General features: G+C 31.6%; 6 protein-coding genes across 6 annotated transcripts in view; 4 read left to right on the top strand and 2 right to left on the bottom strand.

Moving 5' to 3' along the window:
- The window catches only part of LOC132734698 (DNA damage-regulated autophagy modulator protein 1-like), a 10781-nt gene extending 2724 nt beyond the window's left edge, over nucleotides 1-8057 (bottom strand). Inside the window, exons 1-6 of the mRNA XM_060721490.1 lie at nucleotides 7909-8057; nucleotides 5044-5137; nucleotides 4278-4399; nucleotides 976-1106; nucleotides 503-689; nucleotides 1-19 (exon numbers count right to left, since the gene is read on the bottom strand). The exon at nucleotides 1-19 is cut by the window's left edge and continues 61 nt beyond it. Coding sequence (XP_060577473.1) covers nucleotides 1-19; nucleotides 503-689; nucleotides 976-1106; nucleotides 4278-4399; nucleotides 5044-5135 — 551 coding nt within the window. The 5' untranslated portion in view covers nucleotides 5136-5137; nucleotides 7909-8057. The remainder of the gene's footprint in view (nucleotides 20-502; nucleotides 690-975; nucleotides 1107-4277; nucleotides 4400-5043; nucleotides 5138-7908) is intronic.
- A 6369-nt stretch (nucleotides 8058-14426) lies between these two features.
- On the top strand, nucleotides 14427-16384 carry LOC132734676 (lysozyme-like). The gene is made up of 4 exons (XM_060721468.1): nucleotides 14427-14541; nucleotides 14874-14968; nucleotides 15158-15269; nucleotides 16006-16384. Exons 1-4 carry the CDS (start codon nucleotides 14445-14447, stop codon nucleotides 16212-16214), a joined length of 513 nt encoding a protein of 170 aa, XP_060577451.1. The 5' UTR covers nucleotides 14427-14444; the 3' UTR covers nucleotides 16215-16384.
- A 1029-nt stretch (nucleotides 16385-17413) lies between these two features.
- Nucleotides 17414-48618, top strand: LOC132734666 (uncharacterized). The gene is made up of 11 exons (XM_060721458.1): nucleotides 17414-17544; nucleotides 22952-23148; nucleotides 23584-23741; nucleotides 26836-26963; nucleotides 28246-28376; nucleotides 29021-29177; nucleotides 43535-43614; nucleotides 45882-46046; nucleotides 46521-46635; nucleotides 47048-47095; nucleotides 47412-48618. Exons 1-11 carry the CDS (start codon nucleotides 17472-17474, stop codon nucleotides 48005-48007), a joined length of 1848 nt encoding a protein of 615 aa, XP_060577441.1. The 5' UTR covers nucleotides 17414-17471; the 3' UTR covers nucleotides 48008-48618.
- Nucleotides 48619-56064: 7446 nt separating this feature from the next.
- LOC132734687 (SH3 and cysteine-rich domain-containing protein 2-like) lies at nucleotides 56065-118297 on the bottom strand. The gene is made up of 10 exons (XM_060721480.1): nucleotides 117404-118297; nucleotides 98605-98736; nucleotides 87696-87768; nucleotides 86110-86295; nucleotides 64984-65133; nucleotides 62405-62544; nucleotides 61782-61864; nucleotides 60913-60964; nucleotides 60046-60183; nucleotides 56065-57751 (listed from the first exon to the last, which is right to left on the bottom strand). Exons 1-10 carry the CDS (start codon nucleotides 117437-117439, stop codon nucleotides 57650-57652), a joined length of 1092 nt encoding a protein of 363 aa, XP_060577463.1. The 5' UTR covers nucleotides 117440-118297; the 3' UTR covers nucleotides 56065-57649.
- Nucleotides 118298-123055: 4758 nt separating this feature from the next.
- On the top strand, nucleotides 123056-124270 carry LOC132734656 (jerky protein homolog-like). The gene has a single exon (XM_060721446.1). It carries the CDS (start codon nucleotides 123056-123058, stop codon nucleotides 124268-124270), a length of 1215 nt encoding a protein of 404 aa, XP_060577429.1.
- A 1282-nt stretch (nucleotides 124271-125552) lies between these two features.
- Nucleotides 125553-126483, top strand: LOC132734705 (tigger transposable element-derived protein 2-like; the record flags this gene model as incomplete). Its single annotated transcript, XM_060721502.1, has 1 exon — nucleotides 125553-126483. A coding segment is annotated over exon 1 (931 nt), but the record flags the coding sequence as incomplete, so codon positions are not given.
- Nucleotides 126484-144179: the final 17696 nt, after the last annotated feature.

Below are 144179 nucleotides of genomic sequence, written 5' to 3'. Positions count from 1 at the left end.
ACTTGTGGTGCTACCCCCACTGAATACAGTTAAGGTTTATGTAGTCTATTTAAGGAAATGCATAAGTATTTAAAGGAAAAAAAATATTCATATCAAAAAGTTATCGAGTTGCTTAAAGTACAATGTCCACTAAACTTAAAAAGATTTTTTTTTAATAAGAACATTGTGTATACAAGATAGTTCAATCTGGGCTTTGTGTGCTTTATTGCTTCAAATGACGTTAACGAATCGAATATATATTGCTGGATATAATGGATAAAGGAATTGTTTGTTTGTAGTTGAATGTTTAACCAGAAGCAATTTTGGATAACGTTGTCATCAGGAAATGAGATTAGTTTTAAACAATTAGTTAATGTTAAGTGTAGCCTGTTTACTAATCGTGTAAATGTTTTCCTAAAAACAAATGACAAAATAATACAAATGAATGTTCGGTTCGAGCATTGAACATGTTGACATGATGTCCCAATTAGAGGAAATGATAATACTATTGATAAAAGGATACACAAAATAAGAAAAATTGCGTCTACAACACATAACACTATTCTTAACTTTCTGATGAAAGGTGTATTTCCAGGTCTTTCAAGATCTGTAGACTTAAATGATATTATCGTCTGCAGAATGATATAAACAAACCCTACTGCGAACGCTAGGAACGCACCGATCAGATGTACCACAACAACACTTGTTTGCTGTAATGTAAATTTTGTTTGCTTTAAAACTGAAAAAAAGACTCAATAAATTGTTTAAAGCGTGAAATTAAATAAGGAGAATCCAATCACACGCGCGCCCGCACACATATGCATCCACCGCAATTAACAGACGAATTAATTTCAGGACTTGATTGTCAGTGACTATCAGAAAACATTTGATTTGTTAACATTTTAAAATTTTGCTAAGTAACTGAAATGTCTCTTTTTTTCTTTTTTTCAAAAGATTTTTTTGTTTTTAATTTTATCTGATTAACAAAAAGCTTACCTCAAAATTACCAACTAAACTAACACCAAATATTGATAACAATCCGATAAAAAATGAAGCACGATTTAATGTCTTCACAACTGTTGTCTGCTTCAAAATTTGCTTATATCTTATGTAAATTATAATTCCCCCTGGAATAGAAACATTATTTAATTTGCACAAAAACAGGTAGGTAAAGAATGTTGTTTTAAAGACAATTGAAGACCATTTCCATCACAAACGTATATAATATTATTCTAACAGTAATGAACATAAAACATCGAATTAAAGTAATTCGTCACAATTCAGCTCATACTATTATATGATTATTTAATTAAGTGATATTTTGTCTTTTAAATAAAACAATCTATACAATACAGTAAATGACGGTTTGATTGCATGGCTAAACATAGCTTTTTCGGGAAATCCGAATCACATTGAAGGCGAAACAAATACGGTGGCAATCAGATCTACATGCAGGTAATGACATTTTGAAAGTAGATCTGAACTTTACTCAGATTGAATAAATACATGTATCAAACATTTGTATTATCTCAAAACAGCAACATGAAACGTTTGTACCAATAAAAATCGTTTGCATTATCCCAATACACCTATATAAAACGTTTGTACCAATAAAAATCGTTTGCATTATCCCAATACACCTATATAAAACGTTTGTACCAATATAAAACGTTCGTATTTTCCCTATACACCTATATAAAATGTTTGTACCAATAAAAACGTTAGTATTTTCCCAATACACCTATATAAAACGTTTGTACCAATATAAAACGTTCGTATTTTCCCTATACACCTATATAAAATGTTTGTACCAATAAAAACGTTAGTATTTTCCCAATACACCTATATGAAATGTTTGTACCAATATAAAACGTTTGTATTATCTAAATACACTTATATAAAACGTTTGTTCTCATATAAAACGTTTGTATTTTCCCTATACACCTATATAAAACGTTCGTACTCATATAAAACGTTTGTATTATCTAAAAACACTTATATAAAACGTTTGTACCGATATAAAATTCGCTTGATAAAATAGCATTAGTGATATTCCTTATTTTGTCTTGTTAGAATCGAAATAATATCGGCCTGAGCGGTTTTTATCGGCTTTTTAACACCTGTGTTGTCGTTTTGATGCAAAAAGAATAGAATACCATTTAATAACCGTTATTCTACTTCTCAAAAATAAATAGAGTGTAAATCCGAGAACGCATGAATGTACAAATAACGCAGGAATTGTGCAAAAGTAACGCAACATGGTGCAATTCAGTGGCCTAAACGAGCAACACTGGAAAGTAAATGAGCCAATATTTTTTTTATTGAACATCAAACTGAAAAAAGGAAATAAGCGCATTCGGTTACTTAGACACTATATCTTAAGCCTGGTCAAATATATTTCCATGAAAATGAGAATGATGACCTGACAAGCATTTATTTATTGCATTTTTGTGTTTGTCGATATCTTTAAATACAATTACGTTAACATTACATTATGGTTTTTAATATTCGGTTTTCCTGAGATATATGCCATTCTACTCGTGTCATAAAAACATTATTACAAATCTTACTGAGACCATTTTTACGAGGTAACGTTGAAGTCGTGAATGATGCAGCGAAGCAACGCTGGCTATCTCATTTAAAGTAGCTGAATCTTATTTCATTTTTGTTTTATACTACACAAGTAGTTTAGGAAATCTCTAAAATATATCAAATATGAAGAAAATAAAGTTGTTAATGTTTTAATGTACATGTACTTATTAATTTCGACGAAAACAAAAGTCCTTTTCAAACAGTATTCTGGTCGACAGTCTCACGAATTATCTAAAAAAAGTTAACATATTCCATGAAAAATGTGTAATACCTGTTAATATAATGTCACAGCAGTCGTATGCACTTATTCATTTGATTTAGGATAAAATACTTATTGTGTTATTCGTTTTGGCCATAGCGTTGCACAGATTCGGCCTTAGTTCCGCGTGTGCGAATTCCTGCGTTACTGGATCTTGCTGATCATATAAATATCTTCACAACTTAATGATTCTGTCATTATGTCATTATGTTAAAATACTTATTATGCCTATATATGTGTTAACATTTTTTGTGAATGAATATTGTTTGAGTAATAATACCTAAAAGACATTCAAATCATGTTTGTTTTAGAATCAAAAATCTTAACGGACACAATGCAAAAGCACTAGCGAGATTTCGATCTTCATCACACTACTTTGAGATTGAAGAAGGTCGATAAAGGAATATTATTAGAAGCGAAATATTATGTAGAAGATGTAATATGAATCACGTTGAATCAGAGTATCATTTTTTGTTAATATATCCTTTTTATAGAGAATTACGTTTAACTCTTTTAGATAATTATTATTACACATGGCCTTATATGAATAAATTCAATAAGCTTATGTCAACACCTAAAGATCAGTTAAAGTTAAACCTACAAAATTTGTCTATCTGGCTTTAAAGAAGAGAAATGAGAGTGTTGTTGTATAATAAAATATGTATTTCTTTAAACTATTTTTCATATTTATGCTGTGTATTATAAGATATGTTAAATATGCCATGACTTGTATGTGTATATGTGTACTTAAAACTGCCCATCTTTTGTTAAAACATGAATTACACATTTTCATACTTTTCAATATTATATTACTTTTGGGAGATGCTTTGGTAGTTTAGCGCGGAGGAAGGTAGTCTAGTACTGGTGTAACTCTCCAGGAACGATGGTTAGGAAATTGCCCGCCTATATGACTGAACTACTGTTGGGAAAAGGCGTAAAATGAAACAAACAAACAAATATTACTTTTGTTAATCTTACCGATATTTATGTGTTGCGAAAAATATGTATATATGTTTATGCAAAATACTTTGACTTGACTGGCAAAAGTTGTTGTTGCTTGAGGATTTTGTATGCGTACATTTGAAATAAAGATGTTATTTGTTTTGTAATATGGTATATCTGCATGTGTAACCTTCTGTAAATAAAGATTTCATTATTATTATTATTATTATTTATTTATTTATTTATTTATTTATTTATTTATTTATTTATTTATTTATTTATTTATTTTACAAGTATATTGTCAATGTTCTTTTAAGGTCACATTGAATGCGTTTTATCAAAATGGTTTAAAGCTTATGTCAAATATGATATTTGTGAGACATTTAATTAACAATGTAGTTTCCCGTAGTCCTTTTGAAAAAATAAATTTTCAGTATTTTAATGCGTACATTGTTTTTGCTAACTTGACAATTTAGCATCACATTCCCTCTTAAATCGCTCTCACCTAAGACAGCCCCCATGTTAACTAATTGACCGAATACACAGCTTTCTGGTGGTTTGGTTCCCGTATCACTGATGTATGGGAAGCCGGGTTTAACATGATCATTTCCTACAGCTATAGAGTATCTGAAAAATAAAATAAAAGTGATTTATATATAAAAGTTGATAGTCAAGCTTAAACCTTTTAAAAATTTTATAGATCCTTATCAAATTTATAGTGTTTACAATCAGTGGATAAAGCCCACGTATTCTTTCAATAGCAATTTTATATCTTAAGTTAGAGCTAGCTGTTTTTTTTTCAAGCTTACAATCGACCTGAAAATAAAAATTATTTTAAATTTCCCCATGCAATAGCAAAAAAAAAACAAAAACTACCAATAAAAAATAAGAAAAATTCATTTAACAAAATTTAAATTTAATAATTTCCAAAAAAACCTTCCCCACAGAGTTTTGAAAACCCAACCTAAGTTTTAATAAGGCACGATTAATTCCCACCCCCCCTTTTTTTTGGTAAAAGTCGCCCAAACAAAAAAGGTCATTCAGAAACTGTCTAGGTTTACTGGTGGAAGAAAACCTGAGTTGCCCCTCCATGCATTATTTCGGATACGAGCGAGCCCCTGAGTAGAGCAACCGACGTCTTGTTGGTTAGCTTCCTCAAATGATATTCTCCAAAGTCCCTTTCTAGAATCGAACCTGCTGCGATGAGGACCATAACCACTCGGCCACGGACGCCCCTACTAGAAATGGTATAAGATAATGTAAGTTCTTACGTGATAATGAATGACACTGGTAAGTAAATTGCTAATATGATTGGAAGCCAGTGGTGATGCTTTACTATGGCTTCCTCGTCTTCCGTGGCCATTCCTGTCGTAACGGAAAAAAACCTGATCTGAATATATTATTGATGTTATAAACCAAACATATCTAAATCATACAAATAAGAACTACAAAATGACAGCATTTGTCGTAGAAATAAATTAAACCAAAATGGACAGGTTCTATATTCACGATGAAAACAAGTATATTACTAAGTCTTTATCAATTAACAATGTGATTAAAAAGCGCAAATTTACTCGTACAATTGTTCAATATTCAGTAAACATATTTTGCGAGTTTAGACGATTTTTTAAAAAAAATCATTGCTGTTTCAAATGAAACGTCGAAATAAGATTCCCTTTAGGGTACCTCTTCATCACAACATGACGTCACATAAATACATGAAGTATTTTTCCCGTACCTAACGAATGTAAACAAGAGAAAAGGAGTAGTCTATTGAACGCACTTTTTTGTAATTAATATCAAGCTTTCACAAGGTTATATTTGTTTTCAATACTGATGGGAATATGTATCATTACTCTACTTTGGTAAATATTTATCATTTGACAGTTAAAACGTGCTTGTAAATCGGAATTTACACCGCGTAAAATCGAACCGTACGCGCATCACCTCAGCGCATGTTGTTTACCACGTTGGGTACCCAACGGGGAAATTTAGTGTGTATATTAATCGTCTGGCTCGGTTATATCAATTTCTTTCGGGTGATCAATATCCAATCAAAAAGGCGGAAAAAATCTGGAAGGGTAATAAATTTCTTTTGTATATCTTTAACCTCAATAATATATTATAAGCATCCTCATGGCAAGCGAAAAATCTAAATTATGTAATCAATGTTTCAATATATTTCATCGTGTTTAAATCAAGACAATTGATAAATCATTGGTGAACATAATTCTTCACAAAGTTCAAATATTTGTTTAAAACTTTATAAATCCCTCTTATCAGAGACACAAGTGTATTAAGTCGATAAATACACTGGCAAAGTAAGAACATGCACTGTAATAAAAAGCACACAATAACTCACGACCAGCCATGCCTTTTTGTAAGATAATGATTGTATCTGTATACATTATCCCAGCATAATTTACGTGTACTTTATGATATAAACTAACTAGAAATTGCCAGGATTGAAAACGTAACAAAGAGTCAACTATAGAATTGTTGTGTATTATTATTCTTAAAAAAAAACATATCGAAAATTTTATAAATATTAAAACTTTTTATCATAACAACCACGCCGTATCTCTTATATACAGCCTTCATAACCTCAAATTCACATTCAAAATTCCGTTTTATTTAGTTTCGTGTTAAGGGCGCACACATTTTTTGATTAGGGACTATTCGCCGCTTTTCATGGAAAGGCACGAAAGTGTCACATTGAAGGTTCCATGATAACCGCTGTATGAACACATCTGCAGATGTTTCTAATTTCATATATTTCACCATTATCATGTTTAAATGTTGAATTTTGCTTAAGCCGGTGCTAGGGGCTTAGAAGGTAACTTGCACTTTCCAGTTAACAGGCTCAATCAAATCGAGCCTGCAAATTTTCAATATTGCCGTGTTGGGCTTTCTTTAGGGATTCTGTTTTTCTCTATTTTATTGAAAGACCTTTGTCAAATTTCCTCTTTTTACTGGTGGTTACAGGTCCTGGATGCTCAACGCATTATTTCAAGTAAGATGGTCGGTGTCTAAAAAATCGGACGACCATAGGCTAGTGACTTTGTTACGTCCAAAATGTGCCTCTTTCAAATAATATCATTAGATCAAATGGTATGAAATAACATAATTATATACTTTACTAAGAATACACATTTTTCACTTAAATAATTAAAGTTTAATTGTAGATACAAAATATATGATACGATATATATATATCTTATTTCATTTACAATTCTTTTATCTTAATTAAATACAATAAGAAATAAAACTATTTGCAATTTTAAATTATTGAAACTATTCGTGATATAATTTATATTGTTTTAAATTAACGTCTTCTCTTATAAGAAAAAAACACCTATCTAATGGGAGTCAGAACAGAACATAATTTATTTTCTATTTTGCATCTATCTGTACATCGTACATCATCACTAAAATAATTATAAATATACAAACTTTGTGAAAATTAGATCACTAGTGGCCTAAGATAATCGCTAAGGGCCTCAATTTATAATTTACAAGTAAGAAAAACTAAATTTCTACATAAATTGAAGTGTTCTTTGTTGAAAAAAAAATCGATCATGTATACACGCATAATGATTTATTCTATTGGTTACTATTGATATATGCTCATGTTTCTTTAATTGACACAATGGCTATAATTATTATCTGAAATAATTTATAGAAAATTATGGAATATCACGATTCATGTGAAATGTATTAACAATAACTTTTATAAGAGAGTTAACGCCCCTGACTATTTTATTATTTGTTTAGAATTGTTTAATTGGATTTTATTTATATTTATGTACAATTATAAAAAATGTAAACCAAAGATTTAGTTGTAATAGATAAGCAATATACTCATTACTCTGTACTTCTGTAATTGGTGTTTTACATATAGACATACTCTTTTAAAAAGTCTTTTTATATTAAATTTATTAAACGAGTTGAATTAAACAATTTCGATTATTTCGTATATCTTGTATTCCAATATTTATCTATTTCTTTTAAAGTTTAACTTTATATATGTTATATATTTTGTAGAATAAAACTATATCATATGTGTTGCTTTTTCAGCTTTTAATCTTTCACTGAATCTATTTCTTAAACAAAACGAAAATAAAATGTGCACATACCCTAAAATAATTCCCTGTACATGTAGTAAGATATGCTTCTAAGTATTTTCTGTTTTATAAAACAAAGTGAGAGGTAGTGTTATAAAAAATAGCCCTTTTGACACTTGAAATTTAACAATCAATCTTTCAAATCGATAGATAAATTGAACAATGTACTCACAGTTTGTGAACTATACAGTATAAATTGCGTATACCCTGTTTACAGTATATTGTGACAGTTTAACACAGTTTACTCTTTGTACTTGCAAAACTTTCAACTTTATATAAAAATATGGTTTTAGCTAGATAATCTGACTGGAAATAGAAATTAGAAGAAAACAGCAAGTGAAATTTATCAATTTGCTCAGTGATAGAGCGTGTACCAGAGTTTAAATAGCGTTGATATTTTACCAACATGTTGATGAATTACTTTTTTTCGATCGAAGGGCCGTCTGTTTTCAGTTTAACTTCCTGTAAAATGTACAGGGAAGAACTGAATATAAGAAGAGTTTTCATTGGTCATTTTATAATAACAAGATGAAATCTGGGAATCTCATTGGCCATTCTAAAATAAAATTAAAAAGGATAGTTCTTGTCATTCTAACATAGTTCTAAACTAAAATGTAAAGGATAGTTGTTGCCATTATGAAATAAAATGTAAAGGATACTTCTAAAATAAAATGTACGGGACAGTTCTTTAACTTTCAAGTTAAATTGCTGAGATATTTAAATTTTGTTTAACAATAATTCTTGCATTCAAATCTCATTACATTTTCTAGTGTACAGTTTATTTTACGAAAGAACTTACTGGCTGTATTTTAACCAAGAACTGAGATCAAAATAACGAGAATGATATCAGAACTTATCAGATACCCTTAGTCTCTGATGTTCAATAAATTTCAAATATATTATATCATTATCGATGGGTTCAATTGATTTCATGTTTATATTTTATATATATTTTGCATATCAATCAAGTATTTATAACAAATAATTGCCTTACCGACTGCGTAGATATTGGTGTTAGAAATTGAGTTCACTTACCTACATACGACAGATTTGTTTAGATCTTAAAGTTGAATACCCCATTGTTATGCAAGCTATGCTAAAATTTCTATATGACTGCATAGAAAAACTAAGAACTAACAATTGCAAGGTAACTAGTTTTACTTCGGCCGAGTATCATGTTTTTTCTGTTGTTTTCTGTTGTTTTGTGTTGTTGTTAGATTGTATTGTTGTGTTGTTGTTAGATTGTATTGTAATGCAAAATCATGACCAATTCAGTTGAAGATTTATTATCATTAAACTACATATAGCATATACCCATTAATACACAATAAAGACGAGATCGTCAGACATTAAAATATAATCATACAAAATTTGTCCACAAAAGTTGTTTATGAAAATTATAAATATTTTGACCGGTTATATGTTCTTTTCCATTTTCCCGGCAAGTTTCCATTTTCTTTAAAACTTAAAAGAAATAATTATATAAAAAAAAGAAGTCATTTTCAATAACATTCATGTAACATTGTTAACAAAATATATTATACAATTATTGACTAGTGAGCCATTGAATATGATGTGATATTCACCGGCAGATGACATATTGACCGAGGCGATAGCCGAGGTCAATATGACTTTCTGCCGATGAATATCACATCATATTCAATGGTTCACTAGTCAATAATTGTTTTATTATATGAATAATTAGAAATTTAAAAAAATCACAAAAGTATAACCTTATAATTATACATGTACAAATTTTGCCTCGTTGAAGCGCGGGAAAAAAGACGCACGTGTTAGGCGTGCAACGACTACGCGAACGCTGCGCATACAAAAATAATTCAAGTTTATACTCATCATTGCGGTGTAGCCTTTAAGTATAATAGTAAAGTAATGATATTTTAATCGAGAAATATGCCATAAAGAACAAAAAGCAACAATTATTTTTTAATTAACACGCGTAATTAACAGTCTACGGTGTATGATCATTGAATATGAGTCTCAATCTATTTTTAGACTGGGAAAATCCAATTCAGCCAGTGAATATGATACTACACCCAGTGAATATGATTTTATAAAAAGTTCTGTTGACTACTGTTTGGACCAATGAGATTGCAGCTATATTTAGATCATATAATAATACTCGTTAACAATCATGATTAGTTAGTACGGCGAATCAAACAGACCACTTTTCTTATTTTGCTTTAGAAAAAGGTCAGACTCTTATGTATTAGTTTCATGTCATAATATTTGAATGACATCAGTGTTTCTATAGCTATACTTTTGTAAACTACTTTAACAGAAACATTATCAGTTTTGTAAACTTCAAAATCATACACACAAAGTATGCAGTATAAACATATGTTTATTGTTTGAGAAATAAGACACGTAAGATGATATTTGCAAAAAAAAAACATCCTACACTCCATGCATGCTGTAAGAGAACTTAGATTACCTACGTGACATTTCATGTAGAGTTGCTCCCCTTCTCACGTTTAAGAACTTCGTTATAACAAAACGACCTTTTATTCTGCCAATTGTCATCACACATGATTATCATCATATCCATGATAAATATTTGCTTGTTCTATGACGATTCATTACATCAGATTACTTTAGAGTAACCAAACTCTTTTAAATAGTTTTTGTGTTGAGACAAAGGTGAGTTAAATGTAAATGCAAGAATGGTAGGTCAACATTAACTTTATGATAGAGAAATAACTTAAGATGTGTCTCCTTCTGACAAGTTGATATTTGGTAAAATTCTAGCAAGGTTATTGTTGGGTATTTCGTATTCAAAATGATTAAAAAATTAGAGTGGCATAGCATTCTATGAGTTTTGATAAAGAAGTATGTTCTTTTAAATCGGATATTTAAGACGTTTGCCGATGGCTTTACAACGGAAGTGTCGAAGGTTAAACAGGTCACCAAAGTATGAAAGAGTCTTTTGAAAGTTGGCGTGATATTCGAACACTCAATGACATGAAGGTTTTTTCAATAAGGACACGTTTTATATTGTGAAACAATCATTATAATCAGTGTGTCTGTTACTATTTACAATCATCAAGTATGTAGTAATGGAATTGACAGAATTCAAGTGCGAGATTTTGGGACTGACTTTCTGCAATCTGCAAGCAATATCTTCATACACAAATTATTTTGTAGTTTGGTGATAACTATCATATGATGATGATATGGGACACAGTTACATCGGCAAAAATAAATCAAACAGTATCTTTATTAGTAGGAAGTGGAATGTTATACATACCTAAAGGACATTGTATGTTAAATCAAATTACGACATGACCTTTATTATAGATACAGCTTAAACTGAAATAACCAAGAAAAATAAGAAAATTCAACATTGATCAAATGAATGTACACATTTTCATAGCTGATATATTAACATAATATAACTTTATAAGGCTTGATAAGATTGTGTAAGCTACTATATAACACGCTGTAGAGGCCTGGCTGGAATGCAATGAATATAGTCTCTCATAAAAGAACAATATAGTAAACAGGATTCACATTCATTATTATTGTTTTTTTGTGCCCCCGTTCTCCATTGTTCTTTCTTTTTCTTTTCTTTTGTTTTATACTTTTATACATACAAGCACAAACTAAGATTCATTGTATGTGTTAGCTTAAGAAATCTATATTAATAGTTTTTTTATGTTTCTGCTGTTCCTGAAATACATACGTTATTTTTGTTCCCTAATCTAAATTTTACAACCTGTAAATTTGCTTTACATTTAAATACATGTAGTATAAAAATGTAGTTCAATCACTTCCAGTCTATACTTAGGTCATTAGATTTGTAAAATATTTTTTGACAAGCTTACATTTTTTGGTACTACTGCTGCTTCTAAACTGATAATTGTATATGTTCACAAGTTTAAACTGTGACTCTGACAATAACGTTTTGAACTGAACTAAAAAAAAAACAGGAATGCCATGATAAGCGACATTGAGCCACTTTTGAATATTTATGAATAAATAAAAGAGCGCATTAGATCTTGGCAGGGGGGACTTAGTTGAAAAGAGCTCTATATGTGTTTTTTAATCTTGATTTAGATTTGTTTTCTTGATCGAATATATTTGTACAGGATGTGACAAACACTAATGCAAAAAGTCTCTTTTAAAGTTTATCTGTAATTTAACATAGTTTTGACATTCCAAAAGATGAAACCATAGATTAGATTCTGAAAAAAATTTATATTTTATTATTTATTCTTGTTTGAGTGACATTACACTTAGTATCAATTTTATTTATATTTGAAACTCTTTTTATCAAGGATTCATCAATAAAGTGATTACTTCAAAACACGTCGAGCAGAAACAAACTCATTCTTAACTATCATGGTATTGCAAGCAATCCATAAGTCCTCTACCGGTTAGAACCCCAGCAACATTCTGAAGGGCGATTTGTCATTGAATTATGTCATGAATGAATGAATGAATGAATGAATGAATGAATGAATGAATGAATGAATATGTATAACTGATGTTTCAACTTTTCTTTATTTGTTGGAAAAGTTCCGATGTCTTTAAAAGTGATCTCAGGAGACAGTTTTTAGAAACGGACAGACAGACCAACTGACAGAGACTCTGAGGATAACTCTTTAAACATCCTTGGTTGGTACCAGAATATAACATTTTTTTTAAAAAGCAAATTCTTAAACTAAGAGGAGATAACTCTTGAAAAATAAAGATGCTAGACTTATGAAAATTTTCATACATGATGTGAGTGTAACAAAGAGAAATTATCTCAAGATTAAAGAAGATGCCATTTATCGTCAAATAAATAAAAGTGAATTTTTTTTAATGTACCATTTATAGTAACATAGAAGAAAAAAAATAAAAGGAAATGCTATAAGAAATGAAGAAGTTTGAGTTAAATATAATAATTTCTAGACAAAAATCTAAGTTCAATGGGAACATAATACTGGAAATAATAGGGCTAAAGTAAAAACTTCTCCTAAATGACTTGAGTAATAATAAAACACATATACATGTATATGAAGTTTATAGTAGATACATTATGAACTAAAGAAGTTATAAAAACATCTTCATTTTTTTCATGAAAATTCTAAGTTCAAGGGGGGTAATTCTGAAAATTTTTGTACTAGAGTTGTAAACCTTGTCACATATGATGAGGTTGATGATCAGAAACATATTTTTTTAGTTTCATAAAAATGTTTTCACTACTATTTGAGTAATGACAAATATTGTTATATTTGCCATATTTTAAGCCTTTCTGTTGCCAAAGCAACCAAATTTTTCAACAAGGGAAGAAAAGAAAAAGATGTGCATATTCTCCAGACTGACATCTATCCATATATCAAGTTTTATAAAAATATATTCAGTACTTTTTGCGTAACCGCGGGATCCAATTTTGTGGACGGACAGACGGATGGACGGATGTTCTAACGAGAAAGAAATAATGTGGCTACTCTATTTTCTCTCTATTGTTCTTTTCAGCCACACATAAAAGCATTACGGAATGAATGACATCAAAGAGAAAGAACAGTTACCTATAGGCACATTATTACTGTCCCATTAGAGCGGACGGACAGACAAACGGATGGAGGAAAAACCTAAAGTCCGCTCCGGTTTAACAGATAGGGGACTAATAATTATGTCATTCTATTAAACTCAGACTTAAGTCAAGAAAGGGAAGGACTAAAAACAAGGAAGCATAATAGTATTAACACTTTTACTGAGGGATCAAACACGTCAGAAATACAACAATCAGGAATGATAACCGATAAAATTGAAGAACAACTAAGAAACGACTGGTAACTAAACGTGTCTGACAAAAACTGACAAAACCTGTGCATATTACGCGCAATGTTGAATATTTATAGACGGCGAAGGAATACAAAAATTCAATGAACCAAAACAGTTAACCCAGGTAAATACAAATGGCGTCACCAACCCTAAATATAGATAGGGAAAATCCTACGCCAATCCATAATTAAAAGATTTTCTATGAAGAAAATGCTATAAATTGTTATGAAATGTTTGTTATGAAAAGATTGTAATACAAACATTGTTTACTTTGCAGCGGAATTACATGTTCGTCGCCTTTAACATGATGACTGAGGTAAATATATTTGAGAAGAGTATGGTAATATATAAACATACATTATCAGTGTAGAATTAAGTATGTCTACCAATATCTGTACGCACCGGCTCCCGATAGGTCAATAGTGTGCTGCCAATAAGGATGTGAACAAGAAGATAACTTGTAACATTTTGTTTACCTTTTCTATCATACACTGATGTAAGGTAAACCAGGGAACTCGGAGCACCAGCAACAACACTGGACAGAAAATATGTTATGACAAATTGTCTGTCTTTATCAAGTTGACAACGTGATGTATCACGACAAAACCATGGTTACATTTTCATTTTAAAGAATACTTCATGTATGATCGAAATATAAACTTCCATATTGACAAAATGAAAATGATAAACAATTTAATCAATACAATTATTTATGATGAGTCTTTCGGTAGTAATAATTTGTATTCAGGAGGTGAAACATGAAAGGAAAATTTAATCTAAGCGTTTGTTTTTTGTTTTCAGCTGCGGTGATTTTGAAATATTCCAAGGGAAATAATCGTGAATATTCGAATTCGTGTAAGTAATTTGGTTTTAATTACCTCGTTGAATTACCGGGAGTAATACTGAATGAGATCGATATACATGATAGATATAAGATAGTTAATTAGAGTTTATTACAATGAAATAAATATCTTCTTGAAATCCTTATTTGAATAATAATAACCGCATTTGGAATGGTTTATTTTAAACAATTATTTAAATTACATATTATTTGCCCTCGATATATACGCTACTATTTATTTTCTACTAACTTCTATTTTACATGCAATATAAAGTTTAACATGTTTCTGGTTATATGATCGGGGAAAAATGTAGAAAAAAATGATAATTTTAGTAGATATTTTCAGCTAATGTAGAAAATACACAAGATGGTTCAGAAATTTGGGGTTTACACTTTGCTGACGGAATGGTTTCTGTGGACTGTCTAAGATGTCTGTGCTTGGTAAGCAACAGTTTTTTCCTTGTGAAACAGTCTAAATGTAAATTTTCTCCAAGGTAAAAATAAAAGATTGCTTAAGCTTTTTGATTGGATGCAGGTACATTTTATGTTAAAATTCAGATGAAAATTTGGGATTACTTTGTTTAAGTTTAAGAACGTTTGAATCTACTGAATTTGTCTTTACTTTTACAGAAACAGTCAAACTGTGAACCAGTTGGATGTGAAATGAGATTAAGTTTACTGCAATGCGGCTACTTTCAAATCACTTACGCTATCTGGTACGACTGTGGAGGATTAGGTTCAGGTTAATAATAAATATGTTGAATTATTATATAAAAATAAAACGCATGATGTATAATCATTCCAAAATATGAGCCGTAAAACAATACAAAACAGATCATGTATGATAATGGTAACTTGAATAAATAACACCAACCCACAGCTTTACTTTTTTCAATTCTTTCCGATGTCAAACTAAACATACAGTCTGATTTATTGTCTAAACAATAACTTAGTGTTAAGGGAAGGAATTCCGGGCTATGTGTGTTAAGACATATATATCCATTTTTATGATACTGCACGTTTGTAACGCCTCTTTTCATTAGATAATCGTGACGTTTATATTAACTATGTTCACGGCTGCTGATAATTTATGTAAATTCTTCTTTTTCTCTAAAAATAGAAGTTTACTATATTGCAAAACAGAACAGAACAGATTTTATTATTCAATGTGACTTGAACAATACAGTTTCTCATCATTACACAAATATACAGCATACATGAAATAAAATTAAGTATTTCACATCCGGACACGTTATCTGGACGTTTATAAACGACCTAGAGGCTTCGGTAATATGTGATAACATTTTATATATGGCCATACAATTTGTCAAAATCTTCATATCTAATAATATAAACAAAATTTGGATGCCACTTTTCTAATCGATATAGCAATCGCAAAAAAAAAACAAGAAACATCTCTTCAAAAAAATAAGTTAAATTGATTACTAAATATGTTCATGGTATTATTTTGTTTTCAGAGTGGAAAAAGTGTGCAGATGACGTTAAATGTTCTTCGCAGTGTCTACAAAATTATATGAAAAGATATGCCCAAAGAAATAATTGTTTGCTGACATGTGAAGGATACAGTCGGGAACTATTTGGAGGTCCGACCGGATGTAACAACCCTTCGACAGAGCCCTACTGGAATGCTCTTCAGAACGTTCCCGGATGTAAAGGGGTTGAATAAAAATATCGAACACACAATGAAAGTAATATGAAATACATCGTGAAAGTCCATAAAATTGTTAATCTAAGTATCAAATAGTGACTATCCATATTATTTTATTCAGGTATTATATTTTGATGCATAGTCATTTTGAATGAGAGATAATAAGAAGAAAACACTCTTCTATATGCTGTATCATATTCTTCTGTAGCCCCCAATCAATGACATCATTAATATTCATGTTGTTATTATACTACGCTTACTTATAATTTGTGTACATGTACATATGGTCGTGTTTCTGTCAACGCGTAAGCATCTATGTTGTTTATTTTGGTGTAATATGTGGTATAACTTAGTTTAAACATATTTATTTTAGCTCAATTGTTCTTGCAATTTACTGAAATATTTTCGAGGAACTTATATGTACTGGTGTCAAATATTGAATCATGATCTTGATCCGAGTAGAGCTCGAAACCATGATCTCTGGGTTGAGAGGCAAACACATTAACCACTCGGCTACCACTCCACTTTTGTATATCTAGGAAATAGGCACACATTGAAGTACGTGTAAATTAAACCAAATATTTAAAATAAAAAAATAATTATGCACTTTAATAGTTAATGAATTGGACCTATAATCCAAAAATTAGATCATGGGAATGACTTATTGAAATCAGTTTTGAAGAAAGCAACTTTATAATCTAAGTGATACAATGTGTAAATACTCTATATTTCCTGTTTAATAGATAAGTAAATTGAACATTTTATAAATTCAATAACATTTGCAATGAAATTACAATTACAATTGTTCTTCAATCTTTTTACATTGTTAAATAAATTATTATCTTGACAAGACTGCTAGAAGGCCATTTATATTGACAAAAGGTATTTTTTATCAAATCGAAAAATGCTGATTTTAGACCAGATTTTTAATTCACAAAGTACAAAAATCAATATAAAAGCTTTTAACTCGGGTTTGTACCATGTCTGTTATTGACATGCGTTTGACATTTAAAGAGAAATAACAAAAGAAGAGGTGGCATGCCCCCAGTTGAGGCAATTCAGAAAGCAAATAGATATCCATATTGATATCGGGAGAAAGTAAATGGTCCCTTTCAAAAACAGCCTTTTCAAAGCAATTAAAATAAACCCATTGTCACTGCGATTTATCAATAGTGATTGTTGTTTTATGGTTACATATTTAAATAATGTAAGACCAGTGTCAGTTGAGTATTAAGGACTTCATGGTATTTTAATGAAGTGCAATGTTAATGGAAAATGACGAAAAAAGCTGAATTATTTGTGAAGCATATTCTCGGAGTTCTCATTTTAGTGAACATAAGTACAGGAGGTAAGATATAACAAAAATGCGATATGAGTTTTGTTATTTATTATTATTTTACTCGTTTAAATATTTTAACCTGGAAATTTAAATTTTATAAAATTGTAAAAAGGTAACTATAAGATTGTATTAATGAGTGCACTATTGTCACTGTACATTTAAGTCAATTAGGAGTACAACTGTTTACCTGCACTAGGATCATGTAAAATGTCTTTGATTTTTATCAAGTTTTTACTAATTAGACCAAATATGTATTTTCATGATCCGTGATATATATCTCTTATTATTATTATTATTATATACCACATTTCTATAGTACACTTTTCATAAATAATAAATGTTTAAGAGTGCTTTACATAAATCTGATCAAACATAATCATATATTTGACATAAGGTACAATATTAATTAACAAAAAAATCCTATAAAAGATTTGAACGAAATAAGATGGTTAAAAAAGGAACAAACAAAATTTTAAAAAATCAACTTTTATTAAAGTAAAACCCTAAGACACAAAATCAAAGACACAATTTACACAAGTAATGTAGCCAAAGTAGTACATGTATGTTGTTTTATTAAACGAATATCCATAGAATTTTTATGAAATAATTTGTTTTGAGAGCATGGTATAACAGTCTCTAATGCCAGGTGGTAACGCATTCCATAATTTCGCTACGGCTGTCTGGAAGCACCTGTCACCTTATCGTACTGTCCGAGATTACGGCACAACTTATGTCACTGAGTTATTCTAGGACCCCAGATTTCTCGTTTGAGTGTACATGTCTATCATGTCTTATATTTAGGCTGGTGACTGATCGTTGAAGGATTTATATGTATAAGTCAAAATTTTATATTCGACCCGATACTCTACCGGAAGCAAGTGAAGTTCACGTAAGATAGGTGTTATGTGGTCATATTTGAGTGTTTTGGTCACAATTTTAGCTGCTGTATTTTGCACATATTGTAACTTGGTCATTGACTGCTTAGAGTCTCCGTATAACAGTGTATTACAGTAGTCTAACTGAATTTACTAGATATTTGGTTGCTATAACAGTAAGATAGATGTGACCAATATTTCTTAAATGAGCATACCAGTTCATACAGACATTATTTACATGTTGTTCTATCTTTATGTTCGAGTCAAAAAATGCACCAAGATTGCACACACTAGATAATTGGCTGGGTTCCGAACCGTTGACTGTCAATGTAACATCTGATACAAGTTGTGCGTTATGTTCAGATGAGAAGATGATCAACTTTGTTTTGTCGCCGTTTAGCTTCAGCATGTTGACATTCATCCAACTAACAATATCATCCAGACATCTTTCAATAGTTTTATATTCTCTTGAATTGAAATACTAGTCACTGGTTTGAAGGATAGATAGAGTTGTGAGTCATCTGCGAAGAAATGGTTGTTTAGTTCATGTTTACGGCAGATTTCTCCGACAGGTTTTGTTTACATCACATAGCTCTTAGGTCCTAGGACAGACCCTTGAGGTACACTGTACTCCATGTGGACTGGCTATGAGAGTTTGTTGTTTATGCATACAGTCCGGTATCAGTCGGTCAGATATGACGTCGTCCACGCGAGTGGCTTGTCTGTAATTCCAAAGTGTCGTTTAAGGCGGCGAAGGAGCGTTCCGTGATCAATTGTATCAAAAGCAGCAGATAAATCAAGCATCACGAGAATAGTCACATTGTTATCATCCAAAGACTGTATAATGTCCTTTTGAACTTTTAACAATGCAGTCTCGTGCGAATGGAACTTGCGATAAGCAGATTGGTTGACCTCGTGTAGATTGTTTGTTTTCAGATGGCTTTAAATACGTACATCAACCACTTTTTCCAAGATTTAAGACAGAAATGGCTAGTTAGACACAGGCCTATAGTTAATCAGTTCGTTAGGATCTAGATTTAGTTTCTTTAGACGTGGTCTTATTCGTCAGTGTTTGAACATGTTTGGTACATAAGCGGCATCCAAGGACACGTTTATGAAACTGGTTATCACTGTTGTTAGTTCATCTAGGCATTCTTTTAAGAGCCATGTTGGAATGGGATCTAACTCACAGGATTTGGTTGCTGACGTTTTAATCAATGCTTTCACTTCTTGTTCTGTGGTTTGAGACACTCGTATATTCAGATTCCATATCTAAATTATCACGTACCGATTGTATTTGAGAAAGTATGTTATTCCTTATTGTTTTAATCTTTCCAATAAAGAAGTCACTGAATTTCTGGGCAAGGCGCTCTGAAAATGAATCAGATGGTAGAATCACTTCATTTGTATCTCAAAGTAGACCTTTGGTTATCTTAGATAGACTTTTTTGATCATTGCCACAAGACTCTATTTTACTTGTATAGTATTCTACACGAGCTTGTTGTAACATCTTGTTCACACTAGAACACTGTGTTCTGTAAATCTGATGGTCTAGTGTAAGTTTCACGCCATTTCCGTTCAAGTTTGCGTTTTTCATGCTTGGCTTCGTGGAGTTGTTCTGTATACTACGGACAACCAGGTCTAAATGTAATCGTCTTGTTAATCATCGGAGCATGTTTATCCAAAATAGAGGTTAGACTGTCTGAATACGGTACTCCATCATTAAACCATCTATGTCAGAAGGGATACACTCTTTGTTCAAGAACTCCGTTTTCCGTATGTCATCTCGAAACCAATCGATGTCATAAGCGCGTAGTTATCTTTAAAAAACCAATTTCTGACCGGTGCAGGTTTGTAGGCTTTAACGGCAAATGTAACAACAAAATGGTCACGTAAGATATTTCCACTAGAATCAGAGAGTTCAAGATCTACAACCTCTATGTTTGATACAATGTTGTCTGTTTCCCTTGATATACTACGTCCAATGTATGGCCTGCAACGTGGGTTGGTTTTTGTACATGCTGATGCATACCACATGCACCAAGGTTACTTGTAAACCTCGTATCATTGTTGTCTAGTATGTCTTAATGAAGGATGAGATCGCCTACTATGATTGCAGAATTGTCAACTGCAGCGGACTTAGTTAAGAAAAGGGGCCACTCATGATCAAGGAAAGTGTTTGTATTCGTTTGGAAGGAAGTGGTCTGTATATTACCGCTAGCCTCATAGAGTACCGCCCAATAACGACATTACTGTCCATGGACTCAAACTCTGAGAATCCCTTGCTTTGACTTGACGACTCAGTGGTGACTTGTATAGAATCTTTATGGATGATAGCTACACCCCAACCTCGCCTATCAACACGCGGGACATGTTTCATTATGTAGTCAGGAGGTACAAGTTCACGGATACACACCTTATCAACGGAACTACCTAGCCATGTTTCAGTTATGGCACATATATCAAACTCATTGGAGAGAATAAAGTCACATATGGATAGGGTTGTTTTTCACTGAGCGTATGTTCATTAAACATATCTTATGTTTGTTTGGCCTTTAACTGTTGTACTGTGCTCAAGATTAACCAGATTAAGTTTTTCACATTGCACATACTGAGTGATTTTTCTTACGTCTTCTCCGATTAACTTTTGTTAATTTTTGGGGAAGTAACTGTAAATTGTCAACATTCACACCATTGATAGTATCTTATTTTTGTGAACTTGGTAATTGCCCGATGTTATGCAGTTCTGACCGTGTATATATAATCTTCGTCGAGTTTCGCTCACTAAAACACATTATTGCTGTATGCGTTGAAAATTTTTTAAAATCAATAGAATCAACAAAGTTTTAAATTCAAAATATCTTTAAAACCACAAGAGTAATCCACGTGCAATTTATATCACTGTGATTACAAAATGAAACTACGTAATATGTCCAATTTTGAAAATAATCAGTCCAGTATAACTTCCACAAAACAGTCAAGTTTGCAGAGCAATAAAAATGCAGCCTACACCTGGCGTATACTAAGAAACATTTAATTCACATTGCTCTTATGGGGAATTTTTCACATTATCCATGTATGAATGATGTTTTGGGCCATATGTCATGATTCATTAATTCTTTAAGGCGTGTATATTATCAGATTGTAAAAGGTGCTCATGATAACATGCATGTTAACATGCCATTTTAAGAATGGATAAGTAATCATTTGAAAATTACAATGAGCTGATAGCCGGAGCAGAGACTGATTAATGTCAAGTAAAAAATCACAACATTTTTACTATAAGACAGTATTGCTTCTGACCTGTTTTCAAGATATGAACGGAACTGTTATGTCCTTGGCCAACATTTCTTTTGTCATTATTATTGTAACCAGAATTTTCCCTAATTCAAGTCTATTTCTACAGTTATTGTGATACTGTCCTATGTTTGCCACTTACATCGCATATCAATGAATTGTAGAAACAGAAAACATTAATTAAATTATACAGCCATTCATAACTTATCCATTACATTCTACTATTCTACGACAATATATTTAGAGTTATTTTGTTAACAAGTTACAGTGAGTTACAATGAGCCACCTGCTATGTCTGTCATGCCAGACTAGTAAAAAAAGATGTTCTATAAACATTTCGAAAATATTATAATATACACCTCGAAATAAGTTAAGCACAACCCGGAAATTTAAAATTGGTTGTGCTTGAAAGCACTGCCATAAGATGACGACTATATTGAGCTGAGAAGTAGTAATTTGATAAGTAGCGATACCAATATAGTAATCATAATCCAGTAATTTTATGAGTTTAGTTTATTCTTAACCAAATTATTGAAGCATAAGCAAATGTGCTGCTTTTTACCAAAAATATAAGTGTTTATAAATATGGTGTTGGAGCGTTTACAAAACATTTACTGGTGAATATTTTGATAAATGGTGACAAGTCCCGGTCAGGTTGAAAATCTTCTCACCCTGAGAGGAAACAACATCCATAGCTTTGGAGGACGGGTGGTATGTTTGACGAAACATGTGTGTGTAAGTTTGCCTTATCAAACTCGCCTTTATTATAATTATGTTGAGTGTTCGTTCACTCCCCGTTTCGAAAGTTTTATGTTATCGAAATCAACAAAACATTATAAAAAAACTTCTTAAACCCGATAGAAAGCAAGCTGGCGATGTAAATGCGCTTACGATTATTGAAATACAAAAGAATGTTTCCTGTTAAATCTCTTAAAGCTTGCCTTTTTTACCAGCTCCAAAAATGTGAACATCACTGTGTTCGGTAGCATTTGTTGTCACTTAACATTTTTTGTTTTTCACCATGTTTTATATTTTTGAACAATTTAATTTGCATTAAAATTTGAACAAAAAAATTACCAAAAATGAAGAAATATGTCGTGTTGATATGCTATCTAATTGATGGACATACATCAAGCCAAGCAGCAATTTAAATTTATTGCTGTTTATTGGTTTAACTCTGTAGCTGTTTCGAATGGGGTGTTGTAGCCACTAAATATTTATAAATTCTTTCTGAACGTTTGTAGAAGTTTCAGATCCATTGTTTAGGAGAATTCTCTTACTCAAATCTGGATCCGCAAACAACTTTGATACCATGTGGAATTCTCAAATAGCCATCAACGACCCGTACGGCAACTACTCCTTATTAGAGACTGGCGAGGATTTGGCTGATAAACCCGACTTTAAAGTAGTAATTGATCCATCTTGGGGTGTCATGAATAAGGTAAATGTAAGCTGAAATCATTTATATGCGCATCAATCGAGTTTTACTTATAGTTATGTTTGTTTGTTTTGTTTTGTAAAAACGTTTACTATACTTAAATATGTCACTCAAAATCAGTTTGGGGATGTCGACATTGAAAAAAATGTACATTGATAACATAATAATTCAACCAAAGCAGCAATAATCTCTTGGTGAATCAACTTTTTTTAGAGTTCAATGTCGATATAAGAATTTTAAAATATACGAAGTCTACTCTTATTAGAAGTGTAAGAGTAAATCTGTATGAAGTTAATTTTTTTCGAGAAGTCTCTTTCCCAGGAAACATTTGATGTAAACGTTAGTTGTCTGCATCGTTTGTCTTACACAAATGACCCCTTTGTCTTTTCATGTTTCTAATCGCATGTCACAACACCACCAGTGTTATTGATATTTCAGATAGGAATAATTGGCCTCAATGACCTTGGAGATGAATTGTTTCACGTAAGTTTTGATGTAACTGGACAGCCCACTGCAAACGTGAGCGATTGGTTTATCGGATCATACATGGACGACGCATTTTTACTGGACCCTAACACATTATCTACAGTAGCAAGGTAAGTGGTCTAAAATTATATGATTTTTTTCTATTTTTTATTTATATATTTTTCATTCTACTTATTCAAGTATTTCAAAGAAATGAAACAAATCATAAATGAATCTAAAGTCGACGAATGTGTGTCACTGAAGTGAAATCATTTTCACATAACAGAAATTATCGATGTTGGTTCTGTCTGTCCGGTTACATTCAGAAAAATCTTAAAGTGTTTCGGCCATCGATTTAAGGAGAAAAATCAATCATTTTAAGATGATTTTCTCTTTTGAAATTTTGCTGTTTCTAAATATTAAAGTGAATAGGATCATAATGGAAGTTCTGTTATGAAGGAATAATATATCGATTTTGTTGGCAAGTGTGAGATACGTGATCCTATATTACTTACTTTAATATATAACAGATTATAAATTGTTCTTGAACTCATCATATAAATTAATAAAATTTCTTATCAACATTGATACTTTTGTTTATTAAAAATAGTTATTGAAATAGTTATAGAAATTGTGTGCCCATTGTAGACCAATCCATATCAAGTAACGTGTGAATTAAGTTTATTGCAAACCATCGAATTGTCGACTTCAGAACCGTATTAACTTCATATATACATATTCACAAAGCAAGTGTATGTACATGTCCATTTAAACATTTCATCACTTTTAAAAATACTTTTCGTTGTAAAAGTGATAATTCTACGTGAAATTACTTGCATAATAACATATGTTGATTTGCTTGGTTTGCTGTGATAATGTGTTTTGCTTATACGAGGGAACCGTCAAAAGTTTTGTCCAATGGTCTATAAAAAATGAACAAAATGCAAATTTCAAATTATTTCTTTTTATTTCCTTCAAAATAATCTCCATTGTGAGAAATGCATAACTTCAACCTTTTAAGCCAATTCCGAAAAGCATTTTCATAGTCTTTTTTAGGGATACGTTTTAGACACTGATAAACAGCGGGAGCTACTGCATTACGACTGCCAGGTCTGGTGAATAGGGTGGATGGGGAAGAACTGTCACTTTTTTGGTTTTCAAAAAATCCTTTACAACACTAGATGTATGCGCTGGGCCATTGTCGTGTAATAAGTGAACACCTCTTAATCCTGTCCTTGATCGACGTTTTTCAAAGAACTTATTTAACTTTTTCAGAATTTTTCGTTTGTATAATGTCCCTGTTACTGTGCGCCCCTTAGGTACAGAGACTTGAATAATAGGACCATTGATATCGAAAAATACAACCAACATTACTTTCTTAACACTAATCGTTCTTTTAGCATATACTGGTCTACGAGCGTGTCGTGTGGCCCATATCTTATTATCTATTTTCCTGCGTGGTTCAAAAAAATGAACCCACGTTTCGTCACCGTCAAATTTAGGGTATAACTTCAATAGTTTTTTGGCCATCTTAACACGTTGTGTCAATTGGTCCTTGATAAGAATATGGGGTATCCATCGAGCAACTTTGCGTGAAAGTCCAAGGTTCTTCTTTAAAATCCTACGAGCAGATGCTTCTGAAATACCAGTCATCTGAGCTATCTCGGGAGACGTATATCTGGCATCTGACTTCAAAATATTACTAATCTTCGAGATGTTTTTCGGGGTCACTGCTGTGCGTCTCCTGCCAGATCTAGATGCATCTTGAATAGAGTCTAATCCACTATTAAATTTCGCAATCCAGTTTCTAACCAGCCTATATTTTTATAAAAGATAGATTTTGGTTCAATTTTAAGTTCATTGCGAGCTTTGATATAGGTGCGAATTTCATCACTTTTCAACGAACGTTTACCAACCATTTTAAACACTAGTATGAATGACTACTCATTTAAGATCCCAATTTTATGTAAGTTATACTTGTCGCACATCAATGATTTTGATATCATTGTGTAGATAAAGAACTAAACCGTGTAAAGATAAATACTGCACGATTATTCCATGAGTGTACGGCTTTTTATTGTTTAATGGACAAAACTTTTGACGGTTCGTCGTATTGTTGTATGTATGGCACATTTAGCTAGTATTAAAGACATTTATTGCCATAGTACAATTTGGTACAAAGCAAAAAAAGGAAATTATAACAAGTGCAGACAGTTTTCTGAAACTTTTTACGATTAAATACAATCATAATTAAAAAAAGATTTGATAAAAATAAAACAAAAACATATTTGATGAAAATATGAAAAAAGTCGCCCACCTGTTGTTTTTTTTAGTATTTTCAGAAAGAAAGTGTTTTACTCTTTTACGTCAATATCAAGAGCAAATAACTCAAACATGTGGCAAGAAAACATCATTTTGATTTATTTTATTTTTTATTATTTTACTGTTTGTTTGTTACTTTACTTTATTCTTTGTCATGGTGCTTTTTTTCTGAAAATATAGGCGAGTGATTTTAATCTATGGTTTTTTGTTGTTGTTTTTTTATAGCTTTTTGTTCTAAAAAAGTTAAGTACATTGTATGTTTTTTCATTATGATGCAAAATAAAATAACAACAAAACAAAAACGTCACCATGTCACGAAATGATAAACTCTATTGCTGTTATATTTTAAAATACTAAACACAGAGATCAATGTTGAAAGCTTGTCAATTCCTGATATTGCCTAACAATAGGTCTAACAGTGGCGCCAATAACCTTTTGTCTAATAACATTATCTGACCCATTAGCTTTTATGGAGGTTTACAGTTGAAATGAATTTTATTTGTTTGTCTTTTTTTCTTGTTTTCGTTCATAAAATATGATTCTGTTGCAGTAATGCTTCAAAACATGTATTAAAAGAGTGTTTGCTTTGTTATTCTGTGTTTGTTATATTTATACATGGTATTCTATTATTTATGAATGGCGAAATAATACAAGGCAGCTAAAGATGAAGAATTCAAAGTTTATATGAAGTCATGTCATATTGAAGCTATCATAAAAGGGACATATATTTCACCTTGAAAAAAAACTTATAATTAGAATTGTATATATTAATCGATTTCATATAGGATTTTTAATATTTGATGTACTCAATTTCACTGTAAATTATTTTTACAAATTTGTCTTGCAGTAGATGTTAAATCAATCACTTGTATTCTGTAATTTTTGGAGAATGTATGCTTGTAGAAATGGGACAAAAGAGTTGATAATAATGGCATCAAATGAGTGTTGGTTCTCCATACTCCATTCAGCGACTGTTGATCCGAAAATTGTGTTATCTGTTAACTCGTCTGGAACCTTATCAACAGGAGCAGGTAAAATATTGTCCATGACTTATTTTGTCTTATTTTGTAACAACAGTGCTACACCTGCAGGGCGACTTTCTGTAAAGCAATATCCTTTTTTTCGACAAAAATACCAATTATTCCAAAAGTAAGTTTTAGACTTCACTGAGCATGACTTTTCATCAATAATAGAAAATATCCTTCTACCAAATGGTGTTGCTTTGAAAGAGGTTGTACTGTAAGCATTTTGCATGTTCACTCCTCCTTTTTGTTGTTTTTTTTAAATCTATAATACGTGTTGTAAAGCACAGTTATTACTATTTTACTCATATACGCATAACCTTCTTACATATTGAAAAAAATACTGAACCCTAATATATTCTTAAATGAATTATATTATATATCATAAAGTTTTGAAATATTCCATGCACAATGTATTGAATAAGGTCCACAGATGATTAAGTTTACTTTTGCTGGTTGGCTGGTTCCAGTATACCTTATTTGAATAATATCTTATCACCCTGAAAATATGTTGCCCGCTTTTTCAATTTGTCTTTTGACAGCTTATCTGTGAAATGCAAGCTTCATAACCCCTGGTCCCCTTTCAAAATTCCATTTTATTCGTTCCGCCCATTTTTTCTCGTTTAAAAAACGCGTATTATTTTACTTTACTTGGGAACCATGCGCCGCTTTTCATTGAAAGTTCCATGTTAAATGTTGAAAACTGCTAAAGTAGGTGCTAGGGGGCGTGAACGGTAACTTGCACTTTCCACTACCGCCCATGAACAAGCTCAATCAAACCGAGCCTGCAATATTTTCAAATCTTGTTATTTTAAGGCTTTCTTTAGAAGTTCTATTTAACTCTATTTTACACATAAAATTTTGCTTGTATTTTAATGGACGATCCAAAAACTATTAATAAAATATTTGATTTTATAACAGTACTTGCTGTGTTTGAGTTTACTGGTCCAATATCTTATATGAGAAATATATTCTTTTCTTCTTACAGAATTACTTTTTACCATCGTGCTCATTCTTTCGTTATACATCGATGTATAAAAATTGTAATTATAAATAGTCACGTTTTCTAACCATTTAAATAAAAACATGAAAGTAAAGAAATTTACATTTTGTGAAATAACTTACAGAAAAAAACTAAAACATTTACTGTTTTAGGGGTTATAATACTAGGGAATCAAACTCAAAACATGTTTGCAGTTCTTATGCAATCGTAGTTTTCTTGGAAAAGCAAGAGCTAATATTATCAGCCTTATATTATTGGTAAAATCTTGGAAGTTTATTTTCTGAATAGTGACCGATGTAGCATTCGACAACTGTTGGGCAGACTGGGAGTTAGATCTGACGTTTAGTTTCATGGATGAGACTGGGCTTACTGTAGAAAGCTGTGCTTTGACGTGTGCTACAACATACGTAGCTTTACAGGTGTGTTCTTATATTACAATATTATACTAATATAGCATTGAATTGTGTTTTATAAAACAATAAAGAAACATTCCGCCTTAGATATTTTTTTTCAAAGATATTTTAAAGTAATTGTAAAATAGGTAAAACATTTTACTGTTTGTGTAAGTAATGGCTGAAGTAAGTTGAAGAAATAAAATAGGGGTTGGGATATTAGTTCATAGTTTTGATATTATAATATATATGTACTTTAAAAAACTGTCATTAACTAAGTAGGTTACCTGCGTTACATTAAGTAAGAAAACGATAAGATTGTCACAATCATAAAATGAATCTTCAAAAGTACAGTGAGGGTTATTAATTTGAAGTGGAACGGATATTTTAACTTCGCATTGTTCTTGGATTACTTGTACAACAACTTCTTATATAAGGATTTAATATGGTCTATCACTTTATTTTATTCCTGTTTTTTGTTGCATTCCTAAAATTCCCTATTCTATCGTTACAGAAGGTTTCCGTATAATATACTTGTGACTTGAGTCTTGAATTAATAATTGATTAAAATGATGTCTAATAAGAAACGCAAATAAGCAAATAAATCTGAAACATGACCATTTTCAAGGTGGTTTACAGCTCCCAGAAACAAAATGTTGACTTTTTTGCAGCTGGCAAAGAATTGCTTTTGCACAGAATTCATAAGCACATTTTCTCCAGTGGCACACATGTGTACAGAAGTCTGTCCTGGAAACGTACAGTATAAATGTGGATCAGTAAGCGAAGGCTATTTCGCAGTTTATTCGGCAACAAAATCACCAAGTCTAAGTATGACAATAGCTTGCAATAAACGTGTTTTGTTATCTATTGTAGATCAAAGATTCGTAGCACACGTATACCATAATATACTAATGTTTCAATGTTTGTTGTTGTTGTCATTTTTTGTGTTGATGTTTAGATAGTTTACGCTTTAGAATTACATGTACATGTATATTTAAAGCAAATATTTGTTCTGTAATCTTTCTATCGCACATATATTTGTATTATTTATTTTTTATCCCCCACCGAAAAGGCGGCGGGGGATATAGAAATAGTCTCCGTCCGTCCGTCCATCCGTCCGTCTTTCCGTCCGACATTTTTGTCCGGCACATATCTCAAAAAGTATTTGAGGTATCAACTTGAAACTTCATAGGTGGATAGACCTCATTGAGGAGGAGTGCAGTGCACAAGAATGATAACTCTACCCTGTATAATTTTTGGGTTATTGCCCTTTGTTATTTTTCAAAATTAATTTTTGTCCAGAGCATAACTCAAAAAAACCTTTGAAATATCAACATGAAACTTCATAGGTGCATAGATCTCACTCAGGAGGTGTGCAGTGCATAAGAATGATAACTCTACCTTTCATAATTTTTGAGTTATTGCCCTTTGTTAATTTTCATACTTAATTTTTCACCTGAGTGGAGCATAACTCAAAAAGTGTTTGAGATGTCAACATAAAATGTCATAGATGGATAGATCTTATTGAGGAGGAATGCTGTGCACAAGAATGATAACTCTTCCTTAAACAATTTTTTGAGTTATTGCCCTTTGTTCTTTTTCATACTATTTTGTCCAGAGCTTATCTCAAAAAGTATTTGAGATATCAACTTGAAACTTCATAGGTGGATGGATCTCATTGAGGAGGAGTGCTTTGCACAGTAATGATAACTCTACCCTGCATAACCTTTGAGTTATTGCCCTTTGTTATTTTTCAAAATTAATTTTTGTCCAGAGCATAACTCAAAAGGCCTTTGAGATATCAACATGAAACTTCATAGGTGCATAGATCTCACTCAGGAGATGTGCAGTGCACAAGAATGATAACTCTACCCTGCATAATTTTTGAGTTATTGCCCTTTGTTATTTTTCATGCTTAATTTTTCATCTGAGTTGAGCATAACTCAAAAAGTGTTTGAGATATCAACATGAAATGCCATAGGTGGATAGATCTTATTAAGGAGGAATGCTGTGCGCAAGAATGATAACTCTGCCCTATATAATTTTTTTTAGTTATTGCTCTTTGGGTTTTTTCATACTATTTTGTCTGGAGCTTATCTCAAAAAGTATTTGAGGTATTGACTTGAAACTTCATAGGTGGATAGATTTTACTGAGGAGGGGTGTAGCACACAAGAATGATAACCTACCCTGCATTATTTTTCAGTTATTGCCCTTTATTATTTTCAGCCATCAGTATTCACATAGGTTTCAAATCTGTAATCACTTCAGCCATCAGTTTTCATTACCAAAAGACCTCTTTATATTGAATTATTCTGCTCTACTACATATACATTCTTCCAATGAGCAAACACTTTCGGCGGGGGATGGCCATGTTGACATGGCTCTTGTTATTCATTTTTTTTTAATTATTTATTAAATCAATTCATAGAAATTTATTTATATAAAAAACCAGCCCCTCGTAAAATCGTTTGACTTCATTTAACACATTTTGCTTTCTGCAACAAATACCCATGTAACACCGCACTTTGGGGGCAAACGCACTTTGGGGTCCGACCCAAGAGTGCGTTACGCACTTTGGGGTCCAATTTTGACCCCAAAGTGCGTTAAACAGGTACATATGAATTTTTTAACATCAGGCAAACGACCGCACTTTGGGTCATAGAAAATTATTGTTCATTATGTTTTAAGTAATATATTGTTGTCAAAGCGAATGGTAAACAAAAATCAAGGTATTAAAAAGACGCAAAACATATGCCCTGGATTATAGTTGAATCAATAGGGATTTAAATGGTCTTGATAAGTAAGTGAAGAACTTTCACCAAATAAATCACCTAATAAAGAATTTGTATAAATTATTAAGCTTAAAATAATTTTTTCTCGAATCTTCCATTTATTTTAAAAGAAAGTACACCTTTCATTAACTCCATTGTTTTTAGCTAAATGGATTATTTTCCCGTTTTTTATTTACACATTTTATAGAAACATGATAGTCTTAGCATAGACAAAGGTATAAATTCTGGGCAATTTTAGTAAGACATTTCAGTAAAAAAATGTGCCTGTTAATATGTTGAAAGAGCCATTTATTTAGCTAAATGTCACATATAAGAAACTTGACTAGGTGTAGATGCGGCTTTAGGTAGTAGTCCTAAAAATATCAAGTATTTATGTAGGAGAGTTAAAAAATCAAATGTCTGGTATAAAGTCAAAGGTTGAAGCAATTGAAACAAAGCAAAATAGTTTGGAAGCTAGGCTGACCCAACTTGAAACACATAATGAAACATTGTCTTACAAAATGGAAGTTAATACCTTAGATCTTGAACAATTAGCATTTAACTATGAGAAGAAATGTGAAGATTTTGATAAACTTGAAAAACACATTCATTTTCTTGAAAAGGAAACCCGAAGAAACAATTTAAGAATTTTTGGTTTATCAGAGGATGAAAACGAAACAAACGAATCATTGAAAAGTAAAGTACAGGAAACAGTGCTTAAAACTGCCCTACCTAATAATATAAATGATTCTTCCCAGATTCTCAGTGTTAAAAGAATTGGAATATTACAAGTGGATCAGCCCAGAATGGTATTAGTGAAGTTTAAGAATATAGAAAGTAAATTAAAGCTATTTGCGGTGCGCGATGTTCTTCGAGAAAGGGGTATCAAAATTGCAAGTGATCTTACTAATTGGGAACAAAAGGAACTAAAAGAACTAGCAAGGCAAGGTAAAAGGGGCTATTTCAGAAGTGGAACATTATATATTCGAGAAGAGAAACTAGATGGTTCCCAAAACACCAGAATATTCAAAAAGGCATCAAGGAGGATTGAGACAAATCAACCATCTTCTCCAGCCAGTATGGTCACATCTGCTGCTTCATCAAATACAGGTTACAAATAGGGGGTAGGCCGAAGTCTTGCACATGATCGGAACATTTTGAAAATTTTAACATGGAATATAGGTGGTCTTCAAGAGAAAATAAATGATAGTGATTTTATTGAATACTTAAAAACTTTTGATGTTGTTTGTTTAACAGAAACGTGGATGATAGACGAAGATTTAAGTCAACATTTGTTAAGAAATTACACTTGCCATTTTTGTACAGCGAAATGTTCTAAAAAAAGGTTGAAGAAATATGGGGGGTGTTTTAGTATATATAAACAATAATTGTGTACCTCTATTTAGTCGTATTTGTACAACTTTTGAATATGGAGTCATTCTTTATATTGATAGAAAATGTTTTAATACCGAAGAAGATATTATCCTTGCATGTCTATATTTGCCACCTGAAAACTCTCCATTTTATGAAATAGATAACATGCGTGGCATACAATGTGGGATTCTGTATTTATCTATTTTATGATCACATCCGTGTTATTTGTGCCGTGTGGCGGCTGTAAAAAGTCTCCCCGTACATTTAATCAATGATGTTATATTTTCGATCCTTGAAGATCGTTCAGCACGACATTATTGTTGTGCTTGTAGTATTTTTAGTTTCAACTTTTCGGCATTTTCTAGTTGGGTGGTTCCAATATTCCTACTTGAATAATGTTGAATCACCCTTAGGATATGTTGCCTGCTTTTTAAATTTGTCTTTTGACGTCTTATCTGTGATACGCAGGCTTCATAACCTCTGATCCCCTTTCAAAATTCCATTTTATTTAGTTCCGCCCATTGTTTCTCGTTTAGGGCACACGCTTTTTATTACTTGGGGACCATACGCCGCTTTTCATGGAATGGCACGGAAGTGTCACATTGAAAGTTCCATTAATAACCGCCGTATGAACACATCTGCGGATGTTTTCTAAATTCAAAATTTTACTATTTCATGGTTTAAATGCTTGAAGTTCTGCTTAAGCCGGTGCTAGGGCGTGGGACGGTAACTTGCCACTTATCCAGTACCGTCCCATGAACAGGCTCAATGGCAAACCGAGCCTGCAACATTTTCAATTTTGCCGGTTGTTGGAGCTTTCTTTAGGGCATTCTGTATTACTCTGATTTTTTTGAAAACCCTATATCTGGTTGAAAATGCAATAATGCTGTTTTAGAAATTCATGAACTACTTATTTTTGTGGGTTTGATTTGAATTTGCTTAGAACAGGGTAACTTACAAGACTCCTACGTCAGTGATTTGCGAGTGTCTATTTCCAGAGCTACCCGCGGCATATGTTGAAATTTTAAATGATGATGTGGTTATTACACGTCTACAATAGTTTGATGATTGATTGTTAAATAAATTTTGGTAGAGATTTGGATTGATTTTTGTAAATGTTACTCATGTATATACTATCATAAATTGGTAGATTTGACTTAATAGTGGAGATTTTACTTTTGTTAGCCCACTTGGTTGCAGTGTTATAGATTATTTTATTAGTAGCAGAAACATTTTTTGAAAGAATTTTTAATCTTACTGTTGAAAATACGGTCCGAAAGTGATCATTTACCAGGTTTGTTTAGCACTGAATAATTATACATCTCGTTAACAAAGTGTCATTAAGCCGTAATATAAGAATAATTCTAAATCTGAAAATTTTTACATTTTGTATTAACAAGGACAATTGTAATGTGTTTGAATCTCTTTATTTAGAAAAGGCTACAGAAGGAATTTTGATGTAATAGATAGGCAAATTGATGATAACCTTTCCAATATTGATGATATTATTAATAGTTTTGAAAATGTCAATTCTATCATGTAGTGACCCTTTCAAAAATACAAAGAAAACCTATGAATAATTTAATAAACAGTGTTGCGTACGACAAAGAATGCAAGGTTTTAAAGGTAAACTGTAATAAATGTTTAAGAAAATTCCCCGTGAAAGTAGGAGCATTTTTGATCTTGACAATTACCTTTGAATAGTAAGAAAAATTATTAAAATACATGTAGATTTAAAAAAGAAAAGTTATAATGAGGCTTGTTTAAGAAAACTGGAAATCAAACTGTTCTGAGATTCCAAAACTATTTTGGAGAAATCTTAACAGAGTGGACAAATAGTGTAAAGTGTCATCCCAGATATTACATCTGATCAATGGTATGAACATTTTTCAAACAGGTGTCAATAGTAATACTGAAACTAGTGTTGATGAGATTTAAATGTACCTGATAAACCGTATATTAGATGATATGAAGACAGACTTGTTTAATAGTGACAATAACTGATGATGAAATTCTGAGGCTTTGAAAATTATAAATCCTAAAAAAATCTTCTCAGGTAAATTTTGGTAGCAGAACATTTATTTTCGTGTATACACATTTTACTACCCTTATAATTAGGAAGCTATTTTAACGGTCTTTACAACATCAGGTGAATTTCCTTCAAATTTGGTCAGAAGAAGTTATAGTTCCTCTTTATAAAAAAGGAAAAAAAAAAAAAAAATTAACAATAACCAATCCAGATAATTACAAGTATTGCTCTTTTAGATAATTTAGTAAGCTACTATATAAGTATATTAACAACACGTGTAAACTTTTACTCTGAGGCTCTACATATAAAATTACTGAAGCCCCAATTCAGGTTTTCGTGCGTAGTGGATATTCGACCATTGATAACGCGTTTGTATTATATTCAATAGTCAGTAAAATTATTAGGTATAAGAGGTAAAGGAGTTTATGTAGCCTTTTATAGATTTCAAGAAGGCATTTGATTCTGTAAATAGATCAAAGCTTTATTATTGCATTGTACCAACATGGTTTTAAAGGTAAATTACTTTTGCTATACAGAGTATATATAAATCAGTAAAAGCATGTGTCAAATAGTAGTAATAATAATTTAACTGGATTGCTTTTTGAATGCCCTCTAGGTTTAAGACAAGGATGTAACTCAGTCCAATTTTGTTTTGCTTATTTATTAATGATTTGGAGTCTTTTTGAGACAAAATGCTACTCAATGGTGTGCAGTTATCACCTGGAGATATTGAAATTTTTCTTTTAATGTTTGCAGATGATGTAAAGGTTTGATTTCAGATACCATCTGTAGGTTTACAAAATCAACTTAACGGTCTTCAAAAATATTGTTTAGAATGGAAACTTAATGTAAATGTTGAAAAAACGAAAATTGTTGTTTTTTAAAACGAGAGTCACCTATCTAAACGAGAAAAAATGGTTTTATAATGATAACCTTATTGAAACAGTAAATGCCTTTTACCTATGTGGGTTAAATTTCACAATTAAATTATCATTGTATAAAATGTCTGAAAAATTAGCTATAAAAGCAAAAATAAGTATTAGTTATCCTTTTAAAAAAATATGTATAATATCTTTACCAATGTAAGGTAAATCTATTTCAAAATTTTTGACTCAAAAATATGTCCTGTTTTTGTTATTGGGTCAGAAATATGGGGACTTGAAAGTTAGGGATTGTATAGAACGTGTTCAAATATATGCATGTAAGAGATTTATGAATATTTCTTTAAAGTCGTGTAATGCAGTTGTAATGGGAGATTGTGGAAGATACCCAATGTATATATATGCAACAAAAAGATGTATTAAATTTTGGATACGGATTTTATATATGGATGATGAGAGATATGTTAAAAAAAGTTATTTTATGCTTAAACGATTAGATGAACTAGGTTATAAAAATTGGGTGACAACTCTACGATTAAATCTCTATAAAAATGGTTTTGGCTATATTTGGGAACAACAAAAGGTTGAAAATGCAAACTTATTCCTTACCCTTTATGTAAATAGATTAAAAGATCAGTACATGCAAAATTGGAACAGTGAGTGTTTAGAAAACAGAAAGCTAGTATTCTATAGAAATTTTAAATGTATATTAATTTTGAAAAATATCTGGACTGTATAGATATATTGAAATTTAGGAGTAGTCTTGCTGCTTTTAGGTCATCTTCTCATCAATTGATGATAGAGAAAGGAAGACATAGTGGTATTCCAAGGGAAATCCGTTTTTGTATACACTGTCCATATGAAATTGAATGTGAATTTCATTTTCTGTTAAAATGTCCTTTATATAATAATCTACGTCAACAATTTATACCAAATAAGTATTGGGAACATCCAAATAATCATAAATTTAACTTATTAATGTCATGCAAAAGTGTAAAGACAATACGAAACTTATCAATGTTTTTATATTATGCATTTAAACTGCGAAATGAATCTTTATCTTAAATGTCTTTATGTCAGTTGCTAAATCTTATTACATAATTATATGTTTTTTGAAAATTGGCTAAAATGCTGCTCTGACAACATGTCATTGTACTTTATACAACTCTATGTAAATCTGTATATTATGCGATGTTATATTATCCTAACTAGCTGTCATGTCATTATGCTATTGTGTTTATATATATATATATTTCATGTATACATGTGTATGGGCCGGTGGCCTGAATGCAAATTTGAAATAAACATGTAGTAAACATGTAGTCGCACATTAAGAGCGGAGCTTCAGAATAATGTAAAATTCTCACTGGGGGTATAGACATGGGGGATCACGCCGTTCGTGACAAACAAGATGGCGGATGCAGCCAAAAAGTAGGTTTTTCCCTTTTTTCTCTGAAATTCGTGATGTTCTAATGTAAAGGTACATATAACAACCTTCTTCACAATTTTCCTGGCACACAGGGTTTTATTTCATGATGTTTCGTCTAGTACTTTATCTGAAATGCGCGTCAACAGATTCGAAGCGACAGAATTTTCCACCGGTGGTAACGTACGGCTTTTTCTCTCAAATTCTCTGTTTCTTTTACATATATGTATATTAACTGGAACCACTGACTTTAAAAAGTTGTAATATGTTTTCAAGTAAGCAATCATGCCCATTCTGGCTAGATTTACTGCTGTAAATATTAATATCGGGGCATTTTCTGGAAATGATAACGTATGGCGCACAAAATATCAATGATAACGTACGGCGCATTTTACTACTTGGTTGATTTCCATTTGTCCAATCAGCTGATTATGAATTATTTTTATGTAGGAAATGATAGATATATGAAAGAAATGTTGGTCAGGTCAGAAATAATTAATTGAACAATGCTGTACCATCGGGTATAAATATCATAACAGAGAAAAAATGAATGAGTGTAGGTTCTATAATGAGTTTATTGAATGAGTTAGAAAATAATGTTATGCGAAAAACTTCAATGGATTTAGTAAATAAGAATTTTTCTGTTTATTTGACGGGCGGTTAATATTGAAATGCTACCATTTAGCGTGACGTTGTGCCACTATGACGTCAGATATTTTTACGCGACATAGCCTTACAGTACAGTTTTTTTTTCTGTACGAAATCTGCTGTGGTCATAGTATTATTTTTACAATAGCTTTAGCTCTTAAATTTGGTTTGCAATTGCTAATCATGGTCATGCAACTACATAGTTAGGTAAAGAGGCAGACGTTTGTTTTGGTTCAGTCTATCATGTTTTGTTTAGGATGTGAGTTGTCATACACAATTTTACAATTTTTATGCATTTATTTTTTTCCAATGATTGTTATTATCTTAAATGCTCCTGGGATTGTTGTTTTATCAATTCATTTGTAAATAAGATTGTTATATGTCTATGAACGGAATAATTTTAATGAACACGAAATTAGTTCACACCTACATGTGTATTGATAACGTGATGGTTTAAGCCAATGATAACACATCAATATTATTACAATCAGGCAGAGAAAAAGAGTAAATCGATAACCTTTATGTAGCAAACAAACTTAATAGCAAGTAATTTTTCATATCTTTTCGGCAGGATAAACTGTCCGAGGAGGGCCAGGCATTTTCGTATCGTAAAATGGCTGCCATTCACAGTATAAAATGATTATCTCAAGCACCACCACGACTTAGGTCGGGAATTATAAATATAGCTAACCTCGGCGCGTCGCATGGGATGGAAAATACCTTTTTCATATTTTATTGTAATAAATATTTACAAACTGTGTCTTTCGGGATTTTTTTTATCAATATATAACCAATAATGAAGTTAATATGAATAAATAATCATATCTCAAATCTGCGACTATGATTTACAATCAGATTCTACCTTTAGTGTATTAAAAAGGTTTTTAATTTCCTGTAATTTTACTTTGTGATTATGCTTCAAAGCTGTCAATTGACCGTGAATTTTCTTTTCATATTTTGATTTCCTTGAAATCATTTTTCTCTTCTGAAGGCATGCAACTTTAATATGATAATACATTAATTACATTCCATGAAAATGTTTAAAGATATATAAAATATCTCATGACATGTTTGTTCATTTTACATAACACCTTTAATGCAGCAAAGATAAAAAGTCTTCACAAAAAAGAGTATGCAATCGTACGAATGTATATAATATTTTTCAATTTATTATAGTAGACAGTAGTAGACAGTAGACATTCTATTTTATTCCAATACGCTTTAAAGCCGATGATGACATAAAACATGCACAATAACGAACAGTTCATATAAACATAATATAGGTTTGGAGAAGAGCAATTTTGATTGATACGGTAAATACCAGCCGAAATTTTCTTAAGGAGTTACATAATGAACATTTTCAAAATTGATCTTTAAACCAGTAACTTATAGGTCTCTTGTATATAGTATACATATACATACACACATATACATGTACATACATACAAAAAACATACATTACATGAACCATTAATGCAAAATTGTTCTATATTAATCGATTTTTACACATAAACGCAATTACCGTATGTTTATACACATATCCTAAAAAAAATGAAGGTCCCTTCCCATCAGTTGCGGATTTCATAATTATAAATGAAAGGAACGTCATAATTGATCACAACAATTATATGCAAGAATTTGCCTATCATATTCTGGCGTTTTTTTTTCCACAAACGCCCCAACAAAAACAATAATTTCTTTTAAAAAAAAAGTATTGCAGGTATCAGCAATAAAAGAGTGAAATTGAAATTTGCTTATTAATTTCTAGTCTTAATTATAAAGTTTCAAATCAGATTTGGATTCCGATGAAACCTTTAATGCCAGATCGCTCATACACTTAGATGACGTCATTATCTTTATGAAAGAATGGTTTTAAAAATTATTACGTTACTCTTAAACTAGTGTTTACGAAGTATATGTAAGTGTACTCGGCCTTATGCCCTTCCCTGTTTTTGTTTGGGGTCCTCCTGGGCTCCTTGCCACTGGCTCTTGTTACTGGGTCAGGTGGGGGCTGCGTTCATTGAACGCCGCCTTTCCTTGGTGATCTTGTTTATCATATGTCATCCGTGTTGTTCTACAGAAATTAAAAACTTCGACGGGAGCGATAGCGACCGGAGAATATTTCTTATTTCTGTAGAACAGCTACGTATGAATACAAACATACTAAGTGTCAAGTTTTATTTGGCTTCATTAATATTTACTTTATTTCGTCACAATACCTGTCCATTTGCACAAACGCGGCTCTATGAAGCACTATGAAAAATAAAAGGCTGCTATGAACGGACTTTGATATATCATCGACTTTTGTTCTTCTATGAAAATTTACACAAAGAATTTTTAAGAAATTTCATTGGATAACAAATAAAGCTAGACACTAATATTATTTATTTCAGTTTCCTAATTTGGTTCTACACATCCTCTTATGTCTTGTAAACATAACTTTTCTATTGTAAAGAAAATCAATTAATCAGAAAAATGCGCCGTACGTTATCATTGATATTTTGTGCGCCATACGTTATCATTTCCAGAAAATGCCACGATAGTTATATTTTCAGGGGCTATTCTAGCCAGAATGGGCATGAATGCTTAGATGACGACATATTACAACATTTTCAAGTCAGTGGTTTCAGTTAATATACATGTATGTAAACAAAACAGTGAATTTTAGAGAAAAAGCCGTACGTTACCACGATCAAATCGGTGGAAAATACTCTCGCTTCGAATCTGGTGACGCGCATTTCAGATGAAGTACTAGACGAAACATCATGATATAAAATTCTGTGTGCCAGGAAAATTGTGGAGACGGTTGATATATGTACTTTAACATCAGGACATCACGAATTTCAGAGAAAAAAAAGGGAAAACACTACTTTTTGGCTGCATCCGCCATCTTGCTTGTTTGGATAACGAACGGCGTGATTCTCCCCCGTGATAGAGGGGATTGCGGGGTATCGACCCCCCCCCCCCCCCCCGAGGGTTAAAAATAACGTTTTAAAGGCCCATTATGCTTTTATTTGTTTTTCTTAAAAGCTTTTTAATTTTGATGTTCTTCTATATTATCCAAAAATTACACATTGGCCAATTATCTGAACCATCTTTTTCATCTGTTGCTTTTTGGCAATGATGAGTACAGTTATAGTGAATTAGTCAAATACTACATTGTTTTGACTACTTTTATAACAAATAATCTCACATTTATCGCTACTTTATTCAGGTAACAAGCATCTTACATTTCTCTGATACCATTATTTTAACATTATAAAATTCATGTTTGCATTTTCTAACGAAATATGTAAGATTTCCCATTAAAAAAAGCCTCTGGCGAACGGTTGTTACGGAGCTTACAAAAAACCCTTAAGTTTGTTGATAATCTTAATAATGTATTTGTAAAAATCACTATTTATAGTCCGATCGAAAAACTTGATGTTTCACCAGAACATTGCAATAGAGTATATTTATGGTTCTTTGGAAAAAAATATTAACTGCATTTTATTTCATTCCCAACATATTTAAAATGGGGCTGACAGAACGGGACATTTTTCGCAGCATCTTTTAATTTTAGGAATACACAATTTCTGTACTAGAGTATTTTGAACGGTGGCATAAAAGTGACATTTGCATTTTTTATACTTTTTTTTGTTTTTCGTACATATTTTTTTTGTTTGTCGTACATATTTTTTTTAAGTTTTGAATACATACTTTTGTTAGTTTTGCATACATATTCTTTTTTAATTTTGCATACATATTTTATTTTAGTTTTTTGTACATATTTTTACATGACGCAATTTGCAAAGTAGAGGTTTGGATAATTACGCCATTTGTAAAACACCATTTTTAAACACTTCGCCATCTTTAAATTACATTTTCATTTTGGAGGTATCAAAAAAATAACAACACTTATAGTATATATATAGTCCGCGGTAACCCGAAGAAAGGTTCTGCATATTGTCACGATGTGATTAGCATTTTACACAAAGTGCCTGAAAATCCTTTATGGGGTTTTGGAGATAAGGAGCGGACATGAAACCCAAGTCTTAATCCTTTGACCTGTATGTGTGACCCCGACCTTGAGCCGGTACACCTGGCATATAAGTTCTGCACATTATCTGGATGTGCAAAAGAATTGACCAAGTTTTCATAAAAATCCTTCAAAGCTTAGCCTTAAGCATTTCTTTTCTAAATCAGTGGAATGTAAGGACATTTTTAGAACTTTTGTTGTGCATTATTGTAATACACCAGTCATTTGTAACCACCTCTCTTGCCCGCGGAGGAGTGCGGGTTAAAAAAGAATCGTGCTTTGATGCTTGCGCTGTTCCGGGGCATAAGGCAGGAATGTTGTTATCCGAGTATCCTCCGCAGGGCGAAGATTTTACCAGTGGTCGGCTTGGTTTAAAGTCAATGCCCCCCCCCCCCCCCCGCTATTCTCAGGGCGTGGGGTTGAGTGGTGCATATTCATAAGTATAACTGATCACCAATCTTCAGCCCTTTCAAGATAGACATTTATGTACAGTTATAGTATATAATTATAATAAAAAAAATTATTATTTAAAATACATATAATTTAAAAAATGGGCCGAAAAGGGTCGGCCGAAACCAGACTTGCCCGGCCGAAAACGACTTGGCCGATTCTAAAAATGAGCCGAAATGTGACCAAACCACTGTGCTAGTTGTATACTCAAAGATAAAATATGTACGAAAAACTGAAATAAAATATGAATGCAAAACTAAAACAACATATGTATGCAAAACTAAAAAATAATATGTATGCAAAACTAAAAAAAATGCAAATGTCACTTTTATGCCAAGTAATTTTGTTATATTAACACAATTTTTAGATATTTCAAGTGGTAAAATTAATGAAACTTTTATCACTTAAGTATCATCAAAGTATTTACCGCCATCTTGAACTCCACCTCAAATATTTCAATGTCGCAGATCGAAAATAAGTCAGTACTCAGTATTTAAGCAGAACTCAGATGACACCTTTAGATCTCTAGAACCCAAAGTGCGTTGATATGTAGCATATTAACGCACTTTGGGGTCAATTTCTCGATTTTGACCCCAAAGTGCGTTTGACCCCAAAGTGCAGTGCGAAGTGCGGTGTTACATACCCCTGGGATATACTATAACAGCATATTTATTTAATCTAACCAATGAAATATGATGTCATATCTGTCTAATAAACTTCATCTGTTTTAAAGACTAAATATGAAATACAAATATGATGTCGAGTCAAATTCAATATGACAGTCTATGTTATCATCTTAAGAATATGTCACATACCTTTTAAAATTTTGTACTATGCAAGTGTCATAGCTTCTGATATCCTTACAAAATTCAATTTTGTGTAATTTCCACCCATTGCTATCTTGTTCAGGGCAGACTTTTTTCCGGGACCTTACGCCGCTTTTCATTGAATGGCGCGAACGTGTCACATTGAAGATTCCATGATAACCGCACTTTGGAATCAACTGTGGATGTTTCCTTATTCAGAATTTCACCGTGTTGATTTTTTTATATATATATAGGCCGGTGCCGGGGTGTGTGGACTGTAGCTTGCTTTCATTACTACTGTCCATGATCAAGCTCAATCAAACTGAGCTTGCAGCATTTTTTTATATTTTGCCGTTTTTGGCGTTCTTTATGGTGTTTTTTTTACCATTGTGTATCTTTCTGTAGCACCAATTTGTTTCTGTTTTGTTTATGCTAATATGTATATGTATGTACATGTTTGATTCGTTGCATTTTAAAGTTATATACTTTAATGTGTATTTCACAAAAAATGTACCACTATAAATTTATATACCTTCATGTGTGTTTAACGCAATTTCTAGCGCTCTTAGATTATGTACTTTAATGCTTAAAGATGTAAATTGTAACGCTTTAAAGTTATGTCAGTTAGTATGCATTGTATATAAATTTTAGCGCTGCTTTAATGTTATATACTTTAATGTGTTTCTCATATCATTTCCTGCTTTTAACGGGTAAGTATTCATCTGTGTATTTTGTTTAAAAAAGCAATTAAATAAATAACATTTTTATCTATTTATTCAAGATCAACTGGACAGTCTCCCGGATACACCAGATTCAGTTCCTCTACTAACACTTACTTATACTGGAGCATGGAACCATACCGTACGTTTATCATGTTTAGATATGATGTTGCGTTGTCATATTTTTTTAATTAGGTTTGATTTGGGTTTTACGTCACACCGACACATTATAGGTCATTTGGCGACGTTCCAGCTTTACTGGTGGAGGAAGACCTCAGGTGCCCCTTCGTGTATTTTTTTCAGGCATGAACGGGCACCTGAGTAGAACCAACGACGTTCTGTAAGCTAGCTGGATAGCTTCCTCACATGAAAGAATCCAAAGTCCCTGTCGGGATTCAAACCCACAGCGGTGAGGGGCAGTGTTGTCATTAAAAATACGAGATGATTATAATAATATGATTAAAAATATTTTTGTTTGTTTTATTTTTTGGATTTTAAGATAATTAAGATTTTAAGATGATTTTCTTTTCTTTATTTTAAGAAAAAAAAATCTAAGATAGTCACTATTTCAAGATAATAACAATATTGATATAGTATGTAATGCCTCAGAAAGGAATAAAATGATCATTCTTAAAAAAAATTCACTGAGGTCTAAAAGCCTAGAAACATAAAATTCGAAATTTTTATAAATATCAAGTGAAGCTCTTAGCATTGAAAACTCTGGAAAGAAATACAGGATTTAATTGAAAATCAATTTCATATGCGATTTTAGCCGAATTTAGCCAAATTTAGCAGACAAGCTTTGCAACGCTTTTCATTTTTATGTCATTTTCACCATAAAAATTTATTATTTCGGAAAAAAGAAATTATTGATTTTTTTGAAAATTTGTGTCATGTAACATCATATGACACACACACATTTTGGACTAAAAAATTCCAGTCACGTGATGTCGAAAACCTCAGTGGACGAGCATAGGTTTTGTTACTGTAAAATAATAATTTATGAGCTTGCTTGGTGCTTATTACAATAAAGTCTGAATACGAAGATACTTGACATAAAACCAGCAAAATGTTAAATAAGAAGAGTGTTTTGACTTCCATACAAAATACTAGATATACTAGACTGGCCATACAAAGATTTGGGTGATTTGTCAGTGAGAAACATTTTGTAAACTCTAATGGCACATTTGAAATTTAAAAAAAAACTTTGAGAAATAAATAAAAGCATACTGGCACATAATGAGCTTAATTCATGAAAATGTCGATTTTTATATAATAACGATTTCAAAGGAGTTTTCAAAAGACTAAAACATAAATTTTATAAATTCTTTCATATATAACTTGTGAAAATATGCAAAACATACTCAGTATTGAATTGAAAATTGATATTTTTTGCGATGTGCAATTCTTAACAAGATTTGTGATAAAGGCGGTTTTATCTAAAAACGCTTTTTATTTTTTTAGTTAATTTACCTAAAAATTCTGAAATATCGAAGTGTGGGAATGATTTAAAATTTTGCACACAAGTTATATGTACAGACTAACATTAAATGATATACATGTATAAATTTTGAAAACATATTCCCAGTTCCGTGATGTAAAAAAAGTCCCGTAGTGACAGTTTTAAATAATTCAGATTCTAAGATGATTTTATATCAAATATACGACTGCGATATTATGAGGACAACGTCTCTTGTTTTGATCGAATGCTGGTAATTTAGACATTTAAAGAAGTAAATGAAATCGATATTACACTTTCACACAATTTATACTTTTGAATATTTCTCATAAATACTTTATTTACACAGTAAATTTCACTGACAATATTTCACTATTTTATAAATCGAGCTAAACGTAACTATTTATGCTACCCCCTATACAGTCATCTGATATATGTTTAACATAGAAAAAAATATTTATTGTAATATGTGGTAGCCGTGTGTGTGCGTTATTTTTTTGTAAATTGTTTGATATTCTATTTATATTTTTGTAAGAAAGAAATTGCGTACTTCGCCCATGTCATAATATTATGATTTAATTTGTAGAACAATAAATATCGTAGGCAGGTTAAGTGATTATTGGAAGTTACAAAAGTCTGCTGTAATCGTTATGTAATCAAATATGCTTGAAAATTAACACTTTTGAAATATGATGTTTGTATAGTATTCATTAATTATTTTTTTGGGAAGCCGTGTAGTTTCATGTTGTATCATATGTTTTGGATCAACGGTATTAAATCTATATACAGATATTGATTGTTTTCACAGTACTACCTCAGTTTGCTTTTATTTTTGATGAAACTATACGCAAAGAATATAGCTATGCCCTGTGGTCGCCAAAAGCAAACCCTTAGTAAAATGTTTGGGTGTGATGATACAGAGAGTAAAAATGATTTGACTTGATTTACAGATAAATATATCTACTGAACTGGTATCACGTGGTTGGACGGATGACTTCATTTATGTTGACAAAATAAGTGTAAATGCTACGAACTCTACTGGTCATATAATGCTGTATTCATTCTTATACTGGCTTGGTGATCACTATAAAGAATATGAAGATAAAGGCAATATTGTAAGTATAAGTTGCCTTACATTTACTTAATTCTTGCACAAACATTGTGAAGTTCACTTCGTTAGATTGTGGAAATTTATGTTAATTTTCCACACAAGTGACATTCAATTGTTAAAAATATTTAAAGAATATTAAATATCGCTTTATTGAATTACCGGTGCTGTGTGTGTGTGTGTGTGTGGGGGGGGGGGGCGTGCACTTTTACGGTTTCTCATCTCAAACCGAGTCGGCAATTTTCATATAAATTTGTTCTATTCATTGTGTCCTTTTCTATATTTTAATTAAATAACATTTTGTTTCTTCTCTTCCTTCATGAATAAAACCGATATATTTTTATAACTTGACATTCGTGAAATAAAAACTATTGACATTTATGAGCATATGAAACATTTTTATTATCTTTTGTTATTGTACTTATTTGAATGTCGCACTTTTATGTAAGTGTTTATTTAGCTTTCTCTTTCTTCTTTGTAGTATTTCGACACAGATGGAATTCCTGTGGATATACATGTATTACTATTAGAAGGGTTACAAATCCTGTATGAGTGGGATGTTGTACAATCAACAATTCAACTTTATGGCCCTTCTGGTTTGTTCAGATTTATTATTTAGTTTGTTTCACTATCTACAATTGTCATATTTTGCACTCATTTCTTTTCAATATGGTTACAATTTTACGAAAGTTTTAGAAAAAAGATCAACAAGGAAAGGAAGTGGTTAAGATGCCTGCCTCTTCTCTTAACCCATGGATTATGGGTTCGAGCCCTAATCGGGTTACGACCTTGTTTCTTCATATGACATCAGAACTGGTTTGTTCCAGGAAACGGACTCGAAAGTGATTAATATAAGTTGCAAGAACTTGTTTCGCGATAGAGCTTAAATAAATATGTTTAAACCAAACAAGGAAAGGCGATATTCCATAAACGCAGCCCCCAACAAAAAATATATATTTCACAAATAAAAACTGGAATAAATCATTAAAAATAGCTTCAATATTTCAGAGAATACGTATGTGGATGTTCCGATGATTGCAGTTTTTGCACAATTTGGTAAGATTTTTATTCCCAAAATTTTTTATCTTATTTTTTTTATTGACACCGTTTTTAATACAAAATGTATACTGTTTTCAGAGGGTCCGTCTTTCCGAGTTTTTACTGTATATATATTTAGTATTACTTGAAAGATCTACACATAGACGAGTTTCATCAAGGTGTAATTAATGTAATAAATTCTAATACGGTTTACTTTCAATTCTTTGACATGTTATTTCAATTTCATTAGAAATAAATACGTTTGTATTTTCATTTTTTCAATTATTGATATTTCGTTCACATTGGAATTTATATCAAATGTCGCATTCTACAGGAAATACAACAACAACAACAACAACAACAACTTCTACTACTACTACTACTACTACTACTACAGTCTCGGGAACAACATCAACAGGCAGTTCAACTGACGCTGTGACGTCATCAATATCAACAACTAATGCTCCGTCAACCACTCAGTCCAATATATCATCCCTTTATTATGTGTTTGATAACCAATCCATACTAGTAAACGGAACAATGTACTGTCCATGTAATGAGACTATAACTAGTACAGTGACCCCAAATCTCACGTCCATATATTCAAATTCCAACAAAACGTTTGAGGAACTCATTGCAGATTTAACATTAGACGCAGATACTTTATCTTCTAATACAAGAAAATACAAAAGTGCAACTGACAATCGGGCATCGGCCACCACCCTAGGTACAGTGGGGATTGTAATCATTGTTTCTTGTATCTCATTTATAGTTTATCTAGACAGTGCTACATTAATATTAGAAGCGACAAAGATAAAGAAAAATTATAAGATTCTGAAAAAACGGCTCTCGAAAAGAAGTTTGAAAGTGGAGGCAATACAAGTCCAATGCAAAGACGATGGGCCAGATATTCCTGATATATTAAAATAAAGTCGTTCATAAAAATACATACAATAAAATACATGTATATGCTTCAAGTCATAAGTAATAATTTCACAATCAGCTGAAAGTAGGCATATACTGATACTGCGCCGTGCATTTTAACGAAAAGTAGGCCTGTATCGATGACACATTCAGCTCACCGCTGCTAATGGACACTTGTGGAATCGTCTGATTTCATAACAGCTCCTGGTGAATGATTAACATTGATATGCCAGTAACTGTACATATGATCATCTTCACATTACCATTTAATATCAAAGGGCTGCAAGCTCTGTGGTATTTTCTGATCTTTGCAATCTAAATCATACTGACTATCTGTTTGTATTTTCCTGTATAAATTTATTTTTATATACTATAATTCATCTTACGCAGCGACTGCGTTTAGATTTTTTTCTATAACAGTTTGAGATTGATACATAATTATGGAATTTTGCATGACTAGAGTTGCATCAAAAAATCATTTTTCATTTTTTATGACAGCCACACTTTATCCTTGCATATCGTGGCTACTTCCTTAAAATGACATTTCAAAAAAAAAATGCCTCGACTAGGATTTGAACCTTAGGCCTCTCACACCCTAAACGAGCCACGGTGAAGTAATACCTATGTAGCTTGAATAAAAACAAATACATTGTAATTCTAAATTGAGAATTTCCGTGTTTGTAACCCTTATTAATTTCGAGGTATTTTGTTCACGATAAACCTGTTGTTAAACACTGATGAAAATAATTTAGAGAAAATCTCGCCAAAACAGTCCGACATGTATATATTCCACTACTCGACACCCAGATTTATTTGTGTACTACGCTCTGGAGTATTCGGTAATCGACATAGCTAAAAATAGCATTTTCATTGATTAAGCTTTACGGAAATAGCCGAACATTTTTCATTGGGTAAAAAAGATTTTCATCCGCGAAATTTCTTTTGACTAATCTAAACTTTGAATGCACTGTAATTCGTTAAATGCCTACATTAAAAATTATTCTTTCTTTTAAATTGCTGATTTTTAGCAGTTTTGAGTGAGAACTACTTTGCGTTGTTAGGTCTGTTAGGAAATTTTGTGTAAGACTGTGGATGTTAGCTATGTATTTACTGATCTTGCGATCAGAAAATACAATAAATGATTTGTATTGATGTAAAGAAAAGCGTTTGAATTCATTATTTAATATTTAGCATCACTAGTTGCGTATAGCGTTTATAATTTTGATATATCGTTTAAAAGCTGCTGTATGCAAATATAATTCAATCGAAAATAAACAGCGTTGTTATAGCGCAAGGACATTATTATATTGTCAAAAAAGTAATATACAATATTTTTATAAGAAAATACCAACATTAATAATCTGGAGTTATCAAAATATAAGCATGAATGTATGGAATTTTGATCTGCTTTCTACCGTCTCTAACATTTAAAAACCTTTTTTGTGTCATTTTGCATTGTCAATTACATTGTGATGTGAACATATAATTGATTCTGAATTTCACGCAAGATAAATACTATTGTTCCCATTTGTAATGTGTTTTATGCCTGAATAAAAAATGGCGGGCAGCACTGTACAGTCTCTTACTTCCCGTATATGAAATATGCACGTCTTTTTTCTATACGTCAGTGATAAGTTTTGTCATATATATTTTGTCATATATATAAAGCCTTTTACTAAGTAATGTTTAATAAAAATGTATATAAATAACATTTTTACCCTGTCGTCTAGTAGTCCCAAGTGAAAAGTGCGAGGGACAAATTCTGCATACTTCTTCAACTGTTCATGTGTATTTGGGAATTTTGTATTCTTCATGCTTACATGCCGCACGTTAAATTATTTTTGCTCTACTTGCATTTTGCGTCCGGCCAGACAAGAAACAACTAGAACTAATAACTTGCTCTGTTTTAATTGGTTGGTCATAAGTCAAACCTATGTGGTGACTTTCCAAACCTTACTGAGAAGTCTCCATAATAATATAACTGTGAAAAGAGAGCCATCGTATTTTCGTTATCTGTATGAATGCTGCAAAAACATCATATTAAACTATGTTGTGCTGTATATGTATATACTTAGAAAATTCAGAAGGGTGTAGATATTGAAGAAAACGAAAACTTTACAACAAACAATTTATTGGCACTGTGAAGAGATTGGTCACAAAATGTGAAAGTATGCATTATAATACAGTGTTTATTAATGTGCATCAACAAGACACTTATTCTAGTATTTATAAATATAAACGTTTGGAAACCAGTTCAGAAAAGAACAAGCATGTGATTGGCCGATTCAGAGCTTAAACATTAGATACTGACCAATCACAATGTTTTCTGAAAACATGCGTCCAAACTTTGATTTATGATAGATTGGTACAATTACTACAAATAATCATTCACATTTTTTGTCACAAAAGCAACCTGAGTAAAAACAACAAGCTTATGAAAGGTTCAAATGAATGTTTCACAAAAGGAACAATAATACGATACAGTGTATAAAATGTCAAATATTCCTGTAAAATAACATACTTAATGCCAAGATATTGTGAAACACTTGCAACAATAAATATCACTTTGTTAAAGAACATTAATAACTATATAAATAAAACAAAACAAACATAGTAAAAGTAACAGGCATATCTTTACTATTATTGTTATTTTCATGTATTAGTTAGACTCCTAAAATATTTGTATTGAATTAATTAAGACAAAGAGACTACTCTAACCCTCTAATATCCACTTTGACTAGTAATAACATTCGGACTCGCTGGTTTAAGAAATAGCATGTCATGATCATGTTTCAGACCAATACTGGTTAGTTCCAGTAAGCGGACTTTGAGAGTATTGTATATAAATTGCAAGAAACATTTTTCTCATTTCAAATGAAATAGAAATTTGTAAACTAAATGAAATATTGTGAAACATTCTTTGCAGAAGATATTTTGTTTTTAGACAACAGAAAATGTCATAAATTTAAATATGACTACTTCAAAACCAGAAAATATCATTTGTTATACGACCAACAGACAGTCACTCACAAAAGAGGATAAAGATAAAAAAATAAACCTCTACAAACATAAAATATAATAGATGATGAAGATGTTTCTATGAAGTCCTACCTAAAGCCATCATTTAGGGTGAGGAACTATATAAGTTTTCTTTCCTTCTAATCCCTTTCAATTTTATGTAATAATTATATACATATAAAATGTAAAATATGTGCAATATTGAAATAAATATGTTTAATCTAAAGCACATCATTTAAATGAGCTTATAAATTGTATTTATGTATTTCATTAAGTTGCAAGTATAAAACTGGAATGTAACAATAAAGGAACAAGGAAAGGAATTGAATAATATAAATGTCACAGGGTATTTTTCTAGAATATCGCAGAATATTTATCTAGTACATGTATCTCTCTCTCAATATTCTCCTTTCTGAAATTATTTTGGTTTAGGTTTAAAGCCACTTTCACATTTCTTATTAAAATAAGGAAGGCTAATGAAGGAAATATTCCAACAATCCTATATCAAACATGGCTTTAGACTAACAGGCCTGCAAAAAAATAACAAAACAACATTAATTCAATCACGTATTGCCTTCAAAGTATTATCACAATTATATAACAAAATACATGTCTCGTTCTACCTTTCATTCATTCTACAATTTATTTACCGTATAATATATCTACCAAAAAAAAAGCAAATATTATGTGTTTGTTATAAGAAAATCTTTGATTCTTTGCTCATACTGAATGTATCTTTTTTACATGGCAATAAAAATCTACTTTTATTTCAAAATGGTTTTAACCGATAAAATATACTGATCATTACTCAAAGCTTTCAAAATGTCTAATTAATCTTTAAGAGGTGGACTCTTAAAAATACAAAAAACAAAATTACACCTTCACTGCTATTTCAATACTGGACTCGCCTTGCTTTTAATTTGCAAATGATCTTTTATTGTTAATCCTATGAGCTTGAATACAAACAAATGAGTTTCAACATCAAAAAGCTGAAAGTGTTTACAGTATAGAGTTCAGGACTATGGCTAGCCCCGGCTCTGATTGTTTGTTGTTTATGCCTCGCATTAATACCACATGTGCTTACAGAGTTGGTAACACACTTCTACATATATACCATGATAAAATTGTAGAATGTGAAATGTATAACAACAAATGTATAACAAGCTAAATGACCAATGTAACAATCTACACTAAACAATGAATGAAATAAGCCATCATAAATAACAATCTACTCATGTGGCAACAAAACTATGCAATATAAAATAAGTCAGCATGAAGCTATCCCAATTCAGTGTTCTTTTTTTTATAATGAAAATTGAATTAATCATATCAGAGTAGAATTAAGGATATTTTAGTTCCCAGAAGCATTTAACTAATCATCGTCGGATACCCACGGCCGAACCATTAACATTTATCAGCATGTTATGTGACATGTTTATCAATCGTGGGTATCCGACGATGTTAACTAATTTGCATCAAAATATAAATGTATTAGATCTGCTGCACTGACCAATTCAATGATGTATTAGTTTTCTAGAGAATTGTCTAAAATATATTTTTTAATTTGCACCCCAACACTTTAAAGGTCATATGTTGACTTCCAAGCATTATTGTTAGAAGAGTAGATCTGAGGTGCCCCTTGATATATTATATCTGGCACCAGAGTCAAACCATCAACATTCTGTGGGCTAGTTGTATAGCTTTATCTCATTAAACAATCCTAAATATATATGCTGGGACAGGAATCCATGTCGTTAAGAGGTAAGTGGATTGAAGTCAGGGTCATTTATACCACTTGGCCACAGAGGTCCCTAAAGTATTGTACTATCATAACATTCATAATATTGATAGTATAAAACATTAAACATTTAGTTTGTTTGTTTTGTTTTGTTTTATGGCACACCAACACAATTTAGGTAAATATGGCCCCCCAAAAAATAGATGATTTTGGCTAACCTTGGGTATTACTAACTTCAAAGCAACAGTCAATACCACCTCATCTGCTGGAGCTAAGAGATGCATAGACTTCAGTAATTTGAACCCATTTAGTCGCCTCTAAGCAATCACGCAGGGATAAAGTGTGGTTGCAATTCTGATGCCTGAACTCTTAAAGGCAACCCCTCAGACACTACTTTACAAGCATTAGCAAAGTATTTTTATGTATCTAGTACTTAGTGACTTTTTCATAAAAATCTTTGAATATATAATAAAAACAGGAGTTTTGGTTGCATCAACATTCCTGACATTACAGTGTTTAAAATAATAAATTAAATAAAATAAGAAAATGAAATTTACAGCTCTTAAAACTGGATTTTGGCAGTAGAGTTTTATCCTGAGATCTTGACAAAGATTTCTTGCTGGTCATAACTTGAACCAATTCAATCAACATTTAAGTATAATGAAGAGATCTCTGTTGTTACATTAATTTGTTATGACCTATTGTAAAATGATTATCCTACCCCACCCATCCCCACAATAAAAGGCATATAATTAATTGAAAAACATATGTTAAGATTAATTTTCTGAGGTTATTTAACAAATATGTTATACTGATTTAGATATACTTGCACATGCCATAATATCTCACACCTTATGACATTACAAGCACCTTGTTTGTCCTAATGATATTTATATCAGTACACAAGTCGCCACTTTTTAAAATAGCATAATAATGTTTCCCAATTGTTGATTCTTAAAAGAGATCATATAAATATATATCAGAATATCATATGAATATGTACTTAAGTTGAATTTAATATGTAGTTTACCTGACCTGCTTAGTTACATATTGACCTTAAAATTATATTGGCCTCAACTTATTTCATTTCTTTATTTACTCAGTGCAACAAATTGACTATTTAATTATTTATACCATACTTTCAACATATCTTTTATTAAAATGATTCAAAAAAGAGCGTAACCTTTTCGATATCAACAAAAATGATTGTCTAATATACAGAAATTACAGTGGTGTTTGAAATTAACAAACTCAATCATTATTAACAGAAATATGCAATTATATATGTGGATTGATATATTTTAATTTATCCATCCATAATAATTTATGTAAGTTCAATATATCCTGCCATAAATGAAATATCAAATTCTGATGAAATAAAATGCATATTTTCATTTTTTGTATTTTTACTGTCAAAATTCATTTTTCACTGCAGTAAAACATGTTTTTCATATTTTCACTGGTGTCCGCCAGACTACTTTCGTCTTAATTTAACCAAAAAACAAAATCAAAGTCTTAATAATAGTAAAGGTAAAAAAAGGAAAAGGTATGTAACAAACAGAAAATTCAAGTTTTTTTCTTTAAACACAGGATTAATTTCATCCTGTGGTATGAAAATTAACATATTTCACTGGAGGCTAAAGCCACTCATGATAACTTATTTTCATACCATTGAATGAAAATAAATCCTGTATTAATAGAAAACGTCACTCGTAAAATATTCATTTTTATACCACTAGATGAAAATAAAGTCTCTATTTATAGAACTTGTATATTTATATAAACTTGAATATCCTTTATAATTATATCATATCAAATAAACAAAAACTTAACATCTTTAAAAAGGAATATCAAAACAAATGAGGCAATATTTTTACACCTATCTTCAATCCAGACTGAGAATAGAGGTTTCTGTCAGAAATGTTTTTACTAAATCTATTTCCATACTTAAAGGAGGACACTTTAAAAATACAAATGTCTAGCATGCACTTTCAAGAATTTCCCTACTAATGAAGTTTAAATATTATGCTTTTCTAAGAAAATATTATGCTTTTCTTAATCTATTTCGTTTACCTTAGAGACTAATTTACCTCATTTTTATATGAATGTAATCATAAAAATGTAAAAGTATGGTTAACAAGAGCTGTTAGTAGGACAGCTATTGACTATCAACTATTCTAAATGCTTAATAGTAAAAGAGCCTTGATAATGTAAAAGGGCCAATTTTTTTTTCAAATCCATGTTACAATTATAGGCAGATTCCTTTTATGCTCTCATAGAAGTGTATAAAATTAAAAGCCAGATGTCAATGGAATATGAAAATATCTGAAGTGGTACACAAACTTTAACATAAATTCTAAGTCTAGGAGAGGCATAATTCTGTCAAAATGCTTGATAGAGTTACCCCCTCAAGTCTACAGGTTGGGATCATGATGGTGAACAAGTGTGCAAAGTTTTAAAGCCATGGACTTTGAATATTTGAGGTGGTACACAAACTTTAACATAAGTGGTTATGCAGATGCTTAGGTAGCTAGGATGGCTCTACTTATTCTTATCGAATAGTCGAGCTAGAAAAGGGACACAATATTAAAGGAAATTGACCAGTGATTTATATGCCTGCATTGGCTTAATAAATCGTCATTCTTCAAAACCCTAATATATCAATATGGTATGCACAATGGTAATATAAAGGTGGATAAATCATGTTCTTCACAGAAGAAAACAAAAACAGTACAGCTTTTAAACACTACAACATTCACTGTCATCTTAATAAATTAGAAACACTAAACAATACACAGTGACATATGATAAACATAAATATTATAAAATTATCATTGTTTTTACAACAACTGTTTTACCATCTAAAATACCTGGCTGTAAAGAATTATTTTTAGAATAACCTATCATTAAAAAAAAAACGCTGCATAATAAAACAAATTTTCAAATTAACAATTTTCCAATGTTTTATTATTTAATTAAAACACCTGGTTTGAAAGAGAGTTAAAGTATAGTTTATAACAAACTCTGAAGAAATTTACTTTCTGAAATCCTTTATTTAAACATTTAAAGCTATTCATCATAGTTACCAATGAAAATAAAAGTTTCCCATTTTATAAAAGGTAAGGCATGGACAGGTCATAAATTACCCACAGGTGAAAACTAATATACTCAAAGTATCATAGCATATGTTATAATTGTTCTTTTAGTAGTGAGAAATGATTTGTTTTTTGCAATAAATATTGCTTCAGCAGTAAGAAATTATTCCTTTTCATAATATATGCTGTTTCAGTACTTAGAAATGAAAAAGAACAAAAAAAATAGAACCTAATTAGAATCAACATTAATACTGCAGAGTATTATTATAATACATTTTCATCAAAGAGAAATTGTAGTTACATTATCCATCTATTGGACACAGCTAGATTTGACTTTAAGTTACCACTGGAATGAACCCAGCCAGCAGAAACCCCGAGTACCTCTCAATAGTCTAATCCAGTGACTTCAGGCTGTTAAAGAAAAAAATAACCCACATATTCCTCTTGAAAGCCCTAAAAACAAATTAAAAAAACCTGAATTTCATTGGAATAAAATCAACAAAACAGATAATTTTCTTAGGTTTACAAAGTAAGTACTAAATTTTACAAAGAAATTTTTTTTAATGTCAAGATATCAGAGACTTATATTAAAGATTTAAATAAAGCTGCATGAAAATATTAACAAGTACAGAATATGTTGAAAGTGTTGACTATACAAGTATATGCATGTCACTTTATCGTCATGCCAACTCAACAAGATACTGAGGTTATGCAAAGTAAACAAACAGTGGATTTTACCACAAACTTAAAATACTCAACTTATATAATATTTTACTGTATAAAGCCATTAGATTATGAAATTCAAGTAAAATTAATTTAAAAAACAATACAAAAAACAACAAGGGGTTGCTCTTATCTTACTTAATTCTCAATATCAAATTAATAACTTGGACCGTAAGATATGTTCACTTCAAAATTTATGTAAAATTATTAAAAAAGTCTTAGATTCTAACACTTATCACACTCTTTGTAATATATGACATAGTTAACTGGTTAACTATCATCTATCATGACATGGTTAACCAGTTAACTATCATCTATCATGACATGGCTAACCGTTAACTATCATCTATCATGACATGGTTAACCGATTAACTATCATCTATCATGACATGGTTAACCAGTTAACTATCATGACATGGTTAACAGGTTAACTTTCATTTTAAAGTGGATTGGTCTACAATGGGCACATTATTTTCATGAGTATTTCAAGTACTGGAAAAAATACACAACAGAAATGTATCATTTGGATATTCTTATAAAAATTTGCTTGAAAATAAAAATGTTGCTTTAGTTCTAAGTGATTTAGAGTGAACATTATATATGATGAATAATAATATTTTGTTCTAAAATATTTTTTATCTGCTATATATGTAATATCGTATCAGGTATCTCACACTTGCCAACAATTTTGTTTTGTGGTTTGTTGTTATATTGTCTGATACTAAATACTAGCAATGAATTTAATCATTGCATAACGTACAGGCCTTCCATTATAGACCAATTCACTTTAAATCAACATCGCAAAACAATATCTATAACTCAATAACGGTTCACATATCAACTTGTTTCATTTTTCTCCTACATTAACATCAACATTTTCATTCAACAAACAAGCCATTATAATCACAATGAACATTAACCAGTTAATTAATAACAATAACTTCTCCATCAGTTTCATTTATAACATGCTGTATTGAATCTTCCAATACATCATCAACAATACAGTATTTTTGACATAAATTTCGAAAAATAAGAATTTTGAAAAAGAAAAGTCTATTCTAATAAAAGCCACTATCATAACTCCTGTAGGTATAAAAGCGGACATAATGCCTGGCGGTTGTTTGCTGCCCGAACCAAAATCATTCCCTCTACTTCTTCACCTATTTGTAATACAATCTGTAAATAAATAATTTATTATGTTAATTTAAATAACAAGTATTGACACATTACTTTTTCATACAATTGTAAGTATAAGTAAACAAGAGGGCCATGATGGCCCTGAAGTCGCTCACCTGTATATAGGCCCCCAGAGCAGGGCCAGTTTAAACCACAGGGCTTTTATTTCAACAAACTTGGTAAACACCCATTAGAAGACATTTCATGCTAAATATCTAAGCTCTAGGTCTTTGAGTTTTTTAAAAGAAGATTTCTTAAGTTTTTACTACACACATATGTGACATATAATTGAAAACAATGACCCCCCCCCACCCTGACGGGTCCAATTTTTACCCCAGGGTTTTTATTGAACAACCTTGGTAGACACTCACTCAATGGTGTTTCATGGTTAGTATCTAAGCTCTAGCTCTTTAGGTTTTTTAAAAGAAATTTTTTTATGTTTTTACTATACACATATAAGAGAAAAATTAATGGTCTCCCGCCCCCTTTGTTCCTCCCCCCCCCACCCCCGGCAGGGCCAATTTTAATCCAAGGGCTTTTATTTGAACAAACTTGGTAGACATCAATTAGAAGATGTTTCATGCTAAACATCTAAGCTCTAGCTCATTGGGTTTTTTAAAAGAGAATTTTTAAGTTTTTACTATACACATACATGTATTGTTAAAAACAATGACACCCCTGGGGCGGGGCCAGTTTTGACCCCAGGGCTTTTATTTGAACAATCTTTGTAGACACTTACTAGAAGATGTTTCATGCTTAATATCTTAACTCTAGCTATTCGGGTTTTTTCAAGGAAGATTTTTAAGTTTTTGCTATACACATATAAGGAAAATGAATGACCCCCTAATGCGGGGCCAATTTTGACCCCAGGGCTTTTATTTGAACACACTTTGTAGACACTTACTAGAAGATGTTTCATGCTTAGTATCTAAAATCTAGCTATTTGGGTTTTTTCAAAGAAGATTTTTTAAGTTTTTGCTATACACATATTAGGAAAATCAATGACCCCCAGGGGCAGGGCCAATTTTGACCCAAGGGCTTTTATTTGAACAAACTTGGTTGACATCCATTAGAAGATGTTTCATGCTAAATATCTTAGCTCTAGCTCTTTTGGTTCTTTAACAGAAGATTTTTTAAGTTTTTACTATATGCATATAGGGAAAATCAATGACCCCCTGGGGCGGGGCCAATTTTGACCCCAGGGCTTTTATTTGAACAAACTTGGTAGACACTCACTAGAAGATGTTTCATGCCCAATATCTAAGCTCTAGCCTTTTGGATTTTTAAAAGAAGATATTTAAAGTTTTTTCTTTCGGTTGCCATGGCAACCAGAGTTCTGCATGGAATTAAATGCTTTGAACAATTTTCAAAGGTGACCACCAAAGGAACATTCCTGTGAAGTTTGGATGAAATTGGCTTAGTGTTTTATGAGGAGATGTCATTTAAAGTAAAAGTTTACGGACAACGGCCGAAAAGTGATCACAAAAGCTCACCCTGTCACTTTATGACAGGTGAGCTAAAAAGTACATAAATGTGCAAATGATATAGAAATAATTAGTAACTGCATCTAATTATCTTCATTTTACTGTAACATATGCTAAAAAAATATAAAATGACCTTGATAAACCAGACTTTTGATTGCATACATTTTGCAAATTCTATAAATATGAGAAATATATCCATAAATTTGTCATCAAATACAGTGAAATAAGAATCCCTAAAGAAAGCCCAACGCGGCAAAATTGAAAATGTTGCAGGCTCGGTTTGATTGAGTCTGTTCATGGACGGTACTGTCAAGTGCAAACTCCCGTCCACGCCCCCTAGCACCGGCTTAAGCAGAATTCAACATTTAATATGAACTGGTAAAATTTAGAATTTGGAAACATATGTGTTCATATGGCGGTTATCATGGAACCTTCAATGTGACACGTTAGTGCCATTCCATGAAAAGCGGCATATTGTCCCCAAGTAAAAAATGCATGTGCCCTAAACGAGAAAACAATGGACGGAACTAAATAAAATGGAATTTTGAAAGGGGATCTGAGGTTATGAAGCCTGCATATCACAGATATAACGTCAAAAGACAAATTTAAAAAGCAGGCCTCATATCCTAAGGGTGATTCATAACGTCAAAAGACAAATTTAAAAAGCAGGCCTCATATCCTAAGGGTGATTCAGTATTTTTTTGATACAGAATGAAATTCATCAAAATGAAAAAATTAATTTTAAAATACCCAACCAAAAATAACAAGCTATAATAATATCTGCCTAATCAATAATACTGATAAGATTACCTGATCTTTATGAAACTTTATAGAATAATTGCCATCTGAGAGATTTAAAGGCTGTAACACCTGGAAGACCCTCTGATCTAATTGCAATGGTATCACATACGTTGCTGGAAAATATCCTGTTCTTCCATGGGTTTTGCCCTGAAAATCAACAAATACATGTTCGATTGATTAGATTAAAGTAGTTCATACGATAAGTGTCATGTATAAATAGAAAGCTTTAGATTAAATTGTATCAGTAGTCAGAATATAGACATATTACAGTCACATTTTCTGACTGAATTCAAGACCTTCAGGACAAACTTTTTGTCCACATATTTTACAATACAAAATTTCTTTACAATCTCTGAAACTTTTGTTAACTAGCGATAGGCCTCAGTGCCAGTATAGAAAGTTTTCCAATTTGACCTAATATAAGTATCTAGTTCATTTAGAAAATAGAGATATTAAAATCCCTTTTGTATCATAGTTTGGAGACCTTTCTGTTGAAAATGTGTCAGGGTTAAATCGTATACATATACATGCACAGTGCGTTAACTGGAGTGCGGGTATTAGTTACCCGCACTCCAGAGCATGCCCATTGATTGGCTCATTTTTGCTGGGGTTTACATATTGTGACGGCAGAGAAAAGGAAAGCGACAGAAATATCATATTCAGATGTTCGTTCATTGGTTCATTTTTGCCGGAGTTTCATATTGTGACAACAGGGAACATGTTTTTATGTTTGACTATGATACAAAAGAGAAAGAACATCAAACACTCGGCTATCTGATTAACTACGCCCCCTCGTACAAATCAGATAGCCTCGTGTTTTGGTGCTCTTTCTATTACATAACTTTAAATATTAGTAGCAATATTGATTGAACTTACTTTCCACCAATCTTTTTTGGAGCTGTCTGTAACATTAACTCGCCAACCTGCCCTAAAAATAGAAATACACGGGTATTGTATAATTAAAAAAACATCATTCAGAAAAATTGCTAAAACTGATTACTGAAATAAAATTTTATTGGAAAAGCACAGGTCTTTCTTGCATACCATATCTTGTTTGTTAATTGCATGTGTTCAAGATTATATCTAAAATGAACCTTTGAGTACTTGCATTGATTTTAAGCGATTACTCAAATTCATTAATAACAAGTTCAACTTTCATCTGATTTACACCGATATGTTTGAATGCCATTCATTAAAGAAAAAATAGGTCATATAATACCTTTAAATATATGTTATCAATAATATCTTTTTTTTACTAAATATGCTAATATACTGAACCCTTAATTTATATTTACAAAATATAGTAATATACTTGCCTCATAGTAATATCAACCAAAAGGGTCATACAATTCCATAAAATCTTTATTTCACAAATATGGTCATGTAATCCCATCAGATTTTCCAAATATTTTCATATAATCCCGTGAGGTATTTTTTCCCCCCCCCCAAATATGGTCATATAATCCCATGTCAGGTTGATATTTCCCAAATATCGTCATATTATCCCATGAGGTCTATATCATATAATCCCATGAGATCTATATTTTCCAAATATGGTCATATAATTTCCTCAAATCTGTATTCCCAAAACATGGTCAAATTATCCGCATCAGATCTGTATTTCTCAAATAAGGTCATATAATTCCATCAGATCTCTATTTCCCAAATATGGTCATGTAATCCCTACCAAATATGGTCACATAATCTCCTTAAATCTACATAACTAAATATGGTTAAATGCTTACCTTAGATCTATATCGTCCTTCTCCTTGGCTTTAAAATTATATAATGCTACATACAAATTTTTGATTTCTTTCTTTTGGGATTTCTGAAAAAAGAAAGAAAAAAGATTTAGTAAGAATAAAATTGCGACTAGAGGAATAACCTATGTACAACTTATTAGAAAATATATATCTTTTTCAGAGAGCAAATACATAATCATTTGACAATATCCTATTGTCACGGTATTGAACTATGCACTAATTAGGGGAGATAGTAAGCAGCAGGATAGCTCAGTGGGTAGAGCCAAGGTACCGTATTCCAGAGTTCAATTCCAAGGTTCAAGTCCCAGTCAGACTGCACATTTTCCTCACCTAATTAATGAACAGTTCAATACCGTTACAATAGGTTATTGTTAGATGTTTATGTACCTGTAAGACTTAAAAGTTGAATCTGTATTAATTGAACCACAAAATTATCTATTTGTGAAAGAAAACACACCGATTAACGGACAAGCTGATTCTTCATGCCCATTTCCAAGGGCATATAATATAAATCTAACTGAAATAAAGCAAGCATCTTTATAATATTTATTTATTAAATAAATTATGTTATTTTTCATGCTATACGTTATAAAACTTTAACTTACTGGTGAACCTTTTGGCGAGGGTGAGAAACTTCTGTTCTTTTTCTCCTCTATTTCTAGAGAGCTTGCTTTAGCAAATGCAAACTTCTTTCGTAAACTTGATGCTGAGAAAGTAAACTTCTCCTCGGGACTCTGTGTTCCTACTGAGAGGTAAAAAGAAAACAAATATAATATTTAATCAAAGAATTCACAATGTTATTTATTCTGTAGGTGTCACTCTGTCAATACAGAATTGTCCCCAATATGTTACTTTGTGTATGTGTGATATCAAGGGAGGTAACAAGAGACACAATTTGGAACTTATTATCCAATAAATCATACCATGACATGTTTTATCTGTAGCCAGCTTAGTCCCCTATTACGGACCAATGAAATATTCATTTGCTATGCTATTTTTTCATTTTCCCACAAAGTTCTTAGATATTTTATCTGAAAGACATATAACAAATGCAATGGCTGCAAGTGCATATCAAAGGTAATCTTAATAGAAGTTAATTTTTCAAACTGTATCTCCTTTCATTTAAACACAGGTATGCTTTTTGCTGTGTCTATCTAGTTATGCCCACTTTATCCTCTTGATCTTGATTTTTCGCTTTGATTCTCTATCAATATTTTATAAATATAAATTATATTAGATTTGGTACATTAAGTTTTCATTCTTCAAAATTGCTATGTATATGATGAAATGGCTACTTGAATGAGCTTCTGAAGTCAATCAAAATCATTGTGCTTATTTTCATTATTCTTCAGGTAAACAAAAATCTCATTTAATCAGAGCATCCATTAAGATATTTATTCTTGTTTTCTATATCTGTTTGTTGTATGATTTAACTTCATACAAATACTCCCACTGTTTTTATATACAAGCATTTCAACAAACTATGATCTATATCTTAATGCATTTACCCCACGTCTTTTGTAATATTTTACATTGTTTTGTATGGAAAAATATGTTTTTGATGTTAAACAGACATTACTGTTGATATCTTAAAGGCTGAACAGAAAATATTGTTCAAACATATTGTTAAGTTGATAGTAAAAATGTGTTCATATTTGTTTTTCTGTTAATCAAAATGTCAATTAATATGAAAGTTATATATCAGTCTACTTAACAATTTAAGAAAATATCAAAGTGAAAATTATCAAGGCTATCAAAAATGTTTGTTATGTTAAATGCATATTCCATTTTATTTCTGGTTTTAACACTTAATTTGTATTTTAGGAGCAAATGCACTTCATTATATTCATTTTCTGTACGACTTTTGTTGACATTAAACATCTTTATCCCTTCATTCCAGAAAGAACTTTATGGAAGCAGTTCAGGGGAGATAATGTTGTATTACCCAAAAGGTTTTAAGACCAAGAGTCATGATGTTTTTAGCTCCCTGGATTTTTATTTGGGCTGTCAGATTTCCCTTGTAAAACATAATTTTAAGTAGATATTTTTTTTCTAAAAAAAAATCCAATTCATACTTACCTACACTCTGTCCTATTTTTTTCATCTGTAGTCCAGTTACTCATTACTTGTTTACCAGCATATTTTAGTTAGTGTTAACTTTTATCTACTTATTAGTGTTAGTAATGGACAAAAACATTATATCTAATTACCTCCCTTTTATATATTCAAGCAATTTGATTATTTCATAAAAGCTTAGACCCAACATAACATGCCAAGCAATATTTCTAGATGAGAATTATTATAATACTATAAAAGACAAACACAAATTTCAGGAGGTATAAACCTTTGTATAAAACTTATTGAACACCACATACAAAAAGATTGGAAAACGAATAAAGCAATGAGTTCTTTTATTTCCACATTTGCTTTTGACTAATTATAATGATTTTATGGTCTTACAAACCAGGGTCACATGAATAATGAGTAAGCTGATGATGTTAAAATGTAGCTAAATTAACATAGAAATATCATGGCGAAAACCATTTACCTAAAAAGTCAGTTACTTTAGCCACAGCACTTACTAGTTTTAGGATGGTTACTCAAAAAACAATCCTTAGTCCATGACAAACCCATGCATTGACCATGATGCAATTAAGCTAGACAATGTGCATGTTGGGTAATGAGGAGGGGGATAAAATGCTATGCTGCTATGGGTATGAAATAAATGATGCACGATAATGATATGTTGCTTAAGTTCTAGAATTAACTGTGCTTGTAAAACTAAATTTCTTACTAAACTGCTTAAATGATACTTTCCCAGAAATCACTGATCTTTAACTCTATTAATGATACTGCTAAATGAATATAAATTAAAGAAGTATGAACAGCTAAAGTTATATTGTTTATATTTTCTACAATGATAAAGAAACCACTAATTGTGCTAATGATAGTTATATACAATATTAAATCTACTGTAAACTTAAGCCTATTGGATACATTTGGTTATAATTTAAATACAAGTAACAGGGTTAATCTAATAAGGTACTAGGAAAGTTTATAATTAATACTGGTTAAAAAAAATATCTTCAAACTATAAATTTGATAGGGAAAGTTGTGTGGATAGTCAATTTAACGACCCTATATTGATAACCCATTGTCAAAAACCATGGTTAGTTGGTTTTACCTCCAAAGCAAGTGTTAGTGAATGAACTGCTTTTCTTCTTTGTGGATTCATCAATACCCAAAAGTTGTTTGGGTGGCTCAGGGGTATCCAGTGAAAAGCTTTTCATGCGAGCATTTAACTTCTTTCGTCTCGTCTTTGGACTGTGCGATACTGTCAAATAAATGCAAAAGATTCCATGTCCATAAATGCACACTAAAACCAAAACCAAACCATTGCTCTAGATAAATAAACTGTTTCTACTATTGTTAAAAGAAATAAAAAACATTCTATTTATATGGTTATAGACATAACATCACTAAATTTAAACTTGGCACATCTCCTGTTGCATCAATTCAATTAATTAATTGGAAGAATTAACTGATCGTTTCACTGAGAAATCTAAACATTTAATCAATCTTTTGATGTTGGAAAACAAATGGGGATAAGACTTTAATCAGAAACTATTTAAAGTGCAATTAATTTAAAATAGAAAAAAACATTTATAAATTGTTTAGGTAAATTTCATCAAAGCAATTTATCTATTTACTCAATGGAAACTGTGTGTACGAAGCAACAGACATGCGCCAAGTTTTCTAAATTCTAAATTAACATCATAACAGCATATAGTATATTATGTCTCTACAATAATAATATATACATGTACTACCTAAAACCTACTAAATAATAATATGATTATCAATTCAAAACTAAAACAGTAAATCAATGAACTGCTTTTAAAAGAAAAAAAAAACATTCAAGAACAAAAACCAGTCTAATGAAAGTAAATTAATTTAACTTAGGTTTACGATTAATCATTTTCTATAAAAATATGACACCATTTCCTGTAAAACATAATTCATTTTAAATTCACCAAATTCTAGCAAAATAAATAAGTCATCATGCATTTGTTTTCAATTTCCAGCAAAGCAACAATTCCTGTCAAACATTAATGGTAACTCTTCTTCTGAATCTGCGCATTTTAAGAAAGCAACATGAAAATTGCCATCTTCAGTGGTTATATATAACCAAAAGCCAGATACATAATGATGACTAAGGGTTAGTTTCAGATCACCAGCATTCTTATATGCATGATATTGCTTTAATTCATATATAACACAATTTGACTTTGTGGCAAACTATGGTCTTTTAGTTAACTAGAACTCCGTGAGTCGGCTGTGTCGCCTTGTGAACAATGTAGTTTAGGAGAAATGGCCAGGACAAAAATGAAATATGAAAAATAACAAAGGGCAATAACTAAAACTATAATAAGTGCAGAGCAGCAGTTTCTGTGCACTGCACTTCTTATCAATAAGATCTATCATTCTATGATGTTTCAAGTCCATAGCTTTCATACTTGAGGAGAAATGACCAGGACAAAAATAAAAGTAAGAAAAATCAACAAAGGGCAAATAACTCAAAAATAAGAAATGCAGAGTATCAGTTCTTATGCACTGCACTTTCAGGACTAACATACTGCAGTAGTCTATATCTCTATATGAGTTTCCAAGTCACACATTCACTTCCTAGTGTAAAACTTTAATTCTTGATCAGAATGGCCTCGGACTAAAGGGTTACAGTACTCAGCAAAAATTAACAAGCTTAGGCACGTATATGCGTACAAAATATAACAATAAAAAAAAAAAAAAAAAAAAAAATAAATAAAAATAAAAAAAAAAAAAAAAAAAAAAAAAATTACATATTTAAGTGGGATAAAAATTTTTAATTTTAAAACATTAAGAATGTACGATCAGGATAGATCATCTACTCTATTATCTGTAGAGTACAACTGCGCTCTTTCCTAATGAGAAGGCATCTATCACTCCATACAAAAGAACAGCTTTCGAAACTCTCATTGCACTTCTATAATAAACCAGTACTCTGCTTTTTATACGTTAATGGAGCAAATTTTATTATGTGCAGCCCAGCACGAATATTTCCAACAGCTACTGACACATATATTACAGTATAGAGGCATATACAATCACTTCTACAAAAATATAGAATATGCATTGTTAGTTACCTGTTCTTGCGTGCACTGCAACTTTTTCTTTACCGAGTGCGAATTCTATCATGCTATTAAGTTTTCTATAAAGTTCCATGGCTTTTATACATTAAAGAAAAAAGACAAAGCCATGGCCCGGACAAAAATAAATAAAAATTCAAAGAGTATGAAAAGATTAACATAAGTAAGCATCTACTATTAACTACAAATAGCACCTGCCAGAAGTGCAGATACTGTGTTCTATGACACCTGCACTTCTTCTTAATGAGATCTATCTTCGTATTGAAGTTCAAGTCCATTAGCTTTTTTAGTTGAAGAGAAATGGCCCTGGACAAAACTTAAAGTATGAAGTTAACAAAGGGCAAAATAACTCAAAAAATAAGAACTGCAGAGTTGTACGTTCCTTGTGCACTGTCACTTCTTTTTTAAAAAACAGCCCCCTTTTTAAATAACGTAATGGACCCCAAATTTAGGGCACCCCAGAAAAACCCCCCGCAAGACAAAAATATATGAATAAAAAAAAATAAATTTTTTTAAAAAATTTTTTAAAAAAAAATTTTAAAAAGTTTAACCAAAATTTAAAAAAATAGGGAAAAATAAACAAAAAAATAAAAATTTAAGGGAAAAAAAATTAAAATTGGCAAATGTTTATTTTAAATTTAATAAAGATAAAAATATAATCTTTGTTAAATTTATGGCAATATAACAATGCTATATTTGGAAAATTTTAGTAACTATAGTCTTTGTTTAAAAAAGTTTAAAATTTTTTTAAACTATTTTAAAATTGTAAAGCTAGTGGGAAAATAATAATGATTAGATATTGTGACACTAGTAAAAGTTTGATATGACCAGAATTATTTTGTTGTTTGTTTTTTGAAAAACCAAACCCACATTTTAAAGGATCACATAGGGATTTATTTGTTTTTACTGGGAAGGGAAACCTCAGTTTGCCCCTTTGTGCATTATTTCAGTACAAACACAGGCACTTGAGTAGAACCCAATCTCATGAAATAACCAAAGCCCTGATAGGATCCAAAGTTGGTGCCCTTAACCACCTGGCCCCCCGGGGCCCAATATCACTACAGTATGTGTTAAGTATGATCCATAAATGTTGTATTACATCATGTGTATTGAAATACACAGTAACCATAATGATCTGGTTAAAGTTTATGCTTAAAAAAAAATTGTAATTGAGTAAAAATTTATACCTTGAAAAGTTATAGAAACTATCCAGGTCTTCTGTAAAATTTTAAATTTGTAAAATTATACTACTGCGGGTTAATTAAGGGAAGAAAATAATGTTCATAATATATCTGAAAGAATCAAGCTTGTATTATTGATATTAGTCAAAACAATCATGATAAAAGTAAATCGAAGATATTAAAATCCTGCCACAAAGTTAGACTAAAACATAAACAAAGCATTATGTTAGATGGAAGGTTAGAAATATATTATAATTACAAACAACCTGTATACAATCAAGCATGAAAGCCACACAAGAAATACCATGGTCCCTTTTTAAAAACCAACCATGATATATTTCAACTGTTAATAACATGACAATCTAAATAACACTTCAGAATTAAAACCAACCAAACTACAATACAGTTTAAATTGCCATAACCATTTACATCATTTATCAGTAAAAACAAGCATTCACCATTCAAACCAAGCAAAGCTTCAATCTATTATATTTTAAGCTGCCAAAACCACAAAGCATTTTGTATCTAAACTAACAAAAGCAAAATCTTCATCAAACTTACACACTAAATCACAAACCCCAAACCGATAATATTCCATACAGGTAGAAATCAACATCAGGCCACTGTTTTATAAATAATGAACAGTTATACAAGAAAGTATAGTTATTAAAAACAAAATATTCTATTTAAAAATGATTTAAAGTTTAAAAAATTTTTGAAAACCTGTCTTTTTCTATGTATCATTTTCCTTACGGACACATTTGGGAAATATTAACTTGGTCAAAAACAACTTTTATAATTTCTTTCAATGATTGACCCTAAACCTTTCACTTTCAAAAATTTGATTAAAAAAAAATACAATTTTTGGATCTATTTTTACTTTATGGGAAAGCTGTTTTTTATTAGTAAAAAAACTCATAACAATTCAAAAGCAGTTACAGCTGGTACCATGAAAGTCTTGCAAAACTTTCATAAAAAAACATAAAGTGTTAAATATAAAAAGCAAACCATCAGCACTAAAACCTTCACAATTTACTCATGCTAAAGTTCATCATTCAATTTGTTTTTGCATACTTTTCAAACAACCAATTTGCTGATAAATAAATGATGCCAGAATATATCATAAACAAGAGAATTCTTCAAAAGCTGTTATTCCTTCATCATTAAAATTAAATGTAAAATCAATTAACAAAAGAGGTACTTTATTCTTTTCATCATTAAAATTAAAAGCAAAATCAATTAACAAAATTTAATGCACTATCTCTAAGACAATGCTTCTGGCAAAATAGATATACCGTTTATACTTACCAGGAAAGTTTCAGTAAATTATAAGTTCCAAATAAATCTACAAAAGAACATCTCCAATGCTTTTCCTCCATTTTGAATCTTTCATGACCATACTATTCCAAAGTTTTAACTCTAGATTTCTTTTCTTTTTGAGTTAATTCAAATGTACATTTCAAATAAGGAACATGAAATGACTTAAAGGCAGTATGATCTTTACTTCTATTGGAGATGAAGGATTAAGCTACATTCCTGATAATGTTCACTGTCATTGTCACTTTTTTTTAATGCTATAATATGATGACCTTGGATAATTTTGAACAGAAGAATGTTTAAAAGTTCTACCAGTTCCCAGTATAAATTAGAAACCACACCCCAGACAGAGAAATCATATAAAGGATAAAAAAACTCAATCAAGGAAATGGGGTAACAGTCACTTCAGGCACATGCTTTACCTCGTCTAAATCTTTAACACTGCTAATTTCATCTATATATATCACACATATTCTACTTGAAATTCAGAATAGTTCAAACAGCAGCTGGAAGAATTTCATCCAAACACTTTATCTATCAGCAGCAAATATTATGTGTCTCATGGGACACTACAGAATGCAAGCATGTGCAAGATGACCAATGGCTGCAGCATTAGAGACAAATAATCAACCTTCTTAGCACTTTTCTTTCATTTATTTTATTTTTGGTTTAAACAGAACTTATTTTAGTTCAATTGTGTAGGAAGCTATTAGCTTATAAACACACTTTCGAATCCATTCCTGGAACTAACCAGTACTGAGCAATGAGTGTAACTTTTCTTGCTCAAGGAAACAACAACTTGCCCCTGTCAGGGTTTGAACCTATGCGGTTAGCGATCATAAGATTACTAGTCCGAAGGGTTAACCTTGGCCCTGCCGCCACTAGAATAATATTTTTCTTTGTTAACCATGTTTCATTAAAAAACCTTTCTTATACTACTAAAGCTTGCAAATGTTTTAAAGTTTTAGTTCACAAATATACCAAATTCATTCCTTATTAATTCTTTTTCTTGTTCTGTGAAGTAACTTTTATTACTTGTATTTTTATACAATAGTAGGATTCCAGTTTATATGGGAGGAAAATATAGACAAATGAAAATCACACCAATTTTTTACTTGATTTAACACATATAAGTGTAGAAAATAATCCCCAAGACAAAAAATTGCCATTAGGAGACATTCAGATTACTCAAATTGTTGTTACATTATACCGACAAAAAGGCCATCATATTTATTTACAAAACCATGGCCAATTAAGTACTTTGGAATTACTCAAATTATCTCTTTGCTGGCTGGATTGCAAATATTCTGATCTTTAAGTGCATCGGATTGAATTAGAGCCTAGAAATTACAGAAGAATTGTTACATCAGATAAAAAGGATAGGCAATAATTTCATCTTCATACTATCGAGTTCTTAACTAATATTTAAAACAATTTTAAATATTGTCATTTAGTACCATATTTGTTTCAATCTCGTTACAATGGCATAACAAAGGGTACTTTAAACAGTATAGACACAACTATAAATGAAACAGGTAGGAATGCTCAACTTAAACTGTTGATTCCAGTTTAGTTTGATCAACTTTGTTATCAAAATAGGCCCTGTCATAGGATTACAGTGTAAGTCCTGTAATGCCATAGCGGTAAATTATAGTAATTGAACAGACTCAATATATAGTAAAGTAAATACACACAACACTTACAACATGTCAAATTTGAATGATACTTATTAGTTAACTGTTCTTCTTTGAATTTTTGAATATTTCATTAAGTATTCAGTATCAAGGTACTTAAATTGAGAAGCCATAAGTGTAGTCTTGCCGTGGGAACTTTATGCTGATGGCATAATTTTTTTTTTCATGATAACTATAAGTGGTTACAGACCAGAAAAAACACAAACATTGTCAAAATACAACATTAAGAATATTCAGCATTTCTAAAATTTATTGATAGATTTCATATAAGGATAAATAGCACACTTTTTGACCAATGAAGATACATAACAGAGTAAATAATTAAACATATTAAATAATTAATGATCTAGGTAAACTAAAATATCAGTAAGAATAGCATGGCTTGATTGAAACAGGTTACTTTTTGCTTCAGAACACAATGCTGCTAATTTTCAATTTAAAAGCTAGCACAAAAAAAATGTAATTTCACTAGACTTATAATATCAGTAAGTCTGTGTTTTTGTTTGCTAAAAGTTATTATTGTACATGTTATAATATTCTACAAAATAGCGTCTGATTACAAAATAACTCAGAATGAATATTACAGAATCTCTTTTCACATTAAATATTGCATAATCTATTTAACATTGAACATGGTTAAGAATGTATTTCACATTGTATGTTATATAGTCATGATATTTGCCATAGCTATTATGCTTTTGTAACATAATTAAGCACAGTGTTAAACATGTTTGTTACCTAAATGTGCACTTTATAGAATTAACAAAAATATCAATCATTATGGATGCAGTCAATGTGAAAAAAATTGCTTATTTAGTAAAAACATGAACAAATTAAATGAACCAAGTGTGTAACCAGTAATGTTTGCTACTCGACAACATTTGGCATTCAGTCTACCTTTGTTGTAATGCATGTACATAACACTAAATAAAAAGATTTGTTAAATCTAAGATAGTGAACAGTATCTGCACTGAACATTACATGTTGCTCAGAGTGTTGATTTATCTTGCACAAAACATTACGTGTTACACAGTGTGGCAATGTTGGGTTAAAACATCCCATCATTTGTTTCATCTTTTAAAGGACTTAATTTGAATTATTTTCACACTGAGAGTCACAATTTTATAATACGATTTGCAAGGGTAACATATAGGAAGAAAAACCTAGAATCATATATAACACCGATTTAATGAAATTTCTATGATGCTAAAACAATATCAACAAAAACAATAATTTTGTTGACGAGTTTCTACCTGATATTGGTACCATATTGGTAAAACAACAATGAAAAAAACATGATTTTTATGTAAATATAATGTACTTTTTATGAGTGTAAACGTCATGGAATAAAAATAAAATAATCATAAAAATAACAAAACAAACAACAAAAATAATATGAATATAGAGAAAACATTTACAACTTTTCTCTTTCCTTCTTTTATTAATTGCCAACTCAGATCAATAATAATATTACAAGAATAATCTTTAACATCAATGATGCTCCTAGATGATGCTTTTACAAAGCTAAAATTTTGGCCTTACTGTAAACAAAATGAACATATAGCCACAGTGACCTTGACCCTATTGACCTGAAATTTTACTCAACGGTAGATGTCAAAAGAAGGTAAAAACATACCGAATATCTGACATAACTGTCAATAAAGAAAGACAAAATGAGAAAAAGTAAGTAAATGTGATGTAAAGATAGATGAAAAGACAAACTATCAACTATTTGTCATATTGGCAAGGTTAAGATATTTTAAACTCCCACAAAATATGTAAAAAATATTAACAATTCATACCATACAATGTGAGTTTAAAACATTTAAATCCTTACAGAAGTTTAAACAAGAAAATGATTAGCATAAATTACAATAAAAAGGGATATCAAAGGAACAATTAGGGCCGCATGTTTGTAGGGTATCTATGGATATGTCTTGGTTTCTATGGAAACAACAATTACAATTTTACTTATAAATATTAACAACTTTTGTCTTTATATACAAAAAAATTGGTAGAAAACAACAACAAAAACAACAACATTTACAACAAGTAATGCAACCTACAATGCACTAAATTTATAGTAAATTTTTATACAAAAAAAACAACACAATAAATATTATTATAATATAATTATGTTTTACCTACATCTTATGTCAGCAATATTACAAATTTTATGGAAAAAAAATATGATATTATGTTCTGAAAGTAATAAAATAATTAACCATAAATGGTTTTTAGAATGGACTTAATATTATTCTTCTTTATGCCATGAGCAATAATTATTACACCCCTTAAATTATTTAATATCATTTTCTGATTTGTTAAGTTCTTATTTCCATAGAAATGTAATGCAATTTAAGTGGCTGCCTTTAACAGGGGCTGATATACATGTATAATCATAAGATTTTTTTTTATACTATAATAATTTATTAATATAATCAAAGGTACCTTGTATAACATTACAAATTACTACAGCACTAAACTTCTATCACAGAAATGTTTTTATCTACATCTATACATACAAAATATACATCTGCATCTATTCATTTCAATATATACGGTCTGAAAAAAATGTTAAGAACATTTGAAAAATATCTATTCTTGTTTCTATGACAAAAACTAATATCTAAAGAAAACAATTATATTAAAACATGTCATCATCTTTAGAATTACAGCAATTTTAAAATGTCTGCATTGTAAAATCATATTATGTACGACTTAAGTCAATTCATAGAATATAAAAAAAATAAATAAAAATTATCCTGAACAGAAAAGTGGTTAGGCGTCTGGTAAAATGCAGTAGAACATATTCTCAATTAATCATCATATACAAATCAAGCATTCCTCAGGAATAAACAATAATTTGTCTGTCAAGACATTTGATTTAAAAAATATGCTAAGATAAATAAATATGGCACTGTAGCCAAACAACATATTCCTAGTCAACTACAAGACTATGTAAAACATTAATCTTATGATGATACAAACATTTTTTCATTTTCTTTTACGATCTTCTAAATAACTCACACACAAAAACATATTGCTTCATTTATAAACAAAAATCTTACATCTTTATATAATTATAAGTAACAGATATGTTCGAAAAAAGGTAAATATCACTTGCCTTATCTGTACTCTATAGAGTTGTTTTGAAAATATTGGAATTAATATTTTATATAAATAATTATTTTGAATGATTTCATTCTCAAAAAGGCAATACAGTCAACCCTTCAAAATCAGCCATACCTTTTTTTGCAATAACCTGAACTGTCCTATGGCAATGTGAAGAGTTTTAATTAGTATCAAAATAATAAAATGTACCTGCCAACAGATGAGCACGCTGTTCTAGTGCTATACTGTTGGCAAAGGTTTGTACTTTTTTGGCTAGAAGTAAAATCCCTTAATTATAGTCTAGATGTTTCTCTACATTGACCTTGACACTCACTGACCTGAGCAATATTAATATTTTTATCAAAAAAGTTTTCTTAATGTACAATTCTATTAATTAATATAGAGTGAAAAGCTTATGGAAATCTAAAAATTTAACTTTTTTCTTTTATATTGTATTCAAAGGACCAAACATAATTCAGCAATTTGAACACAAAAAAAGTCTGAAAATATTCAGTTTCATTTCTATTGGTTATTCTACTTCTTCAAAATGCAGTTACACATAAAGATATAATTTATATATGCAAGGAATGTCATGTTATAGTAACTTTCTATGTTTTTGTATTTTGTTATGATCAGCATGGGAAAACTGATATCTTGTTTAACCTTCGGTTTTGCTAGATACTGATTTTCCCAACCTGGTTGCTTGTTGCAAAATACTAAGCCTAAGAAAGCTACTACAACACAATTTTCTGTTTCTTATATACCTATTAATTTCAAGACAAAAAGAGATTCAATTTACCGAATTGTTATTGTTTTTGTGACAAAAATGGATCACTTCTCCATTGTCTGTCTGTCTGTCTGTCACAAAACTTGTCACAGTTTGACCCTTCAATTCTTTTTTTTTTTTTCAATAAAAATATTTTTTTTTGTCCAGAAACTACTTCTCTTATACTACTAATGCAAGTTGAGTGAAACTCGTTAACTACCTCAAGTACTTGCTCACTTTTAAATGGTTTTCTGGTTGAATGATTTTTTATGAGTTATGGCCTCTGAATATAGGTTGTTAATATTTTTGTGTCTCTTGCTACACAGTAGCTGCAACATGCAATTGCTTATCATCAGCTGACAGATGTGGTCACTGATAGCTGTAGGGAATAAATTTCATGAATGATGGTTAAAAACATCAGCTTTGCAAGGAGACATACACTGAGGTGTATCAGTTACCATTTCAAAATACAATTTAATATGTAATACACATTAAGAAAGGAAAATATAGTCCTACCCTTCAATATAGAGTACCAAATTTGTGACTTATATAATACCAAGTTTTCTGTTTGTTTAATATTTAAGTATTTTTGTATATTCATTGGAGGAAATTTATAGGTATACAATTTTTTTTTTAATTCTATGTGATCAATGTGTTATTATACATGTACACTGCATTACAAATCTTATATAATGGAAGTAGATATATGTAATATCATTCACTAGTTTTCAATCCCGGAGAACATTATAAATTTCTATTGGCTACTCTAATTTTCCAAAATGCTGATACCATGAGAACAAATATGTATATAATATATATTTCAAATGCACCTATAATACAACATCAACTATCCTACATGCAACATTTACTCCATATCCTAGATGACAAATTCTAAAAATGCTCATTTTCATATTTTCAATAATTTACTCAAAAGTGCAGCTTAGCAAAATTTTACTTTATTCAATTTGCACCCTTAGAATAAATACCAGTAAGTCTAGTTTTTTTATGACAAAAGAAGTCCAAAATACCCTTATATTATTATTTTAAAAAGATTTTTTGTAAGTTTGGCACAGTGTAAACTATTGTGAGCTAGGATTATATAGTAAAACAAGAGCCGGTTGAACCGGGTGATGCTCCCCGAATAGGTTTTGGACACAGGAAGGTTCAAAGTGTAAAAACAACCCAAATATTGTGCACGACACATTGTCTAAATATGGTGATCATTTTTGTGAAATAGGTGTAAAATCCGATTTCAAATAAAGTTATGCGCCTGACATTATTTTGCTGCAAGGTCATGCTGTGACCTTGACCTTCAACGTAGTGACCTAAATGTTGCATGCGACACGTCGATTCAATATGGTGATCATCTCTGTGAAATAGTTGTTAAATCCGACTTCCAGTAACAAAGTTATGGGCCGGACACGATTTTGCTGCAAGGTCATACCGTGACCTTGACCTTCAAGGTAGTGACCCAAATGTTGCGCGCGACACAATGTCTCATTGTGGTGATCATTTCTGTGAAATAGTTGTAAAATCCGACTTCAAATAATGAAGTTATGTGCCGGACACAATTTTGCGTCAAGGTCATGCTGTGACCTTGACCTTCAAGGTAGAGAGCCAAATGTTGCGCATGACACACCATTTTAATATGGTCATCATTTCTGTGAAATAGTTTAAAAATCTGACTTCAAATAAGGAAGTTATGGGCCGGACACGATTTTGCTGCAAGGTCATGCTGTGACCTTGACCTTCAAGGTAGCGACTTAAATGTTGTGCATGACAAGTCATCTTAATATGATGATCATTTCTGTGAAATACTTTTTAAATCTAACTTCAAATAGGGAAGTTATGGGCCGGACACGATTTTGCTGCAAGGTCATGCTGTGACCTTGACCTTCAAGGAAACGACCCACATGTTGCCCGTGACAAATCGTCTCAATATGGTGATCATTTCTGTGGAATATTTTTTAAATCCGACTTCAAATTACAAAGTTATGGACCGGACACGATTTTGCGTCAAGGTCATGCTGTGACCTTGACCTTCAAGGTAGCGACCCAAATGTTGCGCGAGACATGTTGTCTCAATATGTTGATCATTTCTGTGAAATATTTTTAAAATCCAACTTCAAATAACAAAGTTATAGACCAGACACGATTTTGCGTCAAGGTCATGCTGTGACCTTGACCTTCAAGGTAGCGACCCAAATGTTGCGCGCGACACGTCGTCTCAATATGGTGATCATTTCTGTGAAATATTTTTAAAATCCGACTCCAAATAATGAAGTTATGGACCGGACACGATTTTGCTGCAAGGTCATGTTGTGACCTTGACCTTCAAGGAAGCGACCCAAATGTTGCGTGCGACACGTCGTCTCAATATGGTGATCATTTCTGTGAAATATTTTTAAAATCCAACTTCAAATAATGAAGTTATGGACCAGACACGATTTTGCTGCAAGGTCATGCTGTGACCTTGACCTTCAAGGTAGCGACCCAAATGTTGCGCGCGACACGTCGTCTCAATATGGTGATCATTTCTGTGAGATAATTTTAAAATCCGACTTCAAATAACAAAGTTATGGGCCGGACACGAATTCGGGACGTACGTACGGACTGACGGACGGACAAGCCGACGACTATATGCTCCCCCGAAATTTTTCGGGGAGCATAACAACTGTGTATATATGAATATATCACCTGTCAAAAGTCTCTGTATTGAATTTTATAATAATAATATTTTGCTTTCTTTGATTAAAAAAGATAATTATTTTATAATTTTCAGCAGCTGGCTGTAACGATATAGTAAAAGAGACATGAATCACCATTATGAATGCACCTTCAGTGTTATAATATAACATATGATATCACATTAAATATCCAACACCATTGCCTTGACTTTATTAAATTAATCAATAGATACTACCCAATTCTGATCAGTTTGCAAAATATAAACTGTCAAGATTTAAGGCCTTTAATCTTTAAAAACTGCTTTTAAAATAGAACTACATTTTATTAAAGCTACACACCTCCACATTTTCAAGATTATCTTCCAGAAAAATATTTTAAAGTATCAAAAATGTAATTAAATGCATAATATTTGAATTTCATTAAAAAAACCCTTTTTTTATGTTTTTATGCAAAATATAACAATTTTTCAATTTTTTGTTATAATCATATTTCTATACACTGTATCTACCTGACACTTTTAAGGGCAATCTTTGTATACTATGACAATTTTCCAAATTTAATGTCTGTCGAAATAGAAGTGCCTAAGACTATAGTTCAAATAAATTTAATTGTAATTTAATTGAAAAAATAGCTTCAACTTTAACAGTTCCAACAAATTGAGATGATATAACTATGTAGAAAACAATCAGAGCTGCAATCATTCAATTTATACAAAATCATATACATGTTTTCCTTCATAATCAAATCAAATCTATATTTGCTTGACAGTATCTATATTAAACTCATATAAATTTTAAAAAATGAGAAAAAATATATGGAAGTACCAATACAAATCAAAATGCATATTCCAAAAACTTCAAAATGAGACTGTAAAAACCAAATTTGTTAATGGATTCCTAACAACAATGACTTTTGTTACTCTAAACCACCCTAGCAAATAAGAAGCTATCTTCCTGCCAACCATAGTAAGAAGACTTTTAATGGACTAGAAAAAAAATCACCTACAATGTTTTTCATCAGATAAACTGAGAAAAACAACAGAAAACAACATAATATTTTTCAGAAGTATTGTTAAAATATGTTTGTTGGTATATTGTTACATATATTCTATAATGTTAAATGACAATAATGTAAGTGGTGTTATAGTAGTATATGTTAGTCTTACAATACAAACCTTTCCAGAAGGGATTACCAAAATAAAAATTAAAACCAATTGAAACAAATCATGCAGTTCAGGAAGAAAATACACAGGAATATTGTACTTAAATTACAGAAATAACCCAGAAGATGCTTTGACTTCACTTTAGATAAAGCTCTAGTCACAAAATTTTCTAGGCTGAATGGTTTCTTCTTATAATATACACTGAAATTGACCAATCAGCTTAAAACACTGAAGTTTACAATTCTTCAATGCTCTTCTGTCCTGACCTTGTAAAGGCAAGTGCTAGATCACAATTCTGAATTTGACCAATCAACAATGCTCTACAGTTATGACAATGAAGTTGGCAAATCTGTAAAACTCTTATCACACCAATCAATTAGCAAAGCCTTTATTATCATGACTTTGGAATTGACCAACCATTTAATCTTCTACAATATTATGGCCTTGTTATTGACCAGCAAAGCTTCTACCAATGTCATGACACTGAAACTGATCAATAGGAAAAGGCTTTCTTGCCATGACTTTTACACTTTAAACAACCACCAAGTTTTATTGCCTTACAAATTTCAGCACCTATACCAATGCAGAAGTATCACATTTGTCATGTCAGTAGTCTCAAAATTCAATTTTTCTAAATTTTTCCAAAAATATACTTAAAACATTTAATGAAATCCTATGATAAAATTTTAACCCAGTTTTAACCTTGCACAGGATAATTATAAATGCTTTCAAAAAAGTTTTTTTCCCAGAAAAGAATTTCATAAAACAAGAATGTTATGCTTATCTGTTTTTGGCAAACTGACACTGCTTAGGTCATATGGTGACTGTCCAGTTGTAACAAATGAAAAAGATCTCTTGAGTAGAACAACTAACTTTCTAAACGACAACTTCCCTACATGCAAAAATCCAAAGTAAATGATTTGAAATCAGCTATTTTAAACACTTGGACACTAAGGCCTCATCATTCAGGTCCAAACCATTTGTTTGTCAATGGTAAAAAATATCAATTAACAAAAATAAATAAATAATCTTGCAATAAATCTCAATTTTAAAGATAAAATTTTAAATCAACTTTCTTTATATATCTCAGTTTAAATCCTTAAAAGCAATGAATGAGAATAATATACCAAGTAAAAATAAATATTTGCCTTCATAATAATAAAATCAAACAAGAGTTGACATTAAATTTTGTATTTTATAATATGACTGTTTATGAAACTGAACTCAATTCTTCATCATCATTCTGGTTGACTTTTGGTCTCTTGTCTCACATATTCCTTCCAAAACATACTTGACACAATAACACATTGACAAAAATGTTTCCTTGGAAACAAAGCTGATGGTTACATGACAACTAAGATAAGACTGACTGGATAACAATTATTGCACTTTCAAAATATACTCATTTTTACAGAAAAAAACTATTCAAAACTAGCATTTTGTAGGATTTTTCTGGTGACTTGTGATTTATAAGTCTGGCTCATTTGCTAGATTTACTCTTGCCTGTCTTCATGTCTTTACTGCCTTTAGGTTCAGCTAGAACTGGTGGTCCTACAAGAAACAAAGTGTTACCTAGCAACACCTTCAATAATATTGTACTAGTAACCTTAGTTTCAATATAATATGGAGCACAGTTTGTTGTAATGGACTTGTTTAAAAGTCAGGGTCCTTGTTGTTTCTTAAAGTTTCTTTAACTTCTATTATATTTGCTATCTAATACAACCTTAAGTAACTTGGAAACTTGATTTAAGACAATTTTTTTCTTTTAAAAAAAGATTAAGATTAAAATTTAGATTAAGATAAAAAATCAAAAATGCAACTTTCAAAATGAAGATCCAAACGTCTGGAAAAGAAGATGTATTTTAATGTCAAAGTTACATCAAAAGAGTTAACAATTAAAACATAGTTTTAATTTTTAACAGTTAAAAATACACAAATGCAAAGTCTTTGTTCTGAAAAACAAAAATCAATGTTAAACAGTATGATTACCATTAGACATAATTATTTTTATGTAAACAAATGTTTACAAGGACCCTGACTCATAAATTCATCTCATATAGAATACATATTATGTATGTATATATATAATGGCCCAAATTAGGTTCCATACCAAACAAACTTCTCAAAAAGAATGTCAAACAATAATCTGACCTTTACAAATTTATGCCAAGAAAAGCAACTAAGATGCTATAATAAAATCCCTTCTAGAACCCATGCAATAATACAAGACTCATGCAAAATGTGTTCTGCCAATCCAATAAGCCAGTTTATCACTAACAATGCATTCAAAGTATCACATTCAAATTGTTAAAATATATTGATTGTTCTAATTTTCTCAATGATTAACTTCCCCCATATCTTCATCTTTCTACAACAGGTATCTGGCCATGGTAAACAACTCTTTTTAAAAATAATTGCAGCTTAATATTTTAAAGGAACTCCACTGAAGTCCAAAAACGTATAACATAAAATTTTAATTCCTAATACAGAATAGCATTAGAAAATTTAAAAATATATTTAGAAATATATTGAAAATTATACTTTTATGCTACTTTCAGCCTGATTTGAGTGTAAAGCATTGCAAGGCTTTTCAAATTTGGGTCATTTCTCACAATTAATTATTCTGGAAAAAGTGATGTGAGCAATTGATTTGAAATTTTGCATAAAAGTTATTGGTCTAGACCAACATCAAATGGAAAAATAATCTTGAAAAATTATTTCCCGTCCCGTCATGTTTAACACCCTCAGTGGAGTCCCTTTAACATAAGTACACATAATACCTGACAATTATAGTTAATATTAATGAAATTATTTTGCAATCCTTAATAACTTTTATTTTTTCCAAAGCACATGAGATATTTCATACATTTATTAATTTACTACATCTAAAAAACTATCATTGGTCAGTTGTAATAATAATTTGAATCCTCTTTTGAATTGTACAAAAGGTATCACATTCATTAGAAAACTTACATTGGTTGAACCATATGTATTCCATATTTAGAGTAGAAGCTAGTATTTCATAAGCTCTTTTTTTAAGAATGATTTTAAACAAAGATTTCTTTGGTGGGAAAAACGTGTTTTCTATTTTTCAATTGGAAGACTAAGTGTAATTTTAAGTATCATATTTCCATGGACATTCACTCAGATATGAAGCAAAACATTTATCGGGAGAAAATACATTTTTTTCTTTTAAGTTAAAATTGTATTTCAGACAGTGGCTCTCTTTCAGATCTTGACCATCAGCAAAGATTTCATTGAAGGGGAAGAAATTATTTTATTCTTTGACAGAATATCTTACAAACTGTATATTTACCTTTCTGATAAATTGATTAAAACTAGAACTATCACTTAATGTGATTAATACCCCTACAAGACTGCTTTGGAAATGAGGATGTTACTAGTAACAGAATACCTTGTAAAAGAATTGAAATATAGAGTTATGGTTGTGGGCAATTAAAGATAGTTGTGGTTCTTATATGTTGCATTTCCTTTCAATGTGGTTGGCCATTGATGAAGTTAAATTGAATTACTCTGTAATAAGTCCAGAAAGACAAAGGACAATAACTCTATTTTAATACTGAAGATAGAGTTATAGTTCTTGTGCACTGCACTTCCTTTTACTGTCCTTTACAACTGTATGAAGTTTATTGAATTCCAAACAGTAGTTTTCAAGTTATGCTCCGGACAAGGAAAAGTAACAAAGGGCAATAACTCTGTAATTAGTAAAGATGGAGTTATGGTTCTTGTGCACTGCACTTCCTCTCAATGTGCTTGACCATTGTATGTAGTTATATTGAATTCAAACTATTAGTCTTTAAGTTATTGTCCGGACAAAAAAAAAGCAATGGAAAAGCAACAAAGGGCAGTAACTTTGTAATTACTTTAGATAGTTATGGTTCTTGTGCACTGCACTTCCCCTTATTGTGTTTGACAATTGTATGAAGTTGTTTTGAATTCCAACCAGTAGTTTTCAAGTTATGCCCCGGACAAGGAAAAGTAACAAAGGGCAGTAACTCTGTAATAAGTCAAGATAGAGTTATGGTTCTTGTGCACTGCACTTCCTTTCAATGTGCTTGACCATTGTATGTAGTTATATTGAATGCCGACCATTAGTCTTTGAGTTATGTTCCGGACAAGGAAAATGCAACGGACGTCTGGACCGACCGACCAACCACCGGGTGACTCCTATATACCCCCCAAACTTCGTTTTTGGGGGTATAATTAAAGAAAAAAATTGACAAGTTATTGACTTGCGATTTACTTCATTACCAAACAATCAATTTTCTTACAAGAAAATTATTTTATATTAATATATTATCTGATTTATTAATACCAAAAAAATCTCACTCATGCTTTCTCTTTCAAAACATAAAACTTATTTTTCTCTAAATTAATAAAAAATAATTGCAGGGAAAATATCACATTAATATGGGTAAGGGCAAGGCAAAGTAATATTATTTTATCTAGCCTTATAAAGGTAAAACAGGGTCAAAGGCTGAAGCTTTTTTCTTGGCAGGGCTGCTAACTTTGTAGAAATTCTTGAAGTCTGAGCCTAGGTTGTCAGGTGAAGCACAAGCTCTTACATCTACAAATCAAAAGGTGATAACAAATAAAATTTCATCACTGTCAAAAACAAAGAAAAAATAAATTGGAATGTTGGAGTAAAAACAGAAATACTGATGTGCTATTATCAAACGTTAATCCTGTGATGTAGTACTGGTAAAAGGCTGCTCTGGTAACAATAAAACTGAAAGACAGGTGCTGTAAGCTTCATTCCAATAATGTGCTGATTGATCTAAATGATGCAATGTGCATTTGTGACTACGACAATGAGTTGTACAAAGATGAATGCTATATGTGAAAATTGTGATCAAAAGGTTAAAATATGAGAGTGAAAAATACCCAAATATATCCAAAATGAAGGAGAAATCCTAAAAACACTATTTCTGGTGGAATAGTTATCATAATTACACCTCCTACCTTTAAACAACTATGAATGTGAAATAATGATCAGAAAATAATGACTTTTTACTTCACAGATAGACACAAATAAATATTGTCTGGTGACATAGTTTAAAAGGATTGGAAATTCTAAATGAGAAAGTTTAAAACTGCAATGCCATTTTTTTTCTTTCCGCACAGTAAAAAAAAAAAAAAAAAAAAAATAACAAGAAAAATGTAAAGAAATTGCAACAGAACCGTCATCATCCGAATAAGGACTCGTACTAACCATAAAATGTAATTTAAGTGATACTTTATCTACACTTTTATCAAACAATGCTACAATCTCCAACCACCAGTCCATGCCATCACAGGACATCATTAAACATGACATAAAATACTGCACATAGACCAGTTATATCACTCAACAAACAAGTTATTAACAACTTTAGAAAGACGCAACAAAATTAGTTATTCAATCAAAGCAAGAATGTTACTTCCACCTCATATAAATAATGTAACAAGAGGACTATTTTGAACCTATATCACTCACATGAATTGAAAAGCTGGCAAAAATGATAGGAAAGCAAAATCTTAATATTCAGTCACTCAGTTTGAAAAAAAATCACAACTTGTTCATTTCAATATTGTGTAATTCACATACCAATCTTTAATTTGTTACAAAAAAAAGAAAAGAAACTTTTCTATTGGATACTGAGTGGGCAAGAAAGTTCACCTAAGGTATGCTGCACCTAGGAAAGCTAAAATTTGAAACACGCCCAACAAAGCAAGCCTAACCAATCAAATGTCTTAAAATGAATGTTCCGATGTAAACAGTGCAAAACATAATAGCATAGTGGAAAACTACAAGCATCGCTACAAAGCTTCCTTATCAACAACATATTGGTTAAACAAAAAAATCAATCATGTGGAAAAAGAATCGCTTCAAATTTCAATAAAATAATTCAAAATTAATTGGTACAGGTGTCTAGTTGATAATATAAAATATCAACTTCACTTCAACTTCTCATGTCTTAACAGCTCTGTTAACTATAGACCGTTTATAGTTTTGGTAATTTGTTTTCTGAAAAACATTAGCACAAAATCAACCAACTGTACCCTCGCTTCTTATATAGCCAGTGAAACAAGGGACAGTCTCGCCCTCAGGTGCCTCAGGTGTATTTAGAGGAGAAGTTTTGTGCTGGATTCTACTGTACACTTTATTTATATCAAGTTTTTCTACTAAGGAGTGGTTACAAGATTTAGTAGCATGGCAACATGATCTTGCTGCACTCTGATTGGTCGAAGGGGTGTGCTCATCAGGAAAAGAGGTGTGGTCTAAATGCAAGTAGGCAGGTTTAGAGCTGTGAGGCACATTATCATTGGTTGATCCGCTAAAATTACTGCAGATTACAGCTGAAAAATGAAACGCTCAACTATTTGTTTGCAAAATGGCAAAACTAACAACAAACTTAGTCATTAATGATCATCTTTAAGTCAGTTTATTCCCATAAGTGAAAATGTTAGGTCGATTTTTGCTAACCCTTTTACTCAAAGATGAATATATCAAAACCTTCATTTTCATCAGACCATAAAAATTAATGATCATGATTTTCTTTTGTTCATTCTGTTTTCAAATATGTGTTATATATATTTTTTTATTCATTGCTTTAAGCTCTCTTGCTGTTTTCACTATATGAAACCTCACTGACTTATAAATGAATGCCTATCATAAATGCATATATGAAATGAAAAGTTTTCTACATTAACCTATAAACAAAAGAAAAAGAAACCCTACTTAATTCTTCTGACACTAAATAGTATAAATAAAATGACTAGCTTAGAAGCTTAAACTTAAAAGATTTTTATTAAAAAATAAATTTTTACTAAAAAATTAATACCTATCTTTTACTAGCAAAATAACCCAGTCCTAAAACATGATTTGGAACCAGTCTTAAAAGTAACGGAAAAAATTAGACTGATTCCTTCATTTCCATGCCTTCCCCCATCAAATAAAGGAATCAGGTAATGAAACTTGTTGACTGGCATTTTGGGCATGAATTCTAAATACAATAGTCATAGGATGAAACTAGATTTTGGTACTACATAAATATTCTACTTTATTCTTGTCATCGTATCGAAAATAATAAAACTGCTGTATTTATGAATTAAACAAATTTTTATAAACACAACAGTTTTAAGACAGAGCTACAAGTGATTATCATGGTATATTGAGAGAATTGTAGGGCGTGACTTACCGGAGGAGGATGGACTAGATGTTTTGGATGTATTACCGCTGCTATCTCCACCACTTGGGTAGCGGACATACGCAGGTGTATGCTGGCCACTACAGTGTTGATGTAAGAGGCATGGAGATTTACCACCCGATCGCGGCAGGTCAGCGGCACATTTCAAGAGACTGTACACAGGATCTACTGGACCACCTTAAAAAATTAAACAAAATTAGATAAGTAAGAAAGGGAGAACAACACATTGAAACTCAGTTTTCTTTCTTCTTATATTTTATTGAAACTACCAGTTTTAATATTTAGCATACCTTCATTGGGGTCCAATAAACACTGTCAAAAGTCATTTATTTCAGCAATTAAAAACAAAAAAAGGGCCTGCTAAAATATAATCAAAAAGTAATAGAGATCTAGTCTGTGTTCATTGGTGCACTTGTTTGTTGGTTTTATGCTGATTTCAACACAGTCTTGGTCATATCTCAGCCTTCTGTCCGCCTAACTGGCTTTCCTGGATTACCAATTTATCAGCAAGTGATCAATTGCTAATCCCACGTACATGTTATTAGTGATGAGAGACAAATGACAATAATAATTCAATGTCAAAGCTAAATTAAAACATTCTAGCTAGCCTGAGGATTGAACAATTTCTGTGGGAACCTGAACCTTTGTCAAGAGTTTAGATTTAGGCCAGCTTGTGGCCAGATTGCTGGAACCTGAAGCTAGAAGCCTTTGCCAGTTGTTTAGATCTAGACCAGACTGCTGGAACCTGAAGCTATCTGCCTTTGCCACTAGTTTAGATCTAGGCCAGACAGATGAAACCTGAAGCTAGCAAGCCTTTGCCACTGGTTAAGATCTAGGCCAGACTGTTGTAACCTGAAGCTAGCAGCCTTTGCCACTAGTTAAGATCTAGGCCAGACTGTTGTAACCTGAAGCTAGCAGCCTTTGCCACTAGTCAAGATCTAGGCCAGACTGTTGTAACATGAAGCTAGCAGCCTTTGCCACTTGTCAAGATCTAGGCCAGACTGTTGTAACCTGAAGCTAGCAGCCTTTGCCACTTGTCAAGATCTAGGCCAGACTGTTGTAACATGAAGCTAGCAGCCTTTGCCACTTGTCAAGATCTAGGCCAGACTGTTGTAACATGAAGCTAGCAGCCTTTGCCACTTGTCAAGATCTAGGCCAGACTGTTGTAACTTGAAGCTAGCAGCCTTTGCCACTAGTCAAGATCTAGGCCAGACTGTTGTAACATGAAGCTAGCAGCCTTTCTGCCACTAGTCAAGATCTAGGCCAGACTGTTGTAACATGAAGCTAGCAGCCTTTGCCACTTGTCAAGATCTAGGCCAGACTGTTGTAACCTGAAGCTAGCAGCCTTTGCCACACAAGCCCACAAACATGTGCAGTCTGACTAAACTTTTGCATTCATTGAAGGCAGCCTTTCCTTGTTGATCTTGTTTATCATATTTTATACAGTTGATAGCTCAGTTTTTTTATATTCCTTGAGAAAAGTCCTAAATATTAAATTTGCCCTAAATATTAAGTGGGTTGATCCAAATTCAAAGCAGGGCAAATACATTAAATATACAGCATAAGTAAAAACATACCACTCAGCTGTTCTACTTCATCATCTGCATCTTTGGAACTCTGTTTCTTTTTACTAAAACTACTCTTCTTTGACTGTAAAGAAAAAAGGCAACGTTCTCATTAAAAAGACATTTCAAACATCAATGAATGATTATAATTTTTTGTACATCTATGAAGTAATTAGTACACACATTTATTGCTTTAAGGTTAAAAAAGGCAAACTTTTATTTTATGATGCTTGATGTTTGAAAATTTCATTTTCACAAGCACTTCCGTGGAATCATTGTATCTGTGGATTCAAGAGCACCTTTTGTAAGTGACATTATGGCCATCCATGGGTATATAGTGCATGAATAGGTGAAAGTCAAAATAAGTTTATGTTTTGCCATAATTCCTTTCAATTTTATAATGTACTTCACATAATGAGAAATAACTCACATGGTTCAAGAGAATTTCTGTAAATAATTGGAATTGACCTGTAACTTTCAATTCTTAATATAAAAGATATTAACTGTTGATAATAGTCAATCTTTTGAAATATGTACAGTCAATTAATTTATCTCAACTTGACAATGAAAAAATGGATATAATGCCATTTAAAATGTTAATCCCTGACATGTATTTATCAGTTCTATTCATCATGTGTTGCATAATTTTTTGCCATTCTAACTACGGTAATTGAACAGAAGTGAATACACATGGTTTTAAATAATTTCTCATTATCAAGTATACTGATCCTTTCAATGCGATACAAGTTTATGAATATTCAGTATGTTTTTATCAAAAGCCCATGAATATTAAGTAGATTTTAAGCTATTCAGTATATTTCTATTTTAAGGTACATTTCTAATATTCAGCACATTTAATTATATCAAAAGTTCATAAATGTTTAGACATTTCTGTCATAATTCATGAATATTTCACACTTTAAATTAAACATCATAAATATCCATAACTTTTTAAGTCTTTTGATTACAGGATATATTTGGAATCATGCCTAGATAAAAACCATTGGACTCTTAAATGACATTTCCACTATTGTTTGTACACCTGTGCTAACTTTTTGATACCAAGGTGGCTACAGGAACAATAGGTTACTGTACTTTTTTCTTTGATGTTTTTGTAAGCTTGTAACTTGTGGCTATATTTTCCCTAAAAGAACAATAAGGGAGAATAAAAGGCCACCTAAGAATGCACATGTAATGACTTACAGGTACCTATTCTTAAATCCTAATGCTTTTTCAAATTGTTAAATAAAAAGTCAAACAGAGGTCCAGAAACAATGAACATATGGATAAAATCATGCCTAACATCAGAAACAATGATATACAGTGAAAATGTTTTCTTTTAAAACAATGATTTATCTATATCTATGACTTTTATAGGGTATATTAATGAACAGAATGTAACCCTAACCCAATAAGTATTTGAGTGATACATCTACATAACATATGAGTGAAATTACTGTCTGAAATATAAGTCTCTTTACATTGCCAATTATTGTATTACTGAAATAAGTTAGTTTCCCTTTACATTGCCAATAATTATATTTGTGAAATAAGTGTCTTTTAACATTGCCAATAATTTTATGAGTGAAATAAGTGTCTTTTAACATTGCCAATAATTTTACGAGTGAAATTAGTAACTCTTTACATTGCCAATAATATGAGTGAAATTAGTGTCTCTTCATATTGCCAATAATTATATGAGTGAAATAAGACTGTCTTTATATACTGCCAATAATTTTAAAAGGGAAATTAGTAACTCTTTACATTGCCAATAATTTTATGACTGAAATTAGTGTCGCTTTATGTTGCCAATTATTTAACAAGTAAAATTAGTAACTCTTTACATTGCCAACAATTATATGAGTGAAATTAGAGTCTCTTAACATTGCCAATAATTTTATGAGTGAAATGAATGTTGCTTTATGTTGCCAATTATCTTACAAGTGAAATTAGTGTCCCTTTACATTGCCAATAATTACACAAGTGAAAACACTGTCTCCTTTAAAAAAATAATAATATGAGTGAAACAGTGCTTCTTATAATAATCGCTGACAGGAGTGCAAAAAAAACCCACAACAACAACAATATATGAGTAAATACCTGTTATATATAATAAACACATGACAAAGTATGATTTATATTTTGCCTTTCCCTGATATAAAAAGATACAGTATCTTTTCCATCACCAAAATCTAGCAAGTGAACAGTACACATATATATGTATTTGTAAATTGTGTACATATATCATATTTCTACTTCACCATGTTTCTAGTTGCCAGGATAACATGAAATAATCTACGCCAGAGTTGTTTTGCATTGTGTTTTGGTGCATCATAATCATCTATCTCAATTTTCACGGAGGGATGGAAATGAACCCTCATCTTCAGCTGATCTTTACTATTTCGCTTTTCTCTCTTTAATCAATCAAATATAGTAAAATTTTCTGTTTTTAGAAAAGATACACTTTTCAGTATTTTCTTTGTATAATTCATCTGACATAATTATAAAAGGAAGTTGAAAAAGAAAGCATGTCTAATCTCTGGGCTGTGGTTTAATGATCATGTGACATGATTTTATAGGTGACAGCATCTAAAAGGTTGAAAGAGTTGTATAAATGATTGTAATACAGATGACACTGTGCCTTAGAATATAATAAAACTTTGTCTAGTCATTGAATTTTACTGCGACTAATAGAGGAGTGCATATGTCTATAAGAGAGTTTATCTTAAAGGTATGTCTAATAGACAAATGTGTCAATTTACAAATAAAATAATTATTCTGGAAAAATGGTGAGAGCTTAAAATTACCTGAAATTTTGCACAGAAGTTACTGGTTTATAACTTCATCTTACATTTATCTTGAATGTTTTGTCATGCCAAAATATTTCAGTAGAGTTCCCCTACAACTAAACAGTCCTACTGCAATTAACCTTACTAAAATTTTGTAATTTAGAAAGTAATTGAACTTATTCATCAGATATCTTAGTAAGATTATTTTGTTGCTCCCTGGTTGGTAATATATTGGTAAGTTTTAGGGTAACTTCTAAAGTGATGATTATCATTATGAACAAAATGGAAATATAACTTTTAGATAAGCATTAAAAAATGAATCCTCATATTTTTTTCTTTTTGTTATCCAACAATATGTTCTATAGGTAACAAGTGACACTCAACATACCATCCAAAGGTTTTCACTAAAGTTGCCACAAAAAAAGTTTAAGAAAATATGAAGCTACATGCATTTAACCACTAAGCAGAAGAATAAGTTTAACAAAAAGAACATTCAGTTCATCCTGGGACATGATATAAAGGGACAGACAACTGAAGGTATTTAAGCACCATCTTATCTTATCATCAAATTAGCTGCACTCGCCACCATTTTGTCTTGTTGATCTTTATAAAAAGTCTTTGCCAGAAGTAAACAGTGTAAATAAGAAAAATATGAGTCAACTGTCATAAGACTTAAACAGTCCTTTAGAATTAAAATAGATTTCATTGATCTAATTTTTCAATATAACAACATAAATATAGGAACTGACCATTATATTTATCCATCAAACAGGTGCCAATTGAACACCAACATAAGACTGCTTATCTAGTAGGTATAGTTACTTGTCCCATTTTATTATGTCCCAAGTTTAAGAGAAACAAAACTTTGAGGAAACAAATAGACAAAAACATAAACAACACCTCAGCAAAAATAACAATATTTCAATACTTTCAACATAGCAGCAATAATTTCAACAGAAACAACCATAATTACAACAAAAACAACAAATTCTCAACAAAAGCAAGAAGTACACCTACAGCAGATACATTTTCCAGCCACTTCTCTATCTTATCATCAACTGAAAGCTGATAATAATCTATTCGACTCTTCCTTGTGGTAACACTCTTCTCTGATTTTGCTTTGCCCTGTATCTTCTGTGTAGTCTTATGTTCACTTAAACTTCTAGGTCTATCCGACTTTCTTCCTATTTCAGCAGAATGACCAGCAGTTCTCTGTTTAACTACTGGCCCTCCATCAAAACCATGCACAAGGTCTACCTGTTTCTTCAATTTTAAATTATCTTCAGACTGCATCAACTTTGGTTTTTCATTTTCTGAATCTCTGTGTCTCTTTAATCTTGGGGTACTTTTTCTCCTTTTAAGCTTTGGGGTAGGCAGTCTGCTTTTTACCTCTAACTGGGGTTGGCTATTAACTTTAGAAATTTTCTTTGGTTTTTGTATATATCCTTGATCTTCTGGTGTAACTGACTGTCCTTTGCTTGAATTAATACTAAGTAATGAGATTTTGCTTTCTTGATTCAATCTACGTCTTGAAGTGCAAGGAGAAACACTATATCTCCCTCGTTCAGTTAAAGGCGATGCAAGACTGCTTTCCCTACTTAATTTTGGTGTTCCTTTTTTCGAACCATATGGTGAATTAGAATTACTTCCACGACCAGATTTTGGGGTACCTTTAGAGGCAAAACTACTATCTCTACTTAAAATCGGTGTTCCTCTTTTCGAGGCAAAGGAGGAAGCAATACTACTCTCTCTGCTTAAAACAGGAGTTCCTCGTTTCGAGGCAAATGGTGACGCAAAACTACTATCTCTACTTAACACTGGAGTTCCTCTCTTAGAGGCAAAAGATGAACAGCTACTACCCTTTCTCAATTTTGAAGAACTGCTTGTGTAACTTGAAATATATGGGTCACTTTTGTCTCTTCGTAATTTTCTGCTGTCAGAATCACATCTTTTTCTTAAATCTGGTTTTGACAAGCTTCTGTTTTCAATATTCTTCCCAACTTTTTTCTCTCGAAATATATCAAAGATTGAAATGAAATTAGATTTTGTTGATGGTCTAGGGTGTATTTCAGGAGAGCTATTTCTTCTAAACATTTCTGCCCTTTTTTGCACTCTATCATCCAATCTTTCTGTAACACAAATATCGTCAAATAAACAAATTTTTGAGTCATCAACAACACTAAGGAGCTTAACACTTGCAACAGGAACATCACCTGTACTAGCAGATGCATCATAATTATATGTGTCTCTCTGGCCTATATGTGTGAAAGATGAACTTTTACTGGCAGTCACTTTATGTTTAATTTTATCCACTGCACCCAAGCTAGCTCTATACTTTTTACTTTTTTGAGTAAAGACATTTCTAGGGTCACAAGTTATCCGCCTCTCCATATCTAGCGGATCTATGGCTTTAAATTCCGTGTCATTGGTCTCTGACTTGAGAAATAAGCTTTTCATCATTAGCCCTATGTTGGGAGAGTCTGTTTTTTCTATCACATCACTTCCAACTGTAGAATCATCTTCATCAATAGATGGATTATCTTTATCAAATATTCCAGATTCCTCTACATGCGCTTTTCCAGACTTAACAAGGGAACTTTGGATACCACGTTGAGATTTCCCTTTCCTCCGCTCTATAATTGGGGACAGCAATTTTTTCCTGATGTACTGGCTGAAGCTCGAACTTCTTTTCAAATGGTTTTTCATTTTTTCTGATATCTCTTCTTTTTCCATACAATCATCATGAGGTAAAGATTTAAATACTTCTTCAATGTCGTCATCAACAGTCAAGAATTTTCTATATGAGCCTTTTCCAGCCTTTTTATTCTTTTGACTGCTATTATCCTTGTTAGGGTTGGGCGACCCCTTGTTAGTTGGAGGACCTGATAGATTCCTCTCTCCCAAGAAAAACTTCACTGAACAATCTTTATTTCCACTTTCACTTGTTAGTTCCATCATTTTGTCTATGATATATTGTCATAACATTTAAGACTCTTCAATTCTTACTCCAGGAACATTTATAAATGCAAATGACAACATTATGGTAATGTTATGCACACAGCATGAGGTAATTACAACTTAGCTGATTCTATTTTATTGCCTAATCACTCTTTCCATATAAAAAGGCTTTTTTCAATATCATATCTATGTGCAGAAGTAAATTTCTTTTTGCTGATTTCAAAATATAGCTATATAGCTATCCCTTTTTACTATCTATTTCTAGAATTTAAATCCACTATCACTACATATTTATATTGGGTGTTACATTTCTATAGGGAATGCAAGTAGAAAGTGAACAATAGGAAAATCATTATCATGGAAAATGTGATTCTATTAGCAGTGACAAAAATAAACAAAAGGCCAATCAAAAATGACTGGACATTAGTTTCAGTTTGGTTCTTGATGCAAAAATGGCAACATACAGTTTTCCTAAAACGATACACTTTCAGTTAAATATCATAATATTTCTTCTATCCAATTGTAAGAGGTGTTTGGAATAGTTACAAAAGCCCTAACTTTTTGTGTTGAATATTGAACACCACTTAAACTGGTACAAGTGGGCATGTGATTATTTCTCATTGACAGACTTACATAACACAACTCTGTAAATTTCAACCATTAGTTTTCATTGCAAACAGGGATCATAACCTAAATTTCCCAAATTTTTGGGACTATACTGAAACAAAAAAGAAACTTTCACCAAGTTTGAATGTAGACATGTTAGTACAGTTTTACAATCCTTTTGAAACTCAATTTTTACGTTGAATAAACATATCGGGCTTTTATACGGGGATTAGCTGACCGATTTTGCAAACAAAACAAGTTTTACAAGCTACTACATGTATATAAGTGTGTACATCTAAGTGGTACCCTTGAACAACTGGCACATACTATGCAAAAGTTTCTTTTTTGGTTTCAGTATATATAAAAAGATAATCAAATTTAACCAATTTTCAAAATATTGGGATGAATTGGATTCTAGGATCCCTTAACCTTTACCCAGTTTAATTTGGACAATGTTTACCTTTACTTTTGTATCACAGTAACTTACACAAGTAGAGATTTTGATGCTAAAGCATCAAGTCGCCGGATAGAAATATGATTGTATTATCATAAATAAAAGAAAATATCAGTTTAATGGTTCGAGTATAAAGAAATGAGGAACAATAAGTTCAGTAATGTTTATTCATAAACACGTTTTCATGTACTTGCCACAATTACATCTTTCTTGCTATAAACTTTGTAAAAGAGTTTTATGCAATGAATTTATATATGTTATGTTATAATAAAACATCATATTTGAAGCAAACTTGCTTAGCAATTTTGTCAAGAAACTGTTATCATTATTAAATAAGCAAGTATTGTTTGGCAATATTTACCCGAGACTCAATAATTTTCGGGAGCTGTTTTGTTAGCTTACATAATTTATTATGAATAATGTTAACGATTTTTTTGTAAGTATAATTACATGTATAATTATATCAATTAATACTGCTCGATGGCCTAGTGGTAAGTATGACGAAGTTGTAACCTACATATGTAGTAGGCGCAAGTTCGAATCTTGGACAAATCCTGTGTGTAGTTTTCATAAATTGATTTTTATTATATCTTTCAACTTTATGAAACATTTCTAGCACTTTTTTATTTCATAATTTTGATAAATCGTCAAGTTTTGCAATTGCAAAAAGTATTATAAAAGAAAACATAAAAAATCACTTTATTGAACCTACAGTAACTATAAATCTAACACCTTGTCATCGAGGCTTGTAAAGCAAGTGATATGATTATAATTCTACTTGTAATTCTACTTTATACATATACCGTTGTACCATACATTTGAACTCCGTATGGTTTTCTTCAGAATCCGATAATTACCGTCAAATTATTACCGATCATTGAATATTTGCAAAGTGACTTTGAAAATATATATGCTTAATTATTGCATAAAACAATGTAATTCTACTGTAAAAGTGGTGTCTGCATAAAACAATTATTCTTATGCACTATCGAAAAAATATATTATTTAGCTGAAATCAATATTCATTTCGTTACATACGATATAGTTAACGTTTAATTGCCTTTCAGTGCGAGTTTTCTCTGTGTATCCAATACGATTCCGGCCCTACTGTCATACCGAGATTTTTCATACAAAATTACTTTGATTTGCACTTTTATCAGCTGCCAACCATTCACAAGTTACCTGTATGTCTGTCTAATCAGCCATTTGTTACTATTAATAGATTTTATAACAATAACATATAACGTGTAGTCACGTGATTCTGGGAGAAGCTGTTTATAATAAATAAGATAAAAAAATAGAATAGGTCTCATAACATACAAACAACCAGATAATTTAAAAGTGTCATTTCAAATATCATGCATGATTTATTTATCATAAAATAGCAACGCTTGACACTTTGAAAAAAGGAAAAACATCCCTAAATTCAATGACTTATCCATAGGGATACGTTATTAATTCATTTTATAAAAACTGTAATGTTGCTTTTTACGATGTCAATATTTGAATATTTCATTTCATTGAGCAACATTATTGTATGTTTGAATTTTTGAGATTACTGAAAACAATTGTGGTCTTTAATTGTTCAGTAATTGTTATGCTTTTATTTACAGAAATTAATGCCTTCTCCTACCATAGGTATAATATTAAACTGTTACAAATATAGTCGCCGGTTTCTACCGGCGACTAATTAAGCCAGGATCCAAAACATGTAATAGCTATAAAACTATCTGCTTAGCAGAAAAAATTCCTCCATTGAAACCAATAACATTGTGCCTGCCTTATAAATGATGAACAAAATTATGCAAACTTGACCTAAATCATCACATAATTAACACTTTATACAGAGAAAATGGCTTTCAAAAATACCATGACACATTAATATATTTCAAGTTTTCATCCATTAGAGCAGGCAAACCACATCAAAAATATGTAAATATATGTCCTCCTGGGATGAAAAGGTGTAAATATGCTGTCAAATATTGAATACAATCATTTTCCAGTGCCAGAATCTCTTACTAAACCAAAGTACCTTTCAAAAGAAACCGCTTGCCTTTAAGACTATAACCGCTTCATAAATGTCACAGAAAAACTAAATACTTTTTTAATCAAATATGAACCATTACCTTTAAGATGAAAAGTTAATTATTAACATGACAAATCTACATAGATGAAAGAAAAATGTCTGAAAAAGGGAACAGACTAAGAACTGCATTTACCTTTTAATGTGACCATTACAAACCAAGATCAGGTGATGTTCACTATTCAATTAGAGCATTATTATTATTAAACTACTTTTTAAAAAAATTTCTGTTGAAATAATCAAGTACAAAAACAGAAAACAACCAATATTATGATATGGTTTGATTTGCCTTAAATGGATAAAGTAATTTTCTTGCCATGTTTTGTGAGGAAGTCTGTAAATGACAAGAATTAAATATCTACCACACCTTGAGAAATCTCTGTAATTAGCATGTAAACAGTGTTATTTGAATGCTCTATAAAGTAAGCTTACTAATTATAGGTCTTATTATCTATATATTTTTCCAATATCTTCTTTATTTGTCTCAAAGAAAGATTTCTGTTTCCAAAGCAACACAATCATGTTAAAATTCCATATATCTAATATTTTGATAAATGCTCTCTATATACATGTATTTACATAAAGTTGTTAACAGACTTTAAAGGTAGTTTTATTATGTAACTTTCCCAGCTTAAGTTAAACACAATAATCATCTAGACATGAAAATTTAGAAAAATCTGTAGATGTGTTCACATAGTGTTGATCATGGAACCTTCTAAGTGTCTATACAGGCACAATGTAAAGGGACATAAGCTTATGATAAGCCATTAAGTAATCTCTAATGATTTATATTTTTGTTGTGTTTTACGAAAACATCATTTAGTATAGGTTAAATTTTATTAGTACGTATTTTCAAAATTAAATTGGTCAGGCGTGGCGCAGCCATGTGACTATTTTAATTTTGTAAATACGTACTAAAAATTATAACCAGCTTAGTGTTTTAAATTATTTTATAAACAGTCGATTTACTAGACTGATTAACAGTTTGCCAATTTACCAAAGTAAATGTGTTACGATTCATTTGAAATACTGCAATCCTATTGGACAAAAAATAATTTCAAACTTAATGTAAGAATTCGTAACTTGACAATTTTTCATTTATTATTTTAAATGTGCAACTACATGTTTTGTGTACATTAGTTATGGTATATAATTTGACCTGAAAAATTCTTTTTTCACTGTTGCAATGATTTTTTCACATGTTGAAATCTTCATCAAGCTGATACTAGGGGGATATTAGAGAGTAACCTGTCCTCATTAAACATGTTATTAACATGCTCAATTAAGTTTTTGATAATGACCTTTAATGTTTCTTCTTTTGACTATAATTATTGATATTTTATAGGCACAATTCTTCTTACTCCAATATAGATTATTTCTTTAGTACCAGCAATTTTATTACATGACCAGTTGTCAACCACATAAAGATCATGACATTTCAATTATGTCTATACAAAATTATTTATGTCATTTGCCATGTTTTACAATATCAGCATGAGACTGACCTTTCTTTTAATATATGCCTTTCAGCATTATATCATACCGTATTTTTTCTGATTAATGCCCCTGGATGTGTCCCATTTTCAAAAGCAGAGTGCTTTTAAGAGCTTTAAAATTTGTATGTAGATTAAAAATCAATTAATTTGTGTAAATCAGTTGTGGCTTTTAATGATATTGGTTTTTTAATTGTTTCGTTTTAATGTCAGAATTAAATTGAAAATTGATTTCTGTGATTCCTAGCAAGCTATTATTTTTGTCCTAATATGGATAATACTTAATATCTATGTCATATGGTAATTATCATTTCAACATGAAATAATGGAAGCCCTTCCTTAATGCCCTTGACTGTATTTATATCAGTAAGATAATACTTAATATTTATGTGATTTGATAACATTTCAACATAAATCATGGAAGCAGTCCTATTATGAGCTTTTAACTGTATTTATTTCAGTATAAGATTGGCATTATATTGCAGGCATCACTATCTTGTAAATGGAGGACTTTTATATATGTATATGAAGTACTTACAAGTTTTTCAACAGAGGATGAGCTTTTCAATGTTTTAAATGCTTTTTTCCACATGCCACGTATAGTGGATGGGTTTTTCTTCTCTTGATCGTCATCCATTGAACCATTCTGTTTTGGAGTCAGTAACTCTATCTGAAAATATATAAAAACAAAAAATCTATTAGTAATGAATACTTTCACATTAAAAAAACAGTTTGCCAACCATTTTTTTTACCTACTGAGCAATGGCGACCAAAGATGGCCCTGTATGAATATTAAATACAGTAAATTTATCAACTCTTAACAATTGAGTACTGAATATCAGCCCGTTTTGGTAAAATATGCTTGTATAATTTACTTGTAGCATTAAAGCTGCATGCCTCTATCCTTGGGAACCAAACTATTTCAAGGAAATCAACCATAAGAAAAATGTTCAAAAATATTAAGAAAAGTAAAAATATACACAATTCAGGAAATGATTTACACAATATATACAATGAATGACTGATTTTGCAGTATTTATCACTTAATTTGTACTGTATGACTAGCACAATAAGGCATATTTTTGCATTTTCTGACCTATTTTTTAGTAAATTTTATAGATTTAAAGTATCATTTGCTATTCATAAATTACTTTCTTTGCTCACTGGACTATATGTTACTTTTTAATACATTTTGAAATTTTTTTTATGAAAATTAGGCATGCTGCTTGAAGTCGAAAAAATTTAACACACCAAAATAAAGCAAATAAAAAATAGTAAAAATTTCAGACAAGTCACAAGTTAATATTTCTTATCATGTCTTACCGATATATCTTTTGTACTTAAATGTTACAGACTGAACCACTGATACCAATAAAATAAATGGATGATTAAAGGCAGTCATGTATTGGAAATAGAATAAAGAAGTAGCATAAGATGTTATATAAGATAATTAGAGCTTAGTGATAATTGTGTAACTAGATGACAGGTAATAGTTTCACACTTGATGATTTACACCTGGAATATATATTAACCAGTCTCTGGATATAGAAACATAATGGGAGAACCAGACCAGAAAATGCAGTAAAATACTCCCAAATTCTACGCTTCACTTATGACAATTACCATATTACATAACAACAAGACAACTAACATAGTAAAAGGAATCTTCCTTGTTTAAAAAAATATAATCTTGATTATTATTTCCTTTTAATTAGCAAGTCTTGTCCACCATATACATGATCTATTGTTCACATATGCTATCCATTGTTCACAATATGCTATCAATTGTTCACAATATGCTATTCATTGTTCACAATGTGCTACCCATTGTTCACAATAAGCTATTCATTGTTCACAATATGCTATTCATTGTTCATAATGTGCTATACATTGTTCACAATAAGCTATTCATTGTTCACAATAAGCTATTCATTGTTCACAATAAGCTATTCATTGTTCACAATAAGTTATTCATTGTTCACAAAATAAGCTATTCATTGTTCACAATAAGCTATTCATTGTTCACAATAAGCTATTCATTGTTCACAATATAAGCTATTCATTGTTCACAATAAGCTATTCATTGTTCACAATAAGCTATTCATTGTCCACAATAAGCTATTCATTGTTCACAATAAGCTATTCATTGTTCACAATAAGTTATTCATTGTTCACAAAATAAGCTATTCATTGTTCACAATAAGTTATTCATTGTTCACAATAAGTTATTCATTGTTCACAAAATAAGCTATTCATTGTTCACAATAAGCTATTCATTGTTCACAATAAGTTATTCATTGTTCACAAAATAAGCTATTCATTGTCCACAATAAGCTATTCATTGTTCATAATATGCTATCAATTGTTCACAATATGCTATTTATTGTTCACAAAAAACTAATTATTGTTCACAATAAGCTATTCATTGTTCACAATAAGCTATCAATTGTTCACAATATGCAATCAATTGTGTTACATTAATTTATTTTTCATGTCAGATTGTCTTTCTGTTACCATACAGGTTTATGTATATTTGAGATGACCCTCTAATCCACGAGGGCACCTGGGTATAGACCATGTTCAAAATCAAAGCCAATAATTATATACAGTAATCATGTCAAAGAAAAAAAGACAAATTTACATAAACATTCCTGTATCATTTATTATTTTATTATATTCATTGTAAAATTCTCAAAAAAACAAAACAAAAGACAATAGCAAACTAAAGCAGGTCAAATGAAGATGTTTAACACTATCAATTGTTCTGATCACATCATGTTCTGATCATATCATGTTCTGATCTCATCATGCTCTTAACTCATCATGTTCTGATCTCATCATGCTCTTAACTCATCATGTTCTGATCTCATCATGCTCTTAACTCATCATGTTCTGATCTCATCATGCTCTTAACTCATCATGTTCTGATCACATTATATGTCCTGATACCCAGTTTTGCCTAGCTGAGATATATACAGTCGGCATCGTACTTGCGTCCACCTTTATTGAGCGACTTTTTTATTAAGCGGCCGCATAAAATCCCTCCCGATGATTTTTACTATATAAGTTAATTCCATTAAACGACGATTTTATATCGCGGCCAGCGGCCACTAAATGTCCGCCCAAATGTACAAAATTCAGTGTTAAAGTATCTATTAAAACGGCCGTGACAAACAATCGTCCCTACGGACATTCTCACCTGTGTAATTAGCGAGTAGGTTTGAACAAACAAATATCTTTCATGGTTCATTGGTCTTAAAGTATCTATTAAACGGCCGTCAATTAGACCGTCACAAATAATTGTCGTTTAAAAACGAAATTTAATAACAATTGCAATCGTTTCAAAATCGGAAAGAAAGAAACAGTTTTCCGATAGTAATATTTATTGTGACATATTTTGTCAGAGCAATAACGTATCACAACACCGCATTGGCACAGTTTTGTCATGTGCTCAGAGTGACCTCCCTTCCAGGAAATCAAATAAAAAAATGACGTCGGAACGAGCGAAAAAATGACAGACAACTAATAATACCGGATAAATTGAATGAGGAAATCGTGCATGGAATTGAGTCTGAGTAAATAGCAAATGCCATCGTTTGTAGTCAAAATAAAATCGTGAAACGTAGTGGACTAAACATTACAGCCTTTCATTGCTGATGGTGTAGATCTAGGTGCTCATCTGATGCAAATTATTTGTTTCAAGGTCAAAATGACCTGTTAATAGCATTATGAGCGTAGATCACATTTGTACACAAATTTTTACTAAAAAAAACAAACACATATTGATGACTTTTTTAAACAAAAGGCATAAATGTAATTATGAAACTGTAATACATAATGATTATATAATATTGTACAGTTTTTGTTTTTATAAAAAGATGTTATTATATCTATGACTTGTAATATAATAAAGTCTCGAATTTTCCAGAATTCTATTGAGAGACCACTTTATTAAGAGACCACTTTTTGGCAGTCCCTTGAGTGGTCTCTTAATACAATGTCGACTGTACCTGGCACTGTAAGGTTTATTTTTCCACACATTTGGCAACAAATAATGCAATATTGTTTTCATTTTTAATTATAACTGATCATTTTGTGGCTAATATACTTAATACTACCATTTAAAAATCATGTTACAATCATTTTAACATAATTAAAAAAAATCCAATAACTCTGCAATTTATAAAAAAAATAAGTGTTCATTTAACATATGAATGTTATAAACACCTAACTCTTTCTCAGTTGAACCACTGTAAAGCATGCAGACCCAATATATGTGTTTTTTGTTGGTTTCTAATTTATTACTTAATTGTTCTGGAACTGTATGCCTGGCAAATGCACCATTTTTTATTTGGCAGATGTCAATAGAAATACTTAATTTTCTGGGATTTTGGTGCAGAATGAACGTTCTGCTGTAACACAAACCAGAAAATGCAAAACTTATTACAGCCAACAATAAAATAAATCCTCAACTTCATAAATAAACATTGTTTTATATTTGTACAATTAGCTTTTGTATCATTTCTGAAGGAAAGTTATCTCTCGGATACCACCAGAAATTGGGCTTTTATGCAAATTTTCTACTATAACTGATATGTTCAATACAAAATATTATGTTATTCAGACAAGTTGGATATACGTATTCCGAGGTTAAGATGTACAATGTACATAATCCGATAAAGTTTTTATATATTTTAGAATATATTTTTCAATTCTTTATTAACAAAAATTGTTACTAGCAGTGTCATTGAGCATCAACTCCATACTGGTAAAAAAAACAAAAACAAAAAAATAGCCTCATTAAATAGTCATTACTTTCTTGCTTTAACTTACATATACATGTACTTTAACATACTGGGTAATTATATTGCTGTTTTAGAGACTAAGTTATAGCCTTGACACTGCTGTACTTGTAAAACACATTTAATACAGTATCCTGCCTTGAATTTGAAAAACAATTCATTGTTAAGTATGATGGCTTTGAATTTGAAATACATAGATTTAACAGCTATTAATATTGTAATGTCATGACTATACCACATTGCACTTTAAGGTTCAGGAAGAACAATTTTAGTTTTGAGAAAAATTAAAAACATAAATATGGTTGATAAGAAACAGAAAAAACTGTTTACAATGAAAATGTAATACTTCTTTTGTTGCAAGTATAAGTACTATAATGTGGAGATATTCTTGGACCTTCTTTATAGTACAAGATGACAATTAAGACCGGTAGGTAATTGACGGAGCATATAAAGTGTTTAATCTGCAGCTTTACTGATACAATCTCCTAAATGCCTATTTCAGGAACTTCTCTAGAGAATTCTCTCCTTTGTAACTAATCAAAAATGTGAAGAAATTATTCTACTTCATCAAGTCATTATTACTAACAATGTAGGAGTTGAGTGAGTCAACAAATACTTCACAGTCTTATTAATATGAACCAAAAGTTATAAGCCTTTGCCACCAGTATAGAGCAAGGCCCGCTGACAAACCTGGGCAGTCTATCTGAGGCCTTACATTGTTGGTAACTCAATGTCATAGTTTGATTTTTTTTTTGGTTGGGTTTTACGTCCCACCAACACAATTTTAGGTCATATGGAGACTTCCCAGCTTTACTGGTGGAAAAAGACCTCAGCATTTATAATTTCAGGCATGAATGAACCTGAGCAGAACCACCAACGTTCTCCGTAAGGTACCCAGGTAGCTTCCTCACATGAAAGAATTCAAAGTCCCTGTTGGGATTCAAACCCACAGCTGTGAGGGGTAGGTGGATTTAACTGTTAACTTTGAATGGACTGTTCCAATGTAAATTCAGCAGGTCAAAAGTTACACCTACACCTCTATAACCTTAATACTCAGATTCACATCTGGCACTTTCATTTTTCTATTGTGAAAAAGTTAAGTAGCAAAATATCTACATGATCGGTAGAGAAAGTTTATTATACGCTATGATATTGATTCAGCAGTGTTTTGAAAATAATTTTTTAATGGTTCTCAAAAAAATGGATACTATTCTAAAATAAGCATTAACCATATTATAAATTAACTTGAAAGTAAGAATCTTTATATTTTTTTAAAGTGTGATAATTCTTGGTGATTATTTAGACAGTTTTTAGTTATATAAGTTAATGTATGTAATTAGCCTACATTTTTAGACATGCATGATGCACAGTAAAAATATCTTGAAAACATAAATAGTACCACTGCAAAATGAACAGATTCAGTAACAAGAAAATAATTTTCTTCATGGATAAGTTTCTCTGAAATTAAAACTCACTTCTAATCAAGTTCCTAAATTAGGAACCAGGTATCTCAAAGCATTGATGTTTTATTTTTTCAACGATTTTTCTAACATTCAAGGGAGAAGGGACTAATTAATTTTCCCATGAACAGCAAGTGCTTGCTGTAACAGAAGTCCAATAAATGTAATAGGAATTAATCAAGCGATTAAACTTTGAGCAGAAGCAATGTTAGAGCTGATTACCTCAGCTAATTGACTCTATCTCCTTCAAGTTATCTTCATGTTTTATATTGCTCATTTTTGTCTTGGGAAATAGACAGTTTCAAATGTAGACATCAAATATATTTTAAATCTTGGGAGTCCCCTGGAATGTCAACACAGTACAAATATGAAGTGTTTTTAATTTGAATGCCTACATCAAACTAAGCAAAAGAAAATTGTGGGAGCAAAGTTTACCTTTATGCAATTGGTTAGGCTTCCTGTAGTGGTCTTGTTGTTTTTGTATGAAATTATTCACATGTAAAACCTGACATTATACACATATGAGGCCCACATGGGAGATCGGGAAACCGAATGTGTAAGCCTCGTTAAATAAAGTCGTTACTTACTTACATTGTTGCATTACTTTTTAGTTTGAAAGTTCTTAGATTCAAAACATTTAACTTTCATAGACAAAAAATACAGAACAATATAGAAGATTATTTTCAACACAAAGTTAAAAAATCATTTCAACATCATGATTTATGAAATCTGCTTTTATAAATTATGATTTGTTTTAAAGTTCTGACCAAACTGCTTTAAATATTATCAAGCAACGAAAATGCGTTGTCTTTAAGAGGCCCACAAACTGAATGTGTAGGCCAGTAAATAAAGTCGTTACTTACTTTACTTACTTACTAAAAGTTAACCATTATCATGTAATCAAAATATGTTTTAGGAAATACTAAATATTAATTTACTTATACTTGGACATTGTCATACCAGCAAAAAAATGTTGCAACATTGTCATACAAGCAAAATCTTTTTTGACATCATCATAGTTTTACATAAGCAAAGTATTTCTATTGACAACTCAAAATTTTTTGGATAGCTAACAAAGTATAAGTCTTTATCTTTTGCCAAAGAATGTATATGGTGTAAAATATTGAGTTGTTGTTTATAATTTTTTAAGGTAAATTATAATTCTCTCTACAACATGACATATTGCTTCACTCATCTATTAGGAATAATTATGTGAGCTTGTTGTATTGTATTACATATTGATTTATAATTATTTGAAACATTATTCTATAATAAGAAATAAATTATTCTTAATAAAGACTTCAGGTGAAATTATAGCTTATTTCAATCAGACTTTGTTACTATGGAGATGTGGTATTATAATAAACGCTCATAAAACTGAATCAAATGACGTTAAACTTTCTTAAATTGTTTGAAAATCTGGAAATAACAATTATTTCAATTTTATAAATCAATTTAACAAATAAAAAAAAACAAGAAGAAGAAATAATTGAAGGACTAAACTGTCTCATGCTACAAACAGGTATTTGTTTTATCTGAAATTATGTGTGTCAACAGTTAGGCTGGACATACAGTGTACTATTTGAAAAATCATTGTTTTTCTTCTCTTTGAGATCAAAAAATAAAACAAAGTTATGAGAACAAAAAGAAAAAGTTTTACAAAAAACACCCAAGCATCTGAAAAAGTGAAACTCCTCACCAATAATCATAATGTCATAACATGACAACCTGACAATAATAGTCTGCTCATGAGAAGTTGATATAAAAGTGCAACATGTTATGAAAACAGTAAAATACTATTACAACAATTGCAATAAAATAAATTCTCTTTTGCTTTTTTCTGATAATGTTCCTTACAATACTCCAAATAACTTTAAAAAAAGAAAAAACATTTAACATAATGGACATTACAGGTTCTGTTTTTTGGCAAACGTTAGTCAATATGAAAGTGTAAAATGATACAATAAATCTTTATGCCACAGATTTATTGGCTGAAAAAAATCATCAACTAAACTTCAATATCCTGGTATTTTTTTTAGTAGACATTTCTTTATTGTATTATGAAGTTGCATATACATTTAAAAAAATACTTCTTTGTGAGTGATTCGTACTTATGAAAAACAGCTAACAAACAGAATGGTAACCTGAAGCATGAAACCATTGAGCCAAAACATCCATTTCCTGACAAAAAAGGTATACATTGTGTTCAGAGGATAACACAAAGAATTAAATGCCAGGAGTAAAATTCACTTTGCATTCACAATTTTTGTTTTTTTTGGGGGTTGGGTTTTACTGGTCACAACAGTATAGCTAGTATAGGTCATTTGGTGACTTTTCAGCTTTCCTGGCGGAAAAAGACCTCATGTGCCCTTCCATTCATTATTTCAGTCATGAATTGTCCCCTGAGTAAAACAATAAATGTTTTGTAAGCTAGCTGGATAGCTTTCTCACATGAAAGAATCCAAAGTCCATGTCAAGATTCGAACCCACAGCAGTAAGGGCCAAGTGGTTTGAAGTCAACAACTTTAATCACTAAAATGGCCAGGGACACCTCTCCCATCAATTTCAAAGTACTTTCAAAACAATGTAAACAATAATAATATTCTAATAAAAATAAGTTTCAATTTCTTAATGAGACATGAAATATCAGAAAATATTATGACAGAAATATATCAATTCTTCTTAAAAAGAAATGCCTGGAAACAATCTAAGAATCTCAATACAAACACAAGGTGACAAAATAAGACCACTGGGTCATCCAGAAAAAACAAACATTACATCAAACTTTCTTATCCCCATCACAACAGTTGAGATAACCTCTTTCACAATCTGTAACATCAGATCATCTCCAGAGATGTTTTTCTATTGTAATATATCAAAATGTGAAGACTGTTTTCTATTCCACACTGACATAATATTGGTAATTATGTAGAATTTTTATTCATCTGGATGTTTCCAGATATTAGAACAAATCCCTATGCTCTATTGCTTTCTATAAAAAAACACCACACAACCCCCCCCCCCCCCCCAAAAAAACAACAAAAAAAAACACACAAAAAAACAACAAAACCAAAAGCTTTGATTCATAAAGTTATCATTAGTTGTTTAATTTACTATTAATAAGTCCAAAATGTGTATTTTAATCGACAGGAAATATTCATTTCCGCATAATTGTAAAGGAGCTATTTAAAAGTCTTATTCATTAGTAAATATATGTGCAATCAAATTTTCCTATGATGAGTTGTAATGGGAGGTAGGGGGGGGGGTGGTTGTTTTAGGGGAGGGGATAACCAACAAGAGCTGTCCGTAAGACAGCGCGCTCGACTTTTTTATTGCTTGCCAATAAAAAAAGTTTTTGCAGTAAAAGGCAATACAAGAATCTCTGTATTTTTAAAGTGAACAATGGCCATGAGCATTAAGATATTTAGTGAAGAATTATTTTAAAATAAGTTTGAAATGTTTAAGTCAAAAGAGGGCTGGTAAGAAAGAAAAAAAAACTGAGTTGAGCCTTAAATAAATTTAATAGTATTATACTACTGATTTTAATTTCAAGTACAAAAAGAGAAAAATAACTAGTTGTTTGATACCCTTGAATATTACAGCAATGTTTATATGACATAATTTATGGTAAAGTGAACAAGTGGATAGGAATGAATTTTTTTAGATTTTTTAAGTTTTTTAGTGCTTGCCTATAATACAAAACATTGACAGTTAAGGGCCATAATTCAAATAAAATCTTTGACAGAATTACCTTCTCCTGGACATGTTTGGGAATCATGATTGTAAACAAGTATTCCAACTTTCAAATTAATATCTCAAACAGTTCAGTCAAAAAGTGGACTGGTACTAAAAACTTAACCAAGATTCTAAGTCGATAAAAGGCCTTAATTTTTAAAACAAATCCTTGACAGAGTTACCTTCTCTTGCGTACAGATGGGGGTAATGATGTGAAATAGCATTAAAAGTTTCAAAGCAATATCTCAAAGGGTTAAGGCAATAAGTGGATTTTACCATATTCAATGTATTTTCTAAGTCAAAAAGGGGCATAATTCTGTCAAAAACCTTGACAGAGTTATGTCCTCTTGTCTGTTGATGAAGGTCGTGATGGTAAACAAGTATGGTCAGTTTCAAAGCAATACCTCCAATGGTTTTTGAAATAAAGTGAGGTGGTACAAAAAACTTAACCAAGCTCAATACACTTTCTAAGTCAAAAAAGGGCCATAATTCTGTCAAAAACCTTGACAGAGTTATGTACTCTTGTCTGTAGATGGAGGTTATGATGGTGAACAAGTATGGTAAGTTTCAAAGCCATACTTGTAATACTTCTGAAATAAAGTGGGGTGGTACGAAAAACTTAACCAAGGTGTGACGCCAACGCCGACGCTAACGCCGACGCCGGGGCGAGTAGGATAGCTCCCCTTTTCATAGAAAAGTCGAGCTAAAAATAATCAACAATAGTACCAATCTTTATAACTAACTATGGAACTTGATGGTCCAATAGTAAAATTTTTCCAACCATATATATTACTTAACCGTTATCAACTGTTATTGGTCTGCATTGTTGGTATGGCTAGATTAAGAAGCCACCAGCATGCTGTAAGGGTTAATTTTAGATTTATCATATTAACTATTAATTTACTCCTTAAAACATTTTATAAAGATATAGATAAGTGATATAATGACATATTTCTATGGTAACCAAATCATAAAACATAATGAAGACATACTTTAAAATAACTGAATTTGATTTTCTGTATATAACTGTTCTCATATAATTGGATGACAATAACATAGACATGCATTCTTAACATCTATGTGAATTTTGTTGCCATATTATATCTGAGACATATTAATATAACAGAACAAGCAACTGGGCATCTTTTTTCCCTATAGTGCAAACACCAAAACTTTTTCATGTTATCCTTTTGTAAAAGGATAGTTTTTGTCCATAGTTAAAGGTTTAAACAATATAAATATTAACTAAGTGGTTTAAGATTTTGATAGTCCTTTTGTGTCTAAATGGTATTAACATGATGTAATGAAAATGAATCAAAGTATTTTATTACTATAATGACATTGATAATGACAATGATATTTGATTTAAAAACTATGATATATCAGACTCAGGTGTTTCCGTTAGTTTTACCCATGCTTAACAATTGCATGCTTAGGATGACGTAATTTCGCGGTTATGAATCAAGTTGTAATTTTTATACGCTGTTGTAAGAAAATAGTTACAGGTGTAATGACATAAATTTCCATGAAAAATTGTTTACTAAGGTAAAGAATTTTAAATATTATTAAATATGGTAGAATATGCAAGTAAAAATTTCTGACATGTGTTTGCGGTTCGGATAGGAATATTGGTCCCTCAGGGACCTAGGGCGGGTTGCCATGGGACAGTAATCCTATTTGAAACACAACATATGACAGATATTATTATATCTGTCAACTGGAGGCCATCAAAGTGGCAATTCAAAGCTGCCATGCAGCATGTTTGGTGTCAAAAGGTCAAAGCAAACTCAAGTTATAACACGAAAACTAAATACATTAACCTTGATCACAGATACCTGGGTAGCAATCCAAAGCTGCCTCCTGATATAAGCTACCCACTCGTCAAGTTTGGTGTCAATAGGCCAAAGCAAACTTAAGTTATTGAGCAGAAACTTAATGTCTATTTTTAGTATCAGTGACCTTGACCTTGACCACTGACACCTGGGTAGCAATCCTAAGCTGCCGCTTGATATAACCAACCCATACACCAAGTTTGGTATCAATAGGCTAAAGCAAACTCAATTTATTGAGCGTAAACTGAATTTCTCTTTAAATAACAGTGACCTTGACCTTGATGACAGAAGCCTTAGTAGCAATCCCAAGCTGCCTTTTGATATAAGTTATCCATACACCAAGTTTTGTGTCAATAGGCCAAAGCAAACTCAAGTTATTGAGCAGAAACTGAATTTCTTTTTTAAGTAACAGTGACCTCGACCTTGATCACAGACACCTGGGTAGCAATCCCAAGCTACCTCTTGATATAAGCTACCTACACACCAAATTAGGCGCCAATAGGCCAAAGCAAACTCAAGTTATTGAGCAGAAACTGAATTTCTATTTTTTAGTAACAGTGACCTTGACCTTGATCACAGACACCTGGGTAGCAATCCCAAGCTGCCTCTTAATATAAGCTATCCATACACCAAGTTTGGTGTCAATAGGCCAAAGCAAACTTAAGTTATTGAGCAGAAACTGAATTTCTATTTTTAGTAACAGTGACCATGACCTTGATCACAGACACCTGGGTAGCAATCCAAAGCTGCCTCTTGGTATAAGCTATCTATACACCAAATTTGGTTGCAATACGCTTAAGCAAACTCAAGTTATTGAGCGGAAACTGAATTTCTATTTTTAGTAACAGTGACCTTGACGTTGATAACAGACACCTGCGTAGCAATCCCAAGCTGCCTCTTGATATAAGCTACTTACAAACCAAGTTTGGTGTCAAAAGGCCAAAGCAAACTAAAGTTATTGAGCGGAAACCAAAAGTTGATGCCTGCCAGCCGACTTGGGCATTACAATAACTGATTTTCGTTGAAAACCTAATCCAGTTACCTCTCTGGCGTGGGTTCGATCCCGGGAGATGCTTTGGTAGTTTAGCGCGGAGGAAGGTAGTCTAGTACTGGTGTAACTCTCCAGGAATGATGGTTAGGAAACTACCCGCCTATATGACTGAAATACTGTTGGAAAAAGGCGTAAAATGAAACAAACAAACAAACAAACAAAATATTCAATATTGTCATATATCTATCTATATCTTGACATTGGCTTTTTTATACAGAAAATCATGAGAAACCTTTCTATAATTCCCCTATAAAATTGGATAAGAGCTACTAAAACAGTTGCCATTCCATCCATCTGTGTTTCCTGGGAAATCTTGTACAGGCTTAAAGTACAAGGTACCTATAATGTAGGTTGAGAAGCCATGCAGTCAAAGCGAATAGCATCAACATCAAATGATGTAATATGTTGTCATTGGTGACAATATTTGAAACTGTCTATTTCCCAAGACAAAAATGAGCAATATAAAACATTAAGATAACTTGAAGGAGATAGTCAATTAGCTGAGGTAATCAGCTCTAACATTGCTTCTGCTAAAAGTTTAATCGCTTGATTAATTCCTATTACATCTATTGGACTTCTGTTACAGCAAGCACTTGCTGTTCATGGGAAAATTAATTAGTCCCTTCTCCCTCTTGTTTGAAGCCTGATGGTAACAACATTAGCACATGCATAATGTTTGATTTTCATTTAGGGTATATAGATAACCAGGATGATTTTAGCTGTTCATATAAAAAGTCACATGATCTTTAATGTCCACTAATACCAGTGTAGTTCAAACTTTTCATAGAAAATACTCTATACCATCATTGTATCATAGTTTGGAGACCTTTCTGTTGAAAAAGTGTCAGAGTTAAATCGTATACATATACATGCACAATGCGGTAACTGGAGTGCAGGTATCAGTTACCCGCACTCCAGATAATGCCCGTTGATTGGTTCATTTTTGCTGGGGTTTACTTATTATGACAACAGAGAAAGGGAAAGGGGCAGAAATATCATATTCAAATGCTCGTTCATTGGATAATTTTTTCTGGGGTTTCATATCATGACAACAGGGAAGGTGCTGTCATGTTTGACTATGATACAAAAGAGAAAGAACACCAAAACACTCAACAATCTGATTTATACTCGGGGGGTGGGGGCTACGCCCCCTCGTACAAATCAGATAGCCTCGTGTTTCTGTGCTCTTTCTATTTCAAATACCATCACAATTATAACATAGAGGAACTTCATCATCTAAACTATAAATATCTTCATACATGTAGGTACATCATTATATAATGACAACTTTAACAACTAAAAGAACTAGGCTATTTTTTCTGGTGTATGAAAGTTGTATTGAAGTGTTTCCAAAAAATGGAATTTTTACTGTTGTAATTGATATTGATTGCACTAACATGTTAGGTTGTGACATCCTACTTTTTCGTCCAATGAGAAAGCCTAAATTTGAAAATTTCTTACAGTCTATTTCTGATTAACTGTCCTCGGTAGAGTTTATTTAACAATTCATTAAATTTCACATCTATCTGGATAAACTCTATGGGAGTCCATGATAAGTAGGTCAATGATTAAATTATAAGACTGTTACAAGAATCCTGCTTCTTTTGAGCTGTTAAAATTGTTTAATTTTATCTTATTAGCATCTAACCAGGAGTGAATAGTTAAAACAATTTATTTTCAAAAAAGCATGTGAATATTATGTTTATTATCATATTATTGGAGAGAATTATATGATGACATTGCAAGTTGTGATGGTAAACACATTATTATCATGACAACAAACACATGCCATTCCTGATAATAAACATGTGAAAGCCATCATGATATAACCACAACAGTTACAGAAAAAAATCAGATCCTCAAATCTGGCTTTACTCATATAATGTCAGCATTAAAAACATTACCATATATTTTATACTGTATGGTACAGGTTTTTTTTGTATGTAATTAATTTTGATAAATGATACTAAATTCTTGAGTGAACAGAAATAGAAACATAAACAAAAACATGAATCTGATATGATTTTTTGCTGGAGTACAAAACACATATAAAATAATTACGACAGATAACAGGTATCTACCAATCTACCATCAGTAATAAAAAACCAGCACCATACTGTTTCAATTATTTGTATTTGTATGACCGAAATTCTGCAGTATGTGGTACTATTGGCAGTCTTATATCACAGTTTGTTAAAAAAATAAAATAATCTTGTACAAATCAAATTATTTTGTTCTGATAAGTTGAAGTTAGTGATGTATTTGGGATATATCTGATAAACTGCACAAAACTGAGAAATTTTAGTATCTGACTGTCCTACTCTGCAATCTATTCTTGTAGCAGTTGATAAATTTTTATTTTGTGTTGGTGAAATGTTCATGTTCCATAATGAAATGTTGAAAATACTGAATATGAGAACAAATCTGTCTGTTTGTACTTTTACTTGGGTTTAGAGTTAAGCCCCCACAGTTACATTTGCCTTTTATCTTTCAAAAGAGCGAAATGTGTATTAAATTGGTGCGGACTCCGCTGAACATTATTTATTATGTGTATTAAAAATAAAAGGTAACTTATCATTTGGCAACGCAAAATACAGTGTGTAGTATAGTTCATCATTTAAACGATATTGTTTCGGTTTTTTGCGACTGTGTTAACGTTTACAAAATATTTTAAACGTGGGAGCCTTAGTTTGGAGACACATTGACATGGTTACCATGGTTTAAGATACACTGATTGTTTCATCATCAATTATAATGAAAGATATTCAGGGACATGCATTTTAAAGTATAATCAGATTTTAATTGACAATACAAAAATTCTTCACACATAAAAGTAATCTATACAGAATTCCAGCAGGGATTTGAGATTCTCTGCTATGAAATATTGAAAACATTCCTGGAACAATTTCAATAATTTTCTTGTTAAAAACTACTTCATTCTCAGAATATATCTTCCATTAAAAAAAACATCTCAACAAAAGATAACTGCTTCTTATGCAATCAATTCCTATAGTTTTTAAGCGAAACATTTTAAAGAGTTACTTTATAGTGATAAATCTCGGTGTTAAAAGTTGGCCAATTGTGTCATTTTTCTCAGCTAGCAGGAAAGAATCACATACTAAGTAAGCAAGTTATTGTGGACAAGCATTAACACAAGTAAAATAAATAGTGTTCTAAATAAATATGTTACATTTAAGACAATTTGACACATTTAGAATCTACTGATACCAAAAGTAAGAAAATCGAATTTAGAGCGGTACATGATAGTGCATGAACTTGACCTTAATTTTGATGAGAGAAACGGCTATGTTCTATGAAATGTGGTATTTTTACTTGGCATAAACAATCACTATGATACCAAACTAACTATTTCCATGTGTTATAGATACAGTAATATACATGTTTATATGTATACATACATCGCAAAATACATTATCTAAACTGACTGCAGGAGTAATTTCATGACAGACAGATTAGACCAAGTTATATGAAAGAAAAAATAAAACTAAGTGTCACTGCAACCTTGACCTTTGACCTAATTAGCTCAAATCAATAGTAATGTTCCACAAAATTTCACAAATCTAGACTTGTTCCTTCTACGCGTATTGAGCAGAACATGATTTTCCACTAAGTACCATTGTGAATTGACCTTTGATCTAATGACCTCAAGATCAATAGGGGTAATCTACTGACCATTAACAATGTCAACAATGTCACTACTAAGTTCCTCAAGTTACTAAGCAGATCAGGATTTTACAGTAAGTATCTCTGGAACTTTGACCTTTGACATAATGAATCGAAACCAGTAAGTCATCTACTCACAGGCCATGACCATCTTCCATACTAAATATGAACGCAACAGCACGTAATAGTTATCAATTTATTTAGCAGTCATTGATCTAGCTGAAGTTCGGACAGTCAGATGGACAAGCACCATACAATAAAAGGACATTTCAGACTTGGTTGAGTCTGTTCATGAAAGGTACAACAATAGATGTTATCCGGAACTCAGCAAATTTGGGTTTTTCCATGCTAATCCCCAGGTACAAACTTTTACCATCATAGCTTCACTGTGCACATCAGTCACAATAGATTAGTCAACCAGTGTCACGCCGTAACTGTAAAAGTTTGTACCCCTGGATTAGCTGGGAAAACCCAAAATATTCTTAATTCAGGAGTAAGTCTATTCTCAAATTGGAATCATCTTTAAGCCTAGTATATAAATATTTTATATAAAGTCAGCTTTTTAAAATTTCTGAATGTGACCAATTTAAGTTTTGTGTGTCTGTCCTTAATTTTGTCCTTTCATTAGAAAACATTTATTTTAGTTATTTTGTTGACAAACATTCATTAGGTATTCATTATGTTTATGAAATGGATGGATAGATTTTCATATCAAATTATGTAATATTTTAATGTTTCTGCAGTTATGAAAGAGGACAAAATAAATAAATTTACTACCATCTAGTCTGCTGCCACATTTGTATATTATCTATGTGTTAATACAGACAGACAGACAGATGCTGAGATACATTTTTTACTACAAAACTCACTGTTATGCCTAAAAATTCCACTTACAATGAGAGAAAATAGAAATTAGGTTGATATATTCACTGGAACAAGTTAACTAATTTTGAAGACTTTCCAAGAATATGTTCCGGCATCTAATTGCAGTAGTAAATAATTCACTACACGCAATTCTTGTGCAACAAAAACAATGAAAATAAACAAATCATTTCACTGATAGATGTAAAAAGATGTGTTTTAACACGTCAAAACATTGGTGATAAAAAATGCATTTTCATCTGTCAAAATACAGGCATATCGTAACTTCTATCGACTATGCAAGGTGCTATTTTACACCAGCCTCTCTTACTTAAAAACACACGTAATTATTTATTTAAGAGAATTCACTGTTTATTCTAGATGTTTAGCAAAGTAAATGGGCTTTAAAATAAACCATGGTTTGTGTTTGTATATGTTTTTAAGAGGTATGAAAGAAACATTATCATTTTCTAAAAATAATCTTATCTGTTAAGGTTGGAAATGGTGGCTACCGAGGGCAGTGTTGCCAGTTCAGGAAAAAATGGCTGTAGCAATGGAGAAGAGTGGCAGCCGGGAGCAATGTCAATGGGGAGCAGTGTTAGTCTGGAAAATATGACAGTAACAATAGAGGAGAGTGGCAGCTTGGAGTAAAGTAAATGGGGAGCAGTGCAAGTTGGGAAAAATGGCAGTAGCATGCTTGGAGAAGAGTGGCAGCTAGGAGCAATGTCAATGGGGAGCTGTGCAAGTTGGGAAAAATGGCAGTAGCATGCTTGGAGAAGAGTGGCAACTAAGAGCAATGTCAATGGGGAGCAGTGCAAGTTGGGAAAAATGGCAGTAGCATGCTTGGAGAAGAATGGCAGCTAGGAGCAATGTCAATGGGGAGCATTGCAAGTTGGGAAAAATGGAAGTAGCATGCTTGGAGAAGAGTGGCAGCTAGGAGCAATGTCAATGGGGAGCAGTGCAAGTTGGGAAAAATTGAAGTAGCAATTGAGAAGAGTGGCAGCTGGGAGCAATGTCAATGGGGAGCAGTGCAAGTTGGGAAAAAATGACAGTAACAATAGAGAAGAGTGGCAGCTGGGAGCAATGTCAATGGGGAGCAGTGCAAGTTGGGGAAAAATGGCAGTAACAATGTAGGAGAGTGGCAGCTGGGAGCAATGTCAATGGGGATGTCAATGGGAGCAGTGCAAGCTGGGAAAAAATGGCAGTAGCAATGCAGGAGAGTGGCAGCTGGGAGCAATAAAAGTTGGGAGCAGTGACAGTAGAGAAAAGTGTCAGCAGAGAGCAGTGAAAGTGAGGAGCAGTTACAGTAGAGGGGCAATGATAGAGGGCTCTAGTGGCATTTGACAGTGACAGTTTGAAGAAGTGGCTTCGGAGGGCAGTAACATTTGGCAACAGTGTCAAGCAGAGGGCAATGCAAGTGTAGAGAAGTGGCAATTTGGAGCAGTGCGAATCAGGGGCATGCATTTTGAGATGAATCTGAGATGAAGTGCCACCAGTTTAAGTCCTATCAAATATATTTCTAATTTACTTGAGCAAACACTTTACTCTGATTTAATCTAACCAGATAAAAGGACAATTAAAGTTTGAGAAGCAATAATGACAAATATGGTACATTATAAAAAGAGTTTTGTCTTTGTTTCATGCACTTATTTGTTACATAAGTTGCTAGTATTATTGTAACTACAACTTTGTCCAGCTTGAAGTTTAACTAAAACCATAACAGCTTTTTAATTTCATGATAATTCTGCAAAAAATATTTGTCATAAGGAACCAGTGAATCTTAATCTTGGAATTTCTTTGAAATCACTTAAAGAACTCAAAGAACTAATAAGAGACTATAAATAAGAAATGGTACAATTTTTCCAATGAACATTTCACACCTGTGATAGAAAACAAAATAAATAATTCATACCTCATTTGGCTCTAAATTCTCACCAACTTCTGCCATTATAATATATGACCTGTCATCTGCTTACATAAATCCACTCTTTATATTGTAATCCTTTAATAGTACAGATTGTTTTTATGATATGTCTCTTTTTATATCATTGATATTGTTTTATGATATATCCTTTTTATATCATTGATATTGTTTTATGATATATCCTTTTTAAATCATTGATATTGTTTTATGATATATCCTTTTTATATCATTGATATTGTTTTATGATATATCCTTTTTATATCATTGATATTGTTTTATGATATATCCTTTTTAAATCATTGATTGTTTAATAACACATAATAATCCACTTGTAGTTTGTCTTCTTCTATGCCATAAATTCCTTCAGTATCATGTAATATTTTGTATTACATAACTCTTCCACAGAATGTTTATTATCTTTATCTTTTTAATGTTTATCTTTTCCACCATAAAATAATACTTTTGGAATAATGCACTCTTTCTATTTGAAAATTAAATGTCCTACATACATGTATATATTCATTAATTGGTTAAACATGTTCTCATGTACATCATATTTCCATGAATGTAGACTTCTTCACATTATAATCATTATGAATATCTATATGTTTAATTAATATTCCTTTAATTATTTAAATAATAATTCCTTTTGCTAACGTTTCTATGGTATTAACACACTTTTCCAATACAAATTTGTCAATCACTTCATCAAACGTTATTTTTCTGAATATACAATGACAGCTTTAACAATTCTTTCCTTATTTTTCCTTCTTAAATAACAAATATTTCAATATTTTACCTATAAACCATTCTCACAAATGTTATAGACCACAGTAACCTTTTTTTCTAGAAATGAAATTATACATGGTAGATATAATCATGTTCCTGTATCAATCATATACCTATAATATACAAGATGTAAATCTGAAATTTCACAACTGTGTATCAGTTTTAATTCATTTTCTTTGAATGTCAATATGAAATTTCACAACTGTATATAATGTATCAATTTAAGTTCATTTTCTTTGAATGTCATTGGCAATATAACTATATATAGATAATATTACTGTAGACTTATGTTACCTGTATACAGGTAGATGTTTGAACTCTAATTCAGTCTTTTTTTCAAATTAAGTCCTTCAGTGCTTGCACGTAGTGCAGTTGGTTGAATGTATTTGGGACATGTGGTGCAGTTAGTTGAATGTAGGTGGGACATGTGGTGAAGTTAGTTGAATGTAGGTGGGACATGTGGTGCAGTTAGTTGAATGTAGGTGGAACATGTGGTGCAGTCGTTGAATGTATTTGGGACATGTGGTGCAGTTAGTTGAATGTATTTGGGACATGTGGTGCAGTTAGTTGAATGTATTTGGGACAATGTGGTGCAGTTAGTTGAATGTAAGTGGGACATAAAATTTCTGAAATTCCAATAGTAATTCCATGATAACTGAAGGATGTTCCTTTGTGAATTTAATTTTTAAGTCAACTGTAAATTCAAGATGTTCCTCCTCATTCAACTGGAGGATGCTCCATTTCTAACAATCAAAATTGAATAATGATGTCTCTAATTGAATTATGTAAGGATGTTCCAATGCTACTGAAGGAAACACATTCTTAATCCATTAAAAATTAAATAATATTTTGAACATAAGACACTGTTTCAGTATGTTTTAAATGAACATGTTCCACAGTTACAGTATGTTTTAATTGAACATGTTCCAAATCCATTTCCTCACACATATAAAGTGAGATATGTCTAACAAGCTTTTAACAATGTCACATAAAAACCAAATCTTCAAAATTCATATTATTCCTCTTGCAAATCATTATGTATGTTATACTCTAGTACTTAAAATGAAGGAAGCGTACCTTTTAAACATGCAAAAAAGTTCCATTTTTACTTACATCTTATAATACGAAGTAACTTCAAAATGATTATAAGTATAGTTATAACTAGTACACTATAAACTATAATGCCACTTTTTTTCTCAAGAACAATAAATATATCCTAACATAGTGTCATCATTAACAAAACAGATACTTCCACAAGACCTGATATTATACGCCTTAAATGTACCTTAAAGAAGCTGTAATAAGGTAGTCAGTAATCTTCCGTTTATAATTTTGCCTGCAGGGAGGCATGATAACTTCATCAAGACATGATTAGATGAAATTATTAGTTGGAGACAATAAAATCAATTTGAATGAATCTATGTGAGGCTAATGTAATAGATCATTGTCACTCAAAACAAGGAAAGGATATCATCAACTTAAAATACTGAAGACAGTTTCTCTGAAATATTGGCATGCATTTATTGTATGAACATTTTTTTGGGTGCATAGCTCTTAAGATTATAATTTATTGAAAGAGATGAATAAAATCACTTGACCCATTGACCTTAAACAACATGGTTAGAAATAAATGGTTATAGGCATGAAATTACTAAGTTAGATTCTTATCAAATATATTCTGTATTCTGAGAGAGTGAGAAACATGTAATGTGTGCCAGAATAGTTAACAAATATGCTTGAATAAATTAAATTCTAAGCATTAATCTCAATAACTATTTGTCTTTGTCTAGTCCTTCACTTTAATTCTATCATATCAGTGACTTTCTATTTGAAGATTAATACTGGTTTGTTACAGTGTCAAACTTTCAGGTTTTGAGTGCTTTGATACGTATGTTAAATGTATTATATTTATAACTTCAAAATATGACCTTGACCTGATAACATTGCTTGGTAACCAACTCAAGGTTAATATTTTGATTTGTTTGTACCAGATACTTCTGTGGTAAATGCAGCAAAGGTTTATTTTGTTAATCTTCTTTGGTAAATGACTTTGAACAATACACTTTGTTACCATGGTAATAATTCTTAAGGTAATAACAGGGTAAATGAAGGATTGATTATAATCTGATATCTATAATATGGTAGCATTAGTTTTAAGAAGGGAGAAATCAGCTTGGGTTAGCAATTTGAGCCAAATGTGCAGTGTGGATAATGGGTTGATGGCAATACATTATAAAACATAATTATCATCAACATTAATCCCTGTTTCAAATGGTTTATATAGGTTGCAAGGAAACAGTTATGATGTTGATATCTAGGAATGTTTGTTTATAGGTAAACTGTCCAATGTTTATAACTGAAATTATGTAACTGTTACACCAACATAAAGAAAACAAACAAAGTAATAAAACAGGCTTATATAATAAATAACATGTTGTTTATATGTGGATGTTTGTTTCTACAAGATGTATAATGTTCACATGTACACTGCAAGTGTTGCATTATTTATAAGAGAATCCAAAACACTGCTGTCATAATTTTCACTTTATATTCATTATGTTGATTGCGACAACACTACATCTATACTATTCTGTTATAATTGATATCATATGTGCAAGCAGGTCATTATTGGCTCTGATACTGTAGAACAATCAATTAAACAATTATCTGATATCATCTGCTGACATTTTATAGTATCTTTTCGTAAATCAACACTTATGAAATATTAATTGTAAATAAATCAAATAAAGCATATATAATTAGAGAAGTTGATTCAACGTTCATAAATTATTTAGTTTCTACAACGTGCCATACCATACAGATCATAATGGTGAGCTGTCTTAACAGATTTAAATGTACAAAATTTTCCTGAAACCTGCTGGAACCAAAAGTGATGTGAGCCTTTGCAACCAAAATAGAGCCAGGCCAGCCTTCACTTTTGTGCAGTCTGGCCTGATATCCAACCAAAATTGATAATGGATAGTTCCAAAAATGGAATCTGGGTCAGTCTGTTTAAGAAATTTAGCAGGTTAATGTAAACTGATACACCATACAGCAGTTGTGACAGAAGAAATGTTTTATATTCCTTGTAACTTAATAATCATGTATTTTCTATTTTTAATATATCTAAAATAAAAGATAAACAATCTTATTAAAAATCTGACATTACATTAAGCCTAAACAGTTTGTTTTACACTCAAAAATGCAATTAAGACATGTTAAATAAGTTTCTCCTCAAGCTGTTTTTATGAATATGCTAAATCTATTGACAGAAGATGTCCCAGTAAATTTTGGTGATTTTCTTACAGTTGATGTCGCCCAAGACATCATATAATAACCTTAGATACAATACGCAAATTGTGGTTCTTGATGATTTTATCAATGAATGGAAAGAATCCTTTCAAAGACAAACATCAACTGATTCTTTTTGTTCCTTCATACTTCTTAGAAATTATACTTACCAAATAAAATGATAATGTATCACACAATTTTTTTTAAAGATTTTAATTTTCATGTTCTTTGAATTGCTATTGTTGATACTCTGATAAATATTACCTGTATGAACCATTAGAACTTTTAACTTTTATTATGGTTTTTCCATTGTAAAATGAATATTTTTAACAAACTTTTTATATCCTTGGATTTTATTTTCACATTTTATAATTGTTTCAATAATAGCACATTTCCAAAGGCATTCACACTCTTGTTTCTCCCTTAGTTTTAATGACACTCATAAATATTCATAGCCACCCACATTATCAAATAAGTTACACTTCTACTCAAACACATATAAAAATTCCATCCAAGAATGCCAAAAAAGAAGTATATATGAGAAAATGCTAAAAATGCTACCACACAGAATAAGAAGTGAGGTTTGTACACGCCTTATGTAAAAGATACAATGGAAATCATCCGCAAATTACCCATCGTCAAGAAAACAATAATATCATCCGTAAAGTAATGGCATCCCTGAGAGATTCGACCATAACAAAAGAAACAATATACAGATTAATTAGTGTAAACCACTATCTCTTTGACATTAAATACACACAGTATAATAATCCACTCGCTGTGTCTATCATTTCATTTCCAACCCATTACACAGCAATTACATAATATATCATATTTATCATCATTTAATACCTGATTTTAATATCAATAAAACACTACACTGCAGCCGCGATATAGCGCTATCCGATATAGCGCTAATCTCAGTAGAACGCTCATATGCCTTGGCTCCCAAAAAAAAAATCGTATTTTTCGTCAGTTTTAAATTTTTTTTCATGTATATCAATACCGCGCCTTATCCACTATAACGCTTGTTCAATGTGTCAGTCTAGTGCAATAAACAATAATAATTACGTCACTCATGATCAGAAGGTGTGAAATCATACACAGGTAAGCGTTAATCCGCTCTTTTGTTCATGTTGAACTGTTGATCAGTCAGGTATCAAACTGTTAGCTGTGACATGCAAACACCGACGAGTTGAGTAAATCACACAAGCGTACAATGAATTTTAAAAAGCATGCATTCTCGATCTATCGGCAAAAAAGTTGTTGCTATCTAACGAAGAGGATTATCTCAGGATCTTGGATTTCAGCATCGATTATTTTGATTACATTGTCTTATTATCATAACTTTATTCACCTAATATTTACGCTGCTTAACACATTTCACCCTTACATTAACAGTGCACTTGTTTTCTTGTTTTTGTTATTCTTGCTATATTTTTTTTTATAACACTGTTTTTCTTCCCCTTTTTTACTAACTTTGTTCGTAGTTTTTTTGTTTTTGTTTGTTTCATTTTCTGTTTGTTGTTCATTTTCTTTTATTTTGAACTACGAGGAAAAATGGCTGCTATGGAGGAATCAAGGAAGAGGAAGGCATTCACCATCGTAGAGAAGCTTCATATTGTGGACAGGATCAGGAACGGGGAAACACAGGCGAAGATCAGCAAGGAGACGGGAGTAGCGGGTTCTACATTACGTGGATGGCTTAAGGACGAGGGTAAATTACGGGCCGCTAGCAGCACGATGGACGATGGTGGTCAGATAAGGAAAAGAGCCAGACATGCCAAGGACCATAACCTTGAGACAGCCGTTCTTACATGGTTTAATCAAGCGAGGTCCGAAGGCATGCCTGTCTCTGGTCCTGTTATCCGGGCCCAGGCAAAGAAGATGAACCAGGAGTTGAATGGCGATGATAGCCAGTTTGAGGCATCTAATGGATGGCTCTCACGGTTTAAGCACCGTCATTCAATCTCCCAGGTTACGATAAGAGGAGAACAACGGTCCGCAGATGAGAGTGCAGCAGCAGCTTACCCGGAGGAGCTAAGGAAATTGGTGATGGACCAACAACTATGTGCTGACCAGATATACAACTGTGACGAGACCGCGTTGTATTTCAAGATGCTCCCCGATAAAACATTGGCTTGCAAGACTGACACCCAGAAAACACTAGGGTTCAAGCAGGCTAAAGATCGTGTTACTGTCTTGTTATGCTGTAATAAGGCAGGAACGCATAAGCTTGCTCCCCTAGTGATAGGGAAGTTTGGGAAACCAAGATGCTTCCACCACATTAATATGAGTAGCCTTCCAGCTCTCTACAGGCATTCTAAAAATGCTTGGATGACGTCAACAATTTTTGAGGAGTGGTTTCATGAGGATTTTGTGCCTTCTGTCAGGAAACACCTGCGCCGTAAAAAGTTAGAGGCGAAGGCCATTCTTCTCATGGATCACTGCCCTGCTCATCCGGGTGTTGAGTCGTTGACGTCACTGGACCGTAAGATTAAGGCCGTGTTTTTGCCCAAAAACACCACTTCAAAATTGCAGCCTTTGGATCAGGGGATAATTGCCACTTTTAAGCGCAACTACCGGCGTAATCTCACAGGCATTATGATTGAAAGCAAAATGTCTGTGTCTGATTACCTGCGCAAGTTGAACTTAAAGGAAGCAATTCATCTCTGTGGGGATGCATGGAGAGAGGTTTCAACGAAGATTTTTTCACAAGAGACAGCAGGAAAGACGATTAATTTAGTCCCATCAACTAGGTATCAATTTTCATGACTACACATAACTCACGTAAACACCGTTTTTTACTGGAAATTTATAAACAATAAGAACATTTGTGGTTTATATTTTTAATTCGTAAATTTCATGTTTATATCAAACATAATCAGTAATGCTTTACAAAATAATAAATTATAATATATCAAAAAAGTTTAGACTGATATCCATTGATAGGTAAGTAAACAATCATTTACGCTAATAAGCGTTATATGTTTTGGCGGTGGGTGGGGTAATGCAATATTTTCGTTATATTAACAAAATGAGCGTTATAAAAAGTTACTCGATACAACGCTGTCTTGAGATCATGGACCCCAACATGAGCGCTATAACGAGGCTCCAGTGTATATTTACACATCACATTTAAGAAAAGAAATATATATACATGTACATGTATATAAGAACATAAGACTTAGTATATTTTTTGTGGGAAATAATAATTAGTATATATTTAAACAGTGGGAAATAAGAATTAGTGTATATTTAAACAGTGGGAAATAAGAATTAGTATATATTTAAACAGTGGGAAATAAGAATTAGTGTATATTTAAACAGTGGGAAATAAGAATTAGTATATATTTAAACAGTGGGAAATAAGAATTAGTAATACACTGCAGCCGCGATATAGCGCTATCCGATATAGCGCTAATCTCAGTAGAACGCTCATATGCCTTGGCTCCCAAAAAAAAAATCGTATTTTTCGTCAGTTTTAAATTTTTTTTCATGTATATCAATACCGCGCCTTATCCACTATAACGCTTGTTCAATGTGTCAGTCTAGTGCAATAAACAATAATAATTACGTCACTCATGATCAGAAGGTGTGAAATCATACACAGGTAAGCGTTAATCCGCTCTTTTGTTCATGTTGAACTGTTGATCAGTCAGGTATCAAACTGTTAGCTGTGACATGCAAACACCGACGAGTTGAGTAAATCACACAAGCGTACAATGAATTTTAAAAAGCATGCATTCTCGATCTATCGGCAAAAAAGTTGTTGCTATCTAACGAAGAGGATTATCTCAGGATCTTGGATTTCAGCATTGATTATTTTGATTACATTGTCTTATTATCATAACTTTATTCACCTAATATTTACGCTGCTTAACACATTTCACCCTTACATTAACAGTGCACTTGTTTTTGTTATTCTTGCTATATTTTTTTTATAACACTGTTTTTCTTCCCCTTTTTTACTAACTTTGTTCGTAGTTTTTTTGTTTTTGTTTGTTTCATTTTCTGTTTGTTGTTCATTTTCTTTTATTTTGAACTACGAGGAAAAATGGCTGCTATGGAGGAATCAAGGAAGAGGAAGGCATTCACCATCGTAGAGAAGCTTCATATTGTGGACAGGATCAGGAACGGGGAAACACAGGCGAAGATCAGCAAGGAGACGGGAGTAGCGGGTTCTACATTACGTGGATGGCTTAAGGACGAGGGTAAATTACGGGCCGCTAGCAGCACGATGGACGATGGTGGTCAGATAAGGAAAAGAGCCAGACATGCCAAGGACCATAACCTTGAGACAGCCGTTCTTACATGGTTTAATCAAGCGAGGTCCGAAGGCATGCCTGTCTCTGGTCCTGTTATCCGGGCCCAGGCAAAGAAGATGAACCAGGAGTTGAATGGCGATGATAGCCAGTTTGAGGCATCTAATGGATGGCTCTCACGGTTTAAGCACCGTCATTCAATCTCCCAGGTTACGATAAGAGGAGAACAACGGTCCGCAGATGAGAGTGCAGCAGCAGCTTACCCGGAGGAGCTAAGGAAATTGGTGATGGACCAACAACTATGTGCTGACCAGATATACAACTGTGACGAGACCGCGTTGTATTTCAAGATGCTCCCCGATAAAACATTGGCTTGCAAGACTGACACCCAGAAAACACTAGGGTTCAAGCAGGCTAAAGATCGTGTTACTGTCTTGTTATGCTGTAATAAGGCAGGAACGCATAAGCTTGCTCCCCTAGTGATAGGGAAGTTTGGGAAACCAAGATGCTTCCACCACATTAATATGAGTAGCCTTCCAGCTCTCTACAGGCATTCTAAAAATGCTTGGATGACGTCAACAATTTTTGAGGAGTGGTTTCATGAGGATTTTGTGCCTTCTGTCAGGAAACACCTGCGCCGTAAAAAGTTAGAGGCGAAGGCCATTCTTCTCATGGATCACTGCCCTGCTCATCCGGGTGTTGAGTCGTTGACGTCACTGGACCGTAAGATTAAGGCCGTGTTTTTGCCCAAAAACACCACTTCAAAATTGCAGCCTTTGGATCAGGGGATAATTGCCACTTTTAAGCGCAACTACCGGCGTAATCTCACAGGCATTATGATTGAAAGCAAAATGTCTGTGTCTGATTACCTGCGCAAGTTGAACTTAAAGGAAGCAATTCATCTCTGTGGGGATGCATGGAGAGAGGTTTCAACGAAGATTTTTTCACAAGAGACAGCAGGAAAGACGATTAATTTAGTCCCATCAACTAGGTATCAATTTTCATGACTACACATAACTCACGTAAACACCGTTTTTTACTGGAAATTTATAAACAATAAGAACATTTGTGGTTTATATTTTTAATTCGTAAATTTCATGTTTATATCAAACATAATCAGTAATGCTTTACAAAATAATAAATTATAATATATCAAAAAAGTTTAGACTGATATCCATTGATAGGTAAGTAAACAATCATTTACGCTAATAAGCGTTATATGTTTTGGCGGTGGGTGGGGTAATGCAATATTTTCGTTATATTAACAAAATGAGCGTTATAAAAAGTTACTCGATACAACGCTGTCTTGAGATCATGGACCCCAACATGAGCGCTATAACGAGGCTCCAGTGTACTAGCAATTTTATCAACAACTTTCTCTCTTAAAATGGGAGGAATTTATTATTTTTTCTGACGGGTATTGAAGTGTTTCTGTATAAGATGTCGTTATCTTGCATATGTCTATTTCCAGTTACTATGCAGTGAATGTTTCAAACTTATAATAAAAGCCCTTTGGCAGTGAATGTATTGAAAAGGGACCCTCTAGCATTAATTATAATATCCACAGTAAACATAGATGAGACATGGAAGCCCTATAATGCTGATGCATTTGATGCAAACAGCTGTGCTGGAAGTAAAATTTTATTTCTTCAAAGTAAATCTATACACATGTAACTATACATTATACTATGTCATTAACATCGTACTGTAAAAATGGCATTGAAAAATTGAAAATGTTGCACACTTGGCTTGATTCAGTCTGGAAGTTAATTAAGTTCTTTTTTCATAATGTTTTGTAAAGGATTACAAATAACAAAAGATCACAGCAATTTCAGTCTGATTCTGATTTTAAATGTACACCAGTAATTCATTCTTGTACACCTTTTAGTTAATATTAATATCTTCAATGAAAGTGTAAATCAAGATTTTCTGCTGAAAATCACATTCAAAAATTTATTTCAGGGGCTGGGGAAGGGGGGGGGGGGTGTTGTAAAATGGGATACTACTTGACCTCATTATAGAGGCATTTGTCATCATTTACCGTAAAATTCCTATTAAACGCCCCCAGGGGCTAAACATTTTCCAAAAGGGGTGCTATTATTACAACATGTTTTTCCTAAATCCAAAAATCATTGAAAATACATTTAGTGTAACATGGGTTGGTAATAACATTAAAATGTGTTAAGATTTTAAAGTTCATGTGATACATTTTTGTGTTTACTATGAAATAAAATGGATTCTGAAGGATTTGAATAAAATTACGGATTTATTAAAGAGTTCACCACTCATGAGCAGATTTTTTTCCATATCAAAGAGCCTGGGGGGGGCGTTTATTAGGAATTTTACGGTAATATAAAATTAAAAACATGGTGAGTACAGCTCAAAACATTTCCTTGCCACACTTCATGGTAAGCTAAGTAACTTTTTTCTTCTTTTCAGAATGAAAAAATGATTATACTGGGGTCCTTCATATTTACCGGACAATCAGTCAACCGGACAAAATCTATTCCTGTCAAATAAGGCTTTATTTTTTGCTTCGATTTAAAAATCATCCGGTCTGAATCGTACACACACTTTCTGTTTCAAAGTAAATAACAACAAAAACACTCTCAGGTAAATATTGTTGATTCAGTTCTTCATTTACTAACATACCCTTTTGTTTACGAGTTATTTCATGATCTGGTCATGCGGGGGAATATTCTGTTCTGCGCATGCCGAATATTGATGGGTTATTTTAGATAGGTTTCACTTTAAATTCTTCTCAACGTTATCTCAGGAGACAATCATCACAAATTTTTATGATAAAAAGTAATTTTAAATTTAGTTCAAACAGTATCTTATTGTTGTCTTTTACAAAGAAATGCAAATTAAAACATATAAGGAAAGGGGTTACGCCCATGGGAGGAAATTCTACATGAAATGTAAATAAAACAGATCTTTTGGCTTTTGCAACATGCTACATGATGACCAAAAGGACACTGTATGACAAAGAATAGAATTCCATTTGAATTTCAAACTGTTTCATACGTTTAAGAATCATGAAGAATCAATACGTTAATTGAGTAAAAAGTTTTAATTTCAATAACACCCCTATATTAGCCTCTTCGTAATAGCATGGCTGCCGTGTCTATTTTAGTGACATACTGGGTTTTTGCAATATCTTAACCTTGCCATTCAATAGCTGATTATTTAAATATTAATTTCAAATCACGATTTTAAAAAATAATCGAAATGCTATGTCCGGTAAATTGAGCTGTCTACACGATTTTTTCTCTCTTATAATGCCCTACTTTAAAGACACATTTCTACGGTCAAATATTTAATTTCATGTTTGTTAAAGTAATGTTTACTTGTATTAAGAACCCAAAATTATTTGGGTAAAATTCCATTCTTTTTTATTATTTCAAATAAAAGTTACAGCAAAAAAACATCATATTTTGTCCGGTAATATGTAGGATCCCAGTACGTATCAAAGTCAAAACTTGGCAATATGAGCTGATCTGATTCACATCTTACTTAAATCAAATAGTTACAAGCCAAGTTACAGGATTTATAAAACATTTTCAATAAAAGTATTTTTTCCACCACCAAATCATTGGCTTGTCAATTAAAGCAATCAGACAATCACTTCATTTGACTGTCTGTTTTGGAATGCACTTTAACTTTCATTTCTTAAAGTACAAACAGTTACCTGCATTCAATTTATTCTAGAGCTTAATTTAATTAATTTAATTATATATTTTCATTATCCCAATCAAACCAAGTGTGCAATTTTCTTTCGCTATTTTCATTCCATTGGTCTTGAAAGACCTTTCTTTTGCCAATATTATAAGAATTCTGCTTAAGCTGGTGCTAGGGGGCATGGAAGGTAACTTGCACTTTCCAGTACCGTCCTTAAACAGGCTTAATCAAACCGAGCCGAACATTGGTATTTAGGGTTTCTATTATCTTATTTTGACATACTAGTATCACAACTGAAGACAAATAATTATAAATTGTCATCCTGAAATATATAATATTTATACAAGAAAAAAAATGATGAAAAGCATGAATTAGTGATTTAATTGAACATGTACCTCAGGCCACTTAAAGCAATGCAATCCTATAACCCAACAAATTGCAACAATACTGCTGTGAACTGTTGCTGTTGAAGGTATAAAAAGGGGAGTGCAGAAATGCAGGTCAAACTTCTTCGATGAATACATTATATTTATTGGTAACGAAACTGGTAATGAAGATATTGACACCAACTTTATTTCATTTACCAGTCATCTGTTTATTGTCTCATGAATTTTTAAACCAGATACTAAATATTTTGGTACAGATTCTGATTGATTTTTGTTGATGTTATAGCATAGTCTAGAAGATTTCTCTATCATAAATTTTTTCAAATGATAATTATTGAAATGTCAAGAAATCTTGATTTACTGTGAGAAGCAGAAGTATCAAGTTTATTGAAATAGACTGCTTGTCTATTTTAAGTGACAAATATAATCATTCTAGACTGGTTATTTCAAAGCACACAGTAACCTTCATTATTCTTTAATGCAAATATCTATAACAAAATATCATTACATAATGGTCATTCATTCTGATATTTAGAGAATTCAACTAATTTTTTAAAAGTAACAAAATTAAACGTCTTGCAGCTATTGCAAGATGCAATGGATTCATATTTGTTGAATCAAGAACAAAGTGCTTTTAAACTTTTTGTTTTGATTATACCTTAAGAATTCAAATAAGAAGATTATTGGACAAAAAGTCACTTTTAAATTTATTGCAACAGTCATCCCTCCAAAATATACCAAGCAAAAGAAGTGCAAATGACTTTGGGCTCTCTTCGTGGCCAAGTACATGATCAATTTTAAAATCACTAATTTGAGTTTTCATCATTTCACTTTCCAGTACCATCCATGAACTGGCTCAATCAAACCTAGCATGCAACAGTTTCAATTTTGTTAATTTGGGTGTTCTTTAAGGATTCCTTTCTTCTCTATTTTGTATAATTTATTTATAACATGACAACAACACAATTGTAACTTATTATATTTACGTGATTCTCCAATCAAGAAAAATCACAAAAACAGCACGCTATTCATCAAAACAACACAACTATAATGTTTGTACTTGTTGAATCAATTATATACCAGTATTTATACCTATTTTACTATATGGTGATGTCACAATCATAAGTACCAACTAATCAACAAGTGTCATGTTTTCCAGCAAACATAATCTAAAGCACATATATTGCATTAAAGCACTTTATATAAGATCTATAAATATGTGACAATAATATTATTGTAAAAGTATTTTTCTTTTAAAAAGATATAAATATTTAAATAGATTCTAACACTCTTTTATGATAACCACTTTTCACAATTTGTAGTTAAATTTGTATTATCACCATCTTTAGAATGAAAGTGCACTAACACCGACATAAGACAATTTAATACACTTGTCTTTTATACTCTGTTTTTTTTGCAGTTTGTTGATAAAAAGAACCGCACACACCAACTAGTCTTGAATAGCAAAATTGTCCTCAAGTTCATTGGCTAACTATGCCATTATGACCTTAGTTTAAAGCCAATAAATTAAAGACAAAACTTGTCTTGACATGCAAGAGCAACATTAGGGACTCATTGCTGTATGCAAAAAGAATATTTGAAGAAACAAAAAGTTTGCCTTCATCATAAAGGAATATGGGTAGCTTTTGTTTGTTTGATTTTACGCCTTTTCCCAACAGTATTTCAGTCATATAGGCGGGTAGTTTCCAAACCATCGTTCCTGGAGAGTTACACCAGTACTAGACTGTAACCTTCCTCCGTGCTAAACTACCAAAGCATTTCCCGAGGAGCCAACCAACGCCAGAGAGGTAACTGGATTAGAAGTCATCAACTCTAACCCCTCAACAATGGAGGCAGTCCATGGGTAGCTTTAACAGCATGGAAAAAGAAATCATTGTGAAATTGTTACATCATGTTCAATTTTCATAAATGTAATGATATACATATTTTGTTTCTGGAAACATGTTTGTATCTGGATATTTCTGACATATATTCTGTTATGTTCCATATAATTGTTACCAGGTGTCTGTAGAAAGCACTTGCGGTTAATTTACATGCAAAACTTGTCAATTCAATACGATTTAATAGAGCATTCCTAGTACCTGGCAACAAGTTGATTAGATACAGACAATTGCATAGCTTACGTAATTGATTCCCCTCCTCAATCCGACATACTTCGAGTGTAGCCATAATTTACGTAGTTTGCTTTTGACGTCAGGAAAGTTTTATCTCATACTAACAGAAGATCCTCATAATCACTACTGCGTGCTGCAACAAATTTTTTTTTATTACGAGAGTGAGTTATTATGCTTTTATATAATGTGTGTGATTATATATTCATTAAACCATGCTTAAAAACTGCCTATTTATTGAAAACCATTAGCATAAGATATTTCTTTTACAAACTAATACTACAAGTTGGCACAATAGAAACTAGACTAACTTATATCACAGCTGTATCTAATGGTAACAAGGTTTTAAAGGTGCCAAAATAGCACAATCATGTGGTGCACATGTAATGCACATGTGATGGGTTTGATAAATTATGTCAACTTTGAGAACAAAAATATCATTGAATAGGCATTAAAGCCTCTAGACCACTTGATCTTCTGAGGTGCTTTTTCCTGCGCTTGACAACATTTCCTTTTATCAGGAAGGATGAATTTTGATATTTGTATCATCTGAATCATTACTGGCTCAATAATTTGAAGCCTGTTTTTATACTATCAATTTTGAATTATTTGCAATGCAAATTATTAGATTAGAAAGTTTCCTGTTCATGAGGTATTAACAAAAAACAGTTATAATAAATAACTATTTACTTATGATAAAATGCCATTGCATACGCACCATTATCTGAGAAAATTTTACAGTAGCCAAGAAGGGATATGGGAAAATAATTTAAATAAAGGTAGATTATCAAAATCCTAAAATATGCGTAAAAAATAACAACAAAATGCAACAATTACTTAAGATAATGTTCTGTTAAAGTTCAATGAAATTGTATCAAATTTTAGGATATCTCATTGCAATATATGAATATGCAATAAGTATGAAAATATTAGCTATTAATAAAAATCATTTGAGACTAGAATTTCAAGCAGGTAATCTACCTGTATAAAGTACAAATGTGAGTTAAAGCTAACACTGAATATTGTCAAATAATATTGCATGGTTTGAGGATTAAAATTATGCTCATTTACTTTAACCATGAAAGCTGACCAATAATGACTGTAACATTATACAAACATGTAAATTTTAAGTCATTTACATTTATAATGTTCTTTTTACCTACTGTAATGGTAACAAAAAAAGAATAGAGATAAAATGTCAAACAATGTACCTTTATGTCAGGTAGTGAGTATAAATGACAAGTAAGTCATACAGGTTGTTGAAGTTTTTAAAAATATCTTATAAAACAATGTGATGTCCTAAAAGCAAAACAATGGGGTTCGTAGTGAGACTCAGTGTCCTGAAAGAGTGGATGGACCTCACTAAGCCTAGATTACACTCATAAACAGCAAGACATTTGTAACTTGACCCTCACGCCACATTTTGTTATCTGTCACAAACAGACTCAATAAAATAAAGTCTTTGATTTAAGCAAATGTTTTTCCTTTCCAGTATTTTAACATATACAGCACCACTAGCAATGAAAATGTCACCTATGCCCACAGTGTATCCACAAACTGTGTGGTCTAACCAGACTTATCAAGATCATTATCATCTTGCTTCTTTCATTTTCATAGTTATCTCTGTAACATTGTAACAGGTAGTACTTTCAGGATGGTATAAGTGATTTATGACACACATGCTAAAAACCATACAATCCACATTGCTGTCTGACTTAGGACATTGCAAAACCCAAACAAAATATAAATCAATCAATGAAAGTTCAGACAATCTACTTTCAGATTACAAATGTGGATACAAACTGAAACTGATCTGATAGAGGAAATCTCAAACTACAGTTTAAGTATGTCTGATGCTAGGAATGGAAAGCTGCTAGAAATGGAAAGTTATTCTCACAAATCATAGTTTCATTGACATATCAGCTTAAGGCATACACAAATATAACTAAACTTCCTTCTACGCCAGACAAATCCACTTTTCTTCAAAAGGTTACCATGTCAACAGTATGATAAAATCATTTAAATCATGAAATATACGATATTTCTCTAAGAGCTTTTACCAATGAAAAAAGTGTTACAAAACTGTTATGAATGAGTGCATTCTACTTTATCATAAATAAATGGTTGGCTAGCAGTGTGTTTATTTGTTCTTTACTGGTGGTTACAAGTTCAAGTCCATAACTAAGCCTGGAATCATATTAGTATTTTTATCAAAGTATTTTTTTCATTTTTAGAAATGTTTGTAAGAATGCTCAAATTAACATTGAAATTATGCTCTTGAATGTCAAGAATACAAACTGAGATAGTATATGTCAACATTTTCTTTATTCTGAAATCCTTTAAATGAAAACTGGACAAAAGCTTTAAATTCAATCAAATCAAGACAAGCGAATTACTCAAAATATTTACAGGTGAATTCTTGTATTTTGTCATGCACATCAAGAACCTTTATTGATAAACTGACAGTATTGCTGTGTTGTAGTGCCAATGAAAAAAGTATTTGGTCACATTTTGGTTATTTCCTGGTGACTTTACAACATTTAGTATCTGTACAATTTCAGCAACTTAAAGGTAAAATTGTTGACTTTGAAAAACCACACAGATAGGTTTCTCACCTGAGATAAGTCAAAAGGTTTATGATGTGAATTAATTCTCTACATAAAAGAAGAGGGATTGATCAGTGTAATGGAGAGATAGGCAACAGTTGTTACCACCATAATAATTACAGTGTTTTGTAGGAAATATACATTTAATGGGTTTGTTTTCCACTATATGACCTTATGATATTGGTCAAAGAGTCAATGACATGATTGTGATCTGACCAGGAACCTATGATTCCATCTCCAGAATGTTCCAAGTCAGGTCCATTACCTTGTTAACATTTTGTCAGACAAAACCATGTGATCACCTACAGTAGTTATCGTATCATCACCATTGTTATATGGTTCCTATGATGAGGTCAAATTTACAATAATTTTATGACAGACTTATGATATATACCAATCAATCACTAGATGAAGCTGATACAGCAAACATTGTAAAGCTTTATGACAATAATAACACATTATTATCAGATTATTTCTAAGAATAATTTTTTTTCTGTCTAGTCAGTGCTATAAAGGTTGACAACCTGAAGTATCCCAAGGTCAGAACACACGTGTTCCTCAGGTGAGCACTTTAAAAGTAGCTTCCTTTAGACTAATTATCAGATATATATTACAAGTGAGGTTTAATGCACATGTAAAATGGCACGTGTAAAACGGCGCATAAAACAGTGGTTAAGGAATTGTCAGCTTTGCACTGCTAACCATTAGAAGAGTCAAATAAAATGCAACCTAGACAAATGTCTGTTTAGATTTGATGAAAGGGGTACCGTTACCACACGAAAATTCCATTACATTCATACTAGTATACTCGTTTTAAACTGTGACGGGACGAGTATGATTCAACCAAAGTTGTAATGTGCCAGCCGACACCATATGTCTTATTTTTATATAGACAGTGCTGACACATCCTACTGCCTTGGACCATCAATAAATTATATGTAAACTTTTAATAAGCAAATGACCAACATTAAAACATCAAATTTGACCATAAACATATAAGACATTAATGGCATCAGACCCATTACCAAATCTAATGAAAAACACAAAAAAATCACTCCATCAGACAAAAGAATTTTTTTTTCATTATTCTGCTCACAGTGTAACACAAATATTTAGCATGTTTTTATGCCATGTTTCTATATCAAAATAATTCATCACATCAACGGCTGGGCAATTCCATTTTTAAAGACTCCCAAAACCAGCATAAGTATGTAATAAAGTTTTGTTTATTTGTCTGGCTGGTATTATTGATTAACAAAGCTTTTTAAGATAAAACTGTACAATCAGTGCAAGTAAAGTACATTGTATACACATTAAAGTCTCTATCACATCAACCTTACGGCAGCTGTACAAAAGCATTTTCACAAAAGTTGCTGTGTTACATGTGGCAGTCGCAAGACAGTAATACGAATTCTTAGGGTAGCAAGGTTGCTGTAACGTCACAGACTGATTTCTCAACATGCACATTATTTCTGTGATATTTTGACAGATTTTGGAAGTCTTAAGACTGTCGAAAGACAATTGTACAACAGACTCACGATTTCTAAAAGTTCTCAAGTAATAATGTTTTGCATTTGTCTTGCGATGACCACAGGGCCATACTGTAGGCTGTAATCAAATGCTGTCACTTGTAAAATCTACAATCTACAAATCTGTCTAGATGGACTGCAAAATTGCCTGTGACGTTTCTACGGCACATATTTCTATACAAATCATACCATCCAAATTTCGTGCAGCTGATGTGATATAAGGGCTTAAGTAGTGCATGGGGCTAAAATTTGAGGGATAGGGAGAACATAGTTCCAGGATGTTCAGTTCTTGTTTGACCTCTTGTCTTAAAACTATCAAAATAAAATATAATACAATTATTGTATGACAATGAGGTTAATATCCACATTCTATGGATTTTACTTGTTTATACTGTTTTACTTCTTTATCCAAACAAGTACTAAATAAGCAGACAGAAATCACAGAAGTTGATTACCTATTTTCAGCATTTGATTCCATTTAAAAGCAGGTAAATGTTCATAAGAAAGTGCAGCAAAACACATTGTATTTTTGACTGACAGAAAGCTATCTGAATCTGCTAAACTTAAACAATAAGAAAGATTTTTTTTAACTGCTTAATTTAAATAAGATGTGTTGCACATTTTATATAACAATTTGTACATAAGTATTGTACGTAACTGGCACAGTGCCTTCATGCACTTTTAACTTCTCTTTCATCCATGCCCTGTTGTAATTCATCACTGTGACGTGCATTGTTACATGTTAAATTTCAATTCTTACATATGGTAAATTTTCCACTAATTATGCATCATTTCCAAACATTTTATGGGGCAGTTTCCAAGAATCTATTATCAAGAACAGATATTATCATTATAAACATCTGTCAAACCAGTTAGCTGAATGTGAAACAATACATCTTGAAAAACAATACATTTTACTACAACAGGTAATATCATCAATCAATAGTTTTTATGAATTTAAATGTAACAAGTTAGCATTTCATTTATAATACACAAATATATTGTTTTCCCTTTAACATTTGATATAAAACAATCAAGCCTCCTTACAGGTGAATGAAAACTTCAGGCTAAGTGTGGTGTGGTGGTGTTGGTAGTTTTCTTTTCGGATCACAGCAATAAGCCCCACTACCAACACAGTTCAGCCAGACTGTTAAGCAGTTTACCAGTACTAGTTGCCTTCACTTTCTCAAAGAACAGATAACTTCTGTTCATGCCAGAGCAGAGGTACAGCGCGAATGACAGTAGAAAGGATTTCATGATTATCACAATGAAAGTGAACTGTGCCGTCTGGGAATTCAACCCGATCGTCAGATTGACAGTCCAATGCTCTACTCTGCCATAGCTATGAGGGTGGTGCAAAAATATCCAAGACAAAGTCTGTAACTCAGTAAAGTAAACACAAGAATAAGCCAAGTAAGGCTACCTTTACATAACTGGCACACGTGTCCATAATGTAGTCTATAACATTTTGGGACAACCCTCATAAAAATATCATTAATGATGTTTTTCTTTCAAATTTTGTCATTCAATTTATGTTTATTTATATAGCAGACAAATTCTTAATATTGAAAGTAAAAAGCACCTCTTATACTGCCGAGTTGTACATGTAGTAGTAACCTTACTCTGCATTGAATTCTGGAACTTCTTCTTTGTTTCATTCAAAGAATAATAAGAAAGCATGATGTAGCATCTTAAAATTCAAGTTTTGCATGTGGTAATATCACTGTAAACACATGAGATTTAAAATGTTAATTGGCAATTTCCAAGCACTAATTATCAGGAACAGATAAAATCATTAAAACCATCTGTTGCAGCAGTCATTATAGTGTGTATATAAATAAATATTTGTGTGTAAATGCTGATTGCTTTTAAATGTAACAATTTAAAATCTGTTGAAAAGTTAGAATAGTTGTTAAAATGGCTTATTTTATTTTTATCTCATTGAATGAATGATGATGACATGCAAAGAACAATGTTATAACCACAGGAGGCAGCCGTATGATTTCTTTTGATGTCTCCCAAAATGATCTTTGGCATGGCTGAGTGGTTAATGTTTTGGACTAGTAATCTTATGATTGCTAGCCGCATAGGTTCAAACCCTGTCAGGGGCAAGAAACTTTACACTCATTGCTCAGTACTGGTTGGTTCCAGGAACAGATTCGAAAGTGTGTCTATTAGCTTTAATAATAGCTTCCTACACAATCAAACTATAACAAATTCTGTATAAACCAATGATCTTCATGATGATAAATTAAACATCTATCAAAATTTATTACCAAAACTGGTGACTAGAATAGATTACAGAATTGATATATTATAACTGTAATTGATAATTTAATTCATTTACCTAAAACTGTAATCATGTCAAAATTATTTGAGCCGCGCCATGACAAAACCAACTTAATGCGTTTGCGACCAGCATGGATCCAGACCAGCCTGCGCATCCGCGCAGTCTGATCAGGATCCATGCTGTTCGCTATCAGTTTCTCTACTTGTAATAGAGTTGTTAAGCGAACAGCATGGATCCTGATCAGACTGCGCGGATGCACAGGCTGGTCTGGATCCATGCTTGTCGCAAACCCATTATGTTGGTTTTGTCATGGCACAGCTCATTTGAGTTTTCAAAACTCCTAAATCAAGTTGCAGTATAAGCTAGAGCATACAGTCTGTTTATATTCAACATTTTAAAATAATATCTTGTATGATAATCATAATGAAATTATCATACCTACCCTTGTTATCTAATAAAACTAAATGTTATCTTTCTAAAACAAGTGTTTTTCTTGAATTCTTCTTCAGATTTTTCTTAGATATTTTTTTTAAAAGAATGAGATAAATCAATAGAAAAAAAGATAAATCAGCTTGCAAAAGCATGGGAACTCCATGCAGTCTGTCATTTGAATGGAAAGGTTATGATTATGTAACTTAAAACTAACTTTGATTTATATCAAATAATGCACTAGAATTTATTTCAAGCACAGACAAGCTGTTTTAAATTATATACCTTTTTATAATACATAAATAATATAGAATATGCTAGAATAAAAAAGAATAAAAATTCATAGATAATAGAACATATTTTGTTGGGATTGAAGTCACATTGCAATGATGAAATGGTGACTTTCCAGCTTTACTGGTGCTGGAAGATCTCACATGCCCCTTTTTTGTGCATAATTTAAGTCAAAGCAGGCATCCAAGTACAGCCTGATCTACCTTCAGTAAGCTGGCTGAATTTGCTGGCATTAAATCTAAGCTTTCAATACTGAGGGACAAGTGATTTGAAAACTGCTACCTTACCAAAGGATGTTCTGATGATACTAAGTGAACTTTTTTTACCATGATATTTAGATGAACCAAGAATCAATGAAATCTAGCATTTGGTCAATTTTGCTTATATCTAACTGTTAATTTATGTAAACTATTATCAGACAGATCAATTTCTTTTATGGTTATAAAATTAAATGTGTTCAATCTCATTTCTAAGCAAAACAGCTAGAACTTGTCATCATTAAATTCAAATAATGAAACCAAAAGATTTTCTTGGTCTTAACATACCTACTCACAAATAACATAACACAATGTTGCAGTGGGCAAGACTTCGATAGGCTTTATTCAAGTTTATTGCTGGAGGAATACTTTATGCTTTTATGAATATACATACATATTGAATTAAATATCTCAATAAATGCACTTGCATTAAACTTAATTAATACTTCAATAATTGTTATATTTAATGTTACATGCTCCAAATCACTCTGCGGTTATTTTTACAACATTTACAACATAAACCACAGAATCTGATGGATATTCATCTACGGAATGGCAGCCGTCCACGACCCGAAACCTCTTTTTTGAGGAAAAAAACGTGTGTCCGTAACACGGAGAACTTTCGACCTGTCAACGCTGGCATTAAGGCATGAGTTCATGCGCACAACCCCAGCACCGCCAGATATGAAGAACGCCTGGCTGAGCGATTTGAATTGTCCATTCCTCCGAATATAGAATCTACGGACTACGTCCTAGCATGCGAATTTAGTTTAAAAGGCTACTTTTCTTACATACGATGATGCACGTACTTAATTACAATTATGTATCATAAAACAAAATATTACAGCTTAAACTAGACTGTATGTATTTATATACATGTCATCATTTAAATACAAAACAACTTATCAAAATTGCTGAATGAATTGCTCTCGAATTTGAATAAAATTTACGCCTTGAAAGGACAGAAGTCAAGCCTAGAATGAAAACCCGCTCTATTTTACCGCCAAATACAGCCTAATACCACGTGACCGTTATGCACAAATGACTCGCGCATTTGTGAATCCCGCCATGTTAAGACATATGTTCTGTACTATACTATGTAACGTACAGAACTTTCAGTACAATCTAAACTAGAAAATGTCTAACAACAAGAGCCGGTTGAACCGGGTGATGCTCCCCGACTAGGTTTTGGACACAGAAAAGTATATCTTTTGTAGTTTCAGAGTTATGTCCCAGACAAAGTTCAAAGTGTGATAATTCCAAACTTAGGCAAGGCAGAGTTACTGTTCTTTGCACTGCACTTCTACTCAATGAGATCTATCTACCGACTTGCGCGCGACACATCGTCTCAATATGGTGATCATTTCTGTGAAATAGTTGTAAAATCCGACTTCAAATAACAAAGTTATGGGCCGGACACGATTTTGCTGCAAGGTCATGCTGTGACCTTGACCTTCAAGGTAGCGACCCAAATGTTGCGCGCGACACGTCATCTCAATATGGTGATCATTTCTGTGAAATAGTTGTATAATCCGACTTCAGATAACGAAGTTATGGGCCGGACACGAATTTGGGACGTATCGATGGAAGGACAACCCGGCGACTATAATTATGCTCCCCCAAAATTTATCGAGAAGCATAAAAAGTGGAAGGTATTGCATAGGTCACCAATTTTCAAGTATTGTTACATTTTCTTATACCTTTATTACTTTAACCTTTTATGTTGCACTGATAAATTAAGAGCAGTCAAACAGTTACGGTTTTCTTACTTAATGCATTGTAATCATTCCTTTCAACAGTTTTCAGACTTTTTTTTATCTGATTTTAGAAGTCAAGGGTAATTGAAAACCACACAATGTGTCTACCATTATAACAGAGGGGAAACAGAAATTAAAGTTTCCTATTTGTATCAGGTTTCAAACAAAGAATGCAATATAACTTGTTTTACAGTTACCATCTTTGCTGATGAATTGAAATTCTAAACTCATGAAGATTCTCAGCAATATTGTATGTCAATGTGTCAGATAGTTGGAGCAATGTGGCACTAAATGTTATGTACTAGAGGTTTCAAGCTATCAGGGGTAACATTCAAGTTCATTATTGCAGCAAGCATTGAGAGAGTAAAAGAAACACCAGACAATAGGACAGATCTGGCCGGTAAATAATAACTATTATAATTGTGAGAATTGGTCTAACTAATTATCAAATTATGTAAAGATCATCTTTAAAAGAGGTATATGTCATTCTAACCACTAAACAAGAAATATTTTCAAGATGAGGTAATATATTACTCCATTTTTAACCTAGTTTATTATGACAAGTAAACTATTTCTATGGTGATATATGTGTTGTTTGTAAAGTGGTCTTTAAGTAACATCATATAATTATATATTGTTTGCTGCTAATTTTCTGTCTTGTGTTGTCTTACATCACTACATGCATTAATGAAATTCACTTTTTTGGTGTTGCCATTTAAATAAGTTTATATTTAAGAAGAGTTACTGATATAGGGGTAAAGCAGACTTCGCATTTTCTTTTTTTCCCCCTCAGTTTTACGTTTATTGGAAAAGCGGATTTGACAAATGTGAAAAATAGCTTCAAATCTGCAGTTTATGTCTAAATATTTAAACTAGGGGTAAAGCAGTAAATGATTCCAAACAAATGGCCCAATATTTTAATAAGTAACAAATATTTTAGTAGGTTTCCATTCTGACCTCACGTAATACATTTTATCAACTCTGCCTCAGTTCAAGTCTATGGAAGTGATGAATAATTTAACACTTGATTTAAAAAAAAAATCACAGAAATCCTTACATTAGTGAGATTAACCTGCCTTTGATAAAAACATACCTAATAAATCTAATATATCAACATTTAACTTTGATCCGGCTCATTTCTGCAACATATAAACAGAAATGCTATAAATATTTGTGGTTAAAACAATAATACAACTGTAATCTATTAACTTCTTGAACAGATGGTTGCAATGAGTTTATATGTTTTAGATAATTAGCACTTGGAAATTGCTGTAAAAATCAAAAATGTATATTCAAATGATGCAAGTTACCTATAGGTATTAAGTATAATTATGTTAATAAAGTTAGAAATGAAATTCAACATGAAAAATGTAAAAAAACAATGTATGCACAAGGATGATTTTAGAGCCTGAGCCCACAGGGCAAAGGATTTAATTAGTCTGAAGGCTTCTGCATATGTTAATGCATGGAAAAAGGTACATTTGCCCTATTCTTGCATAAAATTATACTCCTAAAATGGTAATACGGTAATTTTGTCATCTGTATTTCGTACAAGGAAACCTTTGCAAGTGCCACTTTTTCCACATGCAAGGGCAATGTCATTTGACAGTTATGTTTTGATGATAAAACTACCAGGGCAGTCATAACATTAAGCTGTTTTAACATTGCGCCCTGAGTCATGCATATTGAAAAAACATGCAATAACAGCGCTTAGGCAATGACAATCTATCCATTATTGCATGTTTTGGCCTTTGTTAATGTATACCAGCGTGCGCAATTGTTATGCAAGAATTTCTTTTATGTTATAAAAGCAATACAGAAATTTTTTTGTTGTTTTATTCTATAAAACAGGTAAAAACAATAGCTTCATAATCTGAGCAAGAGTAAACCACATTATAATGTAGTTCTCAAATAAAGAAGGGAGAAATAAAAATTTATGTTAGTACAAAACAATAAATAGAAAATATTTAAGTCAACATCCATCAAATGAGCATAAAGTCTGCACTACAAAATAATGGGATGTAATTCAATTGTTAAAATACAATGAAAATTACATGTCTCTATGGAGGGAAAGTTTAACAGTTTCAATCAGTTACTAACAGTCTGATGAACTATTTAAATACCATGACAAGATTAGATAAATATCCTTAAAGAATGATGAAAGCTTCAAAGAAATGTATTAGTTCTTGAATAAGTAGAATTTGTGAGAAATAATTTACATTAATTTCTTTAGTTTTCCTAACAACATCATTTGGACATGACCAAGTTGTTTTCTTAGTATATATTATTGTAAAGAGTAAGTCTTTGACCTTGACCATTTGCAGCTGTCAAACAATTAGGGTAAACTGACATACTAAAGACCACTTGTGTACTTTGATGAAGCAAGTATATCACATTGTTTTCCATATATTTGCCATTTCTTGAGTGATCTGATGGCCAGGTCAAGTGATATTTTTAGCCATGTTTTCATCAACGTTCATCAACTTATCAATAACTTGTCTTTGAGTGTAAGTGTCTATCAAGCATGTTTAGATAACCTTCAATAATCAGAAAAGAATAACAATTAACTGTTTGTTCCATCTCTAGTGACCATGCCAACCAACCAATAGTTCAATAACCAAAGAATTAAAAAAATATCACTGTCTTGTATAAATAAGCAGTTAGGTTCAAGGTATCAAAAGCCGAATAATAATCATTAAAAGGTCTAGTAATTGTCTCAGACTAAAATTTTAGATTTAAGACAGGTTTAAATTTAATCATGTTTTTTTTCCCCTTCATTACAGCAAACAAGCTCAAAAAAGTCATTGTAATATTTATATGTACCTTTAACATACAAATAACACAGTAGGTGATTTTTTAAAAGAAAATGTTAAATAAATTGAAACTTTCCAACAGTAAAAATACTAGAAAACTATTAATCAACTTTTATAGAAATTTTCGCATTTCATTCATAGAATTACTCAGCAGAAAATGTTACAAAAATAATGTACACAAATATTCCAAGTTATAATTTCTATCAATTTCCAGGAAAATAGTTTTCGAGGAAAAATAGTAAACAAGA

This window comes from Ruditapes philippinarum, unplaced genomic scaffold, assembly GCF_026571515.1.
Source record: "Ruditapes philippinarum isolate M1 unplaced genomic scaffold, ASM2657151v2 ctg699_1_1_1_1, whole genome shotgun sequence".
Taxonomy (NCBI): Eukaryota; Metazoa; Mollusca; class Bivalvia; order Venerida; family Veneridae; genus Ruditapes; species Ruditapes philippinarum.
The sequence above is the reverse complement of the archived record's forward strand: the minus strand, read 5'-3'. Positions and strand labels throughout refer to the sequence as shown.

Coding starts and splice junctions, on each gene's coding strand:
- LOC132734687 (XM_060721480.1), bottom strand. CDS start 117,439: ATGGCAGAAGTTGGTGAGAATTTAGAGCCAAATGAG. Junction 87,769..98,604: donor CATCCTCTGTTGAAAAACTT/GTAAGTACTTCA, acceptor TTTTCTTTACAG/TCAAAGAAGAGTAGTTTTAG. Junction 61,865..62,404: donor CCTCGCCAAAAGGTTCACCA/GTAAGTTAAAGT, acceptor TTCTTTTTTCAG/AAATCCCAAAAGAAAGAAAT.
- LOC132734666 (XM_060721458.1), top strand. CDS start 17,472: ATGACGAAAAAAGCTGAATTATTTGTGAAGCATATTCTCGGAGTTCTC. Junction 17,545..22,951: donor AGTGAACATAAGTACAGGAG/GTAAGATATAAC, acceptor GAACGTTTGTAG/AAGTTTCAGATCCATTGTTT. Junction 47,096..47,411: donor TGCAGTTTTTGCACAATTTG/GTAAGATTTTTA, acceptor CGCATTCTACAG/GAAATACAACAACAACAACA.
- LOC132734656 (XM_060721446.1), top strand. CDS start 123,056: ATGGCTGCTATGGAGGAATCAAGGAAGAGGAAGGCATTCACCATCGTA.
- LOC132734676 (XM_060721468.1), top strand. CDS start 14,445: ATGAAAGGAAAATTTAATCTAAGCGTTTGTTTTTTGTTTTCAGCTGCG. Junction 14,542..14,873: donor TCGTGAATATTCGAATTCGT/GTAAGTAATTTG, acceptor AGATATTTTCAG/CTAATGTAGAAAATACACAA. Junction 14,969..15,157: donor GTCTAAGATGTCTGTGCTTG/GTAAGCAACAGT, acceptor TTACTTTTACAG/AAACAGTCAAACTGTGAACC.